The sequence below is a fragment of the Triturus cristatus genome, chromosome 10 (genome assembly GCF_964204655.1).
Source record: "Triturus cristatus chromosome 10, aTriCri1.1, whole genome shotgun sequence".
In the NCBI taxonomy this organism is placed as follows: domain Eukaryota; kingdom Metazoa; phylum Chordata; class Amphibia; order Caudata; family Salamandridae; genus Triturus; species Triturus cristatus.
Genome location: NC_140593.1, coordinates 197,525,187 through 197,669,365, shown reverse-complemented (window position 1 = coordinate 197,669,365; position 144,179 = coordinate 197,525,187).

Here is a 144,179-nt window from a genome sequence, read left to right as displayed (position 1 = left end):
GGGCACCCAGATGCTTGAGGGCACAAATGGTCCAGGAAAGTACATGTTAATTGTTAGCCAGAGTAAATCAAAAAGGAATATATATATTTTACCTTTGGCAGAAGCCTTCAAATAGTTGAGGGCTGCCAGTCCTGGGTCTCACTCGACCCAAAATCCGCCAGATATGAATACAACTGGAAACCAGCGGGGGGGGATAGGTATAATTAATTTGAAAAATAATACCTATTCCGTCATCTGCCTGCCTCGCCCTGCCACGCCTCACCGCGCTTTCCTGTGCCGCCCGCCGCTCCTGGATGCACTCTCCAGATGAAACATTGCATTCTTCAGCTTGCCTAATACCAAGTATGCTACTGTATTTATTAGAATTTACTAAGAAGCACTGTGTAACATTAGCAGATACAATTATGTCATCTTTCTACACATAACGTTAAGAACAAATTACATTTTAAAATCATACTGACCTCAGTCTCAGTTGCCTCCTTTTTATTCACTGTCAAGGAGGTGCGGTGTTTGTGGCCACTGGGCGAGGGGTCTTCAGTGAGTGCAGTAGTGGTGGTTTTCCATTATTTTCTAGTCCTAGTTAGGACACTTTGACATAGGTCTGTATTTGAATTTTGAGTCCCATCCTGTGTCATGGACCATGTCAGTTACACTTTACAGCACAAGGCATCACAGTGTTCTGTTTTCTGGCACACACCTTACATTGCCCATTCCTCTTGCCCTGCTGCCCTGCTACCCTGCTGTGGCCTTTGCCAGTTCAGTGCCTGTCCCAGGCCAAGACCAGCCTGTGCACACTCCTACTAGTACGCAGGTTGTGATGCATAGACTGCCTTTCTGGGTTATGCAGGATGTTGCAGAGCTGTGCCGTCGAGCCCTGACTGAAGTACCGGCCGACTGCCCATATCCATGCCCCACACATGATATAGTCACGGCTAGGCTAGGTCCAAGTGCAGCAGAATGCAGTTGATCAATTTTATTTTGTGATGTGCAAAGTGAAGTATCAGTTCTTCAGTCAGTTAGTGTTGGTTGTATGATACAGCCTCGCATGTGTTAACAACGCATGCCTAAACAACTTGGTCTGAGCCACAACCTTGTCTTTACCACACATGCCTTTACAATGAATTTCGTTGTAAAGGCATGATTGCTAAAGGGGTATACTTGAGAAAGTGCAACCCACACAACAGCACGCTGGCACTGCATCCTAATACCCAATACCCCAGCCCTGCAATCCACCCCACTCAATCCCTTAAACCGACCCTGATTTCCGACGCTGAACCCAAAAGCCAGCCTCTGCCCAATAAACAACCCGACCTCAGCCCCCCGCCCTGAGTCCTAAAACTGTCCCCAGCCCTGAAAACTGTTCACCCTGCCCTGATCCTTAAAACCCATCCCCGGCACTAAAAACTACAACTACCTCAACCCCCCCGCCCTGAGCCCTAAAACCCTGCTCCTACCAAAAAACGACCCCAATCCCAGCTCCCCCGCCCTGCGCCCTAAAACCGAACCCCACTCATGAAAACTTCCCCTTCCCCATGCTAAAACCCACCCCAAACCCTATAAACTATACCATCCCCCCACCCTGAGCCCTAAAACCGTCCCCAGCCCTGTAGAACTGGACAGCACAGGCAGCCACAATGAATTTCACTACAATTTTAGGACTGCTGCGGGTGTAAGAGCTTGAAACTCAGGGTGGGGAGAAATGAGTGCTGGTGCCCACCACCAGCAATCACCTGCTCAAAGTAAGTACAGTCCAGAGTTGAGAACAGCAACACGTAATTCAGAAGCTCTCTGGAAATGTACCTCTTAATATCTGTATTCCACCAACACTGTTTGTGAAGCTTGCTCAACCTTCTATGCACTACCTCCCAGGCGTGCAACGTCCATTGCGATGAATGGGCTTCAGCCACCCCCGTTGAGATTTTCACAGTTCTTTAAAGACCATTTGCATATTTACATACCTTTGTTAACTGTTTACAGCATGGGCCCTGTAGAGATTCGTGGTTACACAAATGACCCTGGCACCGCCGTTGGTTGTGGAATCTATTTATTAAGATATAAATTGTAACGAGCGCCGGGAACACTCCCGTCTCCGGCTCTCTGCACGCTCTTCTGTTCGCGATCACTCGCGCGAAGCCACGCCCCTTCCCAGCATGCACTGGGGCGCTAAACACGAGCGCGTAACACTACATATCTCCCCCTTTTAATGCTTTCACCAAAACACAAGTGGCCCCCCTTAGTTCAGTCTTACTTGGTGTGAGTTTCATAGTCCTCAAACCTTCTTGGCATCTTGACCTCTCTGCCCGATCTCATACAGTTCTGTCTTTTCTCTGGAGCCACCTTTACCCCTCTAGTCGGGGATTCTCCTCGGGTCGCAACCTCTCCTTGTCCCTCTTCTTCTTGCACCTGATTCTCTACTTCCATGAAGCGACCTGTTCTATTACCTCCTGCAGTCTTCTGGCTCTGAATCTCTCCCCTTTTCCCGGGGAATGTTGGGGTTGGCTCTTCCTCCGCTTGACTCTCCTCTCCTCCCGGCTCGCCCTCCGATGCTTGGCTCTGTGTTCTACTGTCCTCCGGGTCTTCCCACTTCACAATTCTATTGCATTTCGCCATTCTGTCCTGTGACCGTACCTTCCCGTCACTCAGTAAGGCTGACCTGGTGTATGTTTCTATGACCTGCAGCGGTGGGCTGAATTTACTTTCTCCTTTACTTTTTAGCGTGGCATGTTTTACTCGTACCCACTCTCCTTTCTCCAGGGTCACCCCTTTGGTATTACGGCATTTGTTATAGTACTCTGTATATACTGCCTGTGCTTTGTCCAGGTTACGCCTCACCACTGCCGGCGACCATTTGCTCTGTACCATAAAGTGTTTCCATGCTACGTTGTCCTTCGTAAAAGGTTCTCGCCCCCTTAAAATCTTGAACGGACTGTACCCAGTGGAGGTTGGAGTGATTCGGTACGCCCAGAGCATTCATTGGAGTTCCTTCTCCCACTGTTGCCCGGCACTAATAGCCGCTTGTATGGATCCCATTATCACTCGATTAAATCTTTCCGCAAGCCCATTCCCCGCCGGGTGGTAGATTGGGGTATGCTTGACTTCGATTCCATTCCTGGTCATGAAGGCATTCCATCGCTCTGAAACAAATTGTGGGCCATTATCACACGTTATAATCTTGGGTATTCCTTCTCTCAGGAACGTGGCAGTGAGGAATGCTAACACCGTCTCAGTGTCGGCACTTTCACACACATCTACCTCTGGCCATTTAGAGTATCTGTCCACTGCCACTATGATGTACTTGGGTACTCCTTCCGCATTCAGGACTGGACCCAAGATGTCCACTGACAGCATTTCCCAGGGACTTGACAATCCTGAGAATTTTCCCAGTGATGGGCGTAGTAAGGTTTGCGTCTTATCCGCTCTGTTACACTGTTCACAAGTCCTGACGTGTCTTTCTACCTGAGCGTCCATGGCTGGCCACCAGTATGCCTGCTTTGCTCTCGCCTTAGTTTTCATGATCCCCAGGTGTCCCTCGTGTAGGATGGTTAAGAGACGGCCCACCAGTGAGGTCGGAGGGACCACCTTGTCCCCTCTCAGAAGAAACACTGGGTTGTCTCCTAAGGACAGCTCTTCTCGGATTTCCCAATACTTCCTCAGCTCGCTATCTAGGTGTCTTTTGTCCGGCCACCCTTGTGTCACATAGCTTTTCACTGTGTTCATCGTTTCGTCCCCTGTGTACGCTTCTTCCCATTCTTGTATGCTGACTGCTCCCTCGTGGTCCTGCGTGACTGCTACCATGTACTCTTCCCATTCCGAAGGTTCTCGCTCTCTTGTGGGCTCCATGGCGGCGGATTTACTGCTTAAGAAGTCTGCCACCTTGTTTTTGGACCCGGGGATGTACTCGACATCATATACATAATCCAACAGCCTCAGGCTCATCCTTGCAATGCGAGGTGTCGCATGGCCATGTCCACTCGAGGTCAATACTTTCACCAGTGGTTTGTGGTCGGTACAGAGTAGAAACTTCGAGCCCCACAAGTACTGTCTGAACCGTTCCATTGCCCACACTGTCGCTAGCATCTCCTTCTCTATAACGCTGAATTTTTCTTCGTTCGCCACTAAGGCTCTTGAGGCGAAGCTGACGGTAGTGACTTCTCCGCCTCGGGCTTTCTGCATCAGGACCGCCCCCAGGTCCTTGTCACTGGCGTCGGTGGTCAGGATAGACAACGCTCCTTGATCGAACCCTTCCAGGGGGATAGCTGTGCAGATGTCTTGTTTGATGCTCTCGAATTCATCTTGCTCCTCCTGCGTCCACCTGAACACATTCTTCTCCTTCAAGAGTTGTCTTATGTGGTGCGTTTTGGTCACGAAATGCGGAACAAACTTGCTGTAGAATTCAGCCATGCCCAGGAAGGAGCGGACATCTTCCTTCCTTGTTGGTGTGGGCTCGTCCTTTATGGCCGCCATGTTTGCTCTTTTCGGTTCTATACCCCTTCCGCTGATCTCGTGGCCCAGGTAGGTCACCGAGTCGACTCCGAACCTGCACTTTTGCAATTCTGCTGTGAGTCCATTTTGGGCTAAGATCGCCAGCACTGTGTGTAGTTTCTCGTCATGATCTTCCTGGGATTTCCCCATTACTAGGATGTCATCCTGGAAGTACTGGACCCCTTCTATCCTTTGGAACAACCTGTGCATCAGCTTTTGGAAAACCGCCGCCGCCGACGCTAGGCGAAGGGCATCCTGAGAAACCTCTAATACCCAAATGGTGTAATGAACGACGTCAGATGATTGCAGGTGGCGTGCAATGCGATTTGGTGATACGCTGAGGTGAGGTCTATGGTGGAGAACCACTTGACTCCCTTGGTCATTGCCAACATCTCATTTATCCTAGGCAGCGGGAATTTGTCCACTAGAATATTCTTATTGAGCTCCCTCAGGTCCACACATAGCCTCACCTTCCCGTTAGGTTTCTGGGCTACCACCAATGGCGCCAGTCATTCTGCGCTCTCAATCGCTTCTATGACTCCGTTTGCTTCCAACCGTCTCAATTCTTCCTGGACTGCTTCCCTGCTTCTGAAAGGAATATTTCGGACTTTGTGGCTCACCGGTTTAGCTCCTTCCTTGAGTCGTATTTTTAGTGTGAATCTTGTCGTCTTCCCAATGATTCCCTTGAACACCTCGGGATATTCTTCCATCCACTTGCCCCCTTCTTTCTGTTGATTTGTTTCTATTAGGAGTACTTGCCTGGGGCCTCCTGGGTTGAGCTGTATTCCCAAGTTCCCTTGGTCCATCCACCCCAGTACGTAGGGTCCTTTCTCTGTCACATACAGCTTCCCTTCTGCTCTGCGTCCTTTGAATTCGAACATCAACTTACGATATCCTACCAATCAATCAATATATTCTTTATTCGAAATGTAAAAACAATTCATAAAAGTACAGTAAAATCATGTTAAAACATCATAAATGGCATAAAAATTTAAAAATGATAATAATATGTAAAACATAGTTTTAGTGTTGAAACAATCCTTACAAAATTCATTCAGTGGGGGGAAAAGATACATGACATAGAAAAGAGCGTTCATCGTCTATCTCTGCATAGAGGCTCTTGTTATTACAATCTTTTTCAGATAAAGGGAGACCACTGCAATAGTTAATGGGCTATCTAATGCTTTCATTTTAAGGTAAGCTGCCCTGCAGGAGCGTAATCCCCAGGATTTAAGCAATGGTTTCAAATAAATAACCCTTTGCAATTGGTAGAACTTACAAAATAAAATGCAATGGATGTTAGATTGCGCTGACAAACCATCACAAGGGCATTTCTCCAAGTTTCTTGACCAGCTATTCTGGTCAGGGAAGGTCAACAGTCTAAAAAAGGTGTCCGTACGAAAGCGGGTCACAAGCATACGGGAAAATGGAGAAGGAATTAAAGATAGATATTGTTGCATCCCTTCAACAGTGGTGGAGAGTTGGTACTCCAACACGGTATGCTTAGAATTTTCAATGAGCCAACGGCGATTAGCCAAATGGGTAGCGACTAATCGTTTTAAAGTTACTCTAGGGATATTATTTAGAGTAGAGGGGTCATTAAAAACTTCTGGGTGCCCTATGTCTACTGACAAATTTCTGATGTAATTCAACCATTTGAGGCTGTCAGCCTCACTTAAGCTGAGACAGTCCATGATAATTTCCCTGTTGAAGTGTGTTTCAGGGGTAGTCCATATTTTATGCCATAAAATGATGGGGGCTGATTTTATAATGTCAGTAATGTATGTCATACCAAGTTCCTTGTGCATTACAAAAACAGAGGTACCATGTGGGGTGGCCAGGAGGTAGCGCAAAAATGAATTCTCAGAGCGCTGTATATGAGCTGCCGGATCAATTCCCCAAATCCCAGATCCGTATGTTCCAGTCGAAACACACTTAGCACGATAAATCTGTGATAGAGGGTTGATCGGGCGTCCCCCCAGTTTTTTTGAGAAATTAATCAGGGCTCCTATAGCTTTGGAAAATGCGGTTCCTCTAGCTTGGGCGGCGGCCCACCAGCAGCCCTTCTTCTCAAAAGTAAGGCCCAGGTAGGGGAACCTATCAACACTTTCAAGCTTATTACCATTTATAAAAATGGAGCATTGTCTTTTCCCTATTCCTAGGCCACAGGACATGGTAAAAGTTTTTGACGCATTAATTTTTAAGCTTCGCTGTGACATAAACTCAGTGAAATCATTTACTGCTCTTTGAAGGCCCATACGGGTCTGTGACATAATTGCTGCGTCATCTGCATAAAGTAAAATGGGTATGGGTTTCCCATTTATAGTGGGGTAGTCCTGATAGTTTCTGTTAAGATACGTTCCGACAGAGTTTATGTAGAGAGTGAAGAGTAAGGGGGCTAAAATACATCCCTGCCTAATGCCTCTTTTAATATAAAATCTATCTGAACACTCTTCCTGTCTGCCATATCTTACTCGTGCTGAAGCTCCCCTATAGAGCTCCTTAATGAAAGCAAGGATAGGGGGCTCAATACCAATCTCGACAAGGGATTCCCAGAGAAGCTCGTGATTGACGCAGTCAAATGCAGAGCTAAGGTCTACGAAGGTGACAAAGAGATTCCCCTTTTTTGCTTGGGTATATTTGGCAATAATAAGGGTCAAGTTCAAGCCTTGCTCAATAGTGCCTCTACCTTGTCTAAAACCGTATTGTAAGTTTGAGATTATGTCATGTTCACCCAACCAATCCTGAATCCGGTTTAAAATAATACGCCCTGCGACTTTCATAAGAGAGTCAAGCAGTGAAATTGGGCGATAATTAGAAGGGTTGTTCCTATCACCTTTTTTAAAAATCGGCACATCAACCGCTTCAGGCCAAGTGTCAATAAAACCTATTTTATTTAAAGAATTTAGGACATTTGTAAGTAAAGGCGCCCACAGGTCCAGCTGTGATTTAAAAACATCAATAGGTACACAGTCAGGGCCTGGGGCTTTCCCAGAGGGACTTTCGTTCAGGGCCATAAGTACCTCAACACAATCAAAAGTGAGATCTAAAGGAAAAAAAGTAGAGTCATTCAGATCTTTATGATGGTTATGGTGAAGATCCAGGCTGTCTATGGTCGCGGTATTGTCTATTGTATCGTATAGTGTGCCAAAATGGCTGACCCAAGTTTCAGAAGTGATAGCCATCTCGATCTTCGCAGCCCGTGTACTTTGCAGGAATGGGGCATTAACCGCTTTCCAAAAAGCAGTGTTGTCCCTGCTATTGGAAGCTTCCTGTAAGGTTAGCCAGGCCTCTGCTTTTAGCTGTTTAGTTCTTGCCGCCCGTACTTCACGGTATTTTTGTCTGGCCTGCCGTATTTCCAGCTGACTTCTGGGTTTGGTTCTTACGGTAGTTTTTAAGTGTTTCAAGGCTTTTGAGCAAAACCTGTCAAACCAGCCCATGCTGTCTTGTGAGGTTCTCCTCGGTGCTCTCGCAAGAGAATTCTTAATCTCCGCCGAGATAACAGAAAAAGCCTGACTAATTGCCTGAGGGGTCTCTGAGATAGACAGGCATGTCTGTATATGCTCATACTTATTCTTAATCAGAGAATTAAGAAACACTGAGGGGACTACTTTGTCCCATTTAAGGTAGAGCCCCATCGAGGTTCCGAGAGTGAGTGGCGGTGTATGGAACGAGCTTACCCTTTGATCCTCATCAGAGGCTGTGGTTAGTTTTAGAGCCACAGCCAATGGGTAATGGTCACTGATGGGACAGTCCAGTGTCTCCCAGTTTGATATGATCTCTGGGTACCTGGAGGATATCAAGGTATAATCAATTATAGAGTTACATCCTCTCCCGTTAAAGGTAGGTTTAAAACACTTTGGTGGGTCACACATCTCATTCATAAAGGATAAGTTGAAATAGGATGTAATACCGTTTAAAAGGTCACCCAATTTAGAGTGTGGGAAATGCGAAGTGATAACACCTCTAATAGAATCTAAACCACAAGTACCTCCGTTGCTCAGTGAGCACAAGGAGCAGTTAAAATTGCCTACCCACATAAGCAGCATATCGGTTTGGAGGTGGAACTCAACTTTAATTAAGTCTTCCATTAAGCCATTAAGGACCCGTTCTTGATGGGAACTGGGAGTGTTATTATAAAAATTTACCAAAGTAATGTCCTTACAGCAGCTGCCTTTTAGGGAAATAATCTGGTAGTTTTCTGTCCCAGTAAAATTAGTATGTGATATTCCGGATTCTACGGATATATAAGTCACTAATCCACCCCTATTCCTGCCATATGAGCTAGGGAGTGCTGGAGTATGTAGGGTCTTATATCCTAGGAGGTGGAGTTCATTAATATTCCATGTTTCCTGCAGGCAGATAACACTGAAATGGGAAACAACTTGAACCCATAAGGGGTTTGTCAGCTTGTCGAGGAGACCTGCCACGTTCCAAGACAAGAAGCGTTTGACCAATGGACTTTTATTAGTGGCGGTATTACTGCTCATAGTGGCCGTGGGGTACTCAGGAGTATCCAGTGACTGGCAGGTAGCCAAGGAAATTAAGGAGCATGGAAAATCATCAGTCTGGTGTCGAATCAGAGATGGGTTAGATGTTAAACCATCATTGACTGAGCTATGCTCAAGGTTTAAAAAAGGCAAGTCGGTGGATATTTTTGTCTTGGTTTCGAGCTTACGGGAACTCGTGAAGTTGATCTTGTGGTGTAAGGAATTAATATCTAGGGGAGAAGGACTCCAGGTGACAGTTTTACTAGCCTCATTATCCGCATTTGGAAGTCAATCTAATTCATCCAGGCCCGAAAGAATGGCATATCTGTTTGAGGTTGGAAGGGACGGAAAAAGAGGTTCTACATTGGCCATGAGTAATGGATATGGTTTGGGTGGGTTTAGCAAGAGAGAGCGAGGGTAGAAATAACTTAGGGCATGTGTCGAAATACCTACACCATTGGATGGAATGTACCAGTCTATACTATGGCGCTGAGCCCTACGGTCTCTAAAATTTATAATAACCGCGTCTCCTTTAATATCCTTTGGTCTATAACCCACCCAACCCAGTCTTCTTACATGAAGTATTTCACCGTTGATATCATTGGGAAGTGGCCTATTTTTACTCAGCCAATGGACCACCTTGTTTTAAGCTCCTGATGTCCCTCTGTTTTACCCATAATCAGTTCAGGAACGCCTGCAAGTATCACCACATATGGGGCTGCTTCTGGGGGCAGATCAATGTGATCAGTCTTTCCTTCCTTACCAGGCTCAGGTGACTGTGTGTTACCATTATCGTGGTAGGAAGCTGCCAGTCTATGCGTTTGCTTAATTCTGGAATATTTTTTGCCAGAAGCACAATTCTCCGAGGCGGCGGGAAGATTTGCCATTCTCGAAGATGATTTTGGCTGACTATCATTTTGCTCTGATGAAATATGCCCAGTGTTTGAAGAATGAATGGGATTTTTTAAGAGGCTGATGTTTCCAGGGACGTTAGTTGAATTGCAATATTTTTGATTCTCTCCACTAATGGTGAAAGTAACGATTTTACCAAGTGCTCAATATCAGTTAATAGATTAGGAGAATGTAATATACATGGCTGAGGGTATTCTTGCAGAGGTTCTGCAGATATTGAGGTCGCCTTGGTTTGAGAAATCGACTTGGGGCGAGGTGAATGGGAAATTTTCCTCCGTTTTGTTGTTTGCGCTGTTGAATTAGTGGGTTTTTTGACAATGGTAGGTTTACTCCTGGAGCCCTTTTTCTTAGTTTTCCTCACGCTTTTAATTGGGGTCTGATCCTCAATTGAATTATCAGTTATGTATTGAGTGTCTGAGGTATGCCTAGTGTTAACCTTGGCAGCAAGAGATGTATCTATTGTATCATGGGGCTGCAAAGTAGCATCCGTATCAGGTGCAGAGTCCATAGCTGGGATATTAATCATTGGGGGTGACAGAGCATTCTCCATAAGGCCTAAAGATGAACGTTTCTGAAAGAATGGATCCAGGGACAAACGGCGTTCGGTTATGGCTATCTCCTGCTCTAATACATTAGTAGCCCTAGTAATGAAATTATCCAAGGTCCCCCTGACTGAACCCCCACCACGGTTTTCCTAGTTTGGGTTAGGCGAGTAGTCATGGTTTAACAGTAATAAGTAAATCAAAGTCACGCTATAGGGTGATACAATACAGCAAAATGTCAGCACTGTAATAGACGAGTCTTACTTAAATAGTTCCGGGCCGACGGACAAGGGAGATAGCCCGGCCCGGCCTCTGTCGGCCCTGGACGGCCGTAGACGGCCCGCCCTTTGCCCGGGCTTAGCCCGGTGCCGCCCGCGCGCGTCCCGCGACACGGAGGAAGCACCGGACTTTTGAGCGCCTCCTGGTGCGGGAAACGGCGTCAGCGGCTCCCCTGCCGCACAGGATGTTGGGATTTGTGGTCCGTCCCCGCTCGGCGGCCGCTGGTGGAAATGGCGGCGGCGGGGGACGAAGGACAGCAGCGAGGCAATGGGCACAAAGGTGAGTGGCAGCACAGGCACTGGGAACACAGCCACGGGTCAGCGAACAGGAGCCCGCTCGGCCGAGGAAGCACCGGACTTTTGAGCGCCTCCTGGCGTGGGAAACGGCATCAGCGGCTCCCCTGCCGCACAGGATGTTGGGATTTGTGGTCCGTCCCTGCTCGGCGGCCGCTGGTGGAAATGGCGGCGGCGGGGGACTAAGGACAGGAGCGAGGCAATGGGCACAAAGGTGAGTGGCAGCACAGGCACTGTGAACACAGCCACGGGTCAGCGAACAGGAACCCGCTCGGCCGAGGAAGCACCTGACTTTTGAGCGCCTCCTGGCGCGGGAAACGGCGTCAGCGGCTCCCCTGCCGCACAGGAAGTTGGGATTTGTGGTCCGTCCCTGCTCGGCGGCCGCTGGTGGAAATGGCGGCGGCGGGGGACGAAGGACAGCAGCGAGGCAATGGGCACAAAGGTGAGTGGCAGCACAGGCACTGGGAACACAGCCACGGGTCAGCGAACAGGAACCCGCTCGGCCGAGGAAGCACCGGACTTTTGAGCGCCTCCTGGCGTGGGAAACGGCGTCAGCTTCTCCCCTGCCACACTGGATGTTGGGATTTGTGGTCCGTCCCCGCTCGGCGGCCACTGGTGTAAATGGCGGTGGCGGGGGGCGAAGGACAGCAGCGAGGCAATGGGCACAAAGGTGAGTGGCAGCACAGGCACTGGGAACACAGCCACGGGTCAGCGAACAGGAACCCCCATGGGTATGGGTTCTCCGGTGAACGTTACCGGATGAATGTCGATGGGTAGTAGATTAGCCCCGACTTGGGACCTAAATTTGTTTTCCCATATGGCTCTCTGGATGATCATATACGGGGAGCCTGAGTCCGCCACTATATGCACTTGTACCCTGCCAATCTTCATCTGTAGCGCCGGTTTCTTGGTTTGTGTACAATTCACTCCCAGCACTTGATCGTCGATGCATAAGACCTCATCCTCTTCGTCCTCTTCTCCTTGGGGTTCCTCTTCCCCCTCGGGTTGTTGTGCTACGTATTTCACGTCAGCCCTGCTGAGCTTGCACCTGCATACTTTTTCGTAGTGCCCCATTATTTTGCAGTATGCACACTTGGCGCGAAACGGGGGACAAACATTGTCATTGCCTTGGTGCGATTGGCTGCCGCACCTGTAGCACTCCGTTTTCCATTCTTCCTGTGGCTTCAGGTTCTTCATGGTCTTTTGGGGGAACCTCTTCTGATACCTCGTACCGCTTGGCATCTGCTGTTTCGGAGCGTCTGGTCTGTCCCCGTCTGTTACCCTGCAGACTGGCGTGCGTTCGTTGCCCTCTCTTGTGGCCGCTTCTGCACACCTTTTAGATAGTTCTGCCTTCTTCACCAGCGCCACCACCTCCTTTAGCGGAGCGTCCCCGTTGACCCACAGTTTCTCCTGTATGGCCGTGTTGGTCGTGTGCATAATAATCTGGTCCCTGATGAGTTCGTCGTGAAGTGCGCCGAACTTGCAGGTTACCGCCATCTTCTGTAACGCTGCGACATACTCATCTACGGACTCTCCCTTGTTCTGTTTCTCTGGAAGAAATTGCATCTGTCTATGGCCATGCACACCACAGGCCTGTAGTGAGCGTCTAGGTCTTCCAGCGCGTGTTGAAACACTTCTGTGTCCGCCGCTGGTCTGGTCTCTTTCACCAAACTGTCGTATACCCTGATGCCCTCTGGACCCAGTTTGTGCAGTAGTATTTTCTTTTTCCTTGCACTTGAGAACTCCCCTTCGCCTTCTTCTTCTAAGGCTTCAATATAGTTCAGGAAGTACCATTTCCAGTCCTCCCAGGGCATTGCCGGGTCTCCTCTTTTGGGTAGGAAGGGCACTAAGTTAGTGAATGACGTAGTTTGCACGCACATCCTGCCCTTGCCGTCTTGGGCTGCACTCCTCCGGTCGTCTGTCTCTGGTGGGCTCCCTGGAGCTTGTCTCTCTCCGGCGCTGGTTGCTGGCGTGGGCGAAAGGCTGCCTTGCCCCCTCCTCGATGGCCCTGGGGTCGCCAGGTCTGTCGCTAGCTTCGGAAGGGAATATTTGGACCTGGTTTGCTCCTGGTGGCACTCTGTGCTGTGCTGTGGCCTCTATCCTTCCTCTTGCCTCCCTTGTCGCTGGAGCGCTGCGGCGCAATTGGCCTCTGTGCAGCCGGGTGATGACTCTACCAGGTGTGGGCCCCCCCCGTGGGTGTGCCCCGTGCCGGTCGGTGTGCTGCCTCCGCTTACCCTGCCAGGCTTCCTGTGCGTGAGGTCCCTGCCTGTGGCTCTCTCACTTTCCACATGTTCGGCTGCACTGCCCGTCCCCCCTGCTGCGCGCTGCACCTTCGGGCTGCCAGTGATGCTCCTGGCAGTTTACCCTGCCCCACGGTGATGACAGTGTTCCTCTGTCACGCTCGGTTCTCCTCACGAGGTGCCTGGGCTCTATGCAGGTCTCATCCCATCCTCGTTGCCATTTTGTAGAGATTCGTGGTTACACAAATGACCCTAGCACCGCCGTTGGTTGTGGAATCTATTTATTAAGATATAACTTGTACCGAGCGCCGGGAACACTCCCGTCTACGGCTCTCTGCGCGCTCTTCTGTTCGCGCTCACTCGCGCGAAGCCACGCCCCTTCCCAGCATGCACTGGGGCGCTAAACACTAGCGCGTAACACTACAGGCCCCCACTCTGCCTATTCCTTACATTGTATTTTACATATACTGCCATTGTGTGAGAATACATTTCATTAAAAGTAGGGTTACCAAAAGAAAAATGCCAGCATTGTGTTGTTTAAAAAGCCTGCAAAAACCTCGTCTTGACACTAAATAGGGTTATAAATAAAAAAGTATGTATTCATTTGTAATGTGACTTCTCTGTCTTTGTTCCCTTTAATTATTAGTCATGGATCATTCAGGCATCCCTAGAACACAATTAAAAGTGCTTTCTGTTTATATTTGTTGTTCGAAGTATGCACAGATAAGTGCTGAAAATACGGCTTTAGGTGACTGCCCATTTTTGTACCGTCTGGGACATCAAACTAATAAGCTGGTAACCCTAATCATAAGACTGGAAGTTTGTTGCAGGATCAGCACATTATTTATTTCCTCACCTTCGATTCCTGATTAATGCCATAATAGCAGGGCTTTAAGTGGGCCGGGTCCTGCCGGTGCTCACCACCAGCAGTTCGTAAAAGCAGGCGCCGAGATGGGTCCCTATTGGGCTCTCCATTTTCACCCTCACACTTAGACTGGGAAAAATAATCTTAACTCTGTAGCAGTTCACTGTTTTGATGTAACTTTTATATTTTTGCAGTTCTGTATTGCTAAACTTGAAGTGCTTTACAGGAGCACCAACAAGGACATCTTCATTTAATTTTTGGTAGGCACAGACGATTAAATGATTTGCCCAGAAACAAAGGATTTTGAGCCGACGCTGAGACTCAAACCTGCTTCCTCAGCTCCAAAGTTGGCAGCTCCAGCCATTACGCCACAACCTCTTGTACAAGGACTAAAGCATTTTCAATATTATATAGAACGAAGCCATAGTTGTATGTGTGCATGTAGCATATTTATCTTATACAACTAACAACCTTTGACAAAGCCAATAGTCCTGGCTTGCTGTAGGTGTAATGTTACTTATGTAGAGGCAATAACAGAAGCAGCGAAATACCAGTCGGGCAGCACATTATGCTGAGCACGAATATTTAGCATAAATGTTTTAAGCCACGCCCTTAATTATATTGCCCCTTTGAGAGACCCTGTATAGGAAGCTGGCTCTGTATATACCATAACAAAATGAGGTATAGTGTGCACAGAGTCCAGTGGAACCCCAAAGGTAGGTAGATAGCACCTTACTCTCTATTTGTGGTAGTGTCAGTGAGCAGTAAGGCTTTATCAGAGGGTAGTGTTAAGCATTTATTGTACACACAAGAAATGATGTTACACACTCAAAGACTAAACTCGGACCAATTTGTGTGTATAAAAATATTATTGAGTTATTTTATTTCTAAAACCATGCCAGACCTGGTGCAGGTAAGTGAAACAATACTTTGCAAAATCTTATGCAGTGATTTACAGTTGAATGCAGGTTCAAATGCAGTTGGTTGATATACTGGTAGGTCAACAGTTCGAAATTACTTTTCAGTCACTTTACAGATTTCTGTGAACGTTACGATTTAGATTACTTTTGGCTACTTTTGCTAATCTGTGTCATATGCCTGGATATCACACTGAGACATTTCATAGACAAAAGGTAAGTCATTTAGTTTTTACACATATGCAGTTTTTCAATGTTTCATACAAACCCAACTCCACACTTAAAAGAATTTTCAAGGAAAAGCAGTCAATGCAATCCTCTGGGAGGAAATGAAGTTAGTGGTTTGCAAGTAAGACTGGTTTGTGGGAGTTGAAATTCTGGGGTGAGAACCAGGATTCCCCCAGGATCGAGGACGCACTCTCAGAACACCCTCAGCGGCTCTAGGATAGCCAGATGCAGAGTGCTGAGGCCCAATGTTATCCAAAGGGGTATAGGGGGCCTTCGGTTGTTGGCTGCTCACAAGCAGGCCGCAAGGTTGTGAGAGCAAAGCTCTTGGTGTTAGGCTCAGGGCAAAGGGGGGTCTGAGTTAGCACACAAGGTACACCCACAGTGGCACAGGGGCGGCGGGGTGCTGTTTTGGCATCGGGTGCCCTGTTGTTTTCAATGAGGATTGGCGTTTTTGGTTTTTGGCTGCAGGCTCGGTCCAGGAAGTCTTCTGGGTGGAACCAACAGCTGGGTAGGTAAGTTGGAGTGCTCGGGGACGTAGATGCACCTCAGGTTCTCTTCTCCAGGGCTCAGGACGGCTGGATGCAGGGGTTTCTTTTGAGGTATGAGATTTCACCTTACCGGGCCACTTGCGGTTGGGGGGTTTCTGTGCAGAGACTGCAGGTGACGTCGGGGAGTCCTGGAGGGGTCAACCCACAGTGGACTCAGACTCTGGAGTGCTGGGGGACCTCGATGGGACCGGTGGGCCACCCAGATACAGGCAATAGGCGTTAGGTGCAGTGGTTATTCCATGCATCAGGTTCCTTTGTCCTCAGCAGGCTCAGAGTCTGTCTTGTGAGTTTCTTTTGAACAGAGCTGCTGCTCACTGGAGATCTGGTCTTTGTTGAAGGCAGTCAGTCCTCCAAAGGATTCTGGAGGTCAGTGGCAGTAGGACAAGGCAACTTTTGGTGCAGGATCTATGGAAACTGCAGACGGGCCGGTAGGGCTGGGGGCCAAGTCAGTTGTTCTCTGCAGTCTCCTCTGCTGGGCGTCATCTTTCATCCTTCTTCTTAGGTTGTGGGAATCTTTCTTCTTTATTCAGACTACACCTTAAATACTGTATTTAGGGGGTGTTTTAGGGGTCTCGAGGTCAGTAGCCAATGGGCTACTGACCTTAGGGTGACTACACCCTTGGTGCGTTCACCCAACGTGGGGGAGTGGGCTCAATCCCTAATCCTGATTGGAGGGTGCCTGCCATCTGCAAGATGGCGAGTACTAAAGAGTGGGCTTCACCTCACCTCCCCCACCTGAGGGGTGGGATTGGTAGAGGTGGGCACACCTTCGGGGATGTGCTAATTTTTCCCGCCTGTCTTCCTGCCAAAAAGAAGGGCAGACAGGAAGGGGGCCTTCTCCTGATAGCAGGAGAGGCTGGCGGTCGCGTTACAAAGTCAGCAAGGCCTTTGAGGCTCTTCCTGGCCTGGGGAGGTGTGCCGGCCTCTGCACAGGAAAGGCATTGTTTCTGGGCTCAGGGAGTGAGGACTCCCACACCAGGGGTCCAGAAACATGTCTCATAGTGACAGGCTGCTGTGTACCAGTCAGGGAACCCACCAGAGGCTGGTCGTTTTTCAGGGTGCATCTCTAAGATGCCCTCTGAGTGCATTGTATAATAAATCCCACACTGGCATCAGTGTGGGGTTATGAGGCTGAGAAGTTTGTTACCAAACTTCCCAGAATTCGGTAATGCCATTATGGTGCTGTGGAGTTCGTAATGACAAACTCCCAGAGCATATACTCTTTATGGCTTTACTGCACTTACAATGCCTAAAAATGGACTTAGACACTGTAGGGGTACAGTGCTAATGAACTGTACTCTCACCAGTGGTATTGTGCACCCAGCTAGAGGGGTGTCTTACCTATACCATAGGCAGTGGGCTGCAGGCATGGAACACAGGAATGTGTCCCATGTCGACCGTTCACTTTTCTCTGCACCAAAACACGCAGTCTGCAATGGCAGTGTGTCTGTGTGTTAAGGTACAGGACCTCTAAGTGTGACACAATATGTGCTGCAGCCCTTAGAGGCCTTCCCTGGTCACAGTGCCCTTGGTACCCATGGTACCTTTTACAAGAGACTTACATGTGGCCAGAGAGGTTCCAATTGAGGGTATAAAGGTACAGTTTTGGGAAAGAACAGAGGCCCTGGGAACCTAATTGACTGGGACACAGGGCACATCAAGTCAAAGTGCATCAGAAATCTAGCAAAAAGTGGGGGAGTTACTGCAACAGAACCCAGCTTCCTACACTCCCCAGTTTTTTCATCCCCCTTAAAGCTCTGCATAATAGCAATAGTTTAACTTATATCTGAAACTCTATGTCACCATCAATAGCATGCTGAGTTACTTCAAGTGTCTGGGAATGCACCCTGCATTCAGACAACTCACTCCTCAGTCTCGTCCTTCACTTTCACACTCACCCTGCACTCACATTGATCACCATGTACTCACACCTTTCATCCGCTCACCCTGCACTCACAGCGATCACTCTGCACTCACAATGCACTTGCGCTGTTCACCCTGTACCTCACCCTGTAGTCACAGGAACACACTACTCACCCGCACTCATGTGACACTTCACCCACCTGTCCCCCTCACTGCTCAATCTGCAATCTCACGGCAAAACATTCACCCCACTCTGCACTTACATCCGCCCCATATGGTCACCTCACTCACCCTGCAGTCACTCCTATTACCCTACTCTCACACTGTTGCATCGCTCACCATGCACTTCCATGGACACTCCTGCCACCCACACAGTGCAGAGGATTAATATGCCTGCTACAAAGAACGTGTACCATGCAGGTCACAGAAATGTTGCACTGTGTGCGACCAGTGCTAGGGCCAGCCCTGGCTGGGAGTGTTAGCCCCCCCCTCCCCCCGAAGATCGAGTCTAGTTGCACCCCTGCTACCTCCTGAGCCCAGAACTCTGATGTGGCCAGTGAAAGCAGGCAACATGCAACACAAAATTATAATTACCATAAAATGACATCTGCCTCCTGTCACTCCTACTCTCCAACTAAACACCTTCATTTCTATCACCGATGCCTTCCCTTGGCCTCGAGCCAAAGTTGACTTAGTTTTACTCCCCGTGTTCGTTATTCATCTCACTCTCAAATGGGCATCAATGCCATGTAAAATGACTGAAAAGACAGGAAAGAGTTACAGAAAACACAACAATGGAATACATCATCTCTCTGTAACCCTTGATGGCTTTTTACATACCTTTCAACAGCATCACAAACTTGGTGTGGTCAAGTAATCCATTAGTCATTCTGTTTATTTGGCAATATATTTCTTTAACTTGTGAGCCATAAGAGAATGCCTGCTCCTATTTTAAAAGCCTCATACATCAGTGTCTTTAAAATACTAACATTTCTGGAATTTCTGGGCTTGCAGAATATTTTCCTTACTTAATTTAACACATTTTTGATAGTCGGTAGGAGAGCAAATGCAGAGAAAGATGCTATGTCGTGGATGTTTTAGGACTGAGCAATATCGGTACTTATAACGGTTTGTTTGTAGTAATGGAATGTCATACCTATATTTCAACAGAAAGAATTAAATAGAACATAACCTAGTAGAAAAGTTAAACTTTGGGATAAAAGCAGAGAAGACACAAACATCATTTTTATTAATAAACTGGCAACATCATAAAAAGACATCAGAAATGAGTAAAGCCTCGACTAGTAAGTGCTGACCTATAACACACCACAGATTTGCCATATATTTGGGTATCACAATGCTCACAACAGCATATGCCTTGCCCAATACTCCGCACATCAGTCAACAACACACCCCATAAAAAAGAATGGTGATTCTCAAATTTATATGAAGAGAAAATCTTGATTTCATTAAAGACAATGGAGGCTAACATTATGCAATAAGTTTTTATTGCTGGCCCAGCATGCAGCCCTTTAAAGAATATGAATACATCATAAACATTAGAATATTCCTGAGGGAGTATAAGTATCTGGTGCACGAAGTCATCCTCCTCCTTTAGCTGCAAACACACAAGAAAACAGACCATCTCAATGATTCTGGTTGAATCCTACAAACCGTTATCTGAAAAGGAAAGGGAAACACACAGTAAAAGCAATCCAGAAAAAGTTTCAGTGAACAAATCTCATATCAAATACATTTCGTTAAATCATCTTCCTTCATTTGTCTTCTTCTTTTTCCATCTTTCTTTCTTGAATTTGCTATTTCCTTCCACCCTCCTGGCTTGAGTTTGGATTTTCCATTTCCTTCCTTCGCTTCTTTTTTATTTGCTTTTTTCATCAATCTCTTTTTTTCTGTCTCAGTCCAAAGTCATCTCACTGTACGTCTCTGTCCTGGTGCAGTTTTGCAATTGTATATTTTAGCCTCTGTTTTGAGAGTTACACAGAAAAGAATAGGTGTCTTAAAAAAGACTTCAGAACTATAGATTCTATAGGTGCTCCAAACACATGAATATTCACAGGAAGTTCCAAAAACCTCCTGCCTCATTATTATTAAAGAGGGAGAATTCAATTTGCAACCTGCTATGAATAGCTGCAAACCATGGGGCAGATTTACAAGCCCCTTGCGCCTCATTTACGCCGATGTTGCGTCACTTTTGTGACGCAGTGGCGGCGCAAATCCTGCACCATGGTGCGGGGTACTTACAACGTGACGCATCTGGGAGATGCATCACGTTGTAAAGCCCTGCGCCACATGTAGGGGTTCCTGCGCGGGGGGGGGGGGGCCTCCTAAAAGTGGCTGAGTGAAATCTACATGATTTCACTCAGTCACTTTTAGGCCCATGCTGCATCCAAACCCTGCAGGCGTAAGGATTGACGCAGCATTAACAAGATAGGGCCCCCCATTGCTGGAGCTGTGTCGCGCTTGCGACGCTACTCCAGCAATGCGCCACTTTTACGGCACAGATGCGTCATGCATCTGTGCCGTTTTTGCCCCATGGTGCGCCACATTGTAAATGCGGCGCATCCATGGTGGCGGAGCTGTGGCGCACAATAACTGGTGCATCCCTGCTGATATGCAGGGATGCGCCAGTTATTGTAAATATGCCCCCATATCTGTAGGCCTGCGATGGACAGCAGACCTCAATTCCTTTGTTCCCATTCTGGACAAGAAAACATTAAAGGAACATTGGAAGGTTTATGCTCCTCCTAAGGCTGGCAGTCACAATTGTTAATAGAGCAACTTTCGCCAATTGCCAGTTTCCCATTTGCGAATCAGCTACCACCCCAAGTCGTGTGTTGGTATCTGGTCGATGGTTTGAGACCACAGCTGCAGCCACCATGCATTGTTGCATATCACTGGACCATCCAAATAGGAGGGAGACACACCTTTCATAAACTGTGATTCATAATGGGTCGCAAAACCACTTTTGTGGGTCGGAAAGGATTTTCTGACTCGTTAAAGAGATTGGATTGCAAAACATTATTTTGCAATTGCAAAGCTTTTTGCAATTCTCCGGCTTTGTGACTGCAAAAGTGTTTTTCATACAAGGCCCAAAATTACTCCACTTAAAAATTATATTTTAAGCAAATATTTAAAGGATATTTCGTGGTAACTTTGTGATTTTTATTGTTGATGTTACAAACTCCATATTAAGATTGGCATAATGTGACATATGTGTCTGCTTTTTGAACCTGTGTGATAGTTCTAATGTCTGAGTCATGAGATCAGTCTAATCTGAGGTATAGCACTGCTGGCTACTGACTGAGAGTATTAGATCTGTATTGATTGATTGATTGATTTTATTGTTTAGTTAACTAAAACCGCAATAATTTTAGCATAATAAAAACATAATACAGCAAGATTCATAATTGAAAGAAGCATGATTAAAACATTAATTCCTTGTATAGGAATAAACCGGACATTGTACATTATTTGAGTACATCGTTTGACTCGAGGCTTCAGTTTTTTAATGTGCGTGGAGCTAAGGCATCGGTTTCTTACTGCGACCATGGGGTTGTTGCAGACTTGGCGCCCCTGTGTGATGAATGGGGATTCGAGATGCTACAGCTCTCAATGGGGTGGCGGCACAAGGGTTCTATGTTGATATCTTCAGTAGCTGTCCCTGATGCGTCGGTTCTTGCAGCCGCACAGCAGGGCCTACATCCGAGTCGGTGCGGTGATGTCGGACTTCGGAGAGCGGTGCTCAAGACTCAGCGTGCGGCGGTTTCTCCAACCGCGGGCAGGCGCTGTGTTGGTTTCTTCAGCGACACGACGGCTATGCTTGGGAATGCTTCCCGCACTGCGGTGTTGCGGCCGAAACAGGTGCAGATGCATCATTCTTCTTTAGTTGCTTCAAGTTTTCTCAGCTCCCAGCAGCAGGAACAACCTCCAGAGACCCAACACAGGAACAGGCACCTCTTAGCAGGTCAGAACTCTCTGCAGTGGAATTCAGGGTAATGCAAGTTCTGCTTCAAGCCCCTGGAGATCTTCTACAAACAGGATGCACAGCACACAGCAAAGTCTTTGTCCTCTCCTTGGCAGAAACAGCTACTGCAGGCCCACCCCCGACAGCACACAGCAAAGGGGCAGTATTCCCCTTCAGCTTTCCAAGTTTTTCTACTTGGCAGAGGTTCCTCTTGAGTCCAGAAGTAATCTATAGTTCTGGGGTCTGGGCCCCAATATTTATACAGCATTTTCATTGTTCTCTGTGGCAGAGAGGCTCTGTGCTCAGTCCAAACCAGTTCCCTCCTCTGTGGCCCAGCTTCCTAGCAGGAGGTGTCGACAGCATTGTGTAAGGCAGACTAGACCCATTTACATGCAAGGACGTCTCCTCTTCCTACTCTAAATGCAGCCCAGGTCTATTCAGCCCAGTCCTGACTCATCCAGGAAAGGTAGGACACACCTCAAACTCTCCAGTGGCTGTCTGAGAAAAAGTAGATCCCCAGTCCCAATCACTCAACAACCAGACAGTCATTCCACAAACCAGCACAGGCACACAGGATGTCTAAGCAAGAAAATAGGCACTTTCTAAAAGTGGTATTTTCAAACACACAGTATAAAAATCACCTTTACTAAAAGATATATTTTTATAATCTGAGTTCAGGCATACTAAACTCCATCATTCTATCTTGTACCAATGGGAAGTTATAATTATAAGATGTTAGAAATAAATTCCCTTTCGTTCTTATGGGACAGATAGTCTTTCAATAGTGAAACACAAAATAAACTGTATTTCACTATCAGGACATGCCACACACGTCAGTAAATGTCCTTTCTTTCACATACACTGCACCCTGCCCACAGGGGTACCTTGGGCCTACCTTAGGGGTGACTCACATGTAATAAAAGGGAAGATTAGGGCCTGACAAGTGGGTGCACTTGCCAGGACGACATAGCAGTGTAAAACTGCGCACATACACTATAGTGGCTGGTCTGAGAACACTTTGAAAGGCTTCTGGTGTGGGTGGCACAATCAGTGCTGCAGGCCCGCTTGCAGTATCGTATTTACAGGCCCTGAGCACATACAGTGCACTGTCCTAGGGACTTAGAAGTAAATCAAATAAGCCAATCATGGGAACACCAATCCATAAACATAATTTACAGGGAGAGCAATGCACTTTAGCACTGATCAGCAGTGGTAAAGTGCCCAGAGTCATAAAACCAACAAAACAGGTCAAAAACAGGAGGCCAAAAAAAGCAAAAAGTCTTGGGAAATATTTTCTGAAAAAGCCAGGTCTAACAGCTACATATTACCAGTGGCTCCATAATGTGCAGACAAGTGGGAACCCCATAAGATGTTTATAAGACTGTCGATTGTCCCTGGCGGGAGGCCCCCATTGTTAGTCCAGACTCTCGTAGTAATCTACCTACTTCCGTGAAGAATTTGCCAAACTGTGCTAGGTTCTTCGGGGTAACAGAAGTGTATATGAGCGATAGTGCTTCCTTATATGATCTTATCTCATGCTGCATGAAGATAGGCCTTAATTACCTGCTTCTCTGTTGTACTAAGCTTGCGCAGCAGCAAACAATATGGGCAGTTGATTCAGAATGGTATTTACACAGCCTACATCGCTCCTACCCCAGAGCCCAGTTTTATCAATGTGCCTGATACTGCCTAATGGGCGTTGTTAGGAGCCTAACTGATAGGATGTGTCTGAATGCGTGTTTTCCAATTGCTGCTCTCAGGTATGGTTGGCAAAGAGAGGCTTCATGGGATACTGCAAGCACCTCCGCTCATTTGATGCTTCTATCCTGATTTAAGTCCAGAACCCTTGAGTCCTTTCTGACATGTGCCTTTAGTTTGTTCTTTACTTGAACTTTGCTGACTGGGAGAGCTAACAAGAGTGCTGGATCCAGATTTAAAGTTAATGTCCAGGTACTTCTCCCAGGCACTTTTCTTATCCGAGAACATTGCCATGATGGCACCCCACAAAGACACAGGATCTGCCCAGCTCTCCTGAAGATAGCAGTTGATTATGTCTTTTTTGCATGCTATGTCCATGCTTACTAAATTGAATTCCAGCCGGATTAAAGTGCGCCGAGTGTTCTTTTGGATGCCAAATATCTTCTTATATGACAATGTGTGGTTCCGTTCTAATGTCTCGGATAGCCTTCCTGGATAGGCAAGGTGGCCATAACTTATTGTTGGTGCAAGTTTAGCCCTGATGACTCTTCAAATTGAAGAATAAATCTTATTGTATATATATGTTTAAAATTTCCAAGATTCCATGCTAAATTGCATACCTGACAGAGTGAGCTGCAGTTAGAGCATATGCCTTTGGCCCAATAATTTCAGATTTTGTTTTTGAGCCTGACATCACAAGAACTATGAGGACAGTTAGCCTCAGTTGACAGTGGGTGATTTTTTTATGTGCTGTAAAAATACCCATGTTTTATCATTTCTTTTCAATCCTTTTGTGGAGGACACATTTCTCCCATGTCCAAACCACCTCAACCAGGTTTGGGGGTAAGCCATTACCCTTCCCTCGCTGGAAGAGGAGATATTCAAGCCCTATTCTAGAGTGAAATTCTAACTGCATCCTGGGTGGGAGAGGGTCAGATAGGAGTTTGTGAACACCCACAACCTAGCAGATTGTGGGCATTCATCACAAGACAAACCACACCTTTTTCCTCCAACTCTCATCCCCTTGCATGGGTTTACTATTGTGCATTTCTAAATATTGGTGTCAGAGAATTATGCTGTACTAATTTTTTTTAAGCCTGGCAGGTTCCCAATTAATAGAATATAGATTAAGCTAATTGTCATGATTGTCAGGATTTCTGGGCGGGCCTACTCGTCTTTTCCACTAATACGTATCTGTAGGCTTTCCTGATTTTGATGTTTATTTTTTTGTGGATTTCAGTTGTGTTTTCTCAGTGTTTTCCAATTTTTTTTTAAAAACAGGACATAACAGTATTTATTCAGCTACATAACCCCCAAAATAGACAAACACTGTGTTTTTCCATTATTTACAAAATATGTTTTTTTGCAGTGATTTTTATAATGCACATGTCTAATTTAATGGAGAAATAATGCATGCCATGTTGTGTTTTCCCATTGGCAGTGTGTCCAATGAACTTACCTTAGACTGTTCTACACTCACATCTTATTACCCTCTCGCACAAATCATCACCTCTTACAGTCAGACTCTTTCTTTTTTATTTTACTAATAATGGATTTAAAAAGTAAGAGTTTTATGTTCAAAGTTTTAATAAACACATTCCTGAACACAGTTGGAGTCATTCAACTCCTTATTAAATATTATGACGTTGTCGGGGTGGTCAAACCTGCCAACAGAATAGTACCGTGTGAAACCTTTAACATTTTGAATTAAACAAGAATAATTTGTAGTCTTGCATTCTGAGGCACCTGAAAGTTGATGTTTTAAGCATGCTTGGCACTGCTTTTCTGCACTCTTCAGCTGACTACATTAAGGTGGTGTTGCTGCAGTGAGGACATTCATAGCTATCAAGTCTCCCCATGACAAATGTTAAGTCAGCCTGCCCTTTTCACAGACATCACACTGTATTCTGTGACTTGACATTTTGCTGTTCATTTAGCAACTTTGGCCTAAAAATTCCCAGCAGTAAAGTGCAGTTGGGTAAAAAGCCAGTGTTAGCTGAAGGTATCACACATAACAATGGGACGACTTGCAGCTATGAATTTTGTTGGTATGTGGAAAGTCTTGTGTCATGTTTTCATCACCTTCCCATGAGCATGATGACAGCACTCTTTTCACAGCTACCTATCACCACTACTTGCATTGAATGTTTGAAGCCTGGGGTTTTGGGTAAGTGACTTGTTAGAAAAGGGGGCATATGTAAGAGATTTACCCATTCTGTGTCTGTGGGTAAATGTGATAGTACATATTGGCTAAGATTCTTATCAGCCAGCTATATCACTAATCAGTGAAAGAATTAAACACTGCCAAAAGAAAGATCAAATGTGGTTTTAATGTACAAAGATTCTTTATAGTTTATAACATAATTGGATCAAACCTAAAACATGCTTCTAAATCCTTCACCTTTTGTCCAAGCACACAAAACTGGAGAAAACAAAAGGAAGAAGGAACAATATTTTAGTGCATACCTAAACAACAAAACTCAACCAGAAAAATCTTAGACCAGTCTTTTTTGCAACTACCATGTATAACAAAGTTACAATGTGGTGGCCCTTCTGAAAGAAATAAAAATGACTAATTCTCTCTCAAGCAATCAATGGCTTGTAAAGTGTGACTACTCATCCGCAAGGGTCCCGAGGCGCTGGAAGGGGGGTTTGGGGGAGGTTTGGTTCAGTCGAAGAGCCAGATGTTGAGGTCCTTCCTGAACTGAGGCACTGACGGCGATTGCCTGAGGGTGGAGAGGCAGGGTGTTCCAGGTCTTCCTTGCACAGTAGGAGAAGAATTTTCCTCCGGCTGTGGCCTTATGGATACGTGGGACGGTAGCCAGGGCCATTTGGGTGGAGCGGAGGTCTCTGTTGTGTACATGGAATGTGAGGCGGTGGTTGAGGTATGCCGGTCCCGCATCGTGTAGGGCTTTGTAGGGGTGTGTGAGGAGCTTGAAGGTGATTCTTTTGTTGTGGAGATCTCTGAGGTGGCTGCAGCAGGGGATGTTGAGGGTGAGTCTGGCGGAGACGTTCTGGATGTTTTGCAGTTTCTTGAGGAGTTGCTGGATGATGCCGGCATAGAGTGCATTGCTCTAGACGATTCTGCTGCAGACAAGTACGTGGGTGACCGTCTTTCTGGAATCCATTTCAAGATCTTTTGGAGCAGGCATAGTGTGTGGAAGCAGGATGATGAGATGGCGTTGATCTGGCAGTTCATGGTGAGTGAGGAGTCCAGGATGATGCTGAGGTTCCAGCCGTGGTCTGTGGGTGTGGGGAAGGTTTCAAGTGCTGCGGACCACCAGGAGTCATCCCAGGCAGATGAGGTGGAGCCCAGGATGAGGACTTCGGTCTTTTCTGTTGTGCTTGAGGCAGCTGCTCTTCATCCAGGCGGCAACAGTCTTCATCCCATTGTGAAAGTTGTTCTTGGCGACTGTGGTTTCGTTGGTGAGGGAGAGAATCCGCTGGGTGTCGTCTCTCACTTTCTTTTCTTTGAATGGCATTTTACTTTATGGTTGTGCAGGTGTTTATCAGTGTGTGTGTGTGTGTAGGTTTACACTGATGAGGGCTGTTTCCCTTTAGGTGGGGTTTTATAATATAGGTTCAAACCAAAAACAGAACAGCCCATGTATCCGTTATTGTTTTAGAACATTTGCAAGCTAATGGTTAATAAGAGTCATTTACAAAAAGAAAAACATTGATACGAGTAAACTGACATATTGCATGAGATTTTACAAAATACATGAATTCATCTTTTGTGTCTGCCTCACCTTCGCTTAATCTTTCTGTTTACATTGTCTGATGTATTGTTCAACTGTCGCCATCGTTTAAACTTTCTAGGACACTGTTTGATGTAACTTCAGAGCAACTTTAACTTCTGAGGACACTGTCTAAAGTAATGCTTGACTATGCACATCGTAATTCCAGACCTTATGTCAATTATTGAGCCTTGGTATTCAAGTGCAGCCCTTTAGTTCCTTTCCTTCTTCGTGATCCGACATTGCAATCTTTCCGTGCTAAGCACAAATGTATTGACACCTATTTTATCTAACTTGAAAAACTTTTTGTCCTTCAATATAAATATTACTTTAATTGTGACCTTCTTTTCTTCCCTCTCTTATTTTCCCCCCCTTTTTTATCTATATTTATGTATTTCTCTTTATGTAATGTTATTCAGGCAATTGTTTACGGGCAATTTTATTTAATTAGTCCTGATGATGATGCGATATCCCCTTGATAAGGATCGAAACGCCATCGACACAGTTGTCAGCCTTACACATTTTATTTACTGTTTATAATTTATGTGAAGGTGACCCTTGTATACCAAATGTTTCGCCATTTAAGTACTCACTGACAGAAACATCCACAAAATTGCCTAACCCTTTTGTACTTTAATGTTCATGTGATATGTAAGTTCTCGGATACAGGCTTGTATCCCACTGTGATTTAAACTTACATCCTTTGTACTACTGTTCTAAAATATTGTATATTAAAAAGCACCTCTGTCCGGCTGGACATTGGCTCAAATATAGCACTGATTGAGGCTATATTCATTGTACTAATATCCTCTTACTTCCTAGGGACCACTGTCTCCTGTAACAAATTAGTTCCCAAGGTCCCTGACCGATCTCCTTTGGGTGCCCTTGTTCTTTACATATATCATTATAGTTTTCAGAAAGGCATGCAAAACATAAGTGCAAAGGACCTTACTTCAATTCTATAGAAAATCCTGCATAGACAAGTCATATACACGTGAGAAATGGGGCTCCTGTCTATAGAGGACAAGTTTGTCTTTTGCAGGACTTTAGACAAAGGATTTCATACATCATGACACCGTGACATAGTTCTAAAAAAATCAACCAATGAGGAACAAGCAAGAAGAATCATTTTACTTCAGAATACATTTGAATATTCTCTCATTATACTGTTGCATTGCATTCAGTTGCTTCACAGTTTATTCAGGCTCTGTAATTGGCACATTTTATATACAGACGATTGTCCGAGACAGTTAGGATGTCCCTGGTTAGGTACAGCATGCTAAGAAACCTCTGGGAATGCTCACCGAAGCTCAGAATTATTTATTTAGAGCCGGTCAACAACAACAACGATCATGTGTTGTGCTGTGACATCAATTCAAGATAGAGGAAAATACAAGCTCGGTTCATGTTAGCACAAGTCCTGTTTCTAATACATTTAAAGCTAGAAAAAGAAAAAAACAATGTGTCAAATTACCCCATGCCATGTGGAAGATTTAGTGTCATTTGCGGTTATTTAGCTAACATACACTTCCGATCCGGTAAAAAAATTCCCGTACGACTCGTATCCGTATATTTTTACGTACGAATCGTACAAGTCCCGTCCCACCGGTGAAGTACGATTTGTACGTGAAAAATACATACGAATCGCTTCGGGAAAAGGTTTACGAGACGTACCCGGACAGTTTTACGTACAAATCGTCAAACTGAAGTCCGAGCGCACAAGTATGATCCGTACCGCCCTTCCGAATACACAAGCGTATGTAAAACGTCCCGTACGGAGCGAACTCTGTACCACTCATATCCCGGGTAAACTTGCGCCCGGGATACGATTCGTACAGCTCCCCACCTCCCCCCGTGTATGTCCGCAGTACCTCCGTATGTCAGCACCGTACCCCCTGTATGTCAGCACCGTACCCCCATGTCTGCACCGTACCCCAGCCCCCTACTTGTACGCACCGTACCCCACCACCGTACCCCAGCCCCGTACTTGTACGCACCATACCCCAGCACCGTACCCCAGCCCCGTACTTGTACGCACCGTACCCCACAACTGTACCCCAGCCCCGTACTTTTACGCACCGTACTCCAGCACCGAACCCCAGCCCCGTACTTGGACGCACCGTACCCCACCACCGTACCCCAGCCCCGTACTTGGACGCACCGTACCCCAGCACCGTACCCCAGCCCCGTACTTGGACGCACCATACCCCAGCACCGTACCCCAGCCCTGTACTTGGACGCACTGTACCCCAGCACCGTACCCCAGCCCCGTACTTGGACGCACCGTACCCCAGCACCATACCCCAGCCCCATACTTGTGCGCACCGTACCCCAGCCCCATACTTGGACGCACCGTACCCCAGCACCATACCCCAGCCCCGTACTTGTACGCACCGTACCCCAGCAATGTACCCTAGCTCCGTATTTGGACGCACCGTACCCCAGCACCGTCCCCCAGCATTGCATATGTACGGACCTTACAACAACATTGCGTATGCGAGCACGGTACAACAACATCACGTATGTACGCACCTTCCACTTGCGAAAACGACTCGTACTGAACCAGGACACTGTAAAACAGCACAAGGAGGGTCAATTGGACTCGCACAACACCACAAAACACGTCTACAGTAGAAAATACATCAAAATGACTGACCTGGCACATCCAAACAGGCAAACAGAGGCCCAAACTCACAACCACCTCTTATAACACACCCACAAAAATTTCAAACTCAGGCACACCCACAAATGGACCAATAAAAAGGGCCCACACACACAAACCATGAGCCTTTGCAACAGACTCACTGCAGCTACAGAGCACACCCCAACAACTGCACCCATACACCATAACATATACACCTTCACACATACTCCTTCACACATACCCCCTCTTCACATTCCCACACACACCTTCACACCCACACACCCACAACCATCCACACCCTCACCCCACACCATGCCCACAGACAAGAATCCAAAGTTCACAAGGGAGGAGCTGGACATCCTTGTCAACAAAGTCATCAGAGTCGACCCACAGCTCTTTGGAACATTGGTCAGACAGACCAGCATAGCTGAAAAATCACGCCTGTGGCAGAGGATCATCGATAGGGTGAATCACTGGAGGTGGGCTGCCCCGCAGACCGGTACATTACAATCCCTGGGAGGAGAAGGTGATGGCCCTGCTTCGCCGGTGGGAGTACACGGAGTCGAAGGAGTTGCAGAGCCTGGTGAGTACACAAACAACTTACGTAACATGGGGGTAATGGTATCCACACCCCAACTACACCAAATGCACGCAACTACCCCCAAGCCCTCACCGGACCCAACCACACTCAAAAACAACGCTCATGCCACTAACATGTGTATGCCCCATTCACAAAGCAAGGCCATGCCATGTCCCAGGCTACACGAAGCACAAACCCAAGACTGGATGTCCGGGATGCTGGGATGGTGGGGCTCACAAAACACATTGTTCAACTCAGAATCAGACACCATTGCCCTCAGCCCATAAGGCCCAGGTACATACCCATGCATCATGCTCAATGCACAGGGACTGACAAAGTACTGACAAGGTAGCTGACACTTGGCCCTACTGTAGGCAGCACAAGGCCCTCCTGTGACCACTGTAAACTCAAACACCAACACCACAAGTTCAGATATCTAGGACAGGAACTCAATGTCATGGCAGCATGCACCATGAGGGGACAGATACATCACCTGGGAGACCCACTGCCAAATCACACTACACCCACCAGCAGGCCCTGTCACACACACCCCTTACACAAGCACACACCCCCGGGGCAGGCAATGGATTTACCCACTCTCACAATGGACATGTGACACAACAAGATCAATCCATAGCCAAAGAAGCATCCAAGTCAAAAATCTACATGTCAAACACTCAGGAGAACATATCAATCTGTCCTCCGCAACATACCCATCCACAAGTGAACATTGAGGGGAATGCTAGGCACATACAACTACCTGGAGGAACTGTGCCAACTTGAATATGTATGAAACATGGATGTCGCATGAAACAGCATTAACATTGTCTCTCTCTCACACACAGGGCAACGTCATGGATCTCCCCCCAACAATGGGGGGTAGGAATCACAGTCCCAGGCTCGGGAGGAACCTGATCCCACCGGCAGCGATGCCTCTCAACACTCCGCGGATGACCCCAACCCACCTGTACCCTCTGGTGTCCAAGCCCCTGAGGTTCTGGACTTTTAAGAGTCCAGAGGTGTCAGGGAAACAACACCCGAAGACCCCTGAGTTCCTTCCTGTCTCGGTGCACAAATAAACAGAGACGCGGGTTTCTCGATGGTGGCGTCAGAGACCAAGATTTATTTACTGCAGGGACACAGAAGTCATAGGAACCACACAGAGGCAGAATCTACGAGACTGTTCAAATTGCATTAAGTGGGTTGTTCCTAAAAAAAAACGAAATATGTCTTTAGGCAACATTACACGAATATTTCTCATGCCCAACCCAGTATCCCAAACAAACAATAAATAGACATCAAACAATAATTAGTCGTAGGTTTTCGGTATTCGATCAGGTCTCCTTGTCAGTTTTCCATTCTTTGCCCGATCCTCCCCATCATAAAAATCGTAACCTCCCCATTGTAAAAGCCCAGAAGGAGAGGAGCAGAGCCAGGTGCAAAGGATTGAAAAGTAGGATAAGAGGTGTTTATGGATCATAAACGGGCATGGCTACCGTCTTCGGCCTCTCAGTCAGGACAATGGACACGAGAACCAGTATAGCAGGACTGGCCTCAGGCAAGGGAGGCAGCTTGATTCTGCCTAGTCATGCAGCGTCAGCCTTTCTTGGGGCTCGAGCTTACGTGTCCTTAACAAGGTGATTCTGCCGGGGTCATCGCCCGTCCATTGACTATGTGAGGGCAAGAAACAAAATGGATGCCGTAACTAAAATGGATGCCATGACTTAACAACAGAATGCCCTATTTCTCAGTGAATTCATGCTAGTTGCGCAGCGAAAACACTGTCATGCATATAATGGATCATTTACGGTTCATTGGTACCAAAATCGTGTCAGTACTACGATACCGAATACACGGGTTCGGATCGCTACAGAACCTCAGACCGTCCTTTTGCCCTTACATAGGCAATAACTTACTCTATGTCAGAGTCCATTTCTATGTTCATCAGGTCACTGATATGTTGCTGAAGCATTACTCTATCTCGTGGGGTATCTCCAAAAACAGGTGGTCTTCTTACGCATGTCGAAACACACAGGCCACACAAGGTTGGACCACACTGAACAATGAGACAGCATGAAAATAAAAATACCAACGCAACACCGGTGACTATCAGAACCTTCCATCCCCACGCAGATAACAGACTCCAGAACCATCCCACTAATGACCAGTCACCTTCCTCTACATGAATAGAGTCAGAGATTGTGTGTAACTTAGAGATGGCCTTATATACCGTTGGCGCATTATCTGGGATAAAAACACAGCAACTCGATTGGATCATCTTACATACCCCACCTCGATCTGCAAGTAACGTCATGAGGCGATCCGCTTGCAGCTCAGCTGTCAGGTTACTAAGGGCACCCGCAGTTTCGGTAATAGTGGATTCAACTACCCGTGTTAGTTGACGTAAGTTTCTACTGTTGGCCATAGGCCCCCAGAACGGAAGGAAACCTTTGAAGAAGTCTCCTGCTTCTTGGCCAGCAGTATCTTCTTTACTGAAAACACCTCTCACAACTCTAGTTTTGTGATAGTCCGGTGCAGCAGTGTATGTCGGAGGTAACAGTTGAGCGATATAACATGAGCCTGAGAAATCAGCAGGCAGCCATGTATATGCTCTATCTTTGCAAACAAAATAGGTGCCCTTAGCAGCTGAAAATGCAGGGGAAGACTGTGACGGGAAAACGTATGTTTCGATACAGTCACTCTTCCCTAGTCGAGCTTTTGGATTCCTCCCATTTCCTTGCAAACAGAGCTGACCTTGGTGGGGTACGACCCAGATCGGAGTCGAGCTTTTACGTTTGTTCTCACCCAAAGTAATGCCATATTCTGTAACATTCCAACCCATGTAAACTCGCAATTCATCCTTGGGAATGAACGGGGTGTTATTGACGTCTCTAACCATGTCAGTGATTCCTTTTACCAAGGCTCTATTAGCGGAGTTATACCTAGTGGAACGCGGAGGTCGTGGGGGATAGGTCTCTAGGGCATAAGCGAACATGGTCTGAAATGCCCAGAATGATCCATTATAACTAAAGGGCAGAACCAGATAAGGGATGCCCTTGTCCATGGTATGTGGTATCAAGCCACACACCCAGCAGTTCGTTGTGTTAACCACTAGTTGATGTTGGTGCAAGAGCTGAATGAAAGTGTTATTTATAAACTCAGAGCGTCGAGCTTGCTCGTGGGCAGGAAAAGGATGGAAAGAATGAAGAGAAACAACAGTCGGAGAAACGGGAACATGGGGAGATACTGTAGATGTAACAGGTGTAAAGATCAATTGAATACCAAAAATAATTCCGCCTACCAAAGTTATTAAAACAATCAGAAGTGTCAGAGCACATTGCATTAGAAAACATTTGCTATACAATATTTCATATAGTTTTGTCTTGTGCACATTTATGACGTTAACCCGTCGCAGTTCAGGAAGCTCCATCTTCTACAACCGTTCGCAACGGATGGTTTGTACCTGTTAAAAAATTGACTCTGTTTTACCCTGGGAGTTCCCAAAGTAAACAGAAGAAACCGACCTTGTGTCTGGTTCCCTGCAAATTAAAACAAGGCACACGTTACGACCCTACGGTAACCTAGACGGCAAGGTGAGAGAACAACAAAAACAAAAAGATAAAAATTTAGAGCAAACTTCCTGACTGAATGGAATGCGATAAGATCAAAACAGTTTTCAAACAGAAAGGTAATTATGCAATGTCATTAGTTCATAGCATGAGAACGTAGATTATATCTGTACTTCCCGGGTCTTGTCTGATCTTGAAATAGCTGGTCTACAGGTGCAGAAATGTTCGAATCCACAGGTGACAAATGTTCACTTTGTACAACACTCTGTCCAGGGTTCAAAGGAGCAGTTCCTGCTGAGGTGTCAGAGTTCTGCGTTTCAGTTCGTGGGTCCGTTATGTACTCTGCATCACTGAAAGGGATGAGCCTAGGAACAGGTTCTGTCTCGGATACACCAAATCCCTGTCTAACCCAGTTGTCATAGGGGAGTGGGAGAGGGACACGCTTCGTATGGCTAGCGTGCACCCAATTCTTCCTTCCAGCTAGGCGTACAGCAGTTCTCGTTGTCAGGAGCACTTGGAACGGGCCCACGAATCTTGGCTGGAGGTTCCGGGTTCGCTCAAAATTCCGCACCACCACTTGATCACCGGGTTTCAACGTGTGGCCTGGACTCTCTGGCAGTTTAGGCAAGGATTCGAATACCTGTTGATGAATAAGGCTCAGTTTAGCAGTCAGGTCATAAAGATAATCAATCAACATTGGATATTTGATCTGTTTGAATTCCTTTGGCCTAGGGACTCCCTAAACATTAGCAGGACGACCGAACACAATCTCATATGGGCTAAGCCCTACTCGAGAGTGTAAAGACGCTCTGGTGGACAGTAGAGCTAAAGGCAGTGCATCTGGCCAAGATAGACCAGTGGAAGCTTGAATTTTAGCAAGTTTCAGCTTCAGGGTACCATTGTACCCTTCAACCAAACCTGCTGACTGTGGGTGATTCGCACTGTGGAATTTCTGGATGATTCCCAGACCCGTACACACACTCTTCATAACTTTCCCTACAAACTCACTTCCATTGTCCGACCAAACAATCCGTGGCATACCATACCTGGGGAAGTATTCTTTGAGGAGGATTTTGGCAGTGGACATAGCAGTGTTATCCTTTAATGGATATGCCTCAATCCATCTTGAAAAGGCACAGACTACCGCTAGGACATATTTAAGATTGTTACACCTGTCCATGTGGATAAAATCCAACTGAATCACTTCAAAGGGATAAGAAGGGGGAGCAAAATGACCAGTTGGGGTTGGGGTTCCCTTGCCAGGATTATGCATCAGGCATATCATGCAGTTTTTCACCACTCTTTCCGCACACTTAGTAATTCCATCATTCTTCCATACTGGAGCTAACATTTTACAGATCCCTTTCGAACTGATGTGCGCCGCTCCATGCGCCATCGTGACTACTGCGAGCACATACGCATCAGGTAACATCCAACGCTGCTGTTCAGACAAATCAACCCAACATCCACTTGAATCCATTTTACCCGTTTTCTCCTTCCATTCATTCTTCTCATTTTTAGTTGCTTCATTCTGGATTGCCTTCACACTTTCAATCGTATTCTCACACATCCCTGATTCAGCAATCCATCTTGCAGATGTTGCAACGTACATTCGGCTCGTCATGTTCTTGGCCGTCTCTTTGGCGATCTCATCAGCAAACGCATTCCCACGGCCAACATCATCCGTAATCTTTCGATGTGCACTGCACTTCACAATCGCAACTTCATTCGGTAGGGTCAGAGATTCCAATAGGTCATTGACTAACTGTCCATGTTGGATCTTAGTCCCATGGGACGTGAGAAAACCTCTTTCTTTCCACAGACGTCCAAAGCTATGTGCTACGACGAAGGCGTATTGGCTATCAGTAAACACATTCACTCTCTTTCCCTCAGCTAAAACACACGCTCTTGTTAGTGCAATTAATTCTGCAGCTTGGGCAGAATTCTGACTTACTCTTGCGGTCTCAGCAATCGTACTCAAAGTCGTAACTGCATACGCGGCCGTCACATCACCATTCTGTAGTTTAAAACATGACCCATCGACGTACAAAGTGCCAGCTGGATCTAGTAACGGAGTGTCTTTTAAATCAATCCTACCTTTTGTCTCTTCCTCAGTTCTAAAACAACAATCATGAGGCTCTGAATCACTCGACTCTAGAGTAGTCGGCAACAGCGTTGCTGGATTCAATATGTTGCATCGCTTGATTTGAATGTGACTTGCCAAAAGTGTCAGCTCATAGCCTGATAGTCTAGCACTGGTGAGGTGCTGAGTTTTTGTTCGATTCATGAGTGTATCCACAGCATGTGGAACCATGACTACTAACATGTTGTTCATGACTAGTCCAGCAGACTGTCGAATAGACACTACAGCTGCTGCTGTAGCTCTCAAACAACTTGGCAATGCTCTGGCTACCGGATCTAATGTGGATGAGAAATATGCACAAGGCCGCTGTTTGTCACCAAATTGTTGCGTTAATACACTCAAAGCACAACCTTCTCTTTCATGGACATATAGTGTAAACGGCTTACTGTAGTCAGGAGTACCCAACACAGGAGCTGAACACAGCGCATCACGTAAGTCGGAGAAGCTCTGTTGACATTCATCAGACCATGGCAAAGGGCTCGGAACACCTTTTCCAGTCAGGGCTACCAATGGTTTTGCCATGAGAGAAAAATTTGGGATCCATTGCCTACAGTATGACGTAATACCCAAGAACGCACGCACTTCTCTCTGTGTGCTTGGTATAGTCATCTGCGAAATTGCTTTGATTCTCTCTGGGGTCAACCTTCTTCCCTCCTTTGACAAAAGATGACCTAAGTAGGTCACTTCTTGGCAACAATATTGCAGTTTAGAAGGTGAAACCTTGTGATGTAAGTCTGACAAATGACGTAATAAAGAAATTGTAGCTATTTTGCAAGTTTCCTTGTCATCAGCGGCCAATAAAAGTATTGGATCAGAGCAACACCAGGAGGAAGTACAAGAGCATCTAATTGACTCTTCAATGCTTGGCTGTAAATTGAAGGGCTCTCACAATAACCTTGTGGAGCACGTTTGAATCTGAAACTGCGACCTCCTAAGGAGAAACCAAAAATGTCTCTACTTTCCTCGGCTATCGGTATGCTGAAGAAGGCATTTTTCAAATCGATCACTGTAAACCATGAGGCTGAGGCAGGAATCAACGTCAATAATGCAGTGATATCTGGTACCACAGGAAACTGCGGAATCACTATTTTGTTAACTTCTCTGAGGTCAATCACAAATCTGTAGATTGGAGGTTTGGAAGGGTCAGTGCATTTTAAAATCGGCAGAACAGGACTATTGCAGACATTTCCTCTAGTTTCCTCTATCACATCTTTCTGTATTAAGTCTTTCACAATCAGCAAAAGTGCACGTTCACCTTCATTCGAAATCCGATACTGTGGGATTCGTGGGAATCTAACATTTGCTTTCAGGCTTACCACATAAGGGGGAATTTCCAAGAGGCCTACATCGTTAGGACCAGTCGCCCAAAGAGTATCAGGGAGAGAACGCAGCTCCGGTGGGAGCTTATCCATCGACATGTACATTGGAGAGATGACTCTTTTGCCTAATGTGAGCTGTACTCCCGAAGGAGAACAGTACAGTGTCGCATGCAGGCGTTTCAACAGATCTAAACCAAGCAGATTCTCATTACAACCGGTTGTTAGGATAAGGGGTGCTTCTAGTTCGCATGGCCCAACAGAAATTGATAAAGGACTAGAAACAGGATTGTGAACAGGGGCGCCTGAGAAACCTACCGAAGTGTTCGTTAAGCCAGACAAAGGTGCGCCAGGGAGTTTCGCATGCATAATTGAACCTTTTGCCGCACCAGTATCCAACAGAAACGGTTCGACCACGCCTGATGTAACTACTGCGACATAAGGTCCACTCTGATCAACTGGAACTGATACTACTCCCTCTCTTTGCCTGTGGCTGTCCTAGTACTTGCTTCTCTGAAACTCTTCATTATGTTCATAGTAATCTTCAACATGATACTGTGGAGATCTACCTAGTTGCATAGGTTGTACATTTCGCTGATCGAAATAATTTGATGGGCGATCGGCCTGTGGTGTCATAGTACCACGTCCTCTACCTCTAGGAGCTTGCATAAACCCAACATTTCCTCTCTGAGCTGGGACACCACTAGTCTGCGCGTGGAGTACTGGACACTCATTCTTATAATGGCCCTCCTTTTTACAATAGGCACACTGATTCCATGCTAACTGTTGTCGGGAAAAACCATAATTAAATCTTTGGGACGTCCCTTGCTGGAATTGTGGCTGTTGCTGAAACTGGGGTCGCTGCTGTGAATCTGACTGATTCGAGCGAGGCGGATACGCCTGTTGCAAAAGAACTTTAGTCTTCAAATCTTTTGTCTTCTTTTCTGACTTTTCCTTCTCTTCTTTCTCTCTATTCTCGTAATACTGAGCAGTTGCAAGTATCTGTGCTGTCGTCGACACTGCCCATGCACTTTCAGAATCCTTTAACTTGTTACTAAGCTCAGGTAGTAAATTAAACACGAACTTGTCGACAAACAACCTCTGACCTCCCTCAGTACTCATATCTTGCCCACTGTGGTCTACGAAGGTCTCTTCAAATCTAGTGAAAAAGTCAGAGACGCTTTCGTCCTTCTTTTGTTTGCATGCTGATAGTTTATCCCAATTTACCCGTAACGCTGGCATCAGCGTTTTCATTAGATTAATTATTCTGCCAGGTAAGGCAGCAATCAGAGGCTCAGGTTTAGCACCGCCAACTTGTTGCGCATCTGCCGCTATAATAGCTGGCCAATCACCTCCTAGGGCGACTGGGTGGTTCTCTTGCCGAATCTTGGCCCATATAGGCTGTGGCACTACATTGCCAAATAGCATTTCAATGTCTGCCAAATTCATGACACACGCTTGAACTGTCTGCGTTAACTCTTTATAATAACCAGCAGGATTTTTACGCGGGTCCGGCAACGCTTGTTTTACTGCTAATACTTCGGCCCGCTTCCAAGGGATGTGTATCCACACTCTATGGAACTGTGCCGGAGCAGCTGCAATACCATTAGCCGCATCAGCTTGAACTGCATCACGCCATATCGGTGTAACTTCCCTCATCGGATATTGACCTCGTCTTTTCCTAGTAATCGGTGAACCATCAGGGTCCCTTGGTGCTCGAAGAGGGGAATCATCCCTATAAGCTAAAATCAGTTCTATCGCTTCCCTTACCATCCTGCGGCAAATTTCTGATGAACATTTATCAGATCAGAGGGGACGGAATCTAAGTCATCATCATCATCCCATTCCTCACGCACAAGAGAACACATCACGTCAAAAACATAACGGTGAGTTGGTTCATTCCATTGCATAAAGGTATCTAACACTCTTCGTGTATCATACTTCGCAGCTTTCGACATCCACCTAAGAGCTGTCGAATCTAACATTTCTCGTTCCTGGGGACCAGGAAGCTGGCTACGTCTCTGTGTAGAGTCAGAAACGGGGGTCCCAATTAAAGACCTGTAGAGAGGAGTTAAGATATTAGTTACAGAGTCGGTTATTTTCCGACGAACGGAAAGCGGAGTCAGAATGTTTACAGGGTACGGGAACAGGGCAGCTGGAGCAGATGAAAAAGTAAGGGTGGAAGTAGCAGGTAAAGCAGTTTGCGAAATGACAGGCAAAGGCGGAACAGGCGACCCAGGAAGAGGGGGTGCCGAGGGAACATTAACCACGGGAAGGACAGGGGCTGGAATCAAAGGAAGTGGAGCAACTATTCCAGGCTGACCAGCAGCTGGCTGTACAACAGGTAGTAACTGTGGTGCTGTAATACCCTGTGCATTCGGTGGAGGTGATCTCAACAGGTAAGACAACAGAGGATCCTTTTCATGGTCCTCTATCGGCTTAGTCGGACAAGATGGCAATACAGGGTAACATTTATCAATCGCCAAATTATGTTTTCTATTCGCCATCTCCATTGCTTTCTCAGTCTCGTTGACATGCAACTGCCTAGCAGACTCCGTTAAAGTCAACCCTTTCTCTTTCTGTTCTTTCTTCGTCTTCCTAATTTCTCTCTGTTTGGCTTCTTTACGCCATACGCGAAAAGAATCAAACATTGCCGGCCGGGCTTTTCTTTTAAACAACTTCATTTCTAGATTGTCTAGAATTTCGCTTTCGAAGCTACCATGCGGTGGCCAACTAAGGACACCATCTTTTCTGGTATAACGGACCCATACTTCATTATAAGCAATAGGACCTACACCATGTTTACAATAGAGCTCATATGTAGGAGTTCCAATCGGAGGAACCGAACACGAATCCTCCAACCGGGAATCCCCGTTGCAACTTAACCAGGACAGGAAACAATTACTGTTAGTCATGACAAACCAAAGACAGATTCCAACCAAAATGCGCAAAGAACTTAGGCCTACCAAAATGAACCAATACCAAAACAAAGATTATCTAAACAAGAGCAACCAATGATAATCTACGAATTCAAAAACAAACGTAGCGTAACCCACTTAATACTTAACTGAAATGTGGAAGACGTCACCAAGGAGAACCCGTCTACGTCTCGCCGTACTAAGGTCTGCACCTCGGGTCCAAGACAGGGCGACAGTCAGGGCAGCGGTCCTCTGTAGCCGTCTGGGAACGGGAACCCTCGTGGAAGAGATCGTCGGGCCACTTTTACGACATGCAGGGATCGATGAAGCGGGGTACCTCCCTCCGGAATCTTCACACGAAACTCCTCGAACTTTTCAGGCTTTGGACCGGTACCGGATGACGTCGCCCCACGTTGGGCGCCAATTTGAGGTTCTGGACTTTTAAGAGTCCAGAGGTGTCAGGGAAACAACACCCGAAGACCCCTGAGTTCCTTCCTGTCTCGGTGCACAAATAAACAGAGACGCGGGTTTCTCGATGGTGACGTCAGAGACCAAGATTTATTTACTGCAGGGACACAGAAGTCATAGGAACCACACAGAGGCAGAATCTACGAGACTGTTCAAATTGCATTAAGTGGGTTGTTCCTTAAATACACAAAATATGTCTTTAGGCAACATTACACGAATATTTCTCATGCCCAACCCGGTATCCCAAACAAACAATAAATAGACATCAAACAATAATTAGTCGTAGGTTTTCGGTATTCGATCAGGTCTCCTTGTCAGTTTTCCATTCTTTGCCCGATCCTCCCCATCATAAAAATCGTAACCTCCCCATTGTAAAAGCCCAGAAGTAGAGGAGCAGAGCCAGGTGCAAAGGATTGAAAAGTAGGATAAGAGGTGTTTATGGATCATAAACGGGCATGGCTACCGTCTTCGGCCTCTCAGTCAGGACAATGGACACGAGAACCAGTATAGCAGGACTGGCCTCAGGCAAGGGAGGCAGCTTGATTCTGCCTAGTCATGCAGCGTCAGCCTTTCTTGGGGCTCGAGCTTACGTGTCCTTAACAAGGTGATTCTGCCGGGGTCATCGCCCGTCCATTGACTATGTGAGGGCAAGAAACAAAATGGATGCCGTAACTAAAATGGATGCCATGACTTAACAACAGAATGCCCTATTTCTCAGTGAATTCATGCTAGTCGCGCTGAAAACAGTGTCATGCATATAATGGATCATTTACGGTTCATTGGTACCAAAATCGTGTCAGTACTACGATACCGAATACACGGGTTCGGATCGCTACAGAACCTCACCCCTGCAGCACCTGCTTCAGGTACATCTGTGACAACCACCACCCCCATTCCTGCCACATCCCAGGAGACACCCAGGAGCCCTGCCCGCACTGAACAACTGAGCCAGTCTGACCTGGAGGGACAAGGTTCGCCGGGCACCCAGGAGGAGGAAGACAACCCCGCAACTGCCATCCCTCAGGGGTCCCGTAGACCCGATGTGCCCACAACAGCAGGCCAGGCTCGTGTGGGCAGGAGTGGTGTGAGTGGAGGCAGGCGGAGGCGAGAACCTGACCAGCCAGCTGAAGGGACCAGTATGTCACACATACGCAACATCATGGACGCATACCAGCGTGACACCAGGGCCATCAGCCAGGTAGTGGAGACCCTCCCAGAGATTAAGAACCGGCAGGCCAAGCAACACGCCAGTCAACAAGAACACCAAGGACGGATGGAGGCAAGACTGGCTGAGCTCCTGGCGGTGCAAACGGACGTCAGCCGTTCACTCGTCGGATCGCCGACAACATGGCCAATCCTCCCTGTGCCACCAGGCGAAGACCACCACCAGCCACAGGGAGGGAGGAGGAGGAGGATTCGTCCGACGGAGCGTCCCAAACACCGTCAAGGACTGCATCTGAGTGTCCCGCGAGGAAGGTGGGTTGTCCACGGAAAAGACCGTGAGAGGCAGCGGACCATCCCCATCTCCCGGGTCACCTGGCATGGCACCTGGCCTTCATGCGCAACAGCATCACCTCATTCACTGACATTCTCTGCCACATGGACTTGCTAGTCACAGTCTGACCAATGATGACAAACACTGTGGTCTGGACTCTGATGACTTCAAATGCCAAGGATCCCATCTCCCCCTGTGAACTTTGGATTCTAGGCACACTGTATAGCACCTATTTTTTCCCACAAAACACACACCCCCACCGAGAATAAAACTACATTTCTTTAATTAGATGTTGCAGTCATTTTGCATGAGTACACAACATACATGTGGGGAAATGTCAAACTATGCCTGAGTGTTGAACTAACTCCAGCCATCCATACCCTGGGATCTGAGTCCAGTACAGGACACACATGGGTCACAATGTATCATCCAATACAGACATGGAGCACAATACTCACCCGTGATGGCCTCAAGCTGCTGAGGGGGGGCTTGCAATACTGTGCGGACAGACCAATTTGGAAGAGTATCATTAAGGCGTAGAGGTCATGGCTCATGTGGAGGTTCCCGGGAAGGGAGTTCCAGGTATGTTTGGCCAGGTGGGAGAACTATGTCCTGCATGCTGGAGTTTGGTGGATGTGAAGAATGTTGGCCAGGACAAGGTTGGATGCACGAAGTTGGCACAACCGGGTCTTGGATGACAGACGTCCAAGGTTGGTTTGGGGTCTGGGGTTGTGGACTGCCTCCTGAGTGTGGGTGAGGAGTGTGAAGGTCATCCTGCAGCAGACAGTGATCCATTGCAGCTATCTCAGGTGGACGGTGATGTGGCTGGGGCGCGGGATGTTGAAGCTGAGGTGTGCAGATGCACCCTGGATGTGGACAAGTTTTCCGGGAGTTTGCCTCTACTTGCTCCATAGAGGGCGGGGCTGTAGTTGACACGGCTGGTGTCGTGGACCTGGGGGACGGTCTGTCTTGCCTTGGAGTGGATCTATCTGTGGATCATGTGCATCATGCGGAGGGTGTTGCAGCATGAGGTACAGATGCTGGTGAGCTGCATGGCAATTGTGAGCGACGAGTCCATGATGCACACCATCTTGTGTGCGTGGCCACTGGGTGCTGGTGCAGTGCCCTGGCGGGTGGGACACAAGGAGTTGACCCAGCTGTAAGGGGACAATCCACAGATGATTACTTCAGTCCTGTACAAGTCCAGACTCAGGTGGCTGATGTTCAGCCATTCATCAACGGACCTCATGCCTTCTTGAAGGTTGGAACTGGCAATGGCTGTGTCTTTGGTGAGGGTGAGGAGCAGCTGGCTGTCAATGGCATACGAGATGATGATGAGGTTGTGTGCGCATGTGATGGTGGAGAGGGGGGTCCTGGACACATTGAAGATTGACACGCTGAGAGATGAGCCCTGGGCCATGTGCCAGATGACGCCACTGTACTACACACATGCTGAAGGCTTGAGTCCCACTCCCATGGCCTTGCTGGGGAGCTACTTGGTGATTTCATCCTGGTCCATCCCCTGGATACCAGTGTTGGAGATGTGTGTCATGCATAATGCTGTGGAGAGGTCAAGGGGGGTGGCCTCACCATTTTTGAGCAGGGCAAAGTTGTCGGTGTTGGTGGCAATGATGACGGTTGCAGTGGGGTGATTACTGTGGAAGACGGTCTTGTGCAGGTTGCCTGGACCTCTTTGCGAGGAGGAAGTTTGTCAGTTGCTCATTGACTGTCTTCCTGATGACATTTGCTGGCTAGGGAAGCACGTTGATGTTCCTTGAGAGCCAGCGTTCCTGCCGTCCATTGTCTAAGAAGGGCCTGGGTCACTGAATGCCTCTATCTACCATGGAATGTGGCTAACTTCAATGATACATACATGACGTGCTGGACGTGGGCTACAAGGATGGGGAATGGTGTGGTTGAGATGTTGTGTGGGAAGGGGCCTGATGGAGATTCCCAGGGGATGTTGCACATGAGCCGGGTGTTGTATCTGCTGATGATGGAAGTCCAAAACCTGAGGGTGGTTGGTCCCGCGTATAATAGTGCTTTCTGCCTCTGTGTGCCAAGGCTTGCGTGTATGTCCATGAGCTTGCAGTGGTAGAAAGTTGCAAGGGATTGGCTCAGCCTTGCAAGGGTGGGGTGTCTTTTGGATGGAGAGCTGATGTCAGTGCACTCACGATGCTGATGAGCTCCTTGATGTCGTGCGGTTTTTTGGCCTCTGCCCCATCTGAAGGACCTCCAATTGTCCTTGCTGATGATATGGGGATGGCTGTGTGTGCCGTTTTCCAGGGTTGTAAGGCCACTGATGGTTATTTGTGTTGCAAGCTGTGCACAAGAGTCCTGCTAGACGTGTATGAGTCCAGTAGGTCTGCCTTGTCCCAGGTGGCATAATTGTTGATGTGCGTCACAGGAAAGTCTGTCAACGTGGCTAGATTGTTGGATCAGTTGCTGATCCAGTGTGTGAGGTTGCAGGGTGTGGCGGTGGTGTTGGTTCCAATGTCCCACACAGCATATCTGTGTTGACTTACATCAAGCATCTTTGGGGGATTGGTAGCGGGGTGTGTGGCAGTGTGTTGCTCGTCGGAGACGTGGATGCTAATGTGGATGGACCAATGATGGATGCTGGTGTGGTTCTCATCCAGCCAGAAGTACCTGGCCCACAGCCACATGTATCCTGTGTATGTGAGGGCGTGCGTGACGATGGACGTGTTGATGGCTTTGCGAAATTGTGGATGTAGGCCTAGAGATCTGTAGATGAGTGTTACTCTGAGGGTTTGCAGGGGGTTTGTGCTAAACCGGATTTGTGACCCTGAGTGCGTACTTGGGAATAGATATCAATTCATCCTCCGGGATTCTTAGTGCCATCCCTGCGGGTGCTCTTGTATCCGTCTGAGATGGCAATGAAGAAGTTGTGTGCTGAGGATGCTTTCATCCAGGTCACTGTCATGAAGGTGATGTGTGGGCCTGTTGTGTTGAGGAGGTAACAGAGTCCAATGGCGTGCTGGTGGACGGAGCCGGTGTGGAGTAGGAGGGACATGACCTGGTTGGTGTGACAGGGCCTGGAAGGCGGGGCAGCGCTGTGTAGCCAGTTGGAGTTGCACACTCAGCATGCAAAGGTGTTGTGTGTGCGCTTAGGGTATGCCTGAGAGCATGCGGTTGATTTTCGGTTGGACATTGCTTGGAGGGTGGCTACAACATGAGACTGTTGTGTGATGTGGGTCATGCAAGGACATGAGGGTCGTGCAATGTGCACGTTGCATGCACTGACGGTCCTGCCTTTGGCACCGCGTGGCCGCAACAGTGGCACAGACAAGCAGATGACAGCCTAATGAATGGGTGGAGGGAGGAAGGAAGGGAGGAGCATCTTGGAGGCGTGTGGGTTGCAGAATCCGGGAACTTGGTGGGCCCTTTCCGCAGGAGCCGCAGCAGCAGGTGGCATGTACTGGAAACTAGGCCGAAAGTACCACACAAAGACAAGGATGTCAGAAAGGACAACTGCAACAGGTGTATGTAAAGGAAGGAGTGTCAGGTTACTCATGGCTCACCCAGAGAAAATGGATGAACAATCACCAAAGATGACTGACACAGGATCAGGAAACAGAAGGCCGAGCTGCGCACAGGAGACACACCCTCAGCAGGCCTTGACGGCCCGTTGGGGGGAGCAACCTGCCCAAATACATACACAACCATGGACTTCATGCACAATAGAGATTATAAGCCACGAAGAACTGCATGCATGTTGCCAAACTACACATAGACTGATATGCACAATCTTTGACAACTATGCCAGAGATGACGCATGCAAAGTGGCAAGAGACCTGCATTGACAGAGATGAGGCACTTTGGAGGGTGAGGAACACCTTTATTACTCAGGCTCACACTAAAGGAAATGCATCAATATGAACAGATTCACAGGTCATTTGACTGAACATGTGGGACCTACGCTGGACACCCCCTTCACAACACGGATATTGTAAATCCAAATGAACTGGCACACAAGTTAAGGGGATCAGCCAAACACCTCCTGCTGCACACAGAGAGGCTGCAATTCCCCATTGAGCCTGTTATGGGGATGTCCCACATTATGTCCACCCGTAGCATCCCGTATGTTTCAGAGGGAACATTGATGCCTTCATCAGAATCCAAAAATCATTACAGATGACTGTCACGAAGGGTGACTATCAATTCACGGGAGTCATGCTACATGTTATGTGCCCCATGGCGAGTCGACATGTACGCATGGTAACACAACATGCACAGAAGCAGTCCCCACACATTCCAAACACATACCACACCCAAAATGCCTTGCTGCAATCCTTACCCAAAATGACATTTCCCCATGTCCGTGCATGGAACGCTGATTCAGCACATGTTGCAATACTCATGAGGAATAGCAGGAGGACAACGATGACACGAGCAGACAACATGCGCAAGAACCTGGGAATGACAGACACACAAGTAGTCAGCTAAAATATTTTTCTCCACATACATGGTCATTTACTAAACAGGAACAATGTGGTCCCCATGCTAATTTAAAAGAAAGTGTCTCAGCTAAAATGTGTGGAATTACATCATCACTCGAGTGACACATCAGAACACACATCTTAGTCACTTAGCATACAGTCAGCTGGACACACACATTGCAACACATGCCACCCAAGGCTCCAAGCGTGCACAATCAGACCCAGTGACTCACCATTATGAGAAGAAGTTGCGTATGAGCTGACTCCGGATATCCTCCTCCTCCTCCTCCTCCTCCTCCTCCTCCTCCTCCTCCTCCTCCTCCTCCTCCTCCTCCTCCTCCTCCTCCTCACTTGCCTCGTGACCAAGCCCTTCATCCTCCACGGGTGGATGTCCCTGCTCATCCTGCTCCAGGACGAGTGGCACTGCCTTCTCCACTGCCATGTTGTGCAGCATGCAGCACACGAGGAAGATTTTGCAGACCTTCGCCGGTGCATATGGGAGGGACCCGCCTGTCTTGTGAAGGCACCGGAATCGGCTCTTCAGGAGGCAAACGTCCTCTCAATCACTCGCCTGGTCTGCCCGTGTGCATTGTTGTACCGGTGATCTCCAGCTGTTCTTGGGTTGCGGAGAGGAGTCATCAGCTATGGCATGGTGGGACAGCCAGAGTCCCCTACATGGAAACATCATGTAAATAAGTGGGTCAGGAGATGCCGTAAGAGCCAAAGATACCGCAACACACAGGACAAACAGAGTATACCCACCAACAAGACATGCTCGTTCATTGTGCAGCCACAGCATCATTTGTGGCACCCTGCTATGCCTCATGATGTAGGCATCATGTGCTGACCCTTGAAAATGTGCACAGACATGGTAAATCAGCATGTTAGCAAGACACACCACAAGGGCATTTATAGAGTGGTAATGTTTATGGTTGCGATATGCTACATCCTGTGCCTGTGGTGGTACCATAGCCACATGTGTCCCATCAATGGACCCAATGACATGGGGCATCCCTCCCCTTGACACCTGTCAACTCCTCAGGAGTCGGAAAATGGATGAATTCATCAAGGTGCTCCAACATGGCTGCCAAAACATCACGCAGGACACGGCTGAACATTGCCTGTGACATGCCACCAACATCAGCTATGGTGAATTGAAACATACCTGTGGCAAAAAAATTTAGGGCTGCCATCACCTTCATCTTGGGGGTCAGCGCAGTTGGATACCTGTGTCGTGGTTGGAGCTGTGGTGCAAGTTGGCGGTCAAGTCCTCAATCAACTGTTGAGTGAATCTGCAACGTCGGATGCAGGCACGTTCCCTCATGGCACCCAAGTCTGGCATTGGTCTGGGGACAGGCGGTGCCCTGCAGAAAATTTTAATGAATAACGAAGATTGAGAACATAACAACATCAATGTCAATGAACAGAGCACATGCTCAACTGCTACTACACATCTGCTAAATACAGAGTCTGGTCTGTGCAATACATCCAGGACACGTATGCCAGCTTGGTGATACTCCTAGGAAAAGCCAGATACACCCGTTGATTGGCAAGTCTACATGACATGCCCTGAAACGAGCTGGGGGCCAGTCTGAGTGAACAGCCGGAGACATCACAGGAGTGACATACATCCACATAGCTGCATTTAAAGGATGTCATCTCATACAGACAGCTGACGGCAAGCTAGACGCACAGGTCACATGGAATGTCAAATGTACAGATCACACACATTGCGATGAAGGGGTACACGTGAAAACAGAAAACACAGACATTGAGACAACACAGATATGTCCTCATGTCAAAATATCATGTTCGATGCATACAGACCCTGCTTACGTGGGAATCCACATGTGGCATGGTGTGCGTAGATGTGTGCCATGCCCATCTCGACACAGACACATGTTGGATGGAGCAACAGCAGATGTAGTTGATGGAACACTAACAGCAAGCTCATGGGAACACTTGACACACACATGACATAGTCACATCGGGGCACGCTGATCATGAAATGTCAGTTGTTAGTGTCCCTGTCCCTGGCATCAGGGGACAGTTGCGGGTGGTGGTGACTGTGCCATACCAGTGATGCTGTGCTTGACACGTTTGTACTACAGGCACACATGTGCAAAGTGTGAAGGGGAAGTGTGCCACATAGTGCCCCATCACACATGACATGTGTAAACAGGTCATCACACATCAATTGTGCAACTACATGAGGAGACATGTGCATTATCACTGCCTGACACACCTAGGTCCTGCACATGAAAGTCTGCAATGACAATGACTTGATGTACAGCCTTGTGCGAGTTGGAGACCTCCATTCCTTTCATGTGCGCCTCCTATCACCAGTGTAAGCGTGTGAAATGCACCGTACACACGCTCTGAGAGCGTGTGTACGGCCCGTATCACTATAGTAGTGGTGCCGAAGGAGTACGCGTGGTACGGACCGTACACACGCTCTCAGAGCGTGTGTACGGTCTGTATCACTATAGTAGTGGTGCCGTAGGAGTACGCGTGGTATTAACCGTACACATGTCGTGTGTACGGTCCGTATAACTATAGTAGTGGTGCCGTAGGAGTACGCGTGGTACGGACCGTACACACACGCGTACTCCTACGGCACCACTACTATAGTGATACGGACCGTACACACGCTCTCAGAGCATGTGTACGGTCCGTATCACTATTGAAGTGGTGCCGTATGTGTACGGGTACGTGTGAAACGCAGCGTACATGTTTTTTGGATTCAAAAATTACATAGGGGACAAGTATTAGGCCCAAAATGCATGCTGGTTGTCATGGATACAGAGATTTCAGTTGCAATGTGGCCATCATGTGGGCTTGAAAAGTCAGTTGGCCCAAAAATTACAATGTTGCAAAGTGGTGTTTGCCTTGCTATGATGCTCAAAATTTGAACCATGCAAATTTGTGTCATTGGTGTATGTTTAAAGGGATTGGAGGAAACGTAGGATGCAAATGAGTCTGACCAATCACTCTGTACTCCTGTAAATGAAAGCCCCCAGCAAGACAGATATGAGTCAGCCAGAACCCATGAGAGGGCACTTGCCTGCACAACTTTCCTGTCGACCACACTGCTGCTGTCTGAGCTTCCTCTGGCACCATGTCGTGGACTGTGGAGAGGGCCCAGCCATTCACACTTGAGGAGAATGAGGCATTGCTGAATGTCCTCCTCCCACAGTACCCCAGCCTGTATGGGAGACCAGGGGAGCAGGTGAGTGCTGACTCCACTACCTTTGACTGTGCACCTTTTTTGTGACTGTCACTTCTGGCATTGTGTCCAGGTGTGACAGACATTCAATGTGGTTTAGAGTGGCTCCCGGGGGGGGGCAGCTGTCATGCAGAGCATGATGTAGTTCCTGTGTGCACTCCTCACTTGCATTGTGCTTACTGTGACATTCACTGTATAGTGCATGACACATTCAGCCTGGCAAATCCTTGGTGGCATTTTTTGGCTATTGTCCTGAAGTGATTCAGTGGTCCCCCTGGTGTGACAGGTGACTGTACCCACAGATGTGTATGAGTTGAGTGGAGCTGTGGTGAGAGTGCCCAAGTGATATGTACACCCTCCTGGACATTGATGTGTGTGAAGGTTCCTTGTCATGTGGGTGAGTGTCTCTGTGAAGTGTTGCACCACAGCTGCATGGAGGAGGCAACAGCTCTACCCATCTGATGTGAGAAGTAAGCCGTGCTGTGTGTCTGACTTGCTGAGCAAGCCCAACACCTGTGACACCCCACAGGCAAGTGGCACATGAGCAGAGTGAGGTATGTATTCGCTGTTACCAATGGCAGGTGATTGATCTGTGCCTGTGTGTGTCTGTGTACTCTGCTGAGGTTGCATCAGTTGCCTGGGGCATGTAACTGCTTTGAGGTGCTGTGCATCAGCCTAGTTTTCCATGTGATGCACAGTGTGTGCCATGATCAGGGAGTGTGTCGCACCCCTCCTGCCACCTGTGTACTTTCAATGCCATGTAGTGCATTGGGGCTTCCACAGAGGCCAATGTCTATATGAGTAAGATGCTATTCCTTGGCAGCATCCTATGCCCTGTCCAACATATCATTGATGTTCAAATGTGTGTCTCTGTGACATGGAGCAGATGTAGTGATGTTGTCTCACTTTGTCAGACTCACAGGTAACTGCCTACGAGAAGGGGGGATCTGGAAGGAGATCGCTAGGTCCGTGAGAGTGGCAGGGGGTCGCAGTCGGCGCCTAGCCCAAGTCCGAAAACGATGGCAGGACATCCGGTGGTGGACCCGGTGGCTCGCCCGGGTCCAGCTGGGGCTCTCACCTCCACGCCCCCATGGCGGGCGCCGACGCCTGACCACCCACATGATGCGTGTCCTGGCGGTGGTCTTCCCTGACCTGGATAGGCAGTTACAGGAGGGACAGCAGCAAGGAGGGGGTAGGTACCTGTCTGTTTGTTGTGTTGTGTGTCCCCAGCTTTTGGAAGTGCTCTGTAGCCTGGATACACTGCCAGGGTTTATATGTGCAGTGCATATTCTGTTCCCCAAAGTCAACCAGTGCTCTTATTCGTCCCTTCTCCTGCCTGACATGTGTCCCCTGGTCTGTGTGTAATCACTATGCACATGGTCATCTAGCCTGCCAGTTGATCCAAGTGCACATTGCTTTCTGCATCATGTGGGAGGGTGGTCTGTGACATGTGTTGGTACCTTGCCTGTGCCCTGTCCTGTTCACTCTGTTGGGGGTCCATATTTGTTGGCACTGATGATGAGTCTCAACATGGGAGTGTGAGGTTTCAAATGAACACACTTGCAGCATGCATGACCAATGTTGTGGACTCAGACATGATGTGCATGAGTGGGAGATATGCATAGTGCCAGGAAGGTTGCTCATGTTACAGTCATATCATTCCAGGAACAAGGAGCAGTGTGCCCACTACAGTCCCCTGAGACACCCTTGCCTCGTAATCATGTGTGTCATCCAACACTGTGTCTATTCTCAGTGTGTTCAGCATATGTTTGCCTCTGTGGCATTGTTCCCTGGCCTCATTTGTATTTATCCAAAGTGTGCTACATGAGTCGACTGAACAGGGAGGCCCCATTTGGCTTGTGCATACTCACACTGGGCAGTGCCTGTGTGTCTATTCACAACTATCTGTCGATGGTTGTTTGTCACAAATATGTGTTGGCAGCCTCATGAGGTGATGTGGAGTACATTTGGGAATTCTTGCTGCACATTTTTGTAAACCCTGATTAAGAGGTGTCACTTCTTGATCTGTCTCAATCACATTGTCTCAGGTATGGGGGATTTGTGCGGGCGAGGCCTACACGGCGAAACCTTATGTCTCCTTGCCAGGTCTGACCTGTGTGTGATAATTGGCTGGACAGAGACTCAACGTGCATTGACCCAGTGATGTTGTGCAGGGTTTAATGTTTGTGCTTTGCAGCATGTGTCAATTGTTTGAATACATGATTCCTGCTCATACATTTTTTGCACCAGTGTGTGGTCCAGATGCTACGTAGTTTGGTCTTTGTGTGCTGACATCTGTGTGGACATTCTGGCTTGCCATGGGGGTGTCTCCTCAGTGCAGGTAGGCCTTTTTACGACACAATTGCAGGCTCATTAGCTCATGCATTGTCCTGGGTTTGGACATGTGTGCCACTCCACATGACAGGCAGTGGGTCAGATGTGTTGGCAACTATGTCATCAGGTAAAGGATGGCCATGTGACAACTGACATAATTCAAGTTGTTAGTCACAAGGTATTGTACCTTGCCACTCACAACACTTGTCAACAGGTCTTCATGTTTTAAATGCTTTAGTTTGATGTTTTGTTGTTAAGAACAAAAATGTGCCTGCATGACAGATGTCTCCCAAGGAAGTGCACAACAAACCACCTTTACACTTTCAGGGAGCACGCTGGCACAATTTAAAAGAAGGCACTGTTCTAATGAGACTGTTTTTCAGATTATACATATACATGTTCCCCCAGTGTTGTGGAAATTGGGTAAGTCCTTGGTTGTTGGTGATACCAACTTACGAGTGACAAGTCATCAAGACCTCCGTAGGCCCATGTATATGTACTTTCTGCAACAACATTTCTTTCTAACAGTGGCTTCTTTAAAGAAGGCTGCCAGCTTCTTCAATGACTGGGTAAATGTAGTTTTGTGTGCACCTCCTTGGGAGCCATCTGTTATGAAGGCACATGTGTGTTCTGTTCACAAAATGGCACATTCCCACATTCTGACCATGTCGATTGTGTAAAGTATTTTTTCGTTTTGTGTTCCAAAGTACTTACAGGTCTCTGAGTGTGGGGACACCTTTGGTATTGAGGTGTGTTACTTTGCCTTGGGTGCACCACTACTGTTTCTTTCAGGGTAAACAAGAGGTGGCATGACTTCATTGTATTGCTGTGCTCACCTGTACCCAGACACTAGCTCCTCAGTGTATTTCTCATTCAAGTTTTGGGCTGGTGTGTCCTATTTTTCCTTGTGTCAAAGTGGCATGGTGGGTCTACCAACTGGGGAGTACAGGGCTTACATATGTGCGGAGTAATCTAGCTGTTACTCATGATGCATTGCCTGATATGCACTGTGACCTATTGGTTTTGTACTCATGTGTCAGATGTATACAGGTGACTGATGTTTTTCTGTATCTTCACCTTGCCCACAGCATCATCATTGGAAACCGAGGGAGACACCTGCACGGACCTGGATGAGGGACCCAGCACCAGTGCCACCAGTGCTGGCGAGTCTGCGGGAGCCAGTGGCACGGGGGGCGAGGGGAGTCAGTCGGAGGACCTGTCTGGTGGCGATTCCAACTATGACGCAGACGGGTCCGAGGCTGACCTCATCGAGGGGGCGGAGGCTGCTACAACACCTGGCAGCAGCCCAACATCTGTCCCCGCCTCCTCCATTCCCATCACCACCCTCCCAGTTGCTCCAGTCCCTTCTGTCCGTGCAGGGCACCACCATGTCTCCTTCGGGAAAGGCACCGCACTCCCTGCCCCTGTCACCCCTGCTGCCCTCAGTGCAGAGTCTGTGGACATACTGCAGCAGTTGCAGGTTGGGCAGGCATCGGTGCTGACTGTCCTCCATGGCCACACCACACTGCTGACACAGATGGTGTCGTTCATGGAGGGCATGTCAGTAACGATGTCTGAACAACGCAGGTTTCTGCGGTCCATGGACTCTTCCCTGACGGCAGCAGTGAGTCTCCTGCAGCGCTTCGTCCCCCCCCCTACCCCAGCCCCATCCACACTTCCCTCTCCGATACCTGTCCCATGCACACCCAGACATTCCCAAGCACGCACCCCACCAGACACAGGCAGCACACCACCAAGTAAGGGCAAGCGCACACCTCCTGGCACGCACACTCAGGGGGATGTAGGCACACCCACTGGGTCTGGGGCAAAAAGACATACACGCAGCCACAGTCTGAGTCCGCAGCCCTCACAACCCAGTCCCTCAAAAAGCACTCCCCTTGGCTCCCCTGCCAAACTGACACCCAAAGAGGTCGACATGGGTGAGCTGCCCATCACCCTTACTGTGACACCACCCCGAAAGCGGGCAAGGAAGTCCCCGGGCAGGGTAGTTGAGTCCCACCCCCTGTCCACCCCCTCCCCCAAGAGCGCTGCACCCCATCCCTCGGCCACCCCCCCTCTGTTGGCCCTGGGGTTTCTTCCAGTGCAGAGCTTACCCTGGACGCCCTGGCAGCAGTGTGCAGTGACGTGCTCACCTCCACCTTTGGCGCTGCCCCACCCCCTGTGGTGGAGATGTCCACCCCTGCACCCACCACACCTGCCCTTCCCCCTCCTGTCCCTGCGGTGCCTGGTCCTTCCCTACATGATGCCCCCCCCCCCGGTCGACGAACCTGAGGGTTCCACTGTGCAGGCAAGCTAGGGGAGACGCGTGCCCATGTGTCCCCCCAAGGACTTCTATTATGGACTGGCCATTGGCCTTTGTATATAGTGTCATTTCATTATTTGATTTTTATGCTGAATAAAGCATTTTATTTTTACCTTGCACACTATTGCATTTCAGGTATTGATGTTGATGCTGATTCTCCAGGAGTTGGTGTTGTGGTAATGTGTTATGGTTCTGAGAAATGTTCTAGTCTGATGGTCATGAGGTGGACCATGGTATCTGCGTGCCATCACAAGGTCTCTGCAAAGAATCATTGGTAGTGTGTGTTATTTTGGTTTTGAGACATTGTCCCAAGGAGTATTCCTTCCTCTGTGGCACCTGACATCTTCCCTGCAAAGAGTTGCACAATTGTTGTGTTGACCTGTGTCTACATTTCCTTTGTTGGTGACGGATCCCTTCAACTATGGCCATGCCTGCTCAGCAATGTCTCCGGCTGCATCGTCTGTGCCATCCTTGCTAGTCACTGTGTATTGAGTATGTCGAAATGCCTTCATGAAGAAATTCTCAATTTTCAGCACTATGCATGTGTGTACTCCCGGCCTAGCACACATATGGTACTTGTTATGCAGGGTATTGGGGCACCTGACTCACAATTGTGGGCATTGTATCTGTGGGAACTCCACTCTAGTCCTTCCATGAGAGACAACATCTTGGTGGCTGGCCCAGCACCTGAACATTCCTATCAGTCCTGGGATGTGGGTGACAGTGTGTGTTCCCTTTGGCTCTCTTAGTTTAGTAGGCAGTGACATGACTATACAGTCTTGTGGCATAATCTCAGTGTGTGTATTGTGCTGCATCCGCCAGGGGTGGGTATGCATGTGTTATTTGTCCTCACACCCACATGTGGTGTGTCAGGCAGTGGGGGAAAGACATCCATCCTCCTGGGAGTGGGACACTGCTGTCAGTGATGTGTTGTTATGGCACTATCATCATTGTCCAAAGTGATAATGATGTACACCCCCCATGTCTCTGTCCGCTGCTGGGAGTCCTCTGCACCCACCCATATATGTATGTCCACTGCTGGGAGTCCTCTGCACCCACCCCTCACATGTCTGTCCACTGCTGGGAGTAATATGCACCCACCCCCATGTCTCTGTCCGCTGCTGGGAGTCCTCTGCACCCACCTCCATATCTCTGTCCACTGCTGGGAGTCCTCTGCACCCACCAATATTTGTCTGTCCACTGCTGGGAGTCCTCTGCACCCACCCCTCACATGTCTGTCCACTGCTGGGAGTCATATGCACCCACCCCCATGTCTTTGTCCACTGCTGGGAGTCCTCTGCACCCACCCCCATGTCTCAGTCCACTGCTGGGAGTCCTTCTGCACCCACCCCCATGTCTCTGTCCATTGCTGGGAGTCCTCTGCACACACCCCCATGTCTCAGTCCACTGCTGGGAGTCCTCTGCACCCACCCCATGTCTCTGTCCACTGCTGGGAGTCCTCTGCACCCACTCCCATGTCTCTGTCCACTGCTGGGAGTCCTCTGCACCCACCCCCATGTCTCTGTCCACTGCTGGGAGTCCTCTGCACCCCCCCCATGTCTCTGTCCACTGCTGGGAGTCCTCTGCACCCACCCCCATGTCTCTGTCCACTGCTGGGAGTCCTCTGCACCCACACACATGTGTCTGTCCACTGCTGGGAATCCTATGCAGCCTCCCACCCACCCACCCCCTTGGTGCAGTACACTGCTGTCCTGGGCCTACACACACACCAATATAAAGGTAATATGCTGCACCAGGCCATAGGCCAACATTCGTGGCGTGTGTACGCCTTGTATCCCAAATGTACTGGTGCCTTAGGGGTACGTGTGATACGGACCGTACCCCCGCATTCATAGGGTGTGTACGGTCTGTACCACTCGTGCCCCTACGGCCCAAATCCAATGGTGATACGGCCCGTACCCCCGCTATGTATGTGTGGGTGCGTCTGTATCACTATAGTAGTGGTGCCGTAGGAGAACGCGTGGTACGGCCCGTACACACGCTCTGAGAGCATGTGTACGGTCCGTACCACGCGTACCCCTATGACACCACTACAATGGTGATACGGACCGTACACACGCTCTGAGGGCGTGTTTACGGTCCGTACCACGCGTACCCCTACGGCACCACTACAATGGTGATACGGACCGTACACACGCTCTGAGGGCGTGTGTACGGTCCGTACCACACGTACCCCTGCGGCACCACTACAATGGTGATACGGATCGTACACACGCTCTGAGGGCGTGTGTACGGTCCATACCACGCATACCCTACGGCACCGCTACAATGGTGTTACGGACCGTACACACGCTCTGAGGGCGTGTGTACCACCGTACCACGCGTACCCCTACGGCACCACTACAATGGTGTTACGGACCATACACACGTTCTAAGGGCGTGTGTACGGTCCGTACCACGCGTACCCCCACGGCACCACTAATATAGTGCTACGGACCGTACCCACCCTATGGATGTGTGAGTACGGTGCATATCACTATTGTAGTGTTGCCATAGGGGTACGCGTACACGTCCACTTCCATTGTTGCGTGACGCAGGGATTGGTGGACACGCCCCCCGGAGTGACCAGACCCTGGAGGTAATGTAGGTCCTCAATATTGTAGGTTTTAATTTGGGTAGGGGGTATGTTTCCTGCCCCTCACTCCCCCCTTGGCCCCCGGGTGTTGTTCTCACCTTCTGCGGCGTGTGCGTCGGGTTTGGTGCACCAGGTCATAGGCTAGGAGGGCCGGCATGACACGTAGGATGGGGTCCATGGTTGCCCGTCGCGTACCGCGGCTCCGTTTTCGCGTCAGACTCAATTTTCCAGGTTTCTTTGGCTGCCGTAAAAAAATAGCTGTGCGGAGTGACGTAGGGACGAATCATGATTAAGAGTTCTGAGGCCCAGGGATCCCAGGTCCTGGAGAGTATTGCTCAATTCAGGTGAATTGTGTTCTCGAGGGAATAGACTCAAGGCACTGGACCTCTATGGCCTTAAACATTCATAAGTCCTTGTAGTAGTGAGTCAGTTTCCCTCTCTCTTATAATAAACCGTATCCAGACTCTTGGTAAATCCAAAGAATTCTTTTTATTCGTGATGTGAATGAACATGAGTAATCAAGTGAACATGGACAGCCAACACGTGTTTCGCCCCCTTGGCGCAGTTTGGGCCGGGGCTTTCTCAAGGCTGTACGAAAAAAAGGGAAGAGAAACAAAGAAGGATAAATCCTGGGGGAAATTATTTTGTGAGCTGAAAGGGGTTAATGTGACCGCACCCTGTGAGAATTTTAGAAAATAAGATTGAATATGTGATGTTGTAGGAACCCGTATCCATAGGTGAATGTCAATGTGACTTGTCTCTTTCAGGTTATTGTGAACAGGTTAGTGTTATTTAGTATTACTCATCGATTTAGTGGGTATTAGGGCTTGATAGTACTTAGCACGTTTCATTAAATATATGTAGTTCTGATAGAAAGTCACATATAGAGTGAAATGGCAACTTATGCAAAGAGAGAAATGCTGCGCCAGAGACGGTTAGTTAAGATTGGTGAGGTATAGGGTCCAATGCCAAAGAGCCTTTGTTAAGGCAAATGAATATAGTCAGGTTTTTACCTGGGAATATGCTTCAAATTAATTTCCGTGTGTACCATCTCAAATTTATCAGGGTGAAAGGATTAATAAATAGACAGCAGTATAATTAATAAAATAATCTCCCTCTTTCTGTCGTTCGAAAAATCGAAACATGGATGATGTAAAATCAACTCAACTAAATGGAGCACCTGCAGCTCCTAACTCCTATGACCACATTAAAAGATGGCGCTGACCAACCAAGTAACTCCTTACAGCCGGTCGCGCAAATTTAAATAAAACTTTTCTAAAAAAACGAAGTAGGGAAAAGAGCAAGTAAAAACAGAACACAATAAGATGGAAATCTTCATCGCTTTGATGACAATATATAAACCAGATTTAAGATGTAGACCCTTACGTAATAAATAAAACAACACTCTAAGATGGCGCCGAAAACAACCTTGTTTAACGTAAGAAACACGTGACTGGCCGCATTAACCCCTTTAAGATGGCCGCGGACCAGAACGCGAATACATCGCGCCGAAGAACACCAGAGACGGTAATCCCTCTGTGACCCTGATCTTCAAGCCCAACAGTAAGTAATCAGCTTCTAGGAGACGTTTCTTAAACAAAGCATAGTTTACGCTTGGGTCCCCTGATTGTTCTGCAAACCCCCCCCCCCCATGGGCCTATACGATGATATTTAAACGGGTTGCCTTACTCCCCATAACCGGAAAATAAATACACAAACTCCTTTTCTTTAAAATCCACTACTGGGCTCCCGGAACCTTCTTACTACTATAATAAACCGAAGAGGTGTGACCAACAATGTGAATAAGATCGTCACAATGTTAATGCATAGCTTAAATTCAGATCATTAAATACCGGGCGGTCCTTTGTATGTATTGCTTTGTATTGAAAAACAATTTCTCCTCCTGATCCCTCCTCATTATGCTTACTCTGTTGCAATTTTGCTATTACACATACATATATTGTTTCGTGCAGAGGCTGGTATACCTGTATTGTACAAGTAACCTTTGAAAGAATGAAGAGATAATGAAGAAATAATGATAAATTTGAGATGGTACACACGGAAATTAATTTGAAGCATATTCCCAGGTAAAAACCTGACTATATTCATTTGCCTTAACAAAGGCTCTTTGGCATTGGACCCTATACCTCACCAATCTTAACTAACCTTCTCTGGCGCAGCATTTCTCTCTTTGCATAAGTTGCCATTTCACTCTATATGTGACTTTCTATCAGAACTACATATATTTAATGAAACGTGCTAAGTACTATCAAGCCCTAATACCCACTAAATCGATGAGTAATACTAAATAACACTAACCTGTTCACAATAACCTGAAAGAGACAAGTCACATTGACATTCACCTATGGATACGGGTTCCTACAACATCACATATTCAATCTTATTTTCTAAAATTCTCACAGGGTGCGGTCACATTAACCCCTTTCAGCTCACAAAATAATTTCCCCCAGGATTTATCCTTCTTTGTTTCTCTTCCCTTTTTTTCGTACAGCCTTGAGAAAGCCCCGGCCCAAACTGCGCCAAGGGGGCGAAACACGTGTTGGCTGTCCATGTTCACTTGATTACTCATGTTCATTCACATCACGAATAAAAAGAATTCTTTGGATTTACCAAGAGTCTGGATACGGTTTGTTATAAGAGAGAGGGAAACTGACTCACTACTACAAGGACGTAGGGACGAATCATACTTGGTGGTCTGTAAAACGCTGCCTGACTCCGTACGGACGTCGCGTACGCGCTGTCCAGGATCAGACTCATAGGTATTTTTTAGCCGTACGGTGTTTTGTACGAATCATACGGAAATGCTATTTCTGTACGAATCGTACTTGCTGGATTGTACGGTGGATTTCCCGGGTACGAGTCGTATGTAGAATACGCTCCGTATGACGAATCATACCCGGGTTTTACAGGATTGGAATCGGCACTTAGATAGGCCTTATAAGCCTGTGTACTTGTAATGAGGAAAGCAGAACAACATGTATTAGCATACACAGGGCCCAAATTCGAGTTGCATGATACAAGGGTGCCACAATTACTGGAGCAGCAATCACCAACTCTAATCGGAAATTACACCTCCTACACAGTACAAGTAGAAGATTGAGTCAGCAGAGTGGGAACTAACCATGCAGATCTGGAATATTTTGGTCCTTTTCCACAGGAAATCCAAGGACTTTTCCAATCCCATTGAAAAAGTGCTCTCCGCAGGTGGAAATTGAGAGCGGGAGACCAATGTGAACAGTGGGGGAGGGAATGTATCAGGTGCCTGCGCTGGGTCTGGGATGGCTGGGGGTGCATTGGTTGGAGTTGGTGAGTGCAAGGCTTTGCTTCTGGTTGCAGCCACTAGCATGCAATTGTACCAGGGTTATTTGGGGCCTGGTGTTCTTGCAGCTGTTAGTTCCAGGTTCAGCTGGACCAGTACCCTTCCATGGATTCCGCCCCGTCGACTCTTACTAGGGCCCGTAATGCTGCTGGCTGGTAAAAAGAGCATTGGCTCCAAGTCCCTATAGTGACCGGGGGCCAGCCGACAGCTAAATGTAAGCCAGGGCAAAAATTATGATTTATATTAAAACATTGTAAAATGCGAATATTTAATGCTACAACGCTAGCTTAAATTACACGAAGTTTGTCACAGAAATATTTTGTGAAAACCAGACAAGTTGCTTGCTCCAACACTTGGAGTTTTCTGGCTTTTTCCTGCTCTATCTCTCTTTCAGTCTAACTCCAAATAGGAAATAAATCCACTGAAAGTATGAAAAGACACACAAGCTTGAATGGGAAATATGCAGAAGTGAAACAAATGACGGCGTTTAAAAAGACATTAGACATGCACGTTCATTGTTGTTCATAGTGGAGCGTGGTTTTGGTGTTGGTGTTGCTGCCAGAATGTCCTCACCAGAGGGAATAAGTGATTGTTTTTCTGCACCAGTGCACAGCGCATAAAGACAACCATTGTCCTGATTCGGAAAAGCCTAAAGAATGTAATAGCACCGCTGTCGAATAAGGTCAGCCTTTCAGGTTTTTTTTATGGACTATTGAAAAGCGTGATCGTGTTGCCTACAATGCGAGCCTCCCCTAAGGAGGTGCAGGCTGAATATGAGTGTATTCAGGCACAAAAATAAAATGACTTATTTTGACAAATACTCACATGAATGTTTAAAAAGTGAGAAAAATCCTAAATATCTACTTCGGGGCCAAGTGAAACCTGATGTTATTTTTTATGGAAAGGTTCATGATATGTCTGCAGCCTGCGGCCTGCTGCAGGTTCGTACAACATTGGCTCTAAGTTTCACAGACAATATTGCCCAGAGGGATCAAAAGTGATATGCAATTCAACTTAATACATGTCTAATAAATGCCATTATTTCCTGTAAACTGTCAAAACAATTCTGTTCTTGCAACGCCCTCAGGCTCTGTTGTGTTTGGAGGACTCTCCTATGCTCACAGGCTTGTTCAGAGTGGTTGAAGAGTCTGTTTCAAAAGTAGGCTTTTGAGTATCACAGTCTACTTAAACAAATATTTTACAAGGATTTTGTTGTTATAACAGCATAGGACATTTTGTATTCAAGCCTCACACGTCCAAATGATATTTAATAACATATGAAATATGGGACTCATTCTTAGTCGTTTGCAAACAGGAGAGTGTGGGGGGAGGGGGTGGAGGAGAAGCACAGAGAGGAAAGAGACGCAGAGGGTGACGGTGCAGGTTTTCAGAACCACACATGAGCAGGCAAAGGGACATTTTGAGAGGAAGCCCCTGACATGATCATGAATGCTCATTCCAAATGGTTTGAGAAACTGAAAATGAGCTTTTTTCACTAAACCTCCCCCAAGCAAGAATCCCCCTCAGAAGGCAGATTCCACATGGTACGACGGAACATGCAGATCAGCTGAGTGCAATCTCCTTAGTGCCCCTAAAAGGAGGGCTCTCGCAAGATATAAAGTTAGATACAGCAAATTATAAACTAGTCCTGAAACATGCAAAATCGACATGGGATACAGCAATCTGGAGTGACATCTTGTCTGCAAGACGCTCAGGGAACCAGGTAGCTTGTTGGCACATAATAGCACATGGTGCCAAGACAAATAGGATGAAGCCGAAAGTAAACATTCTCCCACAAGATTGGGTGAATAATTTTTAATCTTTATATAGTAGCTCCACTCTAATCCTTGCAAATCTTGATTCCCCTGATCCCATGGTGCCCCGCACATCATGTGAGACTCCATTTGACTTAGATATTATTAAAGATGTATAGGTATTTTCTGTGACTAAAGTTACTGGCCATTAGATCTCAGAAGGCAAGAAAGGCACCTGGGCTAGATCGAATCCCGGTGGACCTTTTTAAGTCCGAACTGGCAATTTGGGCACCCTACCTTACACGCATTTTTAATGTCATTTTACCAGTAGGTGAGATTCCATCCTCATGGAAAAGGGCGGAGCTTAATCCCATACATAAGAAAGGCCCAAAGTCTGACCCAGCCAACTATCGCCCAATTAGCCTTATTGATTCTTTACAAAAAAGAAATTGCAAGCTTTTATTAGATCAGCTCCTTATTTAGGCCGAAGAAAATTAAATTTTAACCCAATTTCAGGCTGGATTTTGCCTGAAGATTAGCACAATTGACTAGGTTTTTAGGTTTCAATTAAAAAGGTGGCAAACAGTAAACATAAAAAGGGGTAGCCTTTATATCGCTTTTGTTTATCTCAAGGTTTCATTTGATATGGTCTCTAAGGATAAGTTATGGCATACACTAGGTGACCTTGGGCTTCCCCACCCTCTTCTTGGCAAATTTGCCAGCCTTCACTGTGATATTTTTGCTCAAGTCAGATGAGGTTAAGTGGGGAAAACACTGATCCCTTTAAGGTTGCAAAAGGAGTCAGACAACAATGTGTCCTTGCCCCCAGATTGTTCCTGTTTATAAATGTCTGCATTGACATTTCTTGTGATAATGACTCTCTGGTGCTAGGGGAAACTAAAATGCCCGCCCTATTATTTGTGGATATATTTTATTCGTATCAAAAAACCCCAAGGTGCTAGAGACCCTTTTAAATAAGTTTAATATATGCTGCCTAGATCATGGACTGGCAATCAACGGGAGTAAGACACAATATTTGCCTGTCCACCCCCATAGAGTCTTAAGATGATCAATAATTCTGAAAGGGGAGGAGCGGGAGAAACTGCTACAATTTGTTTATCTTGACAGTCACCTATCTAGTGAAAATACCTGGGGTTCCCAGGTTATCGAAAGAATGCTTATACTAAAGCACAGGGCGGCAGCAATTCTAAAATTTGCAAACAAGTCCTCGTTCCATCCAATTTCCCCCCTTCTTGAGGTCTGGAGGGCCAAAGCTGTAGCCACAGTTACATATGGAGCTGAACTCTGATGATATGTTAAATTGAAAGCCCTGGAGGTAACTGAGAATGCATTTTGAAGAGTAGCCCTTAAACAGACACAAAGTACACCACTGGTTTTTAAACATGACTTAGGCTTCCGGTCAATTGTACACCTAACGCAGCTGAAACCTATTCTCTTTAGGGTATGGATTTGGTCTATGCCTTAGATGGCAGGATGTAGGGTGGGATTAAGAGATGTTCTTGATAAATCAAAGAGACAAAGTGGAGGATAATAGTGGCAAGCATGGCCAAGGTGTATTGTCTGAGAGTGTCTACAAGTTCCTGAAAATGCTCTGCTCTTTCAATGCTGGATCACTGACAAAATATCGAGGGACAGAATATCGAGTTACCAAAATATCGTTGCAAAAATATCGAAGTCAAGAATATCGACATCCTATCTACATCATGGTAAGTACAAAAATATCGGAAAAAAATATTGATGTAAAAAATATCGTTGTAAAAAATATCGTTTTTTTAAATGTTAAAAAACTAATGTAAAATAAAGTAAATAATACATATAATTAAAAGAAACATAGTTGAAAAAAATATTAAAACATGATTCAAAATAATAACTAATACATATAGGTGCCGATTCCGATCCTGTAAAACCCGGGTACGAATGGTCGTACGGAGCGTATTCTACGTCCGACTCGTACCCGGGAAAACCACCTTACAAACCCGCAAGTACGATTCGTACAGAAATGCCATTTCCGTACGAGTCGTACAAAACACCGACCGGCTAAAAAATACCCACAATTCCAATCCAGGACATCGCGTACGTGACGTCCGGACGGAGTGAGGCAGCGTTTTACGAACCAGCAAGTACGATTCGTGCCTACGTCACTCCGCACGTAGCATTTTTTATGGGAGCCAAAAACTGCCGGGAAATTGAGGACGACGCGAAGAAGGAGCACCTGTACGCGACGGACAGCCATGGACCCCATTCTATGTGTCATCCCGGCCCTCATAGCCTACGACCTGGTGCACAGGAACCAACGCAGACGCCGCAGAAGGTCAGAACAACACCCAGGGGCAAAGGTGGGGGGCAGGGGCAGGAAACATAACCCCCATCCAAGTTAACAAGTAAACATGCCCTGTACATACCTTACCTCCAGGGTCTGGTCACTTCGGGGGGGTGGGGGCGTGTCCACCAAGGCCTGCGTCCCGCCACAACGGAAGTGGATGTGGACGTGTCCCATCACCACAACAATAGTGGTACGCACCGTACCCACGCCTTAAGAGCGTGGGTATGGGTCGTACCACGCCTACCCCTACGTCACCCCAAAAATGGCGGTACGGCCCGTACCCACGTTCTAAAGGCCTGGGTACGGGACGTACCCCTACGGCACCCCAACATTGGGGGTACGGCCCGTACCCAGGCCTTCAGAGCGTGGGTACGGGTCGCACCACGCGTACCCACGTTCTAAAGGCCTGGGTACGGGCCGTACCGCCATTGTTGGGGTGACGTAGGGGTACGCGTGGTATGGCCCGTACCCACGTTCTAAAGGCCTGGGTACGGGCCGTACCATCATTCTTGGGGTGACGTAGGGGTACGCGTGGTATGACCCGTACACACGTTCTCAGAGCGTGGGTACGGAGCGCATCACACGTACCCCTAGGGCACCAGCACATCATTGATACAAGGCGTACACATGCCACGAATGATGGGATAGGGCCTGGTGCAGCATCTGACCAGTATATTGGGGGGGTGTATGCCCAGGTGAGCAGTGTACTGCACCAAGGGTGCAGGCGGGTGGGTGGGTGTCGTGCTACGATCCACATCAGTGGACAGAGACATAGGGGCGGGTGCCTATCACTCCCAGCAGTGCCCAGACATATGAGGGGTGGGTGCCTATCACTCCCAGCAGTGCCCAGACATATGAGGGGTGGGTGCAGAGGACTCCCAGCAGTGCCCAGACATATGAGGGGTGGGTGCCTATCACTCCCAGCAGTGCCCAGACATATGAGGGGTGGGTGCCTATCACTCCCAGCAGTGCCCAGACATATGAAGGGTGGGTGCCTTTCACTCCCAGCAGCGCCCAGTCATATGAGGGGTGGGTGCAGAGGACTCCCAGCAGTGCCCAGACATATGAGGGGTGGGTGCCTATCACTCCCAGCAGTGCCCAGACATATGAGGGGTGGGTGCCTATCACTCCCAGCAGTGCCCAGACATATGAGGGGTGGGTGCAGAGGACTCCCAGCAGTGGACACGGACATGGGGGTGTGTACATCATCCTCCGATGACCAAAACTCCATGGGTGCATGAAGGCATCCACAATGTGCGACTATGTTGAGAGTGCCATGACAACACATCACTGACAGCAGTGTCCCACTCCCATGAGGATGGATGTCCTTCCCCCACTGCATGACACACCACATGTGGGTGTGATGACAAATTACACATGCATACCCACCCCTGGCGGTGGCAGCACAATACACACACTGAGATCATGCAACAAGACTGTATACTCATGTTAAACCCTACTAAACTAAGAGAGCCTAAGGGAACACACACTGTCACGCACTTTCCAGGACTGATAGGAATGTACAGGTGCTGGGGCAGCCAACAAGTTGTTGCCTCCCATGGAAGGAAAAGGGTGGAGTACCCACAGATACAATGCCCACAATTGTCAGTCAGGTGCCCAAATACCCTGCAGAACAAGTAACACATGTGTGCTAGGCTGGGAGTACACACATGCATAGTGCGGAAAAGGGACCATGTCCACATGAAGCCACGGCAACATACTCCATACACAAGTACAGTGACTACCAAGGATGGCACAGACAATGCAGGCGGAGACATTGCTCAGCAGGCATGGCCAAAGTTGAAGGGATCCGTCACACACCAAGGAAATGTAGACACAGGTCAGCACAACAATTGGGAAACACGCTGCAGGGAAGATGTCAGGTGCCACAGAGGAAGGAACACTCCTTGGGACAATGTCACCATACAGTAAGAGCTTACATGACCAAAGATTATTTGCAGAGACCTTGTGATGGCACGCAGATACCAGGGTCCACCCCATGAGCAGCACACTGCAACATTTCCCAGACACCTAACACATTATCACCACCCCAACTCATGGAGCAGCAGCACCAACAGCAATACCAGAAAAGCATTAGTGTGCAAATGAAAAACAAAATGCTTTATTCAGCATAAAAATGATATTTGAATTGAAATGTACACTATATACAAGGCCCAGAGGCCAGTCCATATGCGAACTCCTGGGGGGGGGAAAACATTGGGACGCGTCTCCCCTAGCTTGCCTGCACAGTTCAGAGTTCCTTTTCATCCACAGGGGGGGGCATCATGTGGGGGGGAAGGACTAGGCACCGCAGGGACAGGAGGGGCAAGGGTAGGTGTTGTGGGTGCAGGGACGGACGACTCCACCACAGGGGGTGGGGCAGCGCCAAAGGTGGTGGGTAGGATGGCGCTGCACACGGTCGCAAGGTCTTCCAGCGTCTCCCCTGCAACCGAAGGAACCACAGGCCCCAAGAAGGGGGGGGGTCGGAGGAATGGCTTGCAGTGCTACTGGGGGAGGGTGTGGACAGGGAGGGGGGACTCAACTCCCCTGCCCGGGGACTTCCTCGACCGCTTGCGGGGTGGTGTCACACTGGGGCTGAGGGACAGACTGGCCATGAAGGACTCTTTGTCTGACTGTTGGGCAGGGGAGCTAAGGGGAGTGGTTTTTGAGGAAGTGGGTCGTGAGGACTGCGGACTCCCACTGTGGCTGCGTGTCTGCCGTTTCCCCCCAACCCAGTGGGTGTGCCTACTTCCCCCTGTGTGTGCGTGACAGGAGGTGTGCGCTTGGCCTTCCCTGTTGGTGTGCTGCCTGTGTCTGGTGGGGTGCGTGCATGGGGATGTCTGGGTGTGCTTGGGACAGGCATGGGAGTGGGAAGTGTGGATGGTGCAGGGGTGGGGGGGGACGGAGCGCTGCAGGAGACCCACTGATGCCGTCATTGACGAGTCCATGGACCTCAGCAACATCCGTTGGTCAGACATCGCTGCTGACATGCCCTCCATGTACGACACCATCTGTGTCAGCAGTCTGGTGTGGGCATGGAGGACATTAAGCAGCGATGTCTGACCAACCTGCAACTGCCGCAGGATGTCCACAGACTCGGCATTGACGGCAGCAGGGGAGACAGGGCCAGGGGGTGCCGTGCCTGGCACGTAGGAGACATGTTGTCGCCTAGCACGGACAGAAGGGACCCAAGAAAGTGGGAGGGCGGTGATGGGAATGGAGGGGGCGGCGAGAGATGGAGTGCTGCTTTCAGCTGTGGGAGCAGCCTCCGCCCCCTCTGGGAGCTCAGCCTCGGACCCGTAAGCGTCATAGTCGGTGTTGGTGTTGGGACTGGACAGGTCCTCCGCCTGACTCCCCTCGCCCTCCATGCCACTTGCTGCGCCAGACTCCCCAGCACTGGTGGAACCGGTGCTGGATCCCTCCTCCACGTCCGTGCCGGTGTCTCCCTCGGTGTCCCCCGACGATGCTGTGGGCAAGGTGAAGAGACAGGAAATAATCAGACACCTGTATCCATATGACACATGAGTCCAAACTACATAGGTCACAGTGCATAGCATGAAAAGCATCATGAGTAACATCTACAATACTACGCACATATGTAGGCCCTGTAGGTTGACCCACCATGCCACTTGGAAACAATGGAGAGCATGACACAACAGCAAATAACTTGATATCGAATTATACAGAGAAGCAAGTGTCTGTGGACAGTCGAGCACAGCATCTGGACCACACACCGTTGCCAAAACAGGATGAGCAGGAACCATGTCTTTAAACTTTAGACACATGCTGCAACGCACAAACATTAAACCCTGCACAACATGACTGGGTCAATACTTGTTGAGTGTCTGTTCAGACTGTCATCACACACAGGCCATACCTGGAAAGGAGACATAAGGTTTGGACATGTAGGCCTTGGCCGCACAAACCACCCCCTACCTGAGACTATGTGATTGAGACAGAGGAAGGACTTACACCTCTTCATCTGGGATCACAAAAATGGGCTTCATGAAATCCAAAGTGCACTCTAACTACCCCTCGTGGGGCTGACCACACATATTATTGACAAACAACCATCATCAGATAGTTGTACCGAGACACACAGGCACTGGCCACAGTGAGTATGCACAAGCCACATTGGGTCACCCTGTACAGTGGACACATGTAGCACACTTTACGTAAATACAAATGAGGCCAGGGTAAAATGCCACAGAGCCCAACCTATGCTGAAGACACAGAGAATGTCCACAGTGTTGGATGACACACATGATTCCTAGGAAAAGGTGTCTCAGGGGACTGTAGTGGCCACACTACTCCATGGTCCTGGATAGATCTGACTGCAACAGGAGCAACCATCCCCGCACTATGCATATCTCCCCCTCATGCACATCATGTCTGAGGCCACAACATCGGTCATGCATGCTGCAAGTCTGTTCATTTCAAGCCTCACTCTCCTATGTTGAGACTCAGCATCAGTGCCAACAATCATGGACCCCAAAATGACTGAACTGGACAGGGCAGAGGCAAGGTCCCAACACATGTCACAGACCAACCCCACACATGATGCTGCAAGCTTTGGGCACTTGGATTGACTGGCAGCCTAGATAACCTTGTGCAAGAGTGACTACACACAGACCAGGGAACACATGTCAAGGAGGGGAAGGGAGGCAGAGCAGCACCGGGTGACTTGGGGGAACAGGATATGCACTGCACATATAAACCCTGGCAGTGTATCCAGGTGACTGAGCACTTCCAAAAGCTGGTGACACACAACAAACACACATGTACCTACCCCCTTCCTGCTGCTGCTTCTCCTGTAGCCGCCTATCCATGTCAGGGAAGACCACCGCCAGGACACGCTTCATTTGGTGGGTCAGGCGCCCGCGGTTCTTGCCTTCTGGTGAGTGCCCCAGCAGGAACCGGGCGATCCTCCTGGTCCAGCACCGGATGTCCTGCCAGCGTTTCCTCACCTGTGCCAGGCGCCGACTGCGACCCTCCACAGATCTCACAGCCCTGACGGCCCGCTTCCAAATCTCCCCCTTCTCATAGGCGGTTACCTGTGAGGATGACAAAGTGAGACAACATCACTACACCTGTTCCATGTCACAGAAACACACATTTGAACATCTTTGATATGTTGAACAGGGCATAGTATGCTGCCAACGAATAGCACCTTTGTCATAGGGACATTAGGCTCAGTGGAAGCCCCAATGCACTACATGGCATTGAAAGTACACAGGTGGCATGAGGGGTGAAACACACTCCCTGATCATGGCACACACTGTACATCACAAGCAACACAAAGCTGATGGCCAGCACCTCCAAGCAGTCACATGCCCCAGGCCACTGACCCAACAACAGCAGACTACACAGACACACACAGGCACAGATCATTCACCTGCCAGTGGCAACAGCCGATACAAACCTCACTCTGCACATGTGCCACTTGCCTGGGGGGTGTCACAGGCGTGGGGCTAGCCAAGCGAGTCAGACACACAGCACGGCTTACTTCTCACATCAGATGGGTCGAGCTGTTGCCTCCTCCATGCAGCTGTGGTGCAACACTCCACATAGACGCTCACCCAGATGACAAGGAACATTCACACACATCAATGTCCAGATCATTTGGACACTCTCACCACAGCTCCACTCAACTCACACACATCTGTGGGTACAGTCACCTGTCACACGGGGGAACACTGAATCACCTCAGGACTATAGAACAAGAAGGGCCAAGAGGATTAGCTATGCTGAATGTGACATGCAGCATGCAGTGAATGTCACAGTAAGCACAATGCAAGTGAGGAGTGCACACATGAACCACATCATGCTTTGCATGACAGACATGAGCCATCCCCCCACCCTGGGACCCACTCTGAACAACATTTCATGTCTGTCACACCTGGACACAATGCCAGAAGTGCCAGTCACAAAAAGAAGGGGCACAGTCAAAGGTAGCGGAGTCAGCACTCACCTGCACCCCTGGTCTACCATACAGGCTGGGGAACTGTGGGAGGATGACGTCCAGCAACGCCTCATTCTCCTCCTGGGTGAATGGCTGGGCCCTCTCCACAGACCGCGACATGGTGCCAGAGGAATCACAAGCAGCAGCAGTGGTGTCGAATCAAAGGTTGTGCAGGCAAGTGCCCTCTCATGGGTTCTGCCTGACTTATATCTGCATTGCTGGCCTATTTCAGTAACAGGAGTGCAGAGTGATTGGTCAGACTCCTTTGCATCCTACGTTTCCTCCAATCCCTTTAAACATACACCAGTGACAGCATTAGCATTTTTTCAAATTTGCAGCATCATGTCAAGTCAACAACCACTTTGCAACAATGTATATTGTGGCCAACTGCTTTTTCCAGGCCACATGATGGAAAAATTAGAATTTCAAACTGGGTATCCATGACAACCAGCATGCATGTAGGCCCTAATACTTGTCCCTTATGTGTCCCCATTGTAAATTTCAAATCCCCACACAGGTACGGTGCGTTTCACACGTACCCCTAGGGCACCACTGCTCTAGTGCTACGGGCCGTACACGCGTGTGTAGGGCCCGTAGCACTATGGTGGTGTTGCCATATGCGTACGCCATAGTGCTACGGGCCGTACACGCGTGTGTAGGGCCCGTAGCACTATGGTAGTTTTGCCGTAGGCGTACGCCATCGTGCTACGGGCCGTACCCGCGTGTGTAGGGCCCGTAGCACTATGGCAGTGTTGCCGTAGGTGTACGCATTCGTGCTACGGGCCGTACACACGCGATGCTGGGTGAGGGTGCTGGGGTACGGTGCGTACAGGTACGGGGATGGGCTACTGTGTTGGGGTACGGTGCATACAGGTGTGGGGCTGTGCTACGGTGTTGGGGTACGGTGCGTACAGGTACGGGGCTGGGCTACTGTGTTGGGGTACGGTGCGTACAGGTGCGGGGCTGTGCTACGGTGTTGGGGTATGGTGTGTACAGGTACGGGGCTGGGCTACGGTGTTGGGGTATGGTGCGTACAGGTGCGGGGCTGGGCTACGGTGTTGGGGTACGGTGCGTACAGGTGCGGGGATGTGCTAGGGTGTTGGGGTAAGGTGTGTACTGGTCCGGGGATGTGCTACGTTGTTGGGGTACGGTGCGTACAGGTGCGGGGCTGTGCTACGGTGTTGGCGTACGGTGCGTACAGGTGCGGGGATGTGCTACGGTGTTGGGGTACGGTGCGTACAGGTGCGGGGCTGTGCTACGGTGTTGGGGTATGGTGCATACAGGTACGGGGCTGGGAGACGGGCCTGGGGTGCGGCGCGTACAGGTGGGGGGCTGGGGAAAGGTCCTGGGGTATGGGGCGTACAGGTGTGGGGCTGGGAGACGGGCCTGGGGTGCGGCGCGTACTGGTGGGGGGCTGGGGTACGGTCCTGGGGTATGGGGCGTACAGGTGCGGGGCTGGGAGATGGGCCTGGGGTGCGGCGCTTACAGGTGCGGGGCTGTGCTACGGTGTTGGGGTACGGTGCGGAGGGGGGGTACGGTGCTGACATACGGGGTACGGTGCTGACAAGTGCGGGGTGAGGGGGGCTGTACGACTCGTATCAGGGCACAAGTTTACCCATGTACATGTATGCTACAGCGTTCGCTCCGTACGGGGCATTTTACATGCGGTTGTGTATTCGGACGGGCGGTACGGATCGTACTTGCGCGCTCGGACTTCTGTTTTACGATTTGCACGTAAAAATGTCCGGCTCCCTGTCGGACATTTTTCCCGACCCTATTCGGATGTAAAAATTTTAAGGCTCCCTCTCGGACCATTTTCCCGACGCAATTCGTAGGTTTTTTTCACATACGAATCGTACTTCGCAGTTTGTACGGTACTTGTACGATTCGTACGTAACAAAATACGGATACGAGTCGGACGGTAAATTCTTATGACGGATCGGAATCGGCACCATAATGTTAAAATAAATTAAACATATACATATAAAAAATAATATGTATACTTACTCCACAGAGTGCAACAGTAGGGAAAGTGTTGGATAGCGTAGAGGTAAAAATTACTATTCCCACTCCAGAGAGTGCAACAGTAGGGAAACGGTTGGATAGCGTAGAGGTAAAAATTACTATTCCCACTCCAGTGAGAGCAACAGTAGGGAAAGTGTTGGATAGCGTAGGGGCAAAAATTACTATTCCCACTCCAGTGAGTGCAACAGTAGGGAAAGTGTTGGATAGCGTAGGGGTATAAATTACTATTCCCACTCCAGTGAGTGCAACAGTAGGGAAAGTGTTGGATAGCGTAGAGGTTAAAATTACTATTCACACTCAAGTGAGTGCAACAGTAGGGAAAGTGATGGATAGCATAGGGGTAAAAACTACTATCCCCACTCCAGTGAGTGCAACAGTAGGGAAAGTGTTGGATAGCGTAGGGGTAAAAATTACTATTCGCACTCCAAAGAGTGCGACAGTAGGGTAAGCGTTGGATAGCGTAGGGGTGAAAAATAACATACTTATAAATTAAATAATTTTTGTAATTAAATAATGATTTATTAATAATTAACAATAAATTAATACAAAATACCAATAAATTATACATAATAATCACTTTAATAACATTAAATGACTACCCACCCTATTCCCCAATAAACACACAACCCACTCTGCATAAAATTTCACACAATTAATATAATTATCAAGTAATCAATTAATAAAAATTAATTACCAATAAATAATGAATTAACAATAAATTAGTTATCAATACCAATAATTAATAATTAATCTAACTTATTTACCAATTAATAATTATTTAACTGTAAATTAATTATCAATAGCCAAAAATAAAAATGAATAATTACTTAATTACAATTAAATTACTTCCCATCCTATTCCCCTATAAACCCACAACTCACTTCAATAATACATTAATACAATTAATATAATTATCAATTAATCAATTAATAAAAACGAATTACCAATTAATAATTGATTAACAATAAATTAATTATCAAAACCAATAAAGAAAAATTAATAATTACTTAATTACAATTAAATTACTTCCCAGCCTATTCCCCTATAAACCCACAACCCGCTACAGAACTAAAATGCAAAATGTAATTAAAAATAATTAATAATTCCTAAAAATTATTATTTAATTTACTATAATTAAATTACTTCCCACGCTATTCCCCTATAAACCCACAACCCCCTACAATATGGAAACGCATAATTTACTTTAAAAAAAAATTACCAACTTCTAAAAAATATATACATATATTTAAAAAAAAGTACTTAACAAAAAATATAGAACACATACATAACACTAATATAAACATCAATATTATTAACATCGATATTTTTCCCATCGATATTACTCACTTCGATATTAACAAAAATGATATTTCTAACCTCTAGGTCGATATTCTGGTTGTCGATATTCTTGATGTTGATATTCTGTCCCTACGATATTTAAAACTCGATATTAATGTAGGTTGATATTTGTGCCAAAGCGCAGTACGTCCTTGAACCTGAGGAGATTTTTTAGGGTGGCGGCAGACAGTACACGGGTGTGGCTCAGGGCAGGCTGCCTAATACTAGATCTGGAAAAGGCATTTGATTGCCTGGAATGGCGGTATCTTTCGGCACTTCTGCTGTGATTCGACCTTGGCTTGGGGTTCCTACAACTGGTGGGCCTCCTCTATAAAGATCCTAAGGTGCTGGTGCGACTGGGGCCGTATATATCCGACGCCATACCGATCTGCCGGGGAACCCGACAGGGATGCCCACTGTCGCCGCTCCTGTTCGCTCTGGCGATGGAGCCCCTGGCAGCGGCTATACGAGAGCGGACGGAGGCTGGCATACCATTAGGGGACGCTGTACATCAAGTGTCACTTTATGCAGACGACCTGTTGGTGTATGTACGGGACGTCGACGACATTCCATCTCAGCTGGCCCACATCCTGCGCGATTTTACTGCCCTTTCGGGGCTCCGGGTGAACGCCAGCAAATCTTACCTTTACGCGTTCGGCGAGGGACGGCAGGACCCTGGATATGTCTTAAATAGCACCAGAGTGCAGTGGAGGGGTGACACCTTCCGATACTTAGGACTCTGCATTTACGGCACTGTCCAAAATGGTAATGCTCCCGCGGCTCCTATACTATTTCGCTAACCTACCTTTTTACATCCCAGCGGCCCTCTTCGCCAAGCTGTCGCAACTCCTTAGGGACTTCATCTGGGGGAACAGCCGACACAGGATGTCCCTTAAGAAACTATATCTCCCTACGGACCAAGGGGGGTTGGCTGTACCCTGTTTTGAGCATTATTACCTAGCGGCCCAATTGCAGTGGATAGCGTGCTGGTTCGCGGATAGGGGTCGTGAGGACACTACGTCCATGGGCCCACCATATACGCTTGAGCAATTGTTGGTGCTCTTCCACCCGGCCTCCAGAAGTGCAGTCCCAGCCCCGCTCCTCCTTGCGGTGGCGTACCGATGTTTCCGCAGAAGCCTATTCCTTACTCGGCACGTGCTCCCGTACGTGCCAGCATTGCCATTGGAAGGCACCCCCAGTGGAGTGGGACCGCTTACCTCCCTTGCGCTCACACAGTGGCGAGAGGCAGACATTCAGACCCTAGGAGATCTGTACCGAGACGGAGAGCTCCTTTTGTGCGACTTGCTGGTGGAGGAGGGGGGACTACCGCCCGGACAGTTCCTGACCTATCACTCCTTAGTTAGGACTTTGGTTGCTCGGTGGGGGGACATAGCCGTGGAGCCCAGCCAGCACCTTACTATACAGTACTTGCACGTCTTGGGAAGGGGCCGCCATCTAATTAGGTGGTTTGCAGCATCGTTGAGGACACACACGGCGATTACCCTAGAGCCGCTTAGGCATAAATGGGACGCGGACCTGGGGAGGCCGTTGACAGATAAAGATTGGGACCGCATACTGAAAGGCCCGGTGCGCATCCCTAGAAACTTGCGCCTCCGACAGATACAATTATTCGTTATCCATAGGGCATATTTTACTCCCGCGGTTCCTAACAGTTACTACCGTCACGCGGACGCAAGGTGTCCTAGATGCGCTGAACCGGGGGCCGACCTCATACATATGCTGTGGGGCTGCCGCAAATTGCACTCCTACTGGCGTGCAATTCATGACTCCCTGCATACTATAACGGGAAGGGATATATCATTTGACTGGGTGGTCTACCTACTGCATCACTTTCACAGGACGCGCACAACTAAGGTGACGTCTAGGTTTCTGGATTTAGGGCTCGCGGTCGCAAAGCACCTCATAACCAGGAGGTGGAAGGCACAAGACCCGCCCCATCCGCGGGCGTGGGGGCACTCACTTGCTGCATGGGCCGGAGCAGAGGGAACTGCCATTAGACGGGACGAGACACTAGGGTTGAGGAAGACGCCCATAGCCGCGCAGTGGGAAGAGCTGCTTCAGGCGCTCAGGCATGCTGAGGAGGGGGATGGGAGGGATGAGCAGGTGGGGGGGGGGAGTCGATGCCACGACGGGCAGCAGGAGATCCGTCGGAGTGACCTCGTAGGGTTCCACGCACAACTCGCACCTACATTGAGCGAGGGGGAATACACACCTGAACATGTGATTATGTGCCGCAGTTTCCTCACTATATGCAATCGGGGGAGAGGGGGACTACACGGGGGCAGGGACAGCGATTGGAACAAGGGAGCTGGTCTACTTTTGAGGTGGTCGAGGTTTTCTATGTTTGTTTCCTTATTGTTTTTGGACAGTAGCTGTGGATTCGGCTGCGGGACTCACCGGGATATCCTGACGAGCCCACGCGGGGGAATTCAGGGCCGCACATATCAATGTTTGTGATTTATGCCTCATTAGGGGTTCAACGCAGCTGGGTGGAGTTCTTCATGCTGCGACCTAACTATGTACCTTTTATGTGCGCTACGCACTGCTGTTATACTCAGGGAGCTCGTATGTTAATGTACCGAATTTCTGGACTGGTGTTTGGAAAAACTAATAAAAACAGATGTTAAAAAAAAAAAATTAATGTAGCTTGATATTAAAAATTCGATATTATGTCTGTGCACCTTTAATGCTATGTCGATCTGAAGAATTTCACAGTTTTGTGGTTATTACGCTTCTTTCTCACTGGGGAGGATATATGAATGAAAATGCTACAGAGCACCTCAGGAGCTTGCTGTCTGTTTACTGGCTTTATTTATGTCATTGAGACTCTCTAATTTAGCCTTAGAGCCTACCAAGCAGACTCTACTGGCCATTACAGACCTGCTCCTCGGCGAGGGCCTTTAACAAGGGGGCGGGCCATTAATGGGCGGTAGAGCCTGCTACAGAGGACTCTAAGGCTATTAGAACATTCTGCCCTTAAAGGGCAGAATGCTCTAATTTGTACAACAAAGGCCTCACAGATCCCAAGGGGGTTGAAATTCCCTCGGGCTTCGTGAGGCCTTTGTTCACAGCAACAACGTTGAACAAACATTGGAATGTTGATGCTCTCGACTTCTACCGGCCATTAGAAGCCCGGAGCACTCAATTTTTTTCAATAGAGCGCTCAACATTCCAATGTTCTAATAATATCTAAGTATTGCCTATCAAATTCTAGAGGTATCTACAACTGTTTGAAAATAGTGACAAGCTGTAGCATATACCAACAGGTAACAGTGTCTGCTAACATTAAGCATCAAGTGTCAAACATCAAGTCGCAACGATTTTGGCAAAATTAACAGCGCAGTGTTTGCAACTTTGACAGCAATAGTCACAAGAGAGTAAATACTGCACAGAAATTACGTTTGGTGCTTGCCTATAATTTCGGATATTGTCTACCTTATCCTGCAAGTACTCTCAGGTTGTGGCTCCGGTTGATGCCTGCAGGTATATACAAGTGTCTACAAACGTTTACAAGTTTCTGCATATGTACCATTCAACAATCCTAATCTTCATGCAAAGTCTCTAATGTCTCAATGACTAATTTGTCTAATGTAACCTGCTGCATACAGCCCAAAAGTGATAGTGCATTCACCCACCTGCCTCTGACCTAGGTTCACTTTTGGTGATTCTGCTACAACCCTGGGATTTTGTTTTCTCCACACGTGGCTACGCACTTTATGCACACAGGTTACACACCTTTCACTTCACTCAACGCATGACCATGACAGACTCAAGAGAGAAGGATCACAAAATCAACTCATGAGGATCAAAAGAGTATAGAGAACCCAAAGTAAAAAAATTGTCTCAAAAGAGAACAAAACAAGATCCACTATCGCCAGATTCCCCAGTAAAAGGGCAACAGGACTTTTCAAGCGGAATGGACATGATATTAAATAAACTCAATGCTTTCCATGATCTTGCTCAGTCAATTAAAGTAAATACGGAATGCCTTCAGTCGGAATAGGGTGGCCTTGGACAAGATGTACGGGCACTGACTAACAGACTGGAAGAAGCAGAATCTCACATTAGCAAAGATTAAGCTAAGCAGTGATTTGTTACAAAACCATCGGAAATATTGACACGGAAAATATTCTCTCTAGAAAAAGAAATACTGGCCTTGGAAGATAGAAACTCTGACAATCTTATGTCTTCGTCCTGAAGCATGGATTTCTCTGGTCCTTGAGCTAAACTTTGAACGTAATTTTGAAATTGAATGAGCACAGAGGATTCCAACACAGGCCATCACTATCCCAAAAAACAAATCAAGGACCCTGATCTTCAGACCTCTAAGGTACCAGCACAACAAAATCATCCTTAACAGTATGAAAAACATCTAATTTCTCAGCTGGAAAGGTAAAAGAAATGGCTTTGCACAAGACTGCAGAGCGAACAAAAATGTTTCTATTTCTTCGTCAAGATCTCTCAACATATCTTTCTCTTTTATTGGCCCAGCAAAGTTGAGGATCATCTTTGATGGTAGCCCACGTTTTTTTGATGCACCAAGAGAATTAGAAACTTTCATACACCAAATAATTGCTAATCAAATGTCACTTTGATTGGTGTCTCAATTGTTATTTTATCTCTTTCTTCTATGTACCTCCTCGTCGCTGATACAAAAACTTATTGGGCTCTACTCTGTTTTGGAACTCATGATATCACCAATATGTTATTGTTGGATTTGTCACCAGATCTTATTTTGCGTAGTTCTACTCACCAATCTGTTTTACATCTTCTCCTCAGATATGCCTCTGTGGCCTTGTGGCTTTTGTTGCTCAGCTATTAGATTTATTCTCAGCTTTTATCTGATCTCGTTCATTGTTTTGCTCCTACAACAGCCTTCATAATGCTAGGTTTTCCTCTTTTAGGATTAATCAACTTTCCTCCACTGTATTAGATCAATACATGGACTAATTCATTGTTCTTTTCAAGCACACTCATCTGCGGTAGTTCATCTGTGGTTACCATGTGTGATTAAGCTAAAAATGCTACCATAGCATAATATAGATGTTTGCCACAAGCGTCTAGAATTATTATCTCTGCACTTATGTGTTTACATTTAGTTCACTATAACATCACACTATGGGTTGATTTATGACTAATATATGGTCAACCTATGTTTGATGTCTCTGTTCTGTGTTTAATCCTCTAGAGATTACCATCCATGGTTTAATTTTGTAATGTTATATTAATTCACGGATGTTCATAATACCTTCATATCCTGCTCGGGTCTGGTCTCAGTGTCCGGCTGCTGTTCTTTGCTCTGAGGCCTTCATGGCTCCTTGTTTTGCTTCGGGGGTGGGTTCTCTGGGGGTGGGGTTCTTCTTCTCAAAACTGAGGTTTTGTTTATCTACAATGACAGTCAGGTACGCGTTTTTGCTTATCTCATTGAACACGGTTATGCAATCTGTACACTGGTCTAAGCTTGTTCTTCTCCTTTCCCTTCTGCTCTTACTATTCCACACTCTCTCTTTGGAGTCTCCCTCCTTCCACATGATGATTTTTCAATCTAGGCCAGATTTTTGATATGTCTCAAGTTTCGATAAAGATTATCTCCCTTAATACCAAGGGATTAAACCACCCTATCAAACGGAAAAAGATTTTAGACTATTGCCGTAAATTAAAAAGTGATACCCTTCCTCTCCAAAAAACAAGAGCGGGTCTAACTGAAGCCTGTAGCATAGAACACAATTGGATATCTGACTAGGCTTGCTCTCCCGCCTACAACAAGAAAAATGGAGAATTCACATTGATGTTGAAACATGCTGGGTGCCAGATTGATACTATTGCCTACAACGACCAAGGTAGATGGCTTATTTCCAGAATCACCAAAAACAAATCTTCCTTTTATATTGCAAACAGTTATGCCCCAACAATGGAAGACCCGACATTCTGGACCACTTCAAACCAGAGACTTCTCGAAATCCCACCCAACAAAGGTGCCGATTCCGATCCGTTAAAAATATTCCCCGTACGAATCGTATCTGGATTTTTTTACGTACGAATCGTACAAGTCCCGTACAAACTGGCAAGTACGATTCGTATGTTAGAAAATCCATATGAATCGCATTGGAAAAATTCCCCGACACGTACTCGGGTCGGAAAAAGTGTCCGACACGTCCCCAGACAGTTTTACATACGAATCGGGAAACTGAAGTCCAAGCGCGCAAGTACGATCCGTCCCGTCCGTCCGAATGCACAACCGTATGGAAAAAACACCGTACGGAGCGAACTCCCATAGCAACCATGGAGACGTCCAAACATGTGCCCGCATACGCGCCAAACACCCCACCAGCCCACCCCCCAAGTACGTGCTGTACCCCCAGCCCCCCCATGTGCATGCCGTGCCCTCACCCCACCCCCGTAGGCATGGAGCGTACCCCCACCCCACCCCCGTAGGCATGGAGCGTACCCCCACCCCGCCCCCCGTATGTATGGTGCGTACCCCCACCCCCCGTATGTACGGTGCGTACCCCCATCCCATGTAGGTACAGAGCGTACCCCCACCCCGTGTAGGTACGGAGCGTACCCCCACCCCGTGTAGGTACGGAGCGTACCCCCACCCCCGTATGTACAGTGCGTACCCCCACCCCGTGTAGGTACGGAGCATACACCCACCCCGTGTAGGTACGGAGCGTACCCCCACCCCCGTATGTACGGTGCGTACCTCCACCCCGTGTAGGTACGGAGCATACCCCCACCCTGTGTAGGTATGCAGCGTACCCCCACCCTGTGTAGGTACGGAGCGTACCCTCACCCCCGTAGATACGGTGCGTACCACCAGCGTGTAAAGTTTGGCCGGCCAGTTACTCCCAAACGTGATATAATGACTTATAATACAGTGGACGGGATATCAGTCACGTTTGTGATAGAGTAACCCATCTGCCAAACTGCATATCAGGCCCTTAGTCACTTCTTTCGAGTTTGGAGTCGTCCTGCTAGGCAAGGCTGAGAGCTGCAGCTGACAGGACTCCACGAGGCCAATAGCATCTCCTCGGCATCCCGCTGAAAAAGATTTGCTGCTGTGGAAAAGCTTCGAATGGAAGCAACCTAAGTCTTTGACCCAGCGGCATTACAATTTCATGGGATTGACTTGACAGTCCTCCAGAGGTCTTTGGTGCCAAAATGTTTGTAAGTCTCAGATTTTTCAGGATTGTTAGAAGGAGTACATTTTGACACATCCAACTGTCCCAGGACATCAGCACTTGGGGTTCAAGAGTCACTCCAGCAGACACCACCAACAGGGTCCAGGGCAAGTATAGTTTCAACTGGTCAGCTGGGATAGTCAGGAAAGGGGCTTCTAACAGCTTCTTGTGTCTCTGTAGCTTAACAGGAGGTCAGTCAACTGACCCTTTTAGTCAACGTTTTTGACCAGGGTACAAGTGGAAGCAGGTCCAGCATTTCAGGTCTCCTCACAGGTCTCAACAGAAGGTATAGTCCTCCTTCTGCTTTACAAAGGCCCACTAACCTGTGGGTGGATTTGACTCCTAGCCACTCCCTAACCAATAGGAAACAAGTTCCCAGGGGCAAACTTATCCTCTTTTGTAGCAGTTCCTGTGTGCTCTACAGCAACCAATCCCACTGTGCTCCTCTATACCTAAATCAAACATGACAGAATTGTTCTTCCCCTGTTCATAGTTTCTTTACCCACTTTAAAGGTGTGGAAATGGAAATGAGCAACCTCTCCTGAGTGGCACTCAAAACTGGTTCTGGGGTTAGCTTCTTTCCCACTGGGAATGGTGCCTGGCTGACCTGAGGGAAAATAGAGCGGACATGGCCAGGTGTTAGCTGCATCTGACTGCGACAGGGTGGGCCACTTTGAATTTAATTATGAAGTTCCCTGGCACTGCCCATATTGTCATCTTTTCATAGGAACAGAACACCTCCTCACAGCCAAGGCTTTTTTCTCAGGTCTGCGACAAGTTCACTCCTCATCAACGGGCCTCTTCAGATCTTGGGTGACAGCTGGAATTTCATACAAATGTGCTTCTAGAGGATATAGGCAGGTAAAAGGTGACTTTTAAAAGTACATTTTGTAAAATATTTAGTACAAATCTCACTTTACTATTGAAATGGGTTTGTAATAAATATTTTAAAAAGTCAAAACATTTACTTTGTAGCTGTAGGAAATGTGGTTACTGGCTAAGGCGGGTGAAAGCCTACTCAAGCAGCAACCACAACGCCTGTCAGGCTGAAACACAAACAAACCCCAAATTAAATTGTGCTTAACCCTCTGATACTTTGGCATGAAAGCAGTGAAGCTTAGAGGTAAGGTGTAAATTATTTATTTATTTATTATTTATTATGCAACTTATAACGCGCAGACTAAACCCGAAGGTATCAAGGCGCCTATCAAAATCAATAAACAATAAACAGAATATACAAAGCACCACTACGGGAATGCACGTGTAAAAAGGTGAGTCTTAAGCGCGGATCTAAAAGTTTGCAGAGAGGGACTGGATCTTACTTCCAAAGGGAGGGCATTCCACCACTTAGGTGCCAGGAAGGAAAAGGCCTTGCCTCCCCATCTTGCTTTTCTGACACGGGGTACAGAGAGGAGAAGTTTGTGACTGGAGCGAAGATTTCTACTGGGGTTATGCCGAGAAAGAATGGATCCCATGCTTGTAGGGCTGGGTTTAGCTAAGGCTTTATACACCAGGCACATGGATTTGAAAAGGATCCGGTATTCAACGGGGAGCCAGTGCAGTTGTTTTCGGGCTTCGGTGGCAGAGGCACGTTTTGGTAGGTCAAGAGCCAATCTCGCTGCCGCGTTCTGGACCACCTGCAAGCGCTGTAGAAGACTCTTGTTCAGCCCTGCATACAGCGCATTGCAGTAATCCAGTCGCGAACCCAAAAGAGCGACAGCAAGTTGCTTTCTTGCCTGGGGTGACAAAAAGTGCCTGATTTTCCTCAGAATGTGGATAATCCCCCAGCAGGTCGAAACAGTCCTGTTGACCTGTTGGCACATACTAAGGTTGGGGTCGATCATAACTCCCAGGTTTTTTGCTGACAAGGTGGGCTCGGGACATACGCCCAGCGAGTTCGGCCACCACTCCGCCGACCAGATCGGTTCCTTTCCTCCAAAGACCATCACCTCCGTCTTCTCCCCATTCAGTTTTAGTGAATTGTGGATCATCCACTGGCCAACTGCCTCCATGCAAGATCTAAAATTGGCGGCAGTTGATGTAGCTGGCTGGGAGAGAGAGACTAAGATCTGGGTGTCGTCCGCGTAAGAAACTACCTCCATCCCAAAAGATCTAATGAGTCTGGCAAGGGGGGTCACATAGATATTAAAAAGGGTAGGACTGAGCGCTGACCCTTGAGGGACCCCACATTGCACAGACAGGGATGGAGATAGAAACGATCCCAGCATTATCCTTTGTTCTCTATGGTCGAGAAAAGAGGAAAGGAGTCCCAGAGCAGGCCCGCGGACCCCAATCTCCCTCAGGCGAGATGTTAACACCACAGGAGACAGGGTATCGAAGGCCGCTGTGAGGTCTAAAAGGATCAGGAGGGAGGTCTGACCCTCATCAACTCTAGTGCGGATGGTATCCAGCACTATGGTGAGGGCAGACTCAGTGCTGTGTTCCCTCCTGAAACCATGCTGGGAGAGATCCAAACAGCCCGAGCTCTCCACAAATGCAGCCAGATGTTTATTTAGATGGGCTTCGAGCATCTTTGCGGGAGCCGGGAGCAGTGAAATGGGGCGAAAGTTCTTTAACACCCCGGGGTCCAGAGAAGGCTTTTTAAGCAAAGGTTTTACAACAGCATTCTTCCACTGCTGGGGAAAAATGCCTTCCTTCATCGCTCTGTTCATGATGTCAACCAGAGGAGGAAGGAGAGATTCTCTGCACTGCTTGAGGATCTTTAGCGGGCAGACATCCAACGGAGAGCCAGATTTAGTTTTATCAAGCAGGATTTCAAGATCCTGACAGGAAAGGGGAGGAAAGGAAATCAAATCCTGATGTTGAGAGGATTCAGCAACACTGGGCTCAGGGAGAGCAGGCAGCAAAGGAACGGCGGTCAGGGATTTTTGGACCTCCAGAGCAGCATAGATGTCGGCGATTTTTGACTGGAAAAAGGCGGCTATCTTGTTGCACAGGTCCTGAGAGGCAACCACAGGATCCGGTGTCTGCAGGGTCGTAAGGGAATCGACAATCCTAAAGAGTTCTCTAGGAGATGACAATGAGGAGGTGAGTGCCGTGAAGTATTCCTGCTTGGTCTTAATAACTTCCAGTTTGTAATTTTTAAGCAGGACCCTATGGGCTTCTCTATCCTTAGGGGCCCAACTAGAGTGCCATAAGCGTTCCTGCCTTCTTACTTCCTGTCTCCGAAGCCGGAGCTGTTCGGAGAACCAGGGAGCTGAAGGTCTTTTTCTAGCAGAATAGCAAGACCTTGCAGGAGCAAGTTCCTCTAAGGCCTCAGCAATGGTATTTTCAAATATAGAGACCGCAGTGGAGGTATCTGCCTCCTGAGGAATGGACAGACTGGTTGTCCATGGATGGAGGGAATCTTCCCTGATCTTTTTGAGGTTCCTTCGCACTTCCATGGTGCTCGAGGCCCTTCTAATATAGCCCCGTGAGGGATACATCATATTAAAGGGAACGGCCAGATGGTCCGACCAGGAGAGATGGAAGGGGCTGGCATCTGTCACAGTGTCACAAAACAGTGATAAAGTGAAAACACAACATGAGAAAAATCCCACACCAATTTAGAAAATAGAGTAAATTTTTATAAATTATTTGAGACAAAAGCGCAAAAATCCAATCAGTAGAACCAAAGTTGTACAATTTTAAAGATTTCAGTGGAAATCAAGTTCTAAGAAGCAAAAAGCGCCAACCACAATAATCTGGTGACGGTAGACCTGTTCAAATCCACAAGTTCGGGCTGCCCACAGTGGAGCACAGTCCAAATACACAGTCCAAATACAGGACTGAGTCCACTCAACTGAGAAAGTACCTTGTAGGCCTGCGCATTGAGATGCGAAGCCTTTCTTCGATATGCGCAGGCCGGTATTGAGGATCTGCGATGAGGGTCCCCCATTGAAATGCGTTGCGCAGTGGCAGAGTCAATGACCGTCGACAAGGAGATGCAATGCGGGGTCCTGAATCATTGCCGAAGAAGTCGGTGGAGCTTGCAGAGGCTTGCACTGTGATGCGTCGGCACAGTGGATAAGATGCATCGCACTGGACTGGTGTCGGCGACAGACTGAATTGGAGTTAAAGAAGCTGCCGATACGTACAAGGACTTGTGATGAAATGCATTGAGGACAAGCTGCATCTCGCTGGGCTGGAGTCGATGCATCACACTGAATTGAGATGCTTGGAGATGCGTGGACACCGAAGAAGCCAGTTATGTCCGTGTGGCTTTGCCAAGGGGGCCAATAGCTGACTTTTGGAGATTTACTGGAGCTCTGGGTTCACACAGGCACGCTGGATTTAGCAGGCCAGCACACAGAAGCAGAAGAATCATGGTGCAGCAACAGCAGGCCTTGGGCCTTTCTAGAGATGAAGCAGTCGCTCCAGCTCATTTGCTCCAAGAGTTTTTGGCTTTTCTGCCACTGGACTCGTTTATGTTACTGCCTATGAGGCTCCCATAACACTTTGCCAGTATGAATTTCTGAAATGAAAGTGTTTTAAAGTGCTTCATGCATTTTGCCTGTTTGGATACATTGTTAAATGAGGACAATATCGTTTTTTCATTTGTAGAATAAAGAGTCTTCAAGGAACTCAGTCCTGCCCATACTCTGCAGTAAAGGTAAATATCTTTTTGGTGCTTCCCTCTGGGGGTGTAAGTCGAGTGTAGCAGTAGATATATTCAATACTTTGGTTCTTTCATTTCAGAAATTCATACTGGCAAAGTGTTAAGGGAGCCTCGTAAGCAGTAACATAAACGAGTCCAGTGGCAGAAAAGCCAAAAACTCTTGGAGCAAACGAGCTGGAGCGGCCGCTCCATCTCTAGAAAACAGGTACTCACTAAGTTAGTTACATGTACAAGAGAGAGAGTTAGTTCGGGTTGACGCTGTTTTTGCATCATTTATTTATTTTGTTTTTTGTAGAATATCCGGTCCATTTATATAAAGCCCTGATGATAGTCCCAGTACTATTCGCCTGGGTCTTGAAACGCGTTGGCATTTTGGGAGGCATTTAGTTAATTCTGAATGCGGAGAGAGTTGAAGGAAATTATTGGATAAAGGATTGATATACTATTCAGACAGTCTTTTGACGCTGAGGTTGGAATAACACATGTGGTTCATAACATTGGATATTTTCATGTTTATTACAAAATTTTGTATATGATGTAAATTTATTCCTACCTGCTCCCAATTAAAAGTTATAATTTATTACATTTAATAAGGTAACCCAATGTCATCCAAGGCCTTGCAGTAGTGAAAAATGTACTTCCAAGACATGCAAAAGTTAAAAGTATATGTCCCAATTTTTTAATATGTATATCAATCCGAGAGTGACCCCTTGTCCGGTTAAAGGGAATGGGGTACTAATCACACTTTATATAGTAACAATCCCTCTGCTAGGACACAATGGTACAATGCTAATGCAAAATATCAAACAATTATTTTAAACTAAACAAAACAATGACCTAGGGCCTCATGTAGGTAGCTAAATACCGGTCGGTAACGGCCGAAATTCGGTAAATATCCCGTTACCGACCGGTATTTAGCTATTTGAGATGTAGGAGGATCATTTCAGGATTCGGTAATTTACCGAATCGGTAAAATTACCAATTCGGTAAATACTGAATCCTGAAATGAGATGTAGGAAACACTCTAATGAGTGTTGTGTAGGAATTAGAATTCGGTATTTACCACCAAATATAGGTTGCTGATAAATACCGAATACATTGCAAAAAGCAATATTTTGCTGAAATAAGAGTGCCATGTGGCAGACATACATGCCCTTAGGGCATGTATGTCCGCCACATGTGCACACATGCAGGAATCAGGGGTGCAACAGGGTGTCAATGTGACACCCTGCCACCCTTGAATGTGCTCCCCCTATTACCGAATCGGTATTTACCGATTCGGTAATGAGGCATACCTTCCCATTGATTCCTATGGGCCTCCAGGCCCATAGGAATCAATGGGAAGGTATGCCTCATTACCGAATCGGTAAATACCGATTCGGTAATTACCGAATTTCTCCGATTCGGTAACATTTACCGAATTATTACCTACATACAATTTACCGATTCTTAAATACCGAATCGGTAAAATTCGGTATTTAAGAATCGGTAAATTGTATGCCACCTACATATGGCCCCAAATGTTTGTCACATTTATTGTATAAAAAACATACATGTATTCCATTAAAATCAATTATACATTTCACAAAACATATTAAAACACATTGATCACACTACTAGAGAATTATCAATTCATGTACATATGACAACCTGTTATGAGCCCGCATAACAGAAAACAACAGAAGACAATGCACTTTGTCATATGTTACACATCCTATTGGGTCATAAATGTATATTCGCAGTTTGTGATATATCAGACACAATTATATCTACAAAAAAAGGCCACGGTTGTCCCTCGGATTGTGTTTTCAATTGCGTCGACGCGTTTCGATGGTATTTCTTATAAGGCCATCTTTTTCCAGACAGATTATAGGCTTAGATCCTCGTCTATTGTACTCGGACCTATTGAAAGATAGATATTTTTTGTGAACTAGTCTAACGTTCTACTAACACTCAAGTAAGTGACTTTCACTTTAATATATTTTCTCTTTCTGTATTTGTGTTTATTCTATTATATTTACATATCCTATTTTAATACATGTGTGTCAATGCAACTATTAACCGACAGGTTCACCTTCTATATTTCTGCCGGTTTCCCTTTATATCCTTCTCAATATACATCATAGTTGTATCCATAATTGGTTTCATCCTCACCTGTGTAACTATACTCCGTTTGCTTTGAACTTTACTTCGTCTCTTCTTATTAAGTCTCGTTTTTAAACGTTGTATATCCTCAGTCGTCTTTTGTAGGATTTGGAAATATTATTTACTGTAATGCAAGCAGCATGATGTTACCTCTAGGGGATCTCATTAATCATTGAATCACACACTACTACAAATGCCTCTTGTTACCAAAAAATCGCTTACTTGGCTGATTTACGGGATCAATTTACTTGATTTGTATTTTCAACTGGGCGGCGGGGGTCCGTTAAGATTCTCCCTCGATACGCGCCACCTATTTTGGAAGATATACGCGCGCATTAGCGCAATTCAATCTTGTCGGTACTTCACAAATTACTCAAACGGCAAAAAACTGCCCAGTTCAATGTTATAGCCCTGCAAAAGCTCCCTCTCCACTCTAACCTTATGGCCTCTGTTTTCCTGGCGTCCAGTGCGGAAGTGCTGCTGTCTCGTCTCCCCTAGTCTTTTCCTATCGCGTCCAAGGGAGTAAATGCGGCGAATTATTTGAAAAAACTATTGACACAAACATTCTCACACGTAATAAGAACACCACGTGGTTTTCGGCACGTGCTTAATCGGACCAATCACGGCCCACGTTTGTATTAACAAATAAGCAGACGCGATAGGAAAAGACTAGGGGAGACGAGACAGCAGCACTTCCGCACTGGACGCCAGGAAAACAGAGGCCATAAGGTTAGAGTGGAGCGGGAGCTTTTGCAGGGCTATAACATTGAACTGGGCAGTTTTTTGCCGTTTGAGTAATTTGTGAAGTACCGGCAAGATTGAATTGCGCTAATGTGCGCGTATATCTTCCAAAATAGGTGCCGCGTATCGAGGGAGAATCTTAACGGACCCCCGCCGCCCAGTTGAAAATACAAATCAAGTAAATTGATCCCGTAAATCAGCCAAGTAAGCGATTTTTTGGTAACGAGAGGCATTTGTAGTAGTGTGTGATTCAATGATTAATGAGATCTCCTAGAGGTAACATCATGCTGCTTGCATTACAGTAAATAATATTTCCAAATCCTACATAACACGAATGAGGATATACAACGTTTAAAAACGAGACTTAATAAGAAGAGACGAAGTAAAGTTCAAAGCAAACGGAGTATAGTTACACAGGTGAGGATGAAACCAATTATGGATACAACTATGATGTATATTGAGAAGGATATAAAGGGAAACCGGCAGAAATATAGAAGGTGAACCTGTCGGTTAATAGTTGCATTGACACACATGTATTAAAATAGGATATGTAAATATAATAGAATAAACACAAATACAGAAAGAGAAAATATATTAAAGTGAAAGTCACTTACTTGAGTGTTAGTAGAACGTTAGACTAGTTCACTAAAAATATCTATCTTTCAATAGGTCCGAGTACAATAGACGAGGATCTAAGCCTATAATCTGTCTTGAAAAAGATAGCCTTATAAGAAATACCATCGAAACGCGTCGACGCAATTGAAAACACAATCCGAGGGACAACCGTGGCCTTTTTTTGTAGATATAATTGTGTCTGATATATCACAAACTGCGGATATACATTTATGACCCAATAGGATGTGTAACATATGACAAAGTGCATTGTCTTCTGTTGTTTTCTGTTATGCGGGCTCATAACAGGTTGTTATATGTACATGAATTGATAATTCTCTAGTAGTGTGATCAATGTGTTTTAATATGTTTTGTGAAATGTATAATTGATTTTAATGGAATACATGTATGTTTTTTATACAATAAATGTGACAAACATTTGGTCATTGTTTTGTTTAGTTTAAAATAATTGTTTTATATTTTGCATTAGCATTGTACCATTGTGTCCAATTTTTTAATACACTGCATCATACTCTATGGGCTGTTTAGGGCCTACCCCACAGATGACTCATATGTATTAAAAAGGAAGGTTTAGGCCTGGCAAAAGGTGTATTTTGCCAGTTCAAAATGGCAGTTTATAACTGCACTCATAGACTTCAATGACAGGCCTGAGACATGATTGAAAGGCTACTTAAATGGGTGACACAATGAGTGCTGCATGCATACTAGTAGCATTAACTTACAGTCCTTGGGTATATGTCTTACAACTTTTCTAGGGACCTACAAGTAAGGTAAATGTGCCAATTGGGTGTAAGCCAATTTCACCATGTTTAAAGGTGAGGGTACAAGCACTTTAGCACTGGTTAGCAGTGGTAAAGTGCACAGAGTTCTAGGGCCAGCAGAAACTAAACAGGTGGATTACTCCCCCACCAGATCAATTTGATCCACAAATCCTTACCTGGCCACCACCCCGTCTGGACATTCAGGCTACGGAGAATGAGCTACATTTTCAGGATGCAATTAAAACCGGCTTTTTAAATAATTCATTACTCAGGTGCTCTTTCTGCTCTGGCGGTGCCACCTCTGATCCAGCGCTGGGAAGCCTTGTGCTCACCATGCACTTTACAAATAGGAATAGAAGTAGGATTGAGGCAAAAGGTTGGGGAAAAACAACATCAGTGATGTCCGGTCGAACAGTAGCTGTTTCCTAAGAGGAGATAACATTAATTAATTTTATTAGTATATCCCAATGTTTCTCTATCTAACAACTACCCCTGCGACAGAGAAAATAGCTTTTGAGGTCTTGTCACTATAAAGGCATGTTTTACATTACATTTCCTACTTTTGAATACCATGCACTCTGCCTATTTGTGCATTAAGGCCTAGTTAGGGGGTGAATAAATAATGTTTAAAAGGAGGGTTTAGGCCTGTCAATTATTTTGACAGGTGAAAATGAGTTTTAAAACTGCACAGCCAGGCTACAATGGTAGGTCTACAGTCATGGTTTCCACTGTGAGTGCCACAATATGTACTGCAATCCACTAGTGACATTTAACGTACAGGCCATGGGTACACATTGTACCATATGACTTATAGGTAAGTTAAATAGGTCAATTAGGATTATAGACAAATTCAACATGTTTTAGGGGTCAGAGCACATGCACTGGGCACTGGATGGCAGTGTCCAAGTTTAGAGTTCAAAAGCCAGCAATAAAATATTTCAAACAATATAAGGGTGACCATGCAAAAGGGGCATTTTTCTACAATGTGGAACAGTTGTGGTGGCATACTCCTCTCGCCATCCTATTCTGTAATTATATATATATATATATATATATCTATGAATCGGTTAAATTACAAATTACTGTGCTCCTTTTTGAGAGGGCAAGTGTATGGCAGCAGATAGGTAAAACATTTGTGGTAATCGAATTTCTACAAATTATCTTCCTTAGAGTATTTTTGGCCCTGAAAAAATAACTGCAGTACTCCATGCTTATTACTCTAGGTTTACCACCAGCACAAAGCTGAGGGGAGGATGTGGCACAATTGCCAGAGCTGCCAACTTTGGATTTGGGGAACCAGGTTTGAATTTCAGCGTCAACTCAACATCCTGTGGCAAGTCTGGGCAAATCACTCTCCCTGTGCCTACTAAAAATGAATGTGACCATGTGGAATGTAACTAGTACTCATGTAAAGTGCTCCAAAACCTTCTTGTTGAGTTTGCGCTATATAAAACTCAGTGGCGGCTCCCCCATTAGGGCGTTGGGGCGTTGCCCCACTGCTTTCTCGCGGTGCGAGAAAGGCAGAAACATACATGGTAAAAAAACGGCCATTTATGTTTCTGCCTTCTCGCATTGCGAGAAACCAGAAGTGCCTCTGTGCTTGGTTGGGGGCGGGAGGGTGGGCGGGTCCTGCTCGAGGGCAGGGGGGAGTGGCTTACCCACTGTTGTAGGTACTGACTGTTTGGCCGTCGGCCCTGAGCCTACCAAACAGTCAATACCCACAACAGTGGGTAAGCCACTCCCCCCCCTGCCCTCTAGCACGACCGCCCACTCTCCTTTTTCCCTATGCGGGAGAAAATGGCGCGGCTGGGGCGCTCTCCCCAGCGCCTCACCAGCATTGAGATTGGTGGAGGGAGGGAGGGAGGCGGCCTTTCCAGTTGACGAGGAGCGAGGCGGCCTTTTCAGTTGACGAGGAGCTGCAGGAATTAGCGCAGGACCGGACGGCGGGAGTCGGAAGTCGTCGGACCCATCCAGAAGCTCAGTAAGTTAAAAGTTTTATTTATATTTTGAAGTAAGTTAATAATTATTAAACCCCTCCCGCCTCCCCCCATACCCCACCTGACGACCCCGTTTCCACCCCCCCGCCCATAATGCTGGCCGCGACTGTGCAGTACCACCCTTTGAGGAGTCCAATGTCAAAGTGGGTGCCGACCAAACTCGCAGTTCCAAAACCCGATAGATTTCGTTTCACACACCCGCCCCCTCTTCTTCTCAGTTCATACATAGTGCGTCACGAAGGTAGTTAGGAGTCTTGGTGCCTCTAGTACTTTGAGCCTGAAGGGTTTGCAGTGGCAAAGTCAGTGATTAGGGGGACCGAATGCTTCGTGATTGCAACCCCCTTGGGTACGTCTGCTCCGAGGACTTGGGAACGGAGCGGGTGCCCTAAGAATGACAGTCCAGAGCCGTGTGTGCGTGGGTACATTGTATGTGTGGCGTGCGTGGATGCATGGTTCTGCCTGTTGTGCATGTGTGCCTGTGAGGGGTGTGTCTATAAATGTGGCAACAGAGAAAGGTGGAGAAAGAGTGGGTTAGAGACAGACAGTGTCCGCTAGTTAATTAGATAGATAGAGGAGAAATGAGTCAGGTGCTGGGGGCTCGAGAGAGACCGGCTGAGTCAGACCGAACGAAAGACAAAGTGAGGGTGAAATTAAATGATAAATCAATCGATTCGTTCGGTAGGTGAGGTGAACGGACACGCACTTGATCCGTTATCAGACTAACCCCTTTCAACCGATCCCTCTCGTGGTTTATATGGCTCTCTTGTTCTCCTAAAGTTTGTTATTATACACACTTGCTGTCGCCGATGTCTTAAATATTCTGTTGTTGCTGTAATGTTGTTTGTAACCTGCCATTACGATCAGTAACTAAGCAATTTTAATTGTAAATATGGAGTATTTTTAATAGTTCAATATTCCAAATCTACACTGTCACAATTGCTTCATAAACCATCTTGCTTCATCAAATGTACTTTCAAATGCACTATTTTCCCACTTATTTTCAAAATTCTCGCAACACGACACTCATCAACAACTTTTACGCCCTACCACTTCCAAATGTCACCAGCCGCCACTGATAAAACTGCAACAAAAACAAAGGCTGCAGCTAATTGACAGTAGAAAGACACATGATAAATCAGCCATTACCATGTTACTATTCCGAAAATGCGATAGGTTTGTGCCCACGATAAATACGTAAAATCCTAGGGTAAGGAAATCCCAAATTCTGGTATGACATTGTGGATACAGGAAGTAGAATACATTGTTTTAGTATTTTCTTCTTTATTCCAAAAAAAATGAACACAAGAACAGCTGATACGTGTTTCGTCAAGACGGCCAACAGGCCAAGGGCTTTTTCAAGGCAAGCTGTGACAGCTTCTGAATATAAGGTTTAGAATTTTAAGTTCGTCATCGGTTTGGTATCAGAGGCATCCCAGAGGGGGATGCGTGCTGTGGTCTGAGCGGTCGGGTCGCGTGAGGGATGCGACAGGACCGGTCTTAGCGAAACATGTGTTAGCCGTTCTTGTGTTAATTTTTTTGTAATGCAATAGGGAGTGGACCTGATTTCCAAGATGTTTTGTAAAGTCTGTGAATGTGCACAGATGTGCAGCACATGTTCCAAACTGGTGTTCATTGTGGAAGCAGGAGGTTCACAGAAGATCTGCAAGTAACACCCCCGGATGACAGGACAGGAGGATTCTGACAATTAGTGAGGTTAGGTATTATCCTGTTATTAGCATCTACTTTTAAATTAAGGCATCTGTTTTTAAGCAAGAGATTCCATTTACTTACAGAGAAACATCAGAATTCCAAATATCTCTGCCTTTCAGAAAGCTGCTTCTTCAACATTGTCATATTCATTCTCTTAGGAGTCTCTTGCCGCCTACCCAAACTGCCCTTTTCCAAAGCTGCTCTGTTGCTTCCTCTGTAGGTCAGAAAGTTCCACTGCAGATGTGGGTTGAGCCACTCTCTCTTTCTCGTCAATTTTTTTTATTTGTTTAGGAGACCGTTTTGTATTCGTCTGCAGCCTGTTCTGTTTTTTCTGACTAAAGTGTGCGTTAGCTCTCATCTGGAGCTCAGTATGGATATGTGGTTGCACTGTGTTTATGGAATGCCTTTCTTTAAGCAGGATATTTGGCTTTATAAATTGTGTAAGTGGGGTTACATTATTAAAACTACAGCTACATTAAAAAATGAAGCCCCGAAACGAACACCCATCACCTCTCCGCCACTATCTCCATCTAAAACTAGATACTATTAATTCACTTGCACAATGCACACCAACTCTCTTTATCAATGTTTTTGAAAACCCTGCATTTCTGGGCATGTATGGGCCCATTACGCATAGATGTGTAAGGGAGGCCCAAAAGGGCACTCCTGCTAAAGCTTATAAACACATGGAAGTACTGAGGGTGTTATTTATTTTTAAGAAAAGCTGAGCAGAGGAGGGCAGGTTGCAGCGGTATAGTGCTGCAAAACTATATTAAAGCCTAGTGCAGGACCTGAATGCAGGATCTCAGAGAACAGCACTGCTTTGGTGAATAAACAAGCAGTGGCAAATCCAATAGGCCTTACTGATGCAAGAGCTATTGACTTTGTCAATGTGTTTGAACCATTTTGTACACGAGTGTAGCTGCTGTTCAGCATGGCTAAAAATTTGTGTCAGAGACAAGAGTGGCATAGAGTGTCTTAGAGTGGAGTAACAAAGAGTGGTGTAGAGAGTTGTGGAGTGGAGTGTTGTGGAGTGGAGTTGAGTGTAGTACAGTGGAGTAGAGTGGTGTCATAGAGAGACACGATAGTGTGGAGTAAAGTGGTGTAGAGTGGAGTGGTGTAGCGTACAGTGGGGTAAAGTGTCATAGAGGGGAGTAGTGTAGCATGGAGTGGCATAGAGTGGAATAAGTGTTGTGCAGTGGAGTGTCGCAGAGTGGGATCGCGTGGTGTGGAGTGCCATAGAGGGGAGTGTCGGAGAGTGGAGCGACATAGAGTGGGGTGGCGTATAGTGGAGTATCATAGAGTGGCGAGGTGTAATGTGGAGTATGCATGGTGTAGTAGCGCACTGCCATTACAGATAACACATTTTCATTTGAAATGACCTTTACATTTGCACATACAGTTTAACTGATATAAATATACAGTGCACAAACGATAATGTGTGGAAATGGCATCACCTAGTGTATTCAATCAATCAAAAAGACTTTATTTTGTTTAATTAAAACCATAAAAGATCAATTGTAAAAACCTTAGCCCATTCCACCAATCATAATACAAGAACATGCTAAAGATTTGAAACATGACCTTTACAATGCACATGCTAAAAACTGAAATAATTTACTAAGTATGATAAAACTAGGATAAAACATTGCTTCCAGTCAACTCTTTCTCTGACACATATTTCCGATATGTTCCTTCTAACTGTTCTTTTGTTTTATCAGGGTCGATCCCATTCAGTTTTTCAGTTGATTTTCATAGCCAGGCCAAGAGAGCATTATATTTACGTTTTTGATCCAGGGAAACTTGTAATGCCTATCAAGGGCAATAATCTCTTCCAGGGCTATATGGTACGGCTCTAATTCTTGTGTATACCACAGTATAACACTATAACATCACTTTCATACTCCGGGTAGGTTATCAGGGAGCACAAAATGTATTGTCGAGAGTAGTTAGGTCACCTGTGATGCACTCCACAATTCTGCCCCGTACGATGTTCCACCAAAGGATTTAACATTGTAGATGTGCTGCATCAGAGATACTGTTCTGGATGATGTTGATCTAGAGACGATATCAGAGGTGTTCTGTTAAAGTCTCAATCTAGTCTTGCTCATATTCTTTGTTCAGGACATACTGTCTGTTAATTGGATACCCAAATAATTAAAGTCAGTGACTCTTTCAAGACTTTCACCTCCAATATGTATCTGCCTTTTGTATGTTTTGTGTGGATTTATTAATATATATATATTTTTTTAATGGATTTACCTCTAATCCGTGCTCCGTACAAAATCCAAAAAGCAATTAATTAGAGTTTGAAATCCTCTAGGGCTCTTCGAGATCAGCAGAGCATCATCTGTGAATAATATTGCAGGACCTTTACTACCTGCCAAAATTGTGGAATCATTTCTTCAAGTACCAAGGTGTGCAATTTCATCATTAAGGTGTAAAGTAAAAACCATCAGAGCTAAGACTCATCCCTGTCTCACTCCTTTCTCAACTAGGATACGTTCATTCAATTTACCCTGATTTCCTCACTGCACCTGTGCATTATTCTCGCTATGCATCCAAAGGTCACTAATGCGCTCATCAGCAGCAGACTCGACTACGGCAATGCACTCTACACCGGCACCACCCAGAAACTCCTAAAGAAACAAGAGAACATCCAGAACACCTCCACCAGACTCATCCTGAACATCCCACGCCATAGCTACATCTCCGGCCACCTGAGAGAACGTCACTGGCTCCCAATCAACAAAATAATATCCTTCAAGGTCCTCGCGCACGTCTACAAAGCCCTCCACAACACCGAACCTGCAAACCTCAACCACCACCTCTCCTCCTACTCTCCCACCAGACATCTCCACTCTGCCCAAATTGCCCTGCCCACCCTTCCATTGATCTGCAAGACCATGGCTAAAGGATGATCCTTCTCCTACCTCGCAGAGAAGACCTGGAAATCCTTGCCTTTGCACCTCAGGGAATCACCATAGCTGCTGCAATTCAGGAAGGACCTCAAGACCTGGGTCTTCAAGTGAACCGCATATCCACCCACTCCCCTCCACTCAATGCCTTGAGAACCTTACGGGTGAGTAGTCACACTTTATAAAAAACCTGATTGATTGATTGGTTTATTAGTATTGACAAAACACTGCTCGGGAACCCTCATCTTCCTTAGGACTGTCCACAGTTTTCCATTTGGCACAAAGTAAAAAGCGTATTTTAGGTCAACAAAGGCAACATACTAATGGTCTTTATTTAGCCCCTTCCATGCGCACGACGGCCAGGAGTCGTCGTGCGCAACAGTGCTCATGTGCGCACGACGGCTGCCGGCTGTCATGGCACATTGCACCAGAGGGATTTCTATTTCTCCCCTGTAGCCTCGGGAGCATCCTTTCTGCCCCCCCGGGGAGTAAATGGGGGCAGTAGCCCCCAATCTGCTCCCGGGGGGCAAAAAGCCCACTTGACGCCAGGGATATTTTTTGGTGCATTTGTTTTTAGAGTGGGGGCTGGTCGTTTTGTGATAGGCAATTTTGATGTCACCTCAATAAGTTTTGGGCCCTTGCCTGTCGCATGACTTGGGCCTCCCACAAGAGTGAGGCACCATTTTTATCGGGAAACCTGGGGGAACGCTGGGTGGTAGGAAATTTGTGTCAGCCCAGTGATGCCACAACTTTCCCACACAAAAATATGTGGAAAAAGTGATTTTTTCAGCTAAATTTGAGGTTTGCAGAGGATTCTGGGTAAGAAAAAGATGGGGGATCCATGCAAACCATACCTCCCTGGAATCCCCAGGGTGTCTAGTTTTCATAAATGTGTGGATTTGGTAGGTTTCCCTTGTTTGCCACCGAGCACGGGGCCAAAAACCCAGGTGAGCCCCTTGCAAAACCAGGTCGTTTTGTGATAGGCAATTTTGATGTTGCCTCAATACGTTTTGGGCCCTTGCCTGCCATGGGTACTTGGGCCTCCCACACGAGTGAGGCCCCATTTTTAATGGGAGACCTGGGGGAACACTGAATGGTAGGACATTTGTGTCAGCCCAGTGATGCCACAACTTTCCCACACAAAAATGTGTGGAAAAAGGGATTTTGTCTGCTAAATTTGAGGTTTGAAGGGTATTCTGGCTAAGAAAAAGTTGGGGGATCCACGCAAGCCATAACTTCCTGGAATCCCCCGGGTGTCTAGTTTTCATAAATGTGTGGGTTTGGTCGGTTTCCCTATCTGGCTGCTGAGCACGGGTCCAAAAACCTAGGTGACCCCCCCCCCCCCCCCTCCTTGCAAAACAAGTTTTTTTGTGATAGGCAATTTTGATGTTGCCTCAATACGTTTTGGGCCCTTGCCTGCCATGGGTACTTGGGCCTCCCACACGAGTGACACACCATTTTTATCGGGAGACCTGGGGGAACATTGGGTGATAGGATGTTTGTGTCAACCCAGTGATGCCACAACTTTCCCACACAAAAATGTGTGTAAAAAGTGATTTTTCAGGTAATTTGAGGTTTGCAGAGGATTCTGGGTAAGAAAAAGTTGGGGGATCCACTCAAGCCATACCTCCCTATAATACCCCGTTTGTCTAGTTCTCAGAAATGTGTGGGTTTGGTAGGTTTCCCTAGCTGGCTGCCAAGCACGGGGCCAAAAACCCAGGTGACCCCCTTGCAACACCAGGTCGTTTTGTGATAGGCAACTTTGATGTTGCCTCAATAGATTTTCGGACCTTGCCTGTTGCGGGTACTTGGGCCTCCCACACGGTGAGGTACCATTTTTATCGGGAGACCTGGGGGAACGCTGGGTGGTAGAACAATTATGTCAGTCCAGTGATGCCACAACTTTCCCACACAAAAATGTGTGGAAAAAGTGATTTTTTCAGCTAAATTTGAGGTTTGCAGAGGATTCTAGGTAAGAAAAGGTTGGGAGATCCACGCAAGCTATACCTCCCTATAGTCCCCCGGATGTCTAGTTTTCAGAAATGTGTGGATTTGGTAGGTTTCTCTAGCTGGCTGCCAAGCACGGGGCCAAAAACCAAGGTGACCCACCTTGCAAAACCAGGTCGTTTTGTTATAGGCGATTTTTATGTCGCCTCAATGCATTTTGGGCCGTGGCCTGTCGCGGGTACTTGGGCCTCCCACACGAGTGAGGCACCATTTTTATCGGGAGACCTGGGGGAATGCTGGGTGGTAGGAAATTTGTGTCAAGCCGGTGATGCCACAACTTTCCCACACAAAAATGTATGGAGAAAGTGATTTTTTCAGCTAAATCTGAGTTTTGCAGGGGATTCTGGGTAAGAAAAAGTTGTGAGATCCACGCAAGCCATACCTCCCTATTCCCTATAATCCCCTGGGTGTCTAGTTTTCAGAAATGTATGGGTTTGGTAGGTTTACCTAGCTGGCCGCTGAGCAACGGGCCAAAAACCCAGGTGACCCCCTTTGCCAAACCAGGTCATTTTGTGATAGGCAATTTTGATGTCCCCTCAATACGTTTTGGGCCCTTGCCTGTCACGGGTACTTGGTCCTCCCACACGTGTGAGGCACCATTTTTATCGGGAGACCTGGGGGAATGCTGGGTGGTAGGAAGTTTGTGTCAGCCCTGTGATGCCACAACTTTCCCACACACAAATGTGTGTAAAAAGTGATTTTTCAGGTAATTTGAGGTTTGCAGAGGATTCTGGGTAAGAAAAAGTTCGGGATCCACTAAAGCCATATCTCCCTATAATACCCCATTTGTCTAGTTTTCAGAAATGTGTGGGTTTGGTAGGTTTCCCTAGCTGGCCGCCGAGCACGGGCCAAAAACCCAGGTGACCCCCTAGCAACACCAGGTCGTTTTGTGATAGGCAATTTTAATGTCGCCTCAATACGTTTTGGGCCCTTGCCTGCCGTGGGTACTTGGGCCTCCCACACGAGTGACACACCATTTTTATCGGGAGACCTGGGGGAACACTGGGTGGTAGGATGTTTGTGTCAGACCAGTGATGCCACAACTTTCCCACACAAACATGTGTGTTAAAAGTGATTTTTCAGGTAATTTGAGGTTTGCAGAGGATTCTGGGTAAGAAAAAGTTGGGGGATACACTCAAGCCATACCTCCCTATAATACCCAGTTTGTCTAGTTTTCATAAATGTGTGGGTTTGGTAGGTTTCCCTAGCTGGCCGCCGAGCACGAGGCCAAAAACCCAGGTGACCCCCTTGCAACACCAGGTCGTTTTGTGATAGGCAACTTTGATGTTGCCTCAATAGATTTTCGGCCCTTGTCTGTTGCGGGTACTTGGGCCTCCCACACGAGTGAGGCACCATTTTTATCGGGAGACCTGGGGGAACGCTGGGTGGTAGTGAAATTATGTCAGTCCAGTGATGCCACAACTTTCCCACACAGAAATGTGTGGAAAAAGTGATTTTTTTCAGCTAAATTTGAGGTTTGCAGAGGATTCTAGGTAAGAAAAGGTTGGGAGATCCACGCAAGCTATACCTCCCTATAGTCCCCCGGATGTCTAGTTTTCAGAAATGTGTGGATTTGGTAGGTTTCTCTAGCTGGCTGCCAAGCACGGGGCCAAAAACCAAGGTGACCCACCTTGCAAAACCAGGTCGTTTTGTTATAGGCAATTTTTATGTCGCCTCAATACGTTTTGGGCCGTTGCCTGTCGCGGGTACTTGGGCCTCCCACACGAGCGAGGCACCATTTTTATTGGGAGACCTGGGGGAACGCTGGGTGGTAGGAAATTTGTGTCAGCCCGGTGATGCCACAACTTTTCCACACAAAAATGTGTGGAAAAATGATTTTTTTCAGCTAAATTTTATGTTTGCAGGGGATTCTGTGTTGAAAAAAAACGTTGAGGGATCCACGCAAGCCATACCTCACTGGAATCTCCCGGGTGTCTAGTTTTCAGAAATGTGTGGGTGTGGTAGGTTTCCCTAGATAGCCGCCGAGCACAGGGCCAAAAACCCAGGTGACCCAACTTGCAAAACCAGGTCGTTTTGTGATAGGCAATTTTGATGTCGCCTCCATACGTTTTAGGCCCTTGCCTGTTGCAGGTACTTGGGCCTCCATCACGAGTGAGGCACAATTTTTATCGGGAGACCTGGGGGAATTCTGGGTGGTAGCAAATTTGTATCAGCCAGGTGATGCTACAACTTTTCCACACAAGAATGTGTGGAAAAAGTGATTTTTCAGCTAAATTTGATGTTTGCAGGGGATTCTGGGTAAGAAAACGTTGGGGGATCCATGCAAGCCACACCTCCCTGAAATCCCCGGGTGTCTAGTTTTTAAACATTTATAGGTTTGCTAGGTTTCCCTAGGTGTCGGCAGAGCTAGAGTTCAAAATCTACAGCTAGGCACTTTGCAAAAAAAGGGTCAGTTTTCACTGTGAAAATGTGGTGTGTCCACGTTGCGTTTTGGGCTGTTTCCTTTCGCGGGCACTAGGCCTACCCACACAAGTGAGGTACCATTTTTCTTTGAAGACTTTGGGGAACGCGGGGTGCGTGGAATTTTGTGGATCCGCGCAGATTCCAGAACTTTCCACCGCAGAAATGTGAGGAAAATTTGTTTTTTTCTCCAAATTTTGAGGTTTGCAAGGGAATCTGGGTAACAGAACTTGGTGAGAGCCAGTCAAGTCACGCCATCCTGGATTCCCCTGGGTGTCTAATTTTGAAAAATGTATAGGTTTGTTAGGTTTCCCTAGATGCCGGCAGATCTAGAGTTCAAAATCTACAGCTAGGCACTTTGCAAAAAAGGGTCAGTTTCTACTGTGAAAATGCGGTGTGTCCACGTTGCGTTTTGGGCCGTTTCCTGTTGCGGGCATAAGGCCTACCCACACAAGTGAGGTACCATTTTTCTCGGAAGACTTTGGGAAATGCGGGGTGGGTGGAAGTTTGTGGATCCACGCAGATTCCAGAACTTTCCACCACAGAAATATGAGGAAAATGTGTTTTTCTTTTTTACACATTTTTAGGTTTGCAAGGGATTCCGGGTAACAGAACCTGGTGAGAGCCAGTCAAGTCACCCCATCCTGAATTCCCCTGGGTGTGTAGTGTTAAAAAATGTATAGGTTTACTAGGTTTGCCTAGGTGCCGGCAGAGCTAGAGTTCAAAATCTACAGCTAGGCACTTTGCAAAAAAAGGGTCAGTTTTTACTGTGAAAATGTGGTGTGTCCACGTTGCGTTTTGGGCCGTTTCCTGTTGCGATCACAAGGCCTACCCACACAAGTGAGGTACCATTTCTATTGATAGACTTTGGGGAATGCAGGGTTGGTGGAAGTTTGTGGATCCACGCAGATTCCAGAACTTTCCACCACAGAAATGTTAGGAAAATGTGTTTTGTTTGGCAAATTGTGAGGTTTGCAAGGGATTCTGGGTAAAAGAATCTGGTGAGAGCCAGTCATGTCACCCCATCCTGGATTCCCCTGAGTGTCTAGTTTTAAAAAATGTATAAGTTTGCTAGGTTTCCCTCGGTGCCGGCAGAGCTAGGATTCAAAATCTACAGCTAGGCACTTTGCAAAAAAAGGGTCAGTTTTCACTGTGAAAATGTGGTGTGTCCACTTTTGGGACGTTTTCTATCGTGGGCACAAGGCCTACCCACACAAGTGAGGTACCATTTTTATTGGGAGACTTAGGGTAACACAGAATTGTAGAGCAACTGTTATTACCTATTGACTTGCGATGCATTTCTGCCTTCCAAATGAAAGACAATGTGTAAAAAAGAGGTCATTTTGAAAAATGACCTATAAGTGTCATGCTAGTATGGGTACTCATAATTTCGGAAATGTGCAAATATCTACTGTTTCTAAACTCTATATTTTGTTTCAATTTCAGAAATAAATAGGTGTTTTTCATGCCGATTTTTCCATGTATATATTTTCACAAATTATTTGCTATATACCCGGAACATAATGAAAAAACATTGCAAGACGCTGCTCAGTTATTGGCTCTGGGATCATCGGGTTCTTGGTGAACCTACAAGTCCTATATATCCCCAAGACCAGAAAGGTCTAACAGATGTAACAGTATATTGCTTTCAAACAGCTGCCACAATTAGAAGAAGTTACAGGTGAAAACGTTGGCACAAATGGCTGTTTTTTTCAACTAATGTTCAATTTTTCCTGTATTTAACTGTTAGTTTCTATGAATAAACCTTGAAGGATCTACACAAATGACCCTTTGCTGAATTCAGAATTTTGTCTACTTTTCTAAAATGTATAGCTTTCCAGGATCCATTATTGCTTTCATACCCATTTCTACCATTAACTGGAAGGAGGTTGAAAGCACAAAAAATAGCAAAAATAGGCTATGTCCCATAAAAATGCAAAAAGTGTGTAAAACATTTTGGTTTTCTGACAAAAGTCTGCTTGTTCCTTAAAGCTGGGAAGATGGTGAATGCAACACTACAACCCCTTTTTTGATACCATTTGCAGGGAAAAAAACAGACGCTTTCATCTGTAGCTCTTTTATCCCATTTTTCCAAAGAAAAACAACATTTCGCTGTATTTTGGCTAATTTCTGGGTCCCCTGCAGGGGAATCCACAAACCCTGTGTACCTTTAGAATCCGCATGATGTTGGAAAAAAAGGGCGCAAATTTGGCGTGCATACCTTATGTGGTTAAAAAGTTACAGGGGCCTATAATTAGTTGTAATACCGCGATCGCCTTTCTTATGAATTTGAACCATTTTCCCTCCAGACTAAGTGTTTGGAATAGGTGTGCCCCCTAGGATGGCATTTGTCAATGAATTTATTCTGAACGTATCACAGTGTTGCATTTCCGAACTGTGTGTAGCCAATGAATACAGTTATTAATTAGGGAGAATACATCCACTCTGCTATTTGTGGAGGATTTTGGTACATTAATTATAAATACAGGGCATGGTTCATTGCTGCTCCTGCTCTTCTGATTTACTCTTTGGGCAGGGTCTATGGATATGTAGGAGTATTGTATGTGATTCATGGTCTCTCCTCCCCTTTCTTCCCCAAATAGTTGTTTTGGGGATTTTTCAGGGTTGCTTATGTATACATCTCCTGGTATGCCATCAGTGCCTGTGCTTTCCCTTGCGTTATACATTTTATTACACATAATGTTTCCTGGAGTTCAATTTCTAGCTGATCATAAGCCAGATTCTGTGCCGCCATATCCTGGAATGCCTCATTGTGGCATAGCTTTTGTGTATCTTTATATAACTCAGCAAAGTGATTAAACCAATTGCAGGGTTAGGTATGATTTTCAATTATATTCTCAGTGTGTCTGCTCCTATTAGCTATTAAATGCCAAAATGTTTTGCTGTCACTATTCTTAGCTGCTGTAAGTAAATCTGCCAATTCTGTTCATTCCACTCTCTTCTTGTAACTGTTATGGTAGCTTTATTTGCCTACCTGGTTTTCTTTATGGAGAAGTTTCATACTTCTCTGGAATATCCCACATAAAAAAGGCAAATAAGGTGAGGTGTAAGTTAGCCATGTCATTTGTGGTCCTGCCATTGGTGGTTAGAGAAATGTTTTCAGACACCACAATCAATGCTCTTTCAATAGTTTCTAAGATTTCTGGGCTGTGCTTAATTTGAGCCAATGTAATAGATAGTGGCTTGTAATTCTTTCAATATTGAATGCCTATCTGGAGCAAGACGCACTCTAGCGATATCCTTCATAATAACATGCAGAGCGTTATGGTCACTGTCCTGTCTCTCTATGACCTCCCTATCAATGATATCAATCCAGAGATGCAAATCTGCCAGCATGTAATTGATTCTGCTTGAGCCGTGGCTTTTTTGATAGGTTTGCTGGCCACTAGTGTCTGGGCATGTTCGGCCATTGCAAGCCCTCAGGCTGTTAGCCAGTGTTGTAGCAGTTCCTTAGAGAGCAGTGGGAGACAGTTCTTTTTGGGGGGAGAGTACGTTGTGGAATGGACACGTTCTTCTCTGTAATTGATAATTTGCTAGTGTTTAGGGGTTCGAAGGTGACATTAAAGTCGTCGGCCACTATTCGAGGTCCTTCATACTGCCTCGGGTATATGAAGTTCTCTAATGTCTTTAGTGTGATTGACTCCCCTCTCCCTGGATCCGGGAAGTTATATATGATAAAAATGCTACATTTGTGTCTTCTCTGGGTGGCTACAATTACTCCCAGGATATCCCAGGAATTCATTTCTAACTGCCTTATACTGTTGTTTATCGAGATTTGTATCCAAAGTGCTAGACCTCCGTAAGGCACTCTGCACTTTTAGCTTCAGCCTGACCACAAAAACTAGTGTACCCTGATCTAAATATCGCCAAGACACTCCATGTCTCTTGAAAAATACCAATGTCATGTTGATCAACAAATGCTCCCCAACATAGTACTCCTATTTTGGATGCAATTCCTGCTAGATTCCATGACAATATATTCAGGGTTGCTGCCTGCACCTCTGCTTGTATACTTGTTGGAATCACTTGTTTCTTCTGATCGTTCTCACTTGTCTATTCTGATCGTCCTCAGTTGGCATCTGCTCTCCCTGGACTCCATATATTTCTACCTGTTGGTCAGTGCAGGTAGGCTCTGGCACTGGAACGCTTCTTAAGACGCGTTAAAAAGGCACTTTTTAAAACTTTGGAATAGCTAATAGACATTTGCTCACTGTAGATCCTAATAGTCACTTTTAATCATTTTAACTTGCCTGGTCCCAGTGACTTCCTGGTCCGCTGCGGGCTATCTGATTGAGCAGAGGAAGTCACCATACATATCCTTACATCCACCAGCACACCGTCATCAGGGGGTTAGCAGAGTAGTTGGTTCACTGCACCTCCAAAAACAATTCAGATGACAAGCCGGACGCTCTGCGGATGCACGCAGCGGACATCAATTGTGCCCCCATTAATGCGAGATCATTAGTAAAACATTGCTATGAAATTAGAGATTTTATTGAGCAACACAAGATAGATGGATAGAAGATTGTATTACACTCATAACAGAAACCTGGTCCAACGCATCCTCAGAACCGGAACTAATTATAGCTACCCCTCTCGGTTACAAGACCTTCACCCATAACCGCCACCCATGACCGTACAGACTGTAGAGGTGAGATTGCAATTATCTCATGGGAAATCTTTAAAAGATGTTGCACCCCACTTCCGCTAAATTCTGAATGCGAAGCACTTGTGTTTAAAATAAAATTAGACAGAAAAAACACCTTTAATGGAATACTACACTACTGTATCACCCTCCCACTACAAAGGCTCACTTCTTGTCAATATTGAGTTCCTACTTTAGAAACTCGATTTAAAATAACTAATGTCACTATCCTTGATAATTTGCATTACCACCTAGAGAATGAGGCCGGACACACCCATGATGAAATCTTTACAGATCAACCATCCTTCCATTTCCAGAAGACCTTGCCACTAGTATGGTCTGACCACCATGCCATACTATTTAATCTCCCTGGCTAAAAAGACTAGCTCCATCGCCTCTCCCCCAACATCCTGTACAACGTGGCCCTGGCACAAAACAACTCTACCAGCCTAATGAACTCCCTATCTGGTTCCGACTCCATTGGGATAACAGACACTGAAACGATGGCAGAAAATTATCATCTTGGGTATCTAAAACCATAAACAAACTAGCCCCAGTAACCACCATAACTAGACAATGTAAAAATCCCTCAGAACCATGAAATTCTCCTGATCTTAAAGAAAAAACAGATCTGCCCTAACCTAGACCTGAAGTGGAGATCGAACTATAGTGAGGAAGAAAAAGCTGATATAAGCAAGCTCTAAAAAAACTATAAATCCATGATTCTCGCAAACAAATCGGCATATTGTTCTGAAAAAATTGAATCCGCAAAAAACTGAACTGAAGAATTATTTAAAACAGTCAAGGCACTGTCAAATATAGTGCAAAATAAGACAATTAAAACCAACCAAGATTTCTGCACCGCCTTAGCTAAAACCATCCAGACCAAAATACTCATCGGTTACTCAACTTGCTCCTCAAATGCCCCTAGACCAGTAAATGTATATAACACCCTATTACAAACGGGCTCACAAAGTCACTTTTCTAAATTCATGCTCTTGTCTCAAGAACAAGGGAAGGACCTCTGATTAAGTACTAAATCAGGTTCCCCAGATGACCCATGCCCTCCCAAAGTGTTACATCCTGTAGCAGAGGCCATCTCTGCACATCTTACACTCATTTTTAATGAAGTTATTCATACTGGCATCTTTGCAAAACTATGGAGGAGAGCAGCAATTCTCCCACTCATAAAAAAGCTCAGCCTTCCAGTATCCGACCCTACAAATTATCGAACCATATCATGTCTGCCTCTGCCAGCCAAACTCCTAGATAAAGCACTCATCATCAAATACTTTATTTCGACTTTCATAGCCATAAATGTTCATAAATAGCACACCGTTTATAAAAACAATTCAATTACATTAATTAAATAAGCCAAACCCATTATACTTGATAGTTAAAACTATAAAACACATCATTATATAAGTTCAGGACATTTCCACAGGTACAGACTTAGAGCCATTTAAATAGTGTGTGCATTATTTAAATAATACAAGCTTGTACCAAAAGGAATTTCCCATTAAGATATCTCTTTTGTCTTGTGTGTTCTAAGTCACCATGCCCATAATAGGAATATGGACATACTAAAAACAATTTCATCCTCCGTATCACAATGCAAAAATCTGGAGGCTTCCCGAAAATGGGCAACGCCCTTCAATTTGACCACAGGTAGGATCCATTTCTTGCAGGGAGCAAAGTAGACAAGACAAAAGATCAGAAAGTGGGCCATAGTTTCAACTGACTGTAGACAGAATCTGCAATTCGGTGATGCAGGTTTTAGGTTTATCCCAAGTGGAGGCAAATGAAGTTAAGCTTAAAATGCCAAGCATAAATGTAATATACAAAGTTTTGGCTTGAGCTAGCCGTATTCTGCCCAAACAGGGCTCAAAAGATGGCCCACATTTGTGGCTCAAGAATTTCTAAGTGAGGCTCCCCACTTTTTGGTCTGCCCATAAGAGTTCCAGGCAACCCTCCCAGTATAATTGTTTTAATGTTGCTTTGGTGTCTTTTGGCATCTTATCGGGCTTTGATCATACATCTCCCATCTAGAGAAAGACGCACAAGGTTTTTAATCTTTGTTAAACAGGGAAAACAGAGTTCTTTATCTAACCTAATGATCTCTGCTAGGCTTTCCCTATATGTTCCCAGCTCCGGGGTGTTCCAAATATGGAGCCTATTCATTAAGGGTTTCAGGGTGATCGCATGATCAATCCTTCCTATACCTAGATCAAAACTAAGGGGAGTAAGCGGAGTGCTTTTAGGAGGGTCAAAAAGGTACCTAATGAACCTATTTTCCACAAGCATTAGGTCAGTTGAATCTGTAGATCCCCAAAGCTCGGCGCCATAAGTTGCCCCCGATACTGCTGTAGCCCTATACACCTCCAAAACTAGGGTTACAGCTCTGCTAGAGGTGGCCTTATATTTTTTCCCTATGGCCATGACTCTCTATAGTAGAATTGTTTTACTTTTCCTTATGTGCTCAGCCCAAGCCATGTTTTCAGATAGTCTTACTCCTAAATAATCGAAAGACTGTACCTGCTCCAATGGGACCCCCTCAATTGCTATTTTACTCCTAAAAGATCGATGGGAGTTTAGGGCATACATTTTGTTTTAGCTGAATTTATCTCAAGGCCCCTTGAGAGACAGAAGTATGAAAAATGGTCAATCAGCAACTGGAGTCCACGCGATGTATGGGATATTAACAGTGTGTCATTTGCAAACATTAGAATGGGGAGACTCTTGCCAGCAAGTTTTGTTGCATCATGCTGGCAATTAGCTAGCCACTGTACTGCTCCATTTATGTATAAGCAATAAAGAGTGGGAGCTAGCACACAACCTTGCCTCACCCCAAGCTTGATACATATCTTCGTTTTAAGGTCTCCCCCCTCATTCCACCTAACCTGGGCATATGAATCTGAGTGAAACTCATTGAGAGGCCATATCTGTGCTATTTACCTGCAGTTTTAAGCCTTATTGAACACCCTGGTAGGACTCGGAGTCGCAGGGTGCAACAGACTTTCCTGCCCACAGCTGCCGAGGGAGGAGGCGTGGTCACTGCGTGTAAAGTGCTGCATCGACCCACACTGCACAGGAAAATCATTGAGGGGCCATATCTCTGTGCTGTTTACCCTCAGTTTTTAGCCTTATTGAACACCTGGTAGAACTCGAAGTCCCAGTGTGCAACAGACTTTCCTGCCCACAGCTGCCGTGGGGGGGAGGGGCGGGCGGGAGGCGTGGTCACAGTGCTTAAAGCGCTGCTCGACCCACGCTGCGGGTCCGTCCTGGGCTCGTCGGCGACAGGAGGAGATGGGGTGGGGCCATCCCCTTGGCTGTGAAAAGACCTGCAAATTAGATCAGATCTGACCTTGATTGGACCGTGATTGGATATTTTATTAGTTAGCCCGACTTGATAGAGGCAGACTCCTTCCTATACCTTTTACAACCGGTACACGAGTGTATGCAAATCTACGCCTGCACCGGCAAGAAGGGAGGTCAAACTGATACACCTCTTTGGAAACAGCACGGCAAGCGTTATTAAGCCACGCAGAGGTGAGTATAAGGTACTGTTTTATGGTTTTGCTCCTGCCCCCTTAATTTCCCTTTCAAGAGTGACTTAAAAAAGTTATAATTGTGGCACCCGTGGAAGACTTTTGTATTCACACTTCAGGGAGGTGTAATTGGCAACTGAACCTTATCCCAGTATCCCAGTATAACAGAGGGAAGACTGTTTGCACTGTAAAGGGAACTTTTACTTGATTATTGGATACCGCTGCTCTATCGATTAGTGGAAGAAGAGTGTAATATGGCTGTGACTCTAGAGAGGGGTGAGGATCCACTGATATTGTAGTGAATACTAATAATAATATTTTGGTGAACATTGTGCAACCATATTGTATTGTTTTTTTAACTCATTGCTCTGAGCTACGGACACTATCTTATTTGATTTGACATCACTCTTCTTCCAAGCCAAGTAACCCCTGAATATGGGAAAGAGAAAGCACCCGGTTACTGTGAGCAAGTCCCAGACCCAATGCGCAGATAACTCACAGTTGTCACTACTAAATATATATTCCAGGAGCTATGGGTGCCATAGACAAGCAAAGATCATCAGTGGAAGAGTCATGGCTAACTTGTGGGGCAGGTGTAACATCTTTAGCAACTCCCACCCATGCCACCTCTAACAATCCAAAGGACCCCATAGCAAGTCTTATAACCATTAATGAAGGCAGCGGTTCAGGGAAGGATTGTGAGCCGAATGGGGCTGAGGGGGATAATGGGTTTATTCAATTTATAATGGAATCAGTCTCACTGTTTGAATCCAATACATCACCACCATCTAAAGGAGTAAGAGACCCCCCCAAACCACTCTGCAAATATCTGTGTTATAAAGAAGCCCCTACGAAATAAACAAACAACTATTCAAAAAAGGGGTCTCCAGCAATTGGAAAAAGATTCGTCTGAAATTACCAACAATTTACTAAGTAGTAAACTGGATGCCCCAGGCAAGGCACTCAAGCTCTTTGAGCATACTTTTAACAGTGCATTAAGGGACATTCAGTCTCACCTAACAAAAGTGGAATCCAAAACCCTTTCCTGCTTGGATTTGCTGAATTCCTTTGTAAATAGGGAAAGGCCAATTGCAAAACACACCGCTCCCTAATGATGCCCGACTCTCCTCGCAGCTAACAAAATAGTCTCTGATAGCTCTACATTGTACCCTATTGCTCTCTTGAGTACTAATTCAAATACCGATAACAATATAATGTGTAATGTTTTTTTTCTATGCTGTTCCTAGAGAGAATTATTGGTGAGTAAAGAGATAAATGTGCCCCCGAGGTCAGGAGGAGAATCCTCCTTTAGGAAAAAGACCCTCACACACCCGGCAGACTAGCTGTCATATGTCGTCAGCATGTGGCCCAGATGTTAAGTGTCATCATCGGGTCTGCTCCGAATCGGGGCGGCGCTGCAATCCCCGATCGGCGACCCCAATGGCGCCTTTTAGTGGAGATCTTTATTCCATAGTTGCCGGTGGGTGAATGCAGGTGAGGGCCTTCAAGTGAGAAAGTGTGTGGTGAAGGGAGTGTATTAAAAATAAGTAGTGGGGAACCTGAATAGTGTTTATTAAATGACTGGGGTCCCACTCTTATAATAAAAACAATAGAGTGCGTAATATTACAGTTAGATTGACTGTATTACGCTGTGGTCATAGATGGTCAACATGTTTCTTGCTTAAGTAAAGTAACCGCAATTCTTCAGGACCAGGTGATTCACACACTTATTGGTAGTGGTAGTGGCTACTGTGGCACTTACCACACATACAGCACCCTAATAAGTGGTGACTAGTGCAGGTTAGGTAAAATGCCCTTAACTGCAGGGCTGCGAGATCCAACGAGCTGGCGCTGGAGGCAGACACCGGATAGTACAGTGTCAGAAGTCCGTAGTACAGGACGCCTATCCACCTACCCTTGATCCACGCCGACTCGGGGGACCGTCCCCCGAGTCGGCGTGGATCAAGGGTAGGTGGATCTCGCAGCCCTGCAGTTAAGGGCATTTTACCTAACCTGCACTAGTCACCACTTATTAGGGTGCTGTATGTGTGGTAAGTGCCACAGTAGCCACTACCACTACCAATAAGTGTGTGAATCACCTGGTCCTGAAGAATTGCGGTTACTTTACTTAAGCAAGAAACATGTTGACCATCTATGACCACAGCGTAATACAGTCAATCTAACTGTAATATTACGCACTCTATTGTTTTTATTATAAGAGTGGGACCCCAGTCATTTAATAAACACTATTCAGGTTCCCCACTACTTATTTTTAATACACTCCCTTCACCACACACTTTCTCACTTGAAGGCCCTCACCTGCATTCACCCACCGGCAACTATGGAATAAAGATCTCCACTAAAAGGCGCCATTGGGGTCGCCGATCGGGGATTGCAGCGCCGCCCCGATTCGGAGCAGACCCGATGATGACACTTAACATCTGGGCCACATGCTGACGACATATGACAGCTAGTCTGCCGGGTGTGTGAGGGTCTTTTTCCTAAAGGAGGATTCTCCTCCTGACCTCGGGGGCACATTTATCTCTTTACTCACCAATAATTCTCTCTAGGAACAGCATACTTTCTTATTTATTCGAGTGTATCTGGGCTATGTATGCTGGACCTGTCATAAACAGCCCCTGTTCCTCCTCTTTTTAAGTACCATGTTTTTTTTCTACCCAGGTAACGCCAGGGTTGGGAGAGGATGGCGACAGAAGCTTGGGCCCTACTGTAACAACCTTAACAACAGACGACTAGCTCTGAGAACACATGGAACAGCCAGCTTATCGTCTTGATCTTCCACCGGCTTCCACCCCATACGTGATTGTATTGGCAAATGTTCCCCACTTACCTACAAACAGTTTAGAGAACTGATCTACACTAAGAAATAAGTCCCTCAACTGGCTTGGTATAAGAATGGGCCTAACTGATCAGCTATTTAATGATATTAAGATGGTGAGGAGGGCTAAATGGGTGGGAAAAGGTAAAAAACTCTGCATGGTGATTTTTTAGTCCTGTCCTTTAAAACTCCACTGTTGGTGAAACTGTTCGGTCTAGGACTAGGGCCCCTAACATCTCTCCAACCTTTAATTCCTCTCTCCCACTGGGATATTTCTACCGTTGTGCAAAACAGATTGAAAGGGATAGATCGCGGCTCACCACTTTTTTAGAGCCCACACAGAATTTTAATTTCCTGTTACCAACTTATAACTGATTCTAAAGTCTGACAAACGTAGATAGCCCGGACTGACTTAATGGTGAGGCTGATATAGATAGGAATAATGATCTAATGACCATTCCCATTTTAGTTATAGAGGGACCCATGATAAAGCATGACACAACTCTCCAACTTTTTAGTAATTATATTCCAGCTGCTTCGAACAATGATTGGAATCCCAACCCTGCATCAGCCACTTACGAACGTCTGGGCTTTGTATTTTGGAATGTGGCTGGTTTGCGAAGTAAGGGACAAAGCCCAGAATGGTTAGAGTATATAACTGGTTTTCAAGTTATCTGCATACAAGAGACCTGTCTCATGGAGCCCATTCATATGAATGGGTACATATATTGTGCCCCTGTCATTCCATCGTTCCATGGCAGAACAAACATATCCAATAGCCTGCAATTTACCAACATTTCGTTGGTAACATACAATCCCTAGTACCAACTGATATCATGCAATTCAGCTGGTACCGCCAAGTTAGCCATAATTAATTTTTATATTAATGCTACCACACGAGTTATCACAGATACATTACAGAAATTGAAATATGACTTGGATCGCATTGATATAAATAATAGTAAGCATACTATTTACATATGGGAGGTGATTTTAATTTATGGTCGTGTAATGAGCAGGCAAGCAAGATATGTGGTATATCAAATGTGGAAGATGTTGATCAAACCCATTTCAATCACAACATCTACAGGGATAAGATCAATAAACTATTATTTAAATATGACCTTGCTCTTGCGAATGAGATCTCCTCACCTTAAGCCCAATGTAAATGCACCTTCAATGGCAGCAATGCTCACAGTATTATTGATCATATCTTACTATCGAATAGGTATGTCACCCAGGCATTTAATTTTCTTACCCACTCAATTTCTTTAAGTGACCTTTACCCTTTGAGTATTGAATTGGTGTCGACTTTATTTTTTTTAAAGAGGCACATTAATACAATCTCACAAAAAGAGGGAATCAATTGAGCAAGGTTTAATGGGTACACCCCGCGAAGGACACAGATTGTTCTGGTAGGGTTTCTTAAGCAATTGATGACAGTAAAAGGGGGGCCTTTAATACCTGTTTATATGACTCGGTAGCCCCTTAATGATACCACCAAGGCTCTCATGTCAATCACACGGGGGATGAAAGAGAATCTCTCTGTCATAAACAAAAAATGAAGACGGGACGCAAGGGCTGGTTTGATACAACATGCACTAGGGCCCATAAATGGCTAAAGGAGGCTTGCAGGTCGTATCATCTTGAAAAGACTGCAAGACTGGGTGGACACATATGAAATCTTGTCAGATCTACAGTACGGGTTTCGACCTGGGGTTGCAACAATAGAGAAGAGCCTTAATTTAAGTAAGCTTCTTGGGAAATGTGTTAAAATGAAAGAGGGGAATATTTACTTAGCCTTTGTTGACCTCTCCTCAGCTTTCAACTGTGTTATACATGGCAAATTGTGGGCAAGTATGAAATTTGGGGGTAGACACAGCGATTGTTAACTTCCTGGGGGATCTATACTCAGGGTGCAAAGCCAGGGTCAGATATGGCATTACAGACTAATGCAATGAAGCTTTTAGGTTGGAGAGGGGAGTAAGACAGGGCTGTGTCTTGGCCCCCCTTCTCTTTTCACTCTATATAAACGGTGTGGGTGCGGCACTAGCGGTATCTTCTAAAGATCTCCCACAAGTAGGAACTTGGTCTGTACCGGCCCTCCTTTACACCGACGATGGCGTCCATTTTTGTCATGGACCCCACTTGCCCTTCAGACCCTGCTTACAAGATTTGTCGAATATATGCAGGATCTTGGTCTTTTAGTGAACCAGTCATCACTCTTTGCTATGAAATGTGGGCAGAACACCGCCAACTGTCGAGATTTGAAAATACATAGTACAACTGTTGGTTTCACTAATACTGTCTCCTATTTGGGGATCCTATTCGATAAAGGGTGCCTATGGAATAAGGCTATTTCCTATAGGAAATTATAATTCAGTAAAGCCTGTATGGCCCTTAAAGGGTTTGCCAGACGATTGGGTTCTAATCCACCAGAGCTGAGGATGTCAATCGATAAAGTTAAATGCCTTAGTGTTGCACTATATGGAGCTGGTGTGTGGGGAAACAAGAAATGAGGTGATATACAGATGGTAGAGAATTCGTTTTTTAGATATTTCCTCGCCACCCCTAAAAGTGCTCCAGTACATGTATGTCACGCTGAACTCGGAGCCCCATTCATTACAGATGTAATCATGCTACAGCCCATCCTACTCCGGTATAAAATATGGACTTCTTAACACACTGAGCTGAATTGTGCCATAATCAGGGAGTGCCTTAATTCAACTCTCTACCAGCGTATACCGTGGCTCATCTATATACAACGTTTCTGAAATGATTTGGGTCACCCTGAGTTTTTCGAGAAGCCTGGTACACTAACTATTATTAGCAGGGTGTCCTTAAAAAATGAAGCAATGGTACACTTGGAGAATCTTAGGCTTATACTTGAAATTTCTTAACCCAGCGTTCGGAATCACCAAATGATTTTAACAATTTTTGATATGCAGCCCTATCTTAAAGCAGTTTTAAATCCAACACACGTGTATGTCTTGACACGTTTAAGATTGGGCACCTTTCACCGATTGGTTAGTTTCCCAAATATGAATGACTGGTCTATAACCCTAACTAACTGTCCTTGTAATGATGAGATGGCCCAGAATACCATACACGTGTTTTTTTTTGTTGAAAGTTTTATAAGCATCAGAGGAAGTGTTACATTGTACTGATCATAAAACCTCAGCACTTTACGAAATGTCGACCTGCATATTTATATCTTTAGTTTCTACCTTCTTTGGAGATTTGCAGTAGTTCAGCATCTTTTTTATGGGCTGTTTTTTATGATAGAAAAAAAATATTCATGCATGCCGGCTAAGGGTGCAGGGGTGCAAGACGGACCCAACACAAGGTTTTTGTCCCCCGTCTCCCACTTTAGTGTTGTGGAATTTTAGTTAATAATGTTACAGGAACCTTATGTGAGCTTGTAGAAATAAATTACATACATGCAGTTTTCATTACCTAATAATTTTTAATTGTTGCACACTTGGCCTTTTCTTACTGATATACTGTGGCACTGTTATTGAGTTTTTAAATTGTTCTCACACTCCGAGCTGATGCTATGAACTGTACTTTTTATGCTATTCATGCTGATATTGTATTTTATATTGTTTTTATGGATGGCTAACCACCTCCGAATAAAGTTATTATTGTCTTATTGAGTGTAGTACTTTTAAGATTCTTATAAGATTGTCTGGGATACCGTACTCGTCCAGAACTGCCCAAAGGTTTTACCTTAGAAAAAGATCAAATGCTGCCCTCAAATCAATGAAGGCAGCATAAAAATTATCCCGCTTCAGGGCTACAAACTTCCAGCATATCGCACTGAAGTGGAAGACCTGTTCCAAGGCATTAATCCCAGGCCTAACCCCTGCCTGGCAATCCTCTAGGATGTGATGTTTGCTTAGCCAGGTTTGAAGTGTAATTAGTATCTGTCTGGCAAAGACCTTTTGACTTATGTCAATTAGACTAATGGGTCGGTAATTGGCAGCCAAATCCTTTCTCTCCTTTTTATAAATGGGCACAATAATTGCAGCATGCCAGGATGATGGTATATCCTTACTTCTCAAAATATCATTGCTGAGAGCGTTTAGGTATGGAACCTAAATTTCATGGTGTGATAAGTATAAATCTCCAGGAATGCCATCAGGACCGGGGGCCTTTACCCTTTTTAATAAATGTAGAGACTGTGCAGTTTCTGCAAAATCCAGGACTATGGTTTCCCCAGAATCTGGCCTGGCTAATTGCTCTTAAGAGATACCCTTCCCCTCTTTGGTGATCCAGTGCCATTTCTCAAGCACACCTTATAATGCATGGAGAAGTGAGATTCCCATGCTGGTGCTGGAGGTTGTACTGCTTTCCCCAAATCATTTCCTACAGTTTTAGACCCAGATGCTATGAGGGACCAAAAATCCTTGGTGTTTCTATTTGTTAAGCCTAAGGTGGCTTTCTCCCATTGATGTACCTCCCACCCCCTTTTGGAGATTATTAATTTTTCTTTGTAAGCTTTTCTGGCATTCTGCAGACCCTTGTGATCCCCCCGCCTACCTGCCTGAATAATTACCGTTTTAGCCTGCCGGCAGTTGCTAGTGTAAAAACCAGGAAGGTTGATACTATAACTCTCCCTATGTCTCTCCATGGTCAGTAGTAACTTTATTTGGACCATAAGTTTGGTATGGATATCCACTAGATCAATTTAATTTGGATATAAGAATTCGAACGATGCCAACTTATATTTACAAGGACTTTTGAATGCAAATCAGCTTCAAGTCCATCGTGATCACTATCGGGCCTCGGTGTTACCCGCATAACTTCTAGAAATGGCCAGAGTTGGCTGTCCAGCAGGATGTAATCTATATTGCTCTTATACAAACCCTACTTAAAGGTTGGACGGTAGATAAAGCACTCAATCAGCAACTCTCTGACTTCATAAATGGAAATAGCTTGCTAAATGATTCACAATTTGGGTTTCAGAGCCAGCATAGCACCAAATCAGCCCTCATAGTAGCCACAGACAGTATAAGATCCATTGTAGACAAAGGAGACAGTGCAGCCTTGATACTTCTGGATCTCTCTGTGGCTTTCGATACTGTCAATCACGGCATTCTGATTGATTGCTTGCACGAGCTAGGAATCAGAGGCAAAGCCCTCGCCTTATTAACATCCTTTCCTGCAGACAGGGAACAATATATCACCCTAGAAAAAAGTGTCTCTAAAACATGGAATCTCCCCTGTGGTGTCCCCCAGAGGGCATCATTAAGTCCCACCGTATTCAATTTGTACATTAGTTCCCTGGTTAAACTGATCAAAACCTTTGGCTTCTCAGAGGTCTCCTATGCAGACGACACACAAATTGTGGTGTCTGCCTCTGGAAGTCTGGTCCACACAGCCTCGAAATTCCATCTCTGTTTGGAAAACATCAGCATTTGGATGGCGGAAAACTGCCTCAGCCTATACTTGGGTAAAACCGAAGTATCGCTCTTCGGAAATAATACCAATTTGTGGACACCAGATTGGTGGCCACCAGATATGGGACCTCCCCCATCAATAGCAGAAAAGGTTAGAAACCTGGGGTCATTTTTGACAGAAAGCTCTCCTTCGAGAACCAGATCAAGCAAATAGCCTCTTTAGTCTTCTTTTGTTTCGAGATTCTGAGAAAAAGTCTACCATTCATGCCCTCCAACCTACAGAAATTGATCAGGTCAGCATTGATTCTGTCCAAATTGGACTACTGCAACAGATTGTATATCAGCCTAAACCAAAAAATGATATCAAAAACTTCAGACACTACAAAATGCATCCGCCCGTCTCATTTTTAATGTCCCCAAATTTAATCCAGCATCTACGGCACTGAATCAATTGCATTGGTTACCTGTGAAAAAAAGAATTGCTTTCAAGATTTTGAGCACAGCCTTTAAGGCATTACACAATATTGGCCCAGTTGCCCTTAGGCAACGCTTTAAAGTGCTGCTGGGCGCTGACGTGGAGTGGGGGAGGGGCAGGGTGGGGGGTAGTAAACTACGGAGTACGGCCGATTAGAGGTAAGTAAACATAGAAATAAATAAAACTAATCTCGTTGCGCGCGCTGCATCGCCATATGCATTTGTGTAACATTACTTTGAGTTGTGTGTACGGGACCTGTTGGGCATTCATACTTAAGCTGAATTTAAAATTTGCAGGAGGGGTCGTACGATGATTCAGGTTAATTAAGCCATCCACAAATGTTGTGTTTTTTAGCGTCAATTCAATATAATCAAATGTGTTACCACTTGTGATCATCCGAAGGTAATGTCTTGCCACACAACGTCGGAACGTCTCACAGAGTGGCATTTCCGAGCTGTGCGTGTCCAATAAATACACTTATTAATTAGGGAGTTTACATCCTCTCTGCAATTTGTGGAGGATTTTGGTAAATCAACCATAAATACAGGGCAAGGTTCATAACTGCAACAGCCCCTCTGATTTACTCTTTGGGCAGGGTCTATGGATATATAGGAGTGTTGAATGTGCTTCATGGTCCCTCCTCCTCCCCTTTCTTTCCTTAATGGATAGTTTTGGGACGGCAGAGCACTTTTACAATCTGTAAAAGCTCTATATTCCTTTATCTATTGCTGGCATGTTCTCTTCCTTATGTGATGCACACAGGCCTGTGTGTTTATTGGCAATTCCTGTTTGTGTGTGCTGTGGGTACTCAAACATGTAGGTGCTGCACCCCCCTCCCTGCGTTATCCAGATTGGTCTGAGTTGTCTGCTTGTACCCTGTTATGCACATGTGGTTGATCCGAGCTCTTCACTAAGCCCTCAAGCTGTGGAGCTTATTATATAAGGAGACTGCATTCACTTTTAATTCCATGACTTTCTTCTGCAAGCATAATTTAGACAGATTAGCTCATGGAAATGTAATCATAACTCCCCTCACAGTGCTGTCTAATACTGCTTCCTGCATTTCCTTGAGCTGCTCTTGTGGGGCAAACCTATTAATACTTATTATTATTGGATCAAGCGGCACTCATGGGGCCATTGCTGATGGACTTGTTGAGTTATCGCTAGATGGATTAAATTCTGCAGCAGTGCCATTATTATCCACAGGCGTAGATTTTGTGCTTGCTACCATGGATTTTGTATTTTTCTGTCGAATATTCCTGGAACTCTAGGAGATGATTTACGCACACTAGTGCAGGGAGTCTTGCCACTGCTTAACATTGTTACTACCGCCTCTGTAAGTGTATCAATCTCATTTAGTGTATAGTTTGACCCTGATATTTTAGCACTTTTTTGCTTCCTCAGGTCCTGAAGCAGTTCCACCGCCTTCCATTTCACCATATTTTCTAATTGCACAAAGACGCAGTAACAAACATAACAATGGTAAGGGGGGGGGGGGGGGACAGAAAGGATGAACTGTCCACTGGCCTCGTACAATGAGTTAAAGAAAGGTAAATTAATTTTGTTAATTGTTGCTTAGCCTAGTCTCTCAAATTCCATACCAAGGGGGGCTTTTTAAAAATAAAGTCTTACTCCAAATGGCAATGTCCATGCCCCAGAATCACAGGCACTGGAGGGGTGGCCCAGCCCCGCCTCTTCCAGGCGAAGATGGCGCTATATAGTGCATTCTGCAATGTGGCCCTGCCTTCTACTCCCTTGCTCATGCCAGTCACTGATGGCTTCTTGGGGCTGTAGTACCTCAATGTATCCCGTGCAGCAGGAGTTACGGTGACGCTATATAGCGCATTCTGCAAGGTCGCGCCCCCTCCTCTTCCCCCACTCTCGCCAGTCACTGAGGACTTCTGAGCGCTGTAGTGCCTCAATGTATCCCTCGCAACGGCTGTTGTGGTGGTGCTATGTAGAGTGTTCTGAAGGGTGCCCTGCCTTCTCCTCTCCCACCCTCGCAAGTCACTGAGGGCTTCTGTGGGCTGTAATGCCACGATGTACCCCGCACAGCAAGAGTTGTCATGGGTCAGTGGCGGCTGGTAGCTACGGCGAGTGGAGGGTGGGGAAATTACATTAAATGAATTAAAGATAAAGTTATGGTAAAACATTAAATAAATAAAATATAAAGTTACTTACCATGCAGCACACGTCCTCCTCGCTCCGGTACTCTTCTTCTTTTGTCCCGTCCACCAGGGCCAGAGCCAACTCCCTTAACCAATCCTTGCACTGCTCTCAAGCTGTTAACCAGCATGAGAGAAGTGCCAGCATTAGAGGAAGCAGCCTCTCTCAGCACACCCGAGGGCACTGGAGGCCTGGACTTGCTCTCAAACCAGCTGTCTTAAGACAGCTAGGTTGAGAGGTTTAAAGTGCGCATGTCTTGCTGACCTTCACAAGACGGCCGTCCAAAGGGACATGTGCACTTTGAACTGAAGTGCCCAGGCAGCCCACCCGACCCCCTTCTGCTGCTGCCACTCAGCAGGCCTCACCCTGTCTTGACACTCAGATCGGGACGGGGTGAAGAAAAATAAAATGGTAATGAATTTTCATCTCTGGGGGCTTTTTAGAGGGACGACGCTCCTCCGCTATAATGGAGGAGCCGCCCCTGCAGTATATATAGTGTGGTCTGCAAGATGGCCGTGCCTTCTCCTCCCCTACTCTTGCAGGTCACTGAGGGCTGTAGTGCCTTGATGTATTACGTGCAGCCAAAGGTGCATGGGTGCTATTTAGGACGATCAACAGGGTGGCCCACCTTCTCCTCACCCAGTCTCTTCAGTCACTGAAGTCTTCTGGAGCTGTACTGCATCGATGTATTCCCTAGTGTAATGATTTATTTTGATAGTATTAAAATATTTTTTCCACCATACTTCAGAATTACAAAAAAAGTGCATTATTTGTGCTTTCCTAATTCTGATATATTCTGAAATGTTTGCAAAGTTCTTTTACAGACATTCAAATTTAGCTGTGTAGTAGAAAAAAAACATTTCCTTTCCAACCCCAAGTATGCAGCAAAATTGTCACATTAATCTTTTAACTTTGAAGGCAGCAAAATGTAACTAAACACAAAGCTCCCTCGGAAGACAAAGCCTAACTTTTGACCTCTGTCTATGCATGCATTGCAAATGTGACAAGCGGTTGCGGCCGCAATGGATCGCGGGTGGGGGGGACAGTCACTGGGGAAATCACGGGTGGGGGTCACGCGGGGGGGGGGACATTTAGGTTCAGAAATTTTAAAAAACTTACCTTGAGCCAGGTCCTGCGTCTTCTCTGCTCCTGCTCTCCTGCCTCCGACAGGACTAGGAAGCAGGCAAGCAGGCTCCCTCCCCTAAGCTAATCACAAAGCTGCAATGCAGCGTTGTGATAGGTCTGAGCGCCGTGACACAGCACTCAGCCAGGGGCTGGAGGGGTGGGCATGTTCTCCATGCAGGCTGCATTACAGCCTGCATGGAGAACAGGGAAGCGTGCATGTCTCATTTGGGTGGCGCTAGAGGGCCGACCATACAGCCATTGTGCACTTAGGAGTAGGCAAACCGCTCCTCCCCTGCCCTGCTTGGAGAGCAGAGCAGCCCCGCCCACCCACTCGCCGCAAAGCAGCAGGACACAAAACATAAGATGACAATAACTCTAAGTTATTATCATTTTATGTTTCACACTGCTTGAAAGCAGTGGGGTGCCGCTCCTGCACCATAGCGGAGGAACCGCCCCAGGTGACAAGATAAGAACAACATTTTTAGGGCTGTTTACAGAAAGCGAGCAGTTGTGGAAGAATACAAGGAGCAATGGTAAACAGGCTATTCTTCGCCTGCCATTAGTTAGGAGAATTCACACTGTATTTGTGACAGTATTGCAGTTTAATGTGCATAGCACAAATTGCATTTGCCCAAACGTCTAGCTACAGAAGCTATATACTGTAAGGACCCTGTGACCTTTCGTAAGGCAGCTTGCTATCCCAGTGTGCGACTGTGCAGAAGAGCACACATTGCATCATCAGAGGGAGGGACGATTGCAAACGTTCAGTATGGGTCTGCCATAGGCAACTCTGAGTGCGGATCGGAAAGCCTAACCCTTGCAAAAGCAGATGCGTCGCATGCATCGCTCAGCTTCAATTCAACTTCCAAACCACTGACCTAATTGCCATTCCTGTATGCGGCAAACGGAAGTGGCAAATCTATACATTTCTCACATTCATAGAGCCCTCCAATGTACTCTCCTCATTGAATACAATATGTTATGAAGACAACATGCTGCCATCCTCATAACTTTTTGCAAAGACAACTCTAAACAATTACAAACTTATTAGATCATTTCCCTTCCTTGGGAAGAGTCTCGACTTTTAGGTTTTGCCTAAAGACAGCTTTGGCAACAGACATTATATCCAGTATAGATTTAAAGTGTGCATTGTGTCTGCCCCTTACTCATGAGTCAATTGTTTTCTTTATTCTTGTTTGTTCAGCTCATGGATCATTTCAATGTTCCATGAACTGAACAGTGTGTCCTTCCAGTGCTGACATCAAGACCTTGCACTGAGGAGCATGATGACCTATGTTATCTCCCTCTCTGTGCTTCTCTCTGCTCCCTCCCTTCCTCCTTGCCATATTAAAAAAAAGTAGGTGAAAGGGGCCAGAGACCTCTAGCTCTGTCTGCTGCCCACTGCACTTGGGCCGTTTGCACACGTTAGCATCTTGGAATGGTTCTGCTTTAAGGAAAAGCATTCCAATATGGCTGCCATTCATTTGCACAAATGTATTCACAAAGGACATCTTCAAAACTTTTTTAAGTTTTAGGAAAAACTTTCCAAGTTGGTCACCCATGCGAGAGCACACATAGCGGTCATCTGGGGGGGGGAACATTGACACAGCCAATGTATTTGCACCTGGTGTCACAGGAGACTTATTAGCTGTGCCGATGATTGTTTGAATGCTTACCTCTATATGTGGATAAACCACCAGTATACCAACCAGAGGAGGGTGAGCCACTAAAAGCTCGAGCCAGGCTTGAACCTGAAGCCTGGCTCTGGCTCAAACTGAGGTCCTCTTAGAACCTCGAGCCAATAACGAGCCGAACTTTCATGTGGCTTGTCTGCCTGCCTCGCTCTACACAGGATGTGGGGTTATGGCCAGAGCTGGCAACTAGGTTGGAGTCTCTGCGTCCGCTTAACTTGATGTGTTTCTGGCTAAATCACTTAATCTTATCGCCTATAAACAATAAATGTGACATTGTGTAAAGTAAATAACGCTCATATAAAGCACTCCACTACTTTCAGGTCCAGTTCACCCTGTGTAAAACAGCAATAAAAAAGCACACAGAGATGAAAACAAGGCGTTAACATAAAGAAAAACAAATGGATACCGATTTCCTGACTGATTTGTACAAAGTGAAATCAGAATACCTGGATAAATCTCGGCTTCCCGCGCCAACTGTGTGATTTTAGGCAAATCTTTTATTTCACCAAATTCTTGTTTTTTTCTTCATGAACGCATATGCACGCACTGTCATATATGCGAGCTCAGAATACCAGCTACACAAAACCCTATTGTGCTTGATTTAGTAGACTATAATTTATAATGTTGCTCTATAATAATCCGGGCCACGTACACTGTTTACATGGGGATTGTCTTGCATCTTAGTGCAATAATGGTTAATGTGTAAAAGCTATTATTTTTAATAAGTACTTTTAGGTGCATTGTTATAATTTGATGTATTAATGGTAAAGCTTTGCATTTTAAGGAAATACTTTTGAAGCAGCTTTTTGAAATTCTAGGTGGTTTGTTGTGTGATTTCCATAGCAAACATTTTCAGGGCGTGCCCCGGCTCTATGATCCGAGCCAGACCCTATGCTGGGCTCTGGCCCGGCTCTCCCTGTAAATCAGTTAGCTCGCCCACCTCTAATACCAGATGGCTGCAGTAGAAACCATCTGTAACTGCTCAAGGGGGGTTTCCACCCAGGCTTACTGGATCTAAGTGCACGCATTATTCTCAGACGCTGGAGCCTTGCAATGTACTCCCACCTCCTGCATGATTAACAGAAGTACTCTAGTCGACTCTACCACTGCTGCGGTTTCTTGTCCTTTAATCGCACGAGGCACTGGTTTCAATACGCACCTTTTGACGCAAAACACTCATCTAGAAATGCAAGAAACGTATACAAAACAATTCCAGCAGAGCAGCGCGACTCGAGATAAGGTCTTCCAACTATAATAAAAACCATCTAACAGTAACCTCGTGTCAGGGGCAGCGCAAGGCTTTTATTAAAGGACCCCCTTTTAGCCCCAGAGAGACCGCATAATAAGGCGGCAGTGGGAACCTTCCTCAGACTGGGCGGGGCTGCCACACAATTGTGTTATTGTACACCTGATACCGGGAGGAACCATCAATTTGTTCAGAGCAGCGAGCGGAAGCGCGGGATTGTCTGCTCTTGACAGGTTTAACGCTCACAATGGCGGTCACACACAAGACACCGCGCGCACACAATGAGGAGGGAAACAGAGGAAACCCTTGTTGGCCTGCTGACAGCGGATACCTGACAGGAGCGTCTCCCGTTCCAGGTGTGGTAACTTTAGGTGTAGTCCTCACAATGGACTATGAATAATGCGCAATATTAAGAGAACGGAGGCCGGGAGCAGGCTTATGGTTGTGCAAACAAAGGCCACATCCTGGCGGCAGGAAGTTACACTACTCTGTTTATTATGGTAACAGTTAGTAAGTCTCTTGAAATGTCAGCTCCGCAGACATCTAAACATCGGGTACGGGGGTCGTTATGAGCACTCTACGAGTGTGAACTGTTTTTGTTTCTTCTTTTTATTTTACAATGAGAGATCCGAGGCGGACTTTTAACACTAGTTTTTATCGGTATTTTGTACAAATCTGTTGTAATACCAAAACATTTTTTACCCACTCTGAGACGCAAAAGTCAGAATGTGGCTGGAATTTCAAAACCAACTGTAATGAGCACCTCTGTATACACTGGCTGGCGTTAGGGTTGCTGCGATTATAGATAAAACACCCGTTATTTGTTGATATTTTGAAATTCTGGGGGTGTCCAGAGCATGTGCCTGGATAAAAATGAGCATAGAATTCATCTGTAATTCTTTTAGGTCGTGGCTCTAGACGGCGTGCATGCGCTGTCTTGAACCGAGACATGCTCTATCTGTTTGTGGGCTTACAGCCCAATAAGCTTCCCATTTGCAGGCACCATCATCACTCTTCAATTCTTTATCTCCATTCGTCCACGGCAATCATGGGTCATGCTTCTCCCTGAGAGCTCTAGCCAATTACACATCTCCATACACAGCGGCCATTTTAGTTAATGATTTCGGGACTACTTTTTTCATTGGTTAACAGTGCTTTTCACAAGCACTCTTGTTTACGTTTGCTCCGTTATGCCTACAATGTATTTGTTCAAAGTTCTTGTACATTTACCAGTAGACGGACTAAGCGAAAGATTTGACCCACTTAAATTGTTTAAAATTAGTCTTTGAGTTCTGTGATCACAGCCCGTCCCTTGTACTGGACGGGAAGGGAGGCTGTATAGTTTCAAGATGTCAGGGTGGTACCTGGAGTCGATTTCCTCAGGAGCAGAAGATAATTCCTCAGTCCCCACCGCTGCTGCTCATGACCAAAACTATGTATATTAGTCTCGAGCATTAACGAGGGGGAAAGGGGATGGGGAAGAAAAAGAGAGATTCCTCACATGCGATGCTTCCAGCTCTCCTCCTCTACTCTCACACTGGATGTTCTCTGGGAGGAACCTATAACAAATTAGCACAAATTTATTAGGGACACTTATCTCATACACCTTTCTCTCCTAAACATATGACTTCTCTCTATGTTTACATGTTACGCACTGAGGATAGCCCCTCGCTGATAATTGGATTTAATGGCTAGGATCTTTTAAGCCAAATTGAACTGTCCAGGAAAAGGTTCTTTTATTTAGGATTTAAACCTTTCCAAAGTTGTTTCCTTATTGCAAGAGATTTTTTCCACAGATCTAATTACATTTCATTTGGTGCTTTGAGGGTGGTATATATATATATATATATCACTAAAAAAACATAGGTTTCAGGCACATTATAGTTAGAAATTAGCATTTAAAAAACCATAGAAATTCACTGAAAAAACCATAGGTTTCAGGAACGTTATAGTTAGTTGGACATTTCACTCATACAAAACCATAGAAATGTCGGTGTTATAGTTAGTTCAGCTAACTATAACTCGTGCCCCCGCAGTGCACTGCTGATGACGTCACATATTACATCATTCATGACATGGTCAGTGACATCACTGATGACATCTCAAATGACATCACTGATGACATCACTGATGACATCATCCAGTGACTGTGTGTTTCCGTAAAGTTTAAATTAGTTTTATATATATGCCAAGCTGTATTGAAGAATGAGTGGGTGGAAAGTAATCTTTTGAAGGAGAGCGTTGAGTCAAAAGAGGGATGCAGTGTCTGAAGGTCCTGACACTGCTCAACAAAGCCTCCTGTTGCCGTGAGGGAAACGGCCTTCGCCTGTGCCACTTGCTGCTGTGAGGGGAACGGCCGGGGGGACAACACCTCCCAGAAGCCCTGCAGCGGCGCTTGCTGCGACGCTGATTTTTGCGCCCGGAGGCGTGCTACAAATCACTGCTGGGACACGTGCGGGCAGTGCCCGGGCAAAGCCCGGGCCAAGGGCGGGCCCGTCCTTGCCCGTCATCGCCAGGAAGAGGCAGGGCAGGGCCACCTCCTTTCGCCCCAGGACTTGGGCTCCTGCCCTGCACTAGGAGTCGGCCGACAGGTATTGTGAGCTCTTTTCCCTAATGCCCCTATCATTTGCCTTTTCTTGTAGCAACTGCAGTGTAACTCTATTAGCAAAATCTACATGTACTATGGCCAATCGGACCAGGCATGACTAAACACCTTATTTTGAACACAGCTTTAATGGATTACCCGGGCCCAGATCTTCACTAACTAGGGCATTGCACTGCACGTTGCACTTTAGTGACATTATCCTGCCCAAAGCCACTACTGTCTTTGCTGCTAAAAAACGTACATGCACACCACACTTTTCGTTGATAAGGCAAGGCTTTTTTGAGAGTTTTTAATACTTGGTACTCAAAAGTTTATAATACTGTACTTTTTTATAGCACATTGCACTTTGACCCATAAGTTGTGAAACATTTTAACAAGGAATTGAAGTCTGTTTCAGTGTTGACTAGAAATTATTGGAAGAAATACGTAGCACTCTGTCCTTTAGGGCCTGTCACTAATATTTGAAAGCACACTGCACTTTATTCTTTGAGGGGAACACAGAGAATTAAATAGCAACATTTTAAAACCTTGAGGATTTTTAATCGCTTAGTACTTAATTGCACTACCAAGTTGCTGATTACTAAATATGGGGAAAAAGGAATTTAACAGCAAGTCATGTATCTAAATCACAGAGTAAGCATAGAGAAGCCAACATGACTTTGCTTAATTACTTAACAGGGGCAGTTGGAGATATTGAACGACAGATAATTTCTGTTGAAGAAACTTTAAATATAGACTCAGTGAACCTACTAGCCCCTAAACCAAAGGATAAATCTAGCACGTTAGCAATAGTGACTGGCGAAATTGGAACCTTGGGAAAGACACCGACTGAGCAAACTAAAAATGGGTGTATTCAGATTATTCCCGATGATATCTCTAATATTGACCTTGATATTGAACACTCACCCCCCCTTAAAAAAAATTGTGCAAATCACCAAGTATAGATATACCGGATTCTCAACCGGATGGAATATGCACACGGCAAACCACTCCTAGCCTAACTAAGACCCACTTAAAAAAATCACAGGAAAAATTACAGGGCCCATAAAATAAAAACCCCGACCAAAATAGGGAACACTAATACAACACGTATAAAAAACAAACAGAATGCACCCTTAGCAGACACTGCAAATTTGACTGCGTTGATAAAATATTTAACTGTATATGTTACTAAGTCCATTAACAGTCTTAGTGGCAGATTGGATAAAATAGAAGCAGGTTTAGAGAAAGTTCTGGCTATTCAGAATATGGCCGCTCAAGATGGGAAAATGCAATCTAAGAAGTCACCTAGTACCATCACACAGTGCGAGAAGGAAAACATGAAAGTTACCCCATTAGTTACAAAGGGACAAGAAACGGCAAGAGAAAAGGGCGAGGGTCCCGGAATTTACCCAAAAGTAACAATAAATCTGAAAAATACCACCACAAATGAGATTGATGTACATAGGGAAAATTACATAGGTAGGATGGGCAATCCGGTGGGGGAAAGACGGGAGGTCGTGAAAAACACAAAACAAATTCAGTAAATAGTAAAATACTAGAGGAGGCACGCAGCCCACTGACCCTAAATCTACCACCAGCGTCTATCCCATATACTGTCATATTAGCCAACATTCCTTTCTGCTCACCAGCTGAAAAGGAAACCTGGGTTGCCTTAAGAAACAAAACCATATATTGGCTCAGAAATAGAACAGGCTTGACCAGTGCCCTTTTCAGAGAATTTAAGATGGTGAGGAGGAATTAGTTGGGTGGGAAATAGTAACAAACTCTACCAAGGTGACTGTGTTGTCCTTTCATTAGGATCACCCTCGGTAAGGGAAGTTTTACTAAGACTACAGGTTCCTAATCTAAGTTACACAAATATACGTCTTCCCACTGGCCTTTTTTTTATCAACATAAGCGCCCATCTGGACAAAACACCCCCTATCCAACTAGACAGCTTAAAGACAGTCTCCTTTTTAATTTAGAGACATCAAATCGATTCGGGCCCTTATCGACCCTAGATGCAAATGATTGACTATTCACTAGCCAGAGCCTAGCAGGGAAAGATAATAACTCTAGTACTGAAACCCAAGGCGAGACAGCCCTAACTAGTTCAATTAGAACTGAACTAAGGGATGAGGGGGATAGTAAGTGTAATGGTGAAGAAATATCTGGGTCCGATAATAACAGCAGGGCTCTCATCGAAACGGATAACGTGGGGGTTCCTATTTAAGCCACACAAAATGACTCCGGACTAACAGAGCAGAATGAATTTGGCCCCGGAACAGATCAACTCAAAACAATTTTTTTTAGAGTTTTATGGACACCCTAGGTTCGAAAATTAATGCAAAGAAAAGTTTTATAATGACCTGCGGGAGAGGGAAACAAAAGTGTAGAAGCTTTCAAGCTGGGGGAAGCAGGGTAGAATCTACTAATACTTTTACATACCTGGGTGTTTTATTTAATCGCATTGGGTCTTGGACACAAGCGATCAAGACCAGGAGCCTACTGTTTATGAAGTCCACTGCGGCATTAATAAATTTTTCCAAAAACTAGGTAAAAGGCCACCTGCAATTCTCTTGAAAATTTACCAGGCCAAATGCGTGAGCATAGCATATTTGGGGCTGGTATATGGGGACTCCGTGACTGTATACCAATTCAGCAAGTCGAAAATGTTTTCTTAAGATTTATATTGGCAGTTCCTGCAAGTGCATTAGTTTTTAATTGCCACAGCGAGCTAGGTTTACCATACATCTCAGATTTAATTAAAGTACAACCCGCGCTGCTTTAGCATAGAATCTGGACCTCCACGAACACTGGGCTAAATAAGGAAATCCTAAACGATGTAATGAATTTAGACCATGCAAATAAGATCATTTGGCTAAGATACGTGAAAAATTTCATACAGGAAATAGGGCACCCAGAGTACTTCTTTCAACCGGAAACTATGAACTCAATACACCGGAAGGAGTTCAAAAAAGTTTGCATGACTGTCTTGGAAGATAACAGCTTAGCTTTCGAAATGAACAAACCCATGGTGGTGTAGCACCAAATAACTACCATAACGTATAACATCCAACCGTATCTATTGTGCTGTATGGGGGGATACGATAGATACGTGTTAACACGTTTCAGATTTGGGACATTCCATCATTTGATCAGTTACCCAGACATAAATAATTGGTCAAGGGACTTAGGCCTTTGTCCTTGTGACAACATCTCTTCACAAACAACTATCCATGTAATCCTATTCTGTAAATTCTATGCAAATGAAAGATGTAGATGGATTAAGCCGTTATTAAAACAGGGGGGCTGGAGACAATGTCGACCAGCTCTATTGTATTTACAGATGTTGGATAGTTACTATTGCATTGCAACTATGGTGGGTTTCCTGAAAAGCACATTGAGAGCAAGGAAAACTATAAATGCTTAGCAGGTGGAGGGGACACATATGAGAAGTTTTTTATACTGTGATGTATTATTTTGGCAATGAGGTCATATGTTATAATTTTTTTAACTATAGGAAAAGCTGCCGCAAATTGAACTGTTTTTATGAATTTGTATATATTATTGCAGATTACTGTATTTTTGAAATCAAGATGAGATGTTTGTATTGTTTGCTTTTATGATTTTATACGCCTAAAATCGAATAAAGCTTGTTTTGACTTTGAGTGGGTGTATACGTTTCTGTATGGATGATTTAGTAGGTACATGACTGACTGTATAAGTGAGTGATTAAATGGGTCTTTCCGAATGCATGGGTTAGTGACTAAACTGTGTGAAAATCTGTATCAATCAGCCTGTTGTTGTGTAAGCTGCTGCATGGGTTGGTGAGTAGCTGCAGGAGTGTCTATATGGGTTATTGATTGCTTGCCTGAGTATTCGTATGACTGCCTGAGTGTGTGTGTGTGGGAGGTGTGTGACTCTGTGCATAGATGTGTGAGTGGTTGATTCACTGGGTGTATGGGTTCAAGAGTACATGTGGAAACAGCTGTATGGGTGGGTGAGTGTGTGTATGGATGTGTTGGTGAGTGAATGGATGTCTCAGTGGTACATGTGCAAGTAAGTACATATGTAAAAGGCAGTATATGTGAGTGATGGTGTATATAAATAACTATATGTGAGAGTCTATAATTGTGAGAGTGGCTGCATGGATGAGTTTGTATTTGTATCAGTGATTCTAATCACTAATTGTGTTAGTATCTGTATGAACATGTGAGGGGGTGTCTGTATAACTGTATAGGTGAGTAAATGGAAGTATGATTGATTCTTTGCATGACTGACTAGGTGTGTGAGTAACTCTGGATATATGGCAGTGTGTGAGTGTCTGTATAGGTGTATGAGTGCATTTGATAGTGTTGTATTAATGAGTGACTACATGTATGAGTGTGTAGACCTAGGAATCCGTCAGCGCGTATTTAGTAATAGGTATTGATATGTCTATTTTTTGGAAAATGGTAGTCTGTATTTTAGAGTGGGTGTATCAAAGGTTATATTCAGGTGTGAGGAGCTGCATCAGATTTTCACGTGGCAGATGTCATCAGTGATGTCATCAGTGATGTCATTTGAGATGTCATCAGTGATGTCATCAGTGATGTCACTGACCATGTCATGAATGATGTAATATGTGACGTCATCAGCAGTGTATTGCGGGGGCACGAGTTATAGTTAGCTGAACTAACTAGAACATCGGAATTTCTATGGTTTTGTACGAGTGAAATGTCCAACTAACTATAACATTCCTGAAACCTTTGTTTTTTGCAGTGAATTTCTTAGGTTTTTTAAATGCTAATTTCTAACTATAACATGCCTGAAACCTATGGTTTTTATAGTGAATTCTATGGTTTTTTAAATGCTAATTTCTAACTATAACGTGCCTGAAACCGATGGTTTTTGCAGTGAATTTCAAAGGTTCTTTAAATGAAAATTTGTAAGTCTAATGTACCTCAATCCTATGTTTTTTTCATTTTCTAGACATATATATATTTAAGAAAATTGTGAATAATTTTTATTTAGGAAAACTATATTCATTCTTTTTTGTTGTAATATTATACAGAAGTCGCACACCCTTCGCGCATCCTACATGATGGCTGCATGCATTCCGGTAGCCATTTTGAAAAGTCGCGCTGGGGTCGCGACTTTGGCGTAATTTGTAAAGTATGAAATATCTTTAAATTAATTATAAATAAAAGTTTTCCTTTAACTGTTTGTCTAAATTTATTAATAAAAGTATTTTTAAAGTATTATTTTCAATATAATTTCGACTAAAGTAATGTTACAAAATGCGCGGTGTAGCTGCTTAATGTGCGCAACATCTCCCCACGTGTATTTCCGGGGTCGTGCTGTGATTGCGCTGAGATCGAGCCGAAGTCGAGACTTCGGCGTACTTTTAAAGTTGGAAAAATTACTATAGAAAGTTTGAATATGATATTAGACTGAACAGTTTTGCTAATATACTTATTAAAAGTTTATAGAAATTTTTATTTATAGTGTATAATGAAAAATTTCCTAGCTATCGTAACGGAAAGTTTCAATTCTATTAAGGACTCGGAGGCGAGGATTATGCCTTCTTTCTCCACTTTATTAGTACAGCAGCACAGAAAGAAGTAAATAAAGACTACGTTTCCCATGAACCATAGGGAAAAAAGTAGTCATTTACACTGTGATAACAACCAATCAATGAAAACAACAACGTCTAATCAGGGCCTCTCCAGCTCCCTATAGTCCTTTGTTAGTGTCCTGATCTTCTCTTTCGGAGCGCGAAGACAGCCAAACCCTCAAGTTCATGAGTCCTGTTTGTGGGTATCCGAACCTGCAACAAACAAGGTAGTATTACCAGGGGAAAAAACTACCCTAGGTATTAAATAGCAAGGGAAAGAAACAGAATATGTACACCATTTTAGCCATACATTGGAAAAAACAAGCACAACATTTTCCAACATAAATTCCAAAAGAAGACTCTACTTACTTCAGTACGGGGAGGGATGTCCTCTGAGAGCACAGGGCGGGATAATCCTCGCCTCCGAGTCCTTAATAGAATTGAAACTTTCCGTTACGATAGCTAGGAAAGTTTTCATTCTATGTCAGGACCGGAGGCGAGGATTATGCTTGTTTAAAGCTTGCCCACAACCAGCTGAGCCATATTTAGAATAGGCTTGAAGTAAAACCGCTTGAAGGTGGAATCTGAGGACCAGTCCGCCGCATTGAGGATATCCTCCAAGCGGGCACCCAGGCCAAACGCCTTAGATGCCATGGCCCCTCTTGTAGAGTGCGCCCCAAAGAGCCTGAGGCCAATGCCTGCCTCTTGCATCACCCAACGAATGCATCTCGCGATGGTGGGTGAGGAAACCGCCTTAAAGGGCTTCCGGAGTGCGATGAGAAGCTGACGCTCACCCGGGGGACGGTAGTCGTCCGCGATTTCCTCGTATGCCTTGAGGCAACGGACTACACAAAGTTTCGGAGAATCCGAGAATTCCGGGTACGAGATGACTCTCGTGTGGCATTTCGTACGACGGGAAAGGGTAAATGTCACTCCATCCGGGGTGAACATCCGGCCCGAGATATCAAGAGTGCGCACGTCCGACACTCGACGGCAAGAAACCAGGCATAGAAGCATTGCAAGTTTTGCTGACAGCTCCTTACGAGATAGAAACCTATTAGGTTGCCATGACAGAAAAAGATTCAAGACTTGATTAACATCCCATAAAGCCGAATACCGAGGCTCCGGCGGCAAGGAGAGTCGAATACCTCTCAGGAGTCTGCAAATCAAAGGGTGCTCACCCACAGCCGCGCCACCAACCGGGACATGACCCGAAGAGACGGCGGACCTGAAAGTGTTAATAGAGCGATAGGCCAGGCCGTTTGACGCCAAATGCGCCAGAAAGTTCACAACGTGGACCACATCTGCGACCACGGGATCGAGATCCCGTCGCAGACACCAACGGGACCATCTGCCCCACGCGGATTTGTATCTTTTGACGGTGCTATCCGCCCATGCTTTGGAGATGAGGTCCTCAGCTGTTCGCGAAAGGCCCGGGGCTTGCCATCTACCCCGGAAATCCTCCACGCCATGAGCCACAGTGAGTGTGTGGACACTAGAGGATGCGGAGTGCCGTACGGATCCGTGAGAAGATTCAGAATCCGGGGGAGTAGGATTGGAAAATCCCAAGAAAGTTCCAGTAGAGCCGGAAACCACACTTGAGACCTCTACAGAGGGGTGACGAGAACCAGGTCTGCTAGCTGTCTGCGGACTTGGGCCGTTGTCCGGGTAATCATCGCAAAGGGAGGGAACGCATAGCCGTGATCCTTGCTCCAATCCTGGAGAAACGCATCCGTGGCCGCCGCCCGAGGATCAGGCCTCCAGCTGAAAAACCGGGGAAGCTGGTGATCCAAGCGGGACGCAAACAGGTCCACCGTGAAGGGACCCCAAAGCTCGCTGAGCGAGACAAAAACCGTACGGTCCAACTTCCAAAGACTGGAGTCCCGGAAGTGGCGCGACTGGAAATCCGCCTCCACATTGTCCCGGCCGGGAAGATACTCCGCTGTGACCGACACCTGAGCGTCCAGGCATACTGCCAGAAGCTCGCCGCTAGGTCTGAGAGAGCTTTCGACTTGGTGCCTCCAAGATGGTTGATATAGCGGACGGCCGACACATTGTCCATTTTCAAAAGCACACATGACTGTACGGAGTCCTTCGTCCAACCCTTTACTGCAAACGAGCCGGCCAGAAGCTCGAGACAATTTATATGTAATTTCTGTTCGTCGGGAAACCACAAGCCCCCGGTGGAAAGATCTCCGCAGCGAGCGCCCCAACCCAGCCTGCTGGCGTCCGACTCGATAACCAAATCTGGAACGGAACCGAAGATCGCTCTTCCGTTCCATGCCTCCATGTGCGTCAGCCACCATTGGATCTCGCTCCGAGCCTCGTCGGATAAGCGGATCTTGTGGGAGTACGAAAACCCCTTCCGGAGAAAGTATGCCTGAGGCGCTGAAGGGCCCTGTAGTGGAGCGGGCCCAGAAAAATCGCCAACTGGCGAAGAGACACCCTCTGATGTGCTAGAACTCGACGCAACTCTTGGCGAATCTTTGCAAGCTTTTTGGCCGGGAGACTTAGAGCGGAGGCAATGGAGTCGATGACGAACCCCAAAAACGTAACGGACTGCGCCGGCTGAAGGAGGGACTTTTTCCCGTTGATCACAAACCCAAGGTCTTGGAGGAGAGTCACTGTCATCTGGAGATGATCCGACAATATACTGGGACAGGGGGCCATCAAAAGGAGGTCGTCGAGATACACGATCAACCTGACCCCACGAGCCCTCAGAAATTCCACCACCGGTTTGAGCACCTTGGTGAAGCACCAGGGCGCGGAAGAGAGCCCGAAAGGGAGACACGTGAACTCGTAGATCCGATGGCGCCAAGCGAACTGAAGAAACCGGCGATGTGGCCGAAAAATTGGGATTACCAGATACGCGTCCTTCAGGTCCAGACGGACCATCCAGTCGTGAGGACGGAGAACATCCCGAAGGAGGTGGATACCCTCCATTTTGAAATGGCGATAGACCAACCATCCATTGAACTCGCTGAGATTTATGACGGGGCGCTTGCCCCCGTCGGATTTGTCGACCAAAAAGAGATTGCTGAGAAAACCCAGCGGATGGCGCGTGGTGAGGGAGATGGCGCCCTTGCGAAGAAGGGAAGCCACCTCCTCGTCCACCAGACGTGCGTCGTGAAGTGAAAACTGAATGGGACGCGGAGGGACCCGTTGCACTGGGTTTCCAGCATACTCTATGTGGAACCCCCTCACTGTCTGAAGAACCCAGGCATCGCGGGTAATAGAAAGCCATGCCCCGTAACAACTTGCCAGACGCCCCCCTATGTTTTGTGGGGAAAAAGGGAGAACACTCACCAGAGCTTGCGTTAGACGTTCCTCCCCTGTGTCCTCTGCCTTTGCCGCGGCGACCTCTTGTGGGGTAGAAATTCCCAAACTTTGACTGGTCCTGGTACTGACCGGAGCCTCTCTGGGTGGATTGATGATTTTGTCGACCGGTCGAGCGGCCCCTGCCTCGACGGGCCCCTCGAAAAACCCGAGGGAACACTTTCTTAATGGTGGATTGTGCCCTGTCCAGTGACGTGAAGGTGTTCACAAATTTTCCCAACTCTTTGATGAAGGGTTCTCCAAAGAGACCCCCCTGGGCAATAGCTCCCGCCTCTGAATCTGCCAAGTCACCAAGTTTGGGGTCGATCTTAATAAGGAGGGACCTCCTGCGCTCGGTGGAGAGCGCGCAGTTAGCGTTACCCAAAAATATCACCACCCGTTGCGCCCAGCCTTATAACATCTCGGGCGAAATTATAGACCCCGACGCTTTGGCTTCCTCTGCCATATCTAGAATTTTCGTGGCGGGCCCCAGGACATCCAAGAGCTTGTCTTGGCACGCCCTCCAAGACCTGTCAATGCCCTTTTTGGGGTCCCTAATAAACTTCTGGAGGAACGTCAACGTTCTAGGATCGATTTCAGGGGTAAGGGCAACCTTGCCCTCAAGGGAAGGCCGGGGGCATTCAGCTCGGAGACAACCGCGAGCCTCCTTCTCAAGCGGGTGCCTGATATGTTCTGCGACAAAGGTCGCGACTTTCTCAGCTGGGACCCAGTCGGAGGAACGGGGGTGGACAATGTCGTTGGGGTCTAACATATCTGAAGGAGTTGGGGGTGGTTGTAAATCAGAAGGCCCCGAAGAGGTCTGCGGGACTTGCGAGGGCCGAGATGGGAGCCAAGACCTGGACGGGCTGGCGTCTGGATCCCCGGAGGGCAATCCCGGGGCGGGAGGATCAATAGGACTCTTGGTGGGATGGCTATCAATGAAGGCTTGTCTAAGGCGCTCAAAAGCGTCCCCATCCACTCCTGGAGCACAGGGGCGTTTAGGAGGCGGTGGGCCTTCTTGGGAGGTAGAAGACAGAGCTGATCTACGCTCTAGACGCAAGAACGCTTGTTCTATTTTCTGCGTCAGCCTATCCTCCAAAGGGGAGATGGCTTGATCCACCGCTCTATAAATAGAGGTATCAACAGCTTCATAAAAAGCGTCACCCCATGGCATATCCGCCAGAGGGTCTTCCTCCTCCTCATGGTAATCCTCATAAAAATCCATCACAGGTGAGGGAAGTGTAAGAACAGCTTTTGCGCTGCAATTCGCAAAAAATTAATAAGCAAAGCTGGGTTGCAGCTTATAATATATATACACGTGGCACAAACCACTAACTTTGATGGGTGACTGGCCCCGAGGGGACAACGCTGGCCAAAGTAATTATATTCAAATTATTGCAGACAAACTGGGCTGGGATTGTCCCCAAAAGAAACCCAAAGGGCTACTACAGACCTCCAAAGGAGGCGTCAGCGCTCTACGAGCAAATACAGACTCGATTCCCGTTTCTGAAGGGAACGAGTGTCTATCATGCAAAACGGGCCGCGAGCGATATGTCAGACTCGCGGACCCAGTACAGACCGTGAAACGGCGTTCGCCTCAGCCCAGAGCTCCGTGGAAAGCGCGCGCGTCTCTGGAAAACATTCGAAAAAACCAGAGACGCGACGCGCCAAGCTACAGCCTCCCACGCCCCCAGGCGGCGGGAGGAACGGAGCGCGCCGCAGCGACCGCGTAGGAGCGAGAGGGAAACCTCTTGGTCCCGCGGTCGGAAAGTAAACACGCAAAATCAACTTCAGAAGATAATAATCTCACAAAATACAAACGCGGCGACCGCGTGAAGAAACTGAAACGCGCTAGCTAGTAAAAAGGAAATAGCACAAGGAACTAGCCATATAAGCAAATTAACTATGAATATCGCGCATACAAAGCGATTCAGTACAATTGAAAACTTTAAAGGTATAGATAATTATCACAAAAGCCCCCCCAAACAGTAAAGACTCTGAGGAGACTTAACTGGCTGCGCAGCAGCGAAGAAAGAGAGGATCAGGACACTAACAAAGGACTATAGGGCGCTGGAGAGGCCCTGATTGGACGTTGTTGTTTTCATTGATTGGTTGTTATCACAGTGTAAATGACTACTTTTTTCCCTATGGTTCATGGGAAACGTAGTCTTTATTTACTTCTTTCTGTGCTGCTGTACTAATAAAGTGGAGAAAGAAGGCATAATCCTCGCCTCCGGTCCTGACATAGAATGATCTATATGATTTTCGCGGGTGCGCGAAGGGTGCGTGACGAGTGCGTGCACCCTACGCTACTTCATGTCAGCAAAAGAAAAAAGGAATCTGATTGGTTGAAATCAATTTCATTGTGAAAGAGGGAGGATCCATCCTTCTGATATTTCCCATACTTTTTGACCTTGATAGAGAGAAAACCTGTTTCTTGCTTCTCTTTATATTGATATACCTTTTTTGTGTGTTGGTTTATTTTTAATACAACTATGGCTTCTAGTTTTGCCGAAGTTGATCCACTTGCAGTAGAGGAGGAAGAACAGATGGTGCAGCAGAAGAAGAAAAGAAAGGAAAGCATTGTTTGGTCCTTTTTTAGTGTACAAGAGGACCTACAATGGATGCCACTTCTGCCCCCCGTAACCTAGAACGTCACAGTACGGTGCGTTGTACATCGTGAAGTCAATACTACGCATTTTTTTAGAACGCATGGTCATTTACCATGCATGCCTTTACAACGAATTTCATTATAAAGGTATGTATGGTAAATGACCGTGCATTGTAAAAAAATGTAGACGATCCACATTGTTGTAAGGAAACATAGGCTGTTCCGTTTCCTCACAGCGACATGCACAGCCCCTCAGAGATGACGTGAAGAAGAACCCACGAGGAATGACAGGTAAGGGGGATTGGGCATGGGGTGGGGGTTACTTTTCTAGGGTTTAGGGTAGTGCAGTAGTGTTTGGGTAATGTAGGGGGTTGTGGTGGGGGTAGTCTTCTAAGGTTTAGGGTAGTGCAGTGGTGTTTTGGTAGTGTAGGGGTCGTGCTGTGGGTAGAATTAGGGTTTAGGGTAGTGCAGTGGTGTTTGTGTAGTGTAGGGGTCGTGCTGGGAGCAGTCTTTTAGGGTTTAGGGTAGTGAAGTGGTGTTTGTGTAGTGTAGGGGGTCATGCTGGGGTAGTGTTTTAGGGTTTAGGGTAGCGCAGTGGTGTTTGGGTAGCGTAGGGTTCATGCTGGGGTAGTGTTTTAGGGTTTAGGGTAGCGCAGTGGTGTTTGGGTAGTGTAGGGGGTCGTGCTGGGGGTAGTGTTTTAGGGTTTAGGGTAGCGCAGTGGTGTTTGGGTAGTGAAGGGGGTCGTGCTGGAGGTAGTGTTTTAGGGTTTAGAGTAGTACAGTGGTGTTTGGGTAGTGAAGGGGGTCAAGCTGGGGGTAGAGTTTTCGGGTTTAGGGTAGTGCAGTGGTGTTTGGGTAGTGTAGGGGGTCTTGGTTTAGGGTAGTGCAGTAGTGTTTGGGTAATGTAGGGGGTTGTGGTGGGGGTAGTCTTCTAGGGTTTAGGGTAGTGCAGTGGTGTTTTGGTAGTGTAGGGGTCGTGCTGTGGGTAGATTTAGGGTTTAGGGTAGTGCAGTGGTGTTTGTGTAGTGTAGGGGTCGTGCTGGGAGCAGTCTTTTAGGGTTTAGGGTAGTGAAGTGGTGTTTGTGTAGTGTAGGGGTCGTGCTGGGGTAGTGTTTTAGGGTTTAGGGTAGCGCAGTGGTGTTTGGGTAGCGTAGGGTTCGTGCTGGGGTAGTGGTTTAGGGTTTAGGGTAGCGCAGTGGTGTTTGGGTAGTGTAGGGGGTCGTGCTGGGGGTAGTGTTTTAGGGTTTACGGTAGCGCAGTGTTGTTTGGGTAGTGAAGGGGGTCGTGCTGGAGGTAGTTTTTTAGGGTTTAGAGTAGTACAGTGGTGTTTGGGTAGTGAAGGGGGTCATGCTGGGGGTAGAGTTTTCGGATTTAGGGTAGTGCAGTGGTGTTTGGGTAGTGTAGGGGGTCTTGTTTTAGGGTTTAGGGTAGTGCGGTGGTGTATGGGTAGCATAGGAGGTTTTGCTGGGGGTAGTGTTTTAGGGTTTAGGGTAGTGCAGAGGTGTTTGGGTAGTGGAGGGGATCGTGCTGGGGTAGTGTTTTAGGGTTTAGGGTAGTGCAGTGGTTGGGTAGTGTAGGAGGTCGTGCTGGGGTAGTTTTTTAGGGTTTAGGGTAGTGTAGTGGTGTTTGGGTAGTGTAGGGAATCGTGCTGGGGTAGTGTTTTAGGGTTTAGGGTAGTGCAGTGCTGTTTGGGTAGTGTAGGGGGTCGTGCTAGAGGTAGTGTTTTAGAGTTTAGGGTAGTGCAGTGGTGTTTGAGTAGTGTAGGGGGTCGTGCTGGGGGTAGTGTTTTAGGGTTTAGGGTAGTGCAGTGGTGTTTGTGTAGTGTAGGGGGTTGTGCTGGGGGCAGTGTTTTAGGGTTTAGGGTAGTGCAGTGGTGTTTGGGTAGTGTAAGGGGTCATGCTGGGGGTAGATTTAGGGTTTAGGGTAGTGCAGTGGTGTTTGTGTAGTGTAGGGGGTTGTGCTGGGGGTAGTGTTTTAGGGTTTAGGGCAGTGCAGTGGTGTTTGTATAGTGTAGGGGGTTGTGCTAGGGGTAGTGTTTTCGGGTTTTGGGCAATGCAGTGGTATTTGTGTAGTGAAGGGGGTCGTGCTGGGGGTAGTGTTTTAGGGTTTAGTGCAGTGCAGTGGTGTTTGGTTAGTGTAAGGGGACATGCTGGGGTAAAGTTAGGGTTTAGGGTAGTGCAGTGGTGTTTGGGTAGTGTAGGGGGTCGTGCTGGGGGTAGATTTAGTGTTTAGGGTAGTGCAGTGGTATTTGGGTAGTGTTTGGGGGTACGTGCTGGGGGTAGTGTTTTAGGGTTGAGGGTAGTGCAGTGGTGTTTGTGTAATGTAGGGGGTCATGCTGAGGGTAGTGTTTTAGGGTTTAGGGTAGTGCAGAGGTGTTTGGGTAGTGGAGGGGATCGTGCTGGGGTAGTGTTTTAGGGTTTAGGGTAGTGCAGTGGTTGGGTAGTGTAGGAGGTCGTGCTGGGGTAGTTTTTTAGGGTTTAGGGTAGTGCAGTGCTGTTTGGGTAGTGTAGGGGGTCGTGCTAGAGGTAGTGTTTTAGAGTTTAGGGTAGTGCAGTGGTGTTTGTGTAGTGTAGGGGCTTGTACTGGGGGCAGTGTTTTAGGGTTTAGGGTAGTGCAGTGGTGTTTGAGTAGTGTAGGGGGTCATGCTGGGGGTAGATTTAGGGTTTAGGGTAGTGCAGTGGTGTTTGTGTAGTGTAGGGGCTTGTGCTGGGGGTAGTGTTTTAGGGTTGAGGGTAGTGCAGTGGTGTTTGTGTAGTGTAGGGGGTCATGCTGAGGGTAGTCTTTTAGGGTTTAGGGTAGTGCAGAGGTGTTTGGGTAGTGGAGGGGGTCGTGCTGGGGGTAGTGTTTTAGGGTTTAGGGTAGTGCAGTGGTGTTTGTGTAGTGTAGGGGGTTGTGCTGGGGCAGTGTTTTAGGGTTTAGGGTAGTGCAGTGGTGTTTGGGTAGTGTAGGGGGTCCTGCTGGGGGTAGATGTAGGGTTTAGGGTAGTGCAGTGGTGTTTGTGTAGTGTAGGGGCTTGTGCTGGGGGCAGTGTTTTAGGGTTTAGGGTAGTGCAGTGGTGTTTGGGTAGTGTAGGGGTCGTGCTGGGGTAGTGTTTTAGGGTTTAGGGCAGTGCAGTGGTGTCGGTGTAGTGTAGGGGGTTGTGCTGGGGGTAGTGTTTTAGGGTTTAGGGAAGTGCAGTGTTGTTTGTATAGTGTAGGGGGCTGTGCTAGGGGTAGTGTTTTCGGGTATAGGGCAATGCAGTGGTATTTGTGTAGTGAAGGGGGTCGTACTGGGGGTAGATTTAGGGTTTAGGGTAGTGCAGTGGTATTTGGGTAGTGTTTGGGGGTTCGTGCTGGGGGTAGTGTTTTAGGGTTGAGGGTAGTGCAGTGGTGTTTGTGTAGTGTAGGGGGTCATGCTGAGGGTAGTGTTTTAGGGTTTAGGGTAGTGCAGTGGTGTCTGTGTAGTGTAGGGGGTAGTGTTGTAGGGATTAGGGTGGTGCAGTGGTGTTTGTGTAGTGTAGGGGGTCATGCTGGGGGTAGTGTTTCATGGTTAAGGGTAGTGCAGTGGTGTTTGTGGAGTGTAGGGGTCGTGTATTAGAGTTTAGGGTAGTGCAGTGGTGTTTGGGTAGCGTAGGGGGTCATGCTGGGGGTAGGTTTAGTGTAGTGCAGTGGTGTTTGGGTAGTGTGGTGGGTCGTGCTGGGGTAGTGTTTTAGGGTTTAGGGTAGTGCAGTGGTGTTTGGGTAGTATAGGGGTCATGCTGGGTACTGTTTTAGGGTTTAGGGTAGCGCAGTGGTGTTTGGGTTGTATAGGGGTCGTGCTGGGGTAGTGTTTTGGGGTTTAGGGTAGTGCCGTGGTTTTTGTGTAGTGTATGGGGTCGTGGTGGGGATAGTGTTTTAGGGTTAACGGTAGCGCAATGGTATTTGGGTAGTGTAGGGTGTCGTGCTGGGGGTAGTGTTTTAGGGTTTAGGCTAGCGCAGTGGTGTTTGGGTAGTGTAGGGGTGGTGCTGGGGGTAGAGTTTTAGGGTTTAGTGCAGTGCAGTGGTGTTTGGTTAGTGTAAGGGGTCACGCTGGTGGTAAATTTAGGGTTTAGGGTAGTCCAGTGGTGTTTGGGTAGTGTAGGGGGTCGTGCTGGGGTAGTTTTACGGTTTAGGGTAGTGCAGTGGTATTTGGGTAAGGTTTGGTGGTTTGTGCTGGGGGTAGTGTTTTATGGTTAAGGTTAGTGCAGTGGTGTTATTGGAGTGTAGGGGGTCATGTTTTAGGGTTTAGGGTAGTGCAGTGGTGTTTGGGTAGTGTAGGGGGTCATGCTGGGGGTAGATTTAGGGTTTAGGGTAGTGCAGTGGTGTTTGGGTAGTGTAGGGGGTCATGCTGGGGTAGTGTTTTAGGGTTTAGGGTAGCGCAGTGGTATTTGGGTAGTGAAGGGCGTTGTGCTGTGGGTAGTGTTTTAGGGTTAAGGCTAGCGCAGTGGTGTTTGGGTAGTGTAGGGGGTCATGCTGGGGGTAGTGTTTTACAGTTTAGGGTACCGCAGTGAAGTTTACGTAGTGTAGGGGGTCGTGTTGGGGGTAGTGCTTTAGGGTTTAGGGTACCGCAGTGATGATTGGATAGTGTAGGGTGTCGTGGTGGGGTAGTTTTACGGTTTAGGGTAGTGCAGTGGTATTTGGGTAGTGTTTGGTGGTTTGTGCTGGGGTAGTGTTTTAGGGTTGAGGGTAGTGCAGTGGTGTTTGTGTAGTGTAGGGGGTCGTACTGAGTGTAGTGTTTTAGGGTTTAGGGTAGTGCAGTGGTGTCTGTAGTGTAGGGGGTAGTGTTTTAGGGTTTAGGGTAGTGCAGTGGTGTTTGTGTAGTGTATGGGGTCATGCTGGGGGTAGTGTTTTATGGTTAAGGGTAGTGCAGTGGTGTTATTGGAGTGTAGGGGATCATGTTTTAGGGTTTAGGGTAGTGCAGTGGTGTTTGGGTAGTGTAGGGGGTCATGCTGGGGGTAGATTTAGGGTAGTGCAGTGGTGTTTATGTAGTGTAGGGGGTCGTGCTGGGGTAGTGTTTTAGGGTTTAGGGTAGTGCAGTGGTGTTTGTGTAGTGTAGGGGGTCGTGCTTGGGGTAGTGTTTTAGGGTTTAGGGTAGTGCAGTGGTGTTTGGGTAGTGTAGGGGGTCATGCTGGGGGTAGATTTAGGGTTTAGGGTAGTGCAGTGGTGTTTGAGTAGTGTAGGGGGTCATGCTGGGGTAGTGTTTTAGGGTTTAGGGTAGCGCAGTGGTATTTGGGTAGTGAAGGGCGTTGTGCTGTGGGTAGTGTTTTAGGGTTAAGGCTAGCGCAGTCGTGTTTGGGTAGTGTAGGGGGTCATGCTGGGGGTAGTGTTTTACAGTTTAGGGTACCGCAGTGATGTTTACGTAGTGTAGGGGGTCGTGTTGGGGGTAGTGCTTTAGGGTTTAGGGTACCGCAGTGATGATTGGATAGTGTAGGGTGTCGTGGTGGGGTAGTTTTACGGTTTAGGGTAGTGCAGTGGTATTTGGGTAGTGTTTGGTGGTTTGTGCTGGGGTAGTGTTTTAGGGTTGAGGGTAGTGCAGTGGTGTTTGTGTAGTGTAGGGGGTCGTACTGAGTGTAGTGTTTTAGGGTTTAGGGTAGTGCAGTGGTGTCTCTAGTGTAGGGGGTAGTGTTTTAGGGTTTAGGGTAGTGCAGTGGTGTTTGTGTAGTGTAGGGGGTCATGCTGGGGGTAGTGTTTTATGGTTAAGGGTAGTGCAGTGGTGTTATTGGAGTGTAGGGGATCATGTTTTAGGGTTTAGGGTAGTGCAGTGGTGTTTGGGTAGTGTAGGGGGTCATGCTGGGGGTAGATTTAGGGTAGTGCAGTGGTGTTTATGTAGTGTAGGGGGTCGT